Source organism: Crocodylus siamensis, chromosome 3 (genome assembly GCF_052110815.1).
Source record: "Crocodylus siamensis isolate JL-2025a chromosome 3, ASM5211081v1, whole genome shotgun sequence".
Taxonomy (NCBI): Eukaryota; Metazoa; Chordata; order Crocodylia; family Crocodylidae; genus Crocodylus; species Crocodylus siamensis.
In genome coordinates this window covers 70,568,559-70,690,454 of record NC_143397.1, presented here as the reverse complement: position 1 = coordinate 70,690,454, position 121,896 = coordinate 70,568,559, and the positions used below count along the sequence as shown (strand labels likewise).

Sequence of the window (121,896 nt, the reverse complement as noted above, 5' to 3'; positions counted from 1 at the left end):
ACACCCTGCTAAGCCAGTCTCAGTCAAATGGTTTTTACATGTTTTATTAATTATTTTGCTGGTTACTTTTGTGTATCCTTCCAAAATCTTTAAGGTTTTTCTAGTTTCTATTTAAGAAAGTGAATCTCTGATCTTGCCTGCTTCTAAATATTAAAAAAAATACTTATTTTCCCCTTCAAGTCTGCAGGTGGGTCTGTGGGCTTTGGCAGGATTGTTGTGCACACATACCTTGCACACCTAAAAGTAATAGTTTATATAGCGTCAAACCTACAGAAATTACAGGTGGATGGCTGGAGGACAAAGGCACAAGATGGGAAAGGATGAACACAGTGGAGGCAGCTAAGGGCCTTTGGTTTTATAGTGTTAAATCACACTCATACACACCTAAAATTAGGTCTGTCAAAACCCATGGAATGGGAACTGGAATCCTGAATGAGGCACCTAAGCTTGTTATACAATGTATTCGGAACCTCAGATAGGATCCAAAACAGCCAGAGTGTTAAAACTAGCCAATAGGGAACTGCAGAGGAAAGGGGTGAGCCTTCAATCTCTCTCCTCAGGTTTCTTATTCAGAGCTGTCCATCCACAGCTCAGGATTCACAGTTCTGAACCCTCTCCTGAAGGTAGATGCTGATGCCTTTCTAACAAAGAACTGAGCAGGGCAGAGGTGGTGGCACCCTTCTTTTATAGAGCAACATAGTATTTAGCAGGACATGGGAGACCCAGGAGCATCTGCATGAGGCCATCCAAAACCAGATCTCCCACCTCCCAGGAAAGTTCCTCAACCCCTGAGCTACTGGCTAGTTAGGGTATGTGGGACATTCTCGGTGTTTCCTGTGCATCAAAGAATTCAAGATTCCTTGAACCAGAAAGAGCATGAAAGATAGCACGACTCTTTGCTTAGTTGTTATGGGAGACAGTTTCATTTCAGTCCCTATCCAAGACTTTTAAAATTATATCCTATACTATGTTAAGGTAAAATACAGAAGCTGTTCTGGGAGCAGGGGCCAGAAACCAAGGTTTCCCACCTCCCGACCTCCCCTATGCCCTCAGGTGAGTGCCCTAACCACTTGGAAACAGTCATGATTATTTGTCTGCATTCCTTTCCTTCCTCTCTCCTGGTACTGTGACACAGGAGAGTTGAAAAGTTAGCACTGTAAGTATGTAAGGGGTGTACATCAGGATCTGGGAGAACTTCTGTTCACCAAAGCGCCCCAAGGGATGACAAGGTCCAATGGTCACAATCTCCTCCAAGACTGTTTCAGGCTGGGCATAAGGAAAAACTTATTTACTATCTGAGCCCCCAAGGCCTGGAATAGACTGCCTCCAGAGGTCGTGCAAGCACCTACTCTGGACCCTTTTAAGAAACATTTGGACATCCATCTTGCTGGAATCCTATGACCCCAGCTGGGGCAGGGGGCTGGACTTGATGATTTCCGAGGTCCCTTCCAGCCCTAATGTCTATGAAATCTATGAAAAGTGTGCCCATCCCAACCTACAGCACGGTAGTAAGGATGGTCTCTTGGGAAGTGAGACATGGGAGTTTGAGTCCTTTCATTCTGGCTCCCCCACACCCTGTGAGAGTGACCTAAGCACTAGCCTTCTATAGGACAAAGGGACACTGTCACCTCCTGCAGCTGAATTTTAAAAGAAAGTGGCAGCTGCACCTATGGGGGGTGTGTGTTTTTGTGTGTGTGTGTGTGTGTGTGTGTGTGTGTGTGTGAGTTAGGCATGTTTGGAGACTGTCTGAAGCACTGAGCCGTCAGGGGATTTAGATGGAGGACTACCTAATTTCTAGATCCCGATGATTAGGTTTGGTGTGATATAAGCCCCAGGCTGCACACTTCTCCCAAGACAGGTACAGTCTGAGCATGTACAAAGGTGCATCTCTAAGTGCCTAAAGGAACTTTTGGAGTGAGCCTAGGAAGTTTAGGTGCCTCTAGAAACTCAACTGAAGGCAAACAATCATTCCTTTTCTTTCAGGTGCCTTTGGGTGTGTTTGTATGAATGGCTGTTCAAAGGTAACGCAGGAAAGTGGGAAAACGTGGGACAATGAATGGCTTACAGGATTTGTAGTGATATGACACCCATCACAGGTTTAATTCCAGCCAAGATATTGCAAGTGCCTCCATTTGAAAGTAGTTTGGTGCCCATCATGAAATGCATTGGTGATCTCCATTCAGTTTTAGTAGATAATGATAGGGTGGTAATTTTGTTTTCAAATTCTTACTCTGTTAGTGTTCTCAGCAGAGAGGCTGGAATGGACCACATGCTTTGGAGATCCATTCCCTGTTCAAAGTTCCCTTAGCTACAAGGTCTCCATGATTGCCCCCAAATGTTTCTCAGTGTACACAGCACGTGCTAGTGCTGCTGTATTGCGACTTTTGTGTTTTTTTAGGTAAGCACGGAACCTCAAACTCTGCATCATTATTACTAAATTCACTTGAGAGAAAGCTTCTTTTGTTTTTGCTAGGAAAACTATGTACAGCTTCAAGCTACCTCTTCCATTCATCATTTTATTTTGAAAGCTGCTAGTATTAATAACAATTACTATTTACAGCAGTATACAGAAGTCTATGTCAGGCAGGGCCCCATTCTGTTAGAGCGTGTAAGACAAGATAGAACAAGCAAAGATACAACTGGTGAATGAACAAGCAGTGCAGGAGAGGGTCTGACAAGATGTGGTAGCAACAATATAAGTACAGTTCTGCAATGACAACAGACTGCTGTACCAACAGCTTGCAGTTGAAAAGAGAATTGCTACAGCTCTATATTTAAATTATTCAGAAATCCAAAACACCAGCTCATAATCACAGAAGTGGGCCTTTTAGCTAACAGTTCTTTGCACTTCTATAACACTTTTCCTATAAAATGCTTCAAATATTTAATTAAATACTTTATTCACGATGTAATTTATTTTAATTAATGAAGTTCATGCTACCCCTGTCAACAGTGTGCTATTATCCACATTTTACAGCTGAGTCAATTGAAGCATGGGGCTTTAAAGGTGTTTTGTTGTTGTTGTTGATGGGGTTCAGAATTGGCCTAAGAGTAGCTCCTTTGCTCAACTGGTAACAGCTAGGTTAATACTGAGTGCTTGGGGAAACCCTACTCTAACTGGCTTGCCCAAAATTGTGCACCAGGCTGGTGACATAATTGGGAATAGAAGTCAGAATTCCTACTCCTCTGCTCTAACCCCAGTAGCAGGCTTCTTAATCACCACCTTTTGTCATGAACTAGTACAAAAAAAGAGCTAAAGAGAAGGCAAAGCCCTTTTTTGTTCTTGTGTAGCTGACAGCATTACTAATAGGAGCCACACCATAGCAGTTGTGGTCTATTCACTTTTGTACAAATCTCCAAGGTGATGGCAACAGGGGTTAGATTTTTTTGAACAAACTGCTTTATACAGCTTCACTTTAATCTCCTTATGGCAATTTCCCCCTAATCCCTAGCAATGAGATTGAAGCAAGATATAAAATGGATTAAAATAATGCCATAGAACTGGCAGCTTGCAAGATAGCCTTTGAAAAACACAATAAAATACCTCAAACATTAATCATTAATATATTTTAAAAACATTTTACATAAGAAAGCATGTTTAATCTCGGTATACATATCTAGTTTTGTGCTACCAACATTATTTCATACTTTCCAGTGATTACACAGATGATGGTTTAAAGTTGAATGATATTTTCTTTAGGGTATTATGGGGAAAAAAATTCTGTAGTAAATGGGACCTTGCTAGTAAGCTTGTATCTAAGTCACCAGCAAATGGTATGGTTGGAGCAAATTTTAAAATATAAACCTCACCAAGGCTCTTCTTGTGAGTTTGTGATGAGAAGTCACAAAACACCACCAGTGTTTATATGGTATTATTCACAGTAAAATTGTACTAAGTATAATCAGTGAACAAAGCTTACATTTGTGTTAAGTATTGCAAAATCAACAGGTAAAATGGAACTCAGTATTTGTGTTTGCCAACATTATTTTAACTATTCTTTAGAATAAGAAATTTAACAGCTAGTATTAATTTGCTTTTAGGGTGTTCAAAGTTAGCAGAAACTAGTGTGCACTGTATCGAGGAGTGAGAAGCAAAAATTATACCTCCAAAAATTGTTAGTGAGTGTTTGTTGAGATGATTTCTTGTTAAAAACAAGCCCTTCCTGATTTCAGATTAACACAAGTAGCTCTCAGAGGCCAGGTACGGACATTATACTTTTACTGGTATAAATGATCAGAAGCTGGTCTATACCTGTAACAGAACAGAAGTTCAGCACACATAGATTGGTTTAAAAATGGCAGAGCCCAGTGTAAGATCTGTTCCCCCACAAGGACAAATGTGTGTTCTGTTTGCTATCCATCTAAACTTTGCTGCTTACGGAAAACTGTGTAACTTAGACCGATTCTGCCTCGGCTTTTGGAATGTCTGTACTTAGCCAGAGTCTCCAGTTGCCATTTGACTTCCTTTCTTCTAATTCTGTCTGAGACCTGTGCCAGCCTAACTCCTGTTCTCTGCACTTCGTTGTCAAAGTCTCTAGAACAGGGGTCAGCAATGTTTTTGGGCAGAGTGTTGAAAACACCCACAACCTCAACTTGTAGGATGTTGGTGTGTCGGGGTAGATGGCGGGGGAGCTGTTGTGGCAGTGCAGCCCCAGCCTCTTCCCTGAGGCATGTGTGCCAAGCAAAATGCCTTCATGTGACATGCTCTAGCACACATATGAGGGCTTGCCTACCTCTGTATCTGAGACCTTTTTGTAGCCAAATTTCAGGGCATGTACTCCATCCTTATCCTCCTTAGTCTCTTGGCTGCTGTTATACCATTATTTTTCTTGATATCTTGATTCCCCCTAGCTTTTGTGAATCCATCCTTTTTCAGCTTCATAACAAATGGATTTTCATGGCTGCTACCAACATACTAACAACTTCACATATGACTTTGTCACTATGACCTGCCTCCTTTCATCCAGTTTTCCATTGCTGTTTGACTAAAATCTCCACTTAATGATGCCAGTGCTTTACTCTGTGTATCCTCTTTGAGTTTCATTAGTATCACAGCACAGAAAATTTAGTCCATTGCATGTTATCATAAAATACCAAAGCAGTTAGTAGATTCTCAAAAGAAAATAGTCTTCCTTCTTACACAATATATGTGACACACCTAGCCATAAAGATACATTACAAATGTTTAGAGTGTAGAGGGTCAGTCTGTTACGTTTACATAGATGTAAATCCATAGTAACTGCATCTAGCTTATATTTTCACCTTTGATAACGAGTATTCAAGAAGATTATTCTTTGATAAGAGTATTCAAGTATTTACAGTAAGAAAAGCCTGGTGTATCCTACCATTTAGTGAATAGTATAAATACAAATCACATGATTCCTTAAAAACTGTTTCAAATAGAACAAGAGGAAAGACTTGCTTTCAGAAATCCTGAAAACTTTTTTGAAGATGTGTTTCCTGATATAATATAAGGTTTTGGACAGGGAAAGAAGCTATAAAACAATGGTCTGACATGTTAGTTGCTCATATAAATATCACTTTTTAATTAGATCACTGGTGACTATGTTTTATTTTGTTTTTTCCTATTTGATTCGGTTTTGCAGTTGATGACAGACTAAATTTTATAGCAGTAATGAATCTGAGTATTTGTTAAAGAAAAGTCCCACCTAGTGGATTATGGCACTTTACTGGACTGGTTATTTTGTCCTCCTTCTCCCCTTTGCTCTCCTACATTTCTAAAAGAGTTGGCGGGGAATAGCTGAGTGATTCTCACTTTAGAACCTAATCTGGCTGAAGACTATCAGCTAAACCAGTGGCGTTCAACCTTTTTGCCCCACAAGTTGGATGGGCTATGCTCAGTCCATCCATGGGCTGGACCTAGCCAGTGGGCCTGTTCTGGTGAGCTAGGAGGGCTCAGTGGAGCCTGAACCAGCCACACAAAGAGGGGCAGGGGGCAGCCTGACCCTGACCCAACTAAGTAGAGAGGTGTGGCCCAGCCCTGATCCAGCCATATAGGGGAGGGGGCATGGTGCCATACCAACCCAGCTGTGCAGGGAGAAGATCCCACTGTGCAGAGCTTGGGAATTTGGCAGTGGGGGAGGGATGATAATATTAATTGCCACTGCTCCCCTGCCACCAAATTTTCTGACCCATGGGGAGCTCTGTGGACCAGATGCAATGGCTCTGTGGGCTAGATTTGGCCTGTGGTTGGGAGTTGAGCACTTCTAAGGTAAACCATGAGACTTTTGTAACAAATTATTATCAGTCTACACAGCTGAAATTTTAAATGACTAGTATTGACTATTTGCAGCAAAAGGTTAATCCATCAATCAAACCCTCAGAAACATCATTACATTTGAAAACAAATGAGAGGAAGCTGCAATCTGCCAGCATTCTTGTACCAGAAAGTTTTCCCAATAAATTATTTTGTTATGAATTTCTCAGTGGCTCTCATGAAAGGCAATGGAAATAAAGAAGTTCACCAATCACAGGTGTAATTTTGTTTTGTTTTTTGTGTATACTGGTGCCTGCTATTTGACCATGCTGGTGGTGGCAACCTCCTGGATCATAGTATATGCATGAGGGGCATTGTAGCAGGGCACTAAGGTGCCTGCTACTGATAACAGTAATTTGGGTTCAGCTGCTACTTACCAGGGCAGCACAGGTGTAGGTTGCTGAGACAACCAGTCGGGTCAGCTGACCAGAAGGGGGCAGGGCTTGGCCTATATAAACAGCGAGGCTGAGGCCAGAGTCAGTTCCCTTCTGGCAGCTGAGGAAGTGGGAGCTCTGCCGGAATAAGCAGAGCAGGGCGCTGGATGGCCTGAGCAGTTGTGGTGTGATGATACTGGGTGGAGGAAACCCTAGTAGGGATATGAACGAAGGTTAGCCAGGCGGCTTGGAATTTGTGTTGGAACATAGGGGTGTGAGTTTTCTGCTTTGGTTGTTGTATTACACTGGAGGACTGGGTGAGGCTGTAGGGGTTGGAAGAGGCCTCATGGGAGCTCCCCAGTAGTGGGGGAGGGTTCCTGGTGCCGGAGAGGGTGCTGCATTTTGGGGTGTCCCAGCCCAGTGTGGGCAGCATTGGGAGGAGCTCAGTGGGCGTGAGACCCAGGAAAGGGGTCTGGGGGGCCAGGTAAGGCTGAGGCCACCTGAGCCCTATTGAGCAAAGCCCCAGTGGGGCGTAAGACCCAGGAAGGGGGTCTGGGGGCCAGGTAAGGCCGAGGCCGCCTGAGCCCCGATTGTGGGAGTCACGAGCAAGGCCACAGTGCGGGTGTGAGCATGAGCAAGGCTCCAGGGAGGGCTATTTGGATAAAGGCAAGCCCAGGGAGAGCGATTTGGATAAAGGGCAAGGCCCCGGTGCGGGCTGTGAGGGCCGCAGGGAGACAGGCCCCGGTGCGGTAAGAGCTGCGAGGGAAGCAAGGGGGCGCCTGTGAGGGCGCAGGCAGGCAACGGAGGTGAGCCCAGGGAGCCGTGAGGGCATGGGTGACTGTAGGCCCACGTGTAACCCTGAGGCTGGAGTGCACCAGGACAACTAGGCAAAGCATTAGCCAAGATATATCAGGGCACCGTGCCAAAGAGGTAAGAAGGCAGCCTCCCTTTAACAATCAACATCAAAGATGTGGCAGGCGAGATACAGAGGGTGCATTTAGACCCGATTTGCTACGGTGGGTAGGGGCGCTAGGGGAGTTCACAGCACCGCTAGGTCGCGAGCTGCCACAGGTACCCAGACCTTGGATGCATATGTCTGGGCAGGGATTTTTGGAGGAGTGGAGGATTCCCAGACCTTCTATCCTCCTTTTAGGCCACTGAGACAAATTCCAAAGAACAGACTGAGTCCAGATGTTTGGTGCTTCCATGGCTGTAGTTATATAAGTGTCTGGGAATTGAACCCAGGTCTCTTGTGTATTTGATTGTGTTATATTTATTCTAAACAACCTCCGTCCTGTTAAACAATATTGAATGATCTCAAACACTTCCTTTCTCATGTCCTTGTGACAAGGTATTTAGCAGACTGTGTAGATTCATTGGAATCTTACAGACAATGGTACTTCTGCTATGGCCTTAGACTTGCAATCTCTGGGATGTCAACTGTGTACTTTAGTGCCCATACCACCCCAGCCCTGTCTCAAATAATCAATAGTGAAATAATCATAGTGAAGTAAAATATTGATTCACCATGCCCGAGGTGAACTGAGGGATCTCTTGTCCTATTTGTGGTGCAATGTTCAGCTCTGGGAAGTTAATTATCATGGATAATACAAATATGGCAAATACGTCACAACTCAAATGCTGACTGTCTAGTGAGCAAATTGCTTGCATAAAACTCAGGTTTGGTCTTTAGAAGAAATAACATTTATTTTGTTTACTTGAGGGAGTGGGAATCTCAGAGATGGCTGATCAGGTGCTCTTTATAGCTGCAGAATTGTTATTGAGTTCTTGCTCTCCATTAGCTTCATGTGCCTCCCAGGGTTTAACCTTTCAGGATCTGCAGGAGGCTTATTTGAGCACTTGGCACCTTTCTATATCATTGACTCGAGTGCAAAAACCTCAAAATGTCAAATGTTCTGGACAGTAAACAGCATACATGATGATCAGGATATGTTGCTCATGCAATACCTGTGACAAAGATGCAGTCTCTTAATTATGACACACAAGAATGGCATAAGTTCTTTCTCCATTGCACTTTTTTTGCAATCAAGAAAGATTACAGTCAGAGAAGGCAGGCAAGCAAGCATTGATATTTGGATTTAGGGAAACAAATCATTTTTTGCATGTATATAGTAAAGTTTATGCTTGGTCACAGCCTCATGGTAATGATAACTGCACAGCCCACAGGTCTCTTTATGCTTTGGAATAAATTTGTTACAGTGATGAGACTTGCATAGTGTACAACAATAACTTCAGAGGACTGAGCATAGTATGATTTGATTGTAGATCAGAGATGGTTCAGAAAATGTTCCCAAACTTGCAGTTGTCAAGTGGGTCCAAAAGTATTAGCATTGTGTTTATTGCTTACATGCCAGTGCAGTGCTATGGTGAATATGAACAGCTCTCTGTAGTTGAGAGCTTTCTAAGGGTAATAATGAATGCTCCTGGAGAATCAAGTCAGCTTGCTCGTTATCATGCCCCTACTAAGATCAAGGGCCTGTTCCTATTTAACAATCTCCATCCTCTATTTATTTAGCTCTTCACTACCTCTAGCTGTGTTTACAAACTCAGACAGTAACTCTGAACATATTTTATATTCTCTTCCTCAGTTTCCTTCAACTTTAAAATAGAGCATGTTGGCCTATCACAAGTGTTGTCATACACTGAACTCACTGGCTACAGTTATGGGCCCAAATCAGCAGTTTGTAGTTTTGTAGCTTCAGATGGACTTGCACAATCCTGATGCTGCAGTTTTCCTGTGATAACCGCTTAAGAATTTCAAAGTTCAGGGTTTAGGTGAATCAGCAGGTTAGTGCCCAAGGATTTGAATTCTGCAGATCTAGGGAAAAATGGCATAGATTTATCATGGTACATCATCATGCTCCTCTGTGTTATGGCAGCTTTGTATCACAAAAGAATCACTTCCTTAAGTATTACCTGAGCTGTCTGAAGTCAATCCCATGAACAGTCTGAAGGTTTTGCTAAATAGTCTGATATTTGCCAAAGACAGTCTGTGTCTGAAGAGTAGAAAACTGTTCTTCTGGTTACTTATTTTAAATAGCTTGCCAGCTCTATATCTGTTGTCCAGAAAAGAAATTATAATCGACTAAAATATTCTCACCCTTAGCTTTCATAAGAAAGAACAAAACCTATCTGTCCATGAAACTCTCTTCCTGGTTCATTTTGTAATTTAGCTTTATATGAAGCAGTACTTCTAAGTATATAACTACTTTATTTATCATCTGCTTAAAGACCTTGAATTTGTGGCTTGTACACTGTTTAAGCTTTAATAGCAAATTAATTTTCTGGTTGGATTATACTGAAGGCCCCCCCCAACCCCGATATTTAATATTTTTCTCCCTGAAAGCGCACCAAGAAGCTTGCTTTCACTGCTGTTTGTTACAAAAACCTGAGGTGGAAAGCATTCATGTATCAAAGCAAGTGCTTGTACATTTTTAATTAAAGTCTCTCAGAAATCAGTTTTCAGCCTGATCTAGCCAGAATGATACCACCCGACTTCTGAAGCAGCCTGGCAATTTCCAAGGATCCATAATCCTTTCATCGTTTAACAAGGAAATACATAAAGTGCAATTTCACTCTATTCCTGAAGAAAATAGTTCTTCAGATATTTCTTTGCTGAAAATGTCCTCTCACCTAATACTTGTGCAAGAGATGTTACTTTAACAAACTGAGCACACAGGCTCCTGTTTGGAAAGACTTCAGGATGCAATGCTCTCGTTATGTGCTCAATATCAAACATGTAGCCTTTATGTGCAGGTAGGCAGAAGGATGTCAGAAAACTGCACGCAATAGGTAACTCCATTTTCAAGAGAAGACTATTGATTTGACAATGCTTGCCATAACACTCACTGAATGGACTTAATTCCTCTTAGTAGAAGGCATTTTTCCCTGCTCACTGTCAATCAAACTTCAGTAGAATGCATGACAGGTTGATGTTGTGAGGAAATTGGCCTTTCATTTCATGCCAAACTATGGGAAATAAATCCAAAGAAATGTATTGGTGCTGTTGTGTAATTTCCATGGCCTACTGAAAGTCAGAGAAATCTGCTAGTTGAACCTTTGTATTTACTTCTTCTGTTCTAGAGAAACTCACGTAGTGTATTAAATTCTCAGTGCCTTGCATTTCATTTGACATGCCAGACTATGTTTGGCCAGCCGGTCAACTGACTGATCAAATATTGTCAACTAACAAGTCAACTGACTGCATATTATTTAACTGGTCAAAGATTTTAGACATTTTACAAAAGAACTACTTTTTTTTTGTAGTTTTCTTGACAGAACTATGCATTTTTATTATTTTTTGACATTTCTTGATGAAAAATTTGTGCTGTTTTTGGATCTCTTAGCAATTTTTTACAATTTTTGGCCGAACAAGTACCCAACCCTATACCAGACTGTCCAGCATTGGGGAGGCTATATAGGCTGATAAAGAAATTGTTAATGAGCACAACCAACTGAGAAGTCAAACACTTTAGACAGAATCAGTTAGAGCACATTGTTGGAAAGTGGGTTATATAGACTGAAACTCTTCTGGGTGAGGAGGGGCCTAGAGCCTGCGTCTCCTGACCTCTGGGCAAAGAAGCTGACCATTAACCTATTGAAATAGAAAGTGAGAGGTTGGTCTGTTGCTGTTGTACTTCTTACGGGTATGCAGATATCAGGGCCAGTCTATTTTGCCACAGGTGGAAACAGAATCTAAACTGTGCAGTAAATATCAACATTTGCACTCGCCACTTCTGCACATACAGATGAAACTGAATTGAATCTGGTGTGTCCAGCTTAGAATACAGCATTTCAGAAGATACTGATATTGTAGTTCAGTATTATTTCTTCACTTATTTTTTATGCATCCCAATTTTTAATTTCATTTCTGATCAGCAAGGTATACTGAAATGTTTTCATGGAGTAGTGCACAACAACACCTCTGCTTTTGGAAAGATTATATAGCAGCTATTTTCACTATGCCGTTGATATACTCAAGTAGTATATTTTCATCAGAGTAGCCTGGCATTTTTGAAGCCATAAAAATTTCCTGTCACTACTATTTATTTGTATTAGTGCTGTGCCCAGGTGTACCTCAGGGCCCGGCTGTGCTGGACATAATGTACAATAAATGATGTTCTGTCATATCATATTATTACTTTATTTTTAATGGTCATACTCTAATTTATAAATCCCAGGACTGTCCCTTTTTGTGAAGTTAGCTAGAACAGAGGCTGGTAACCTACAACCCATGGGCTGGATCTGACCCTTGGAGCCATGCCTTCAGTGGCATTTGGCAGTGAGGGCCTCTTTCTGTGCTGTGCCATAGTCAGTTGGCTGGGGCTGTTGCAAAGGGGGAGCTCTGCTCAGCCTGTGCTGGACAGAGTTGGGCGGTTTGCAGAGGGGGGGGTTTCATCATGCTGTGCTGTATCTGAGGAGGTGGCTGGATCCTAATGCTTGCCTGCCTCTGCCCCAAGCTGGCTCATTCTGGCCACCTGCTGGAAAATGTTGCTGACCCCTGAGCCAGAACATTCATAATATTTCAGATTTCTGATACACATGCATGCACATACAATACACACAGACATACATAAACACACACATGTATGTAAGGGGGCTGTTAGGAAGGCTAAGGCAGAGATGGAACTAGGACTAGCAACCCAGATCAAAGATAACAAGAAGTCCTTTTTTAAATACATAGGGGGTAAAAAGAAGGTACCAGGTAACATGGGGCCTCTGCAGGACACACTAGGAAATCTGGTGGTGGCACCAGATGACAAAGCTAACCTCTTTAACAATTTCTTTGCCTCCATTTTTCTGAGCAGGGACTGGGTCATTCCCCCCCACCGGGATCCCTGATGGACCCAGGGGAGGTGCAGACAGGCCTAGGGTTAGTGAGGACCTAGTCAGGGAACTAGATGTGTTCAAATCAGCAGGTCCTGATTATCTCCACCCCAGGGTGCTGAGGGAATTAGCAGAGGTCATTGCGGGACCCCTGGCACAGCTTTACGAGCACTCGTGGTGCTCTGGAGAGGTGTCAGAGGACTGGAAAAGGGCCAATGTGGTCCCTATTTTCAAGAAAGAGAGGAAGGAGGAGCCAGGAAACTATAAGCCCATTAGTCTTACCTCGGTCCTGGGGATGCTCTTTGAGAAAATTATCCAGGAGCACATCTGCAAGAGACCAGCAGGGGAGATTATGCTTAGGGGCAACCAACATGGGTTCATTCAAGGCAGGTCCTGTCAGACCAACCTGGTGGCCTTCTACGACCAGGTCACAAAATCCTTGGACGTAGGTGTTGCGGTGGACGTAGTCTTGCTGGACTTTAGGAAGGCCTTTGACACTGTCTCTCACCCCATTCTCATTAAAAAATTAGGCGACTGTGGTGTCAGTGCCTACACAGTCAGATGGGTTGCAAATTGGCTGGAGGGCTGCACCCAGAGAGTGGTGGTGGATGGGTAATTTTTGACCTGGAGGGATGTGGGCAGTGGAGTTCCGCAAGGCTCGGTCCTTGGGCCCGCACTGTCCAACATCTTCATCACCAACTTGGATGACAGGTGAAAAGCACCTTGTTCAAATTTGTGGATGACACTAAGATGGAGAAGTCGGCACGTTAGAGGAGAGGGAGAGGCTGCAACTAGATCTGGACAGGTTACAGGGGTGGGCGGAGGAGAACAGGATAGATTTCAATACTGACAAAGTGCAAAGTGCAAAGTACTGCACCTGGGGAGGAAGAACCAGCACCATACCTACGGGCTGGGGAACTCCCCTCTTATCAGAACAGAGGCAGAAAAGGATCTTGGAGTCACTATTGATTCCAAGATAAACATGGGCTGCCAATGTGAGGACACCATCAGAAAGGCTAACTACACCTCAGCCTGTGCTGGACAGAGGTTGCAACCACAACCACAGATACATCACAAGCAGGGCCAAGGAGGTGATCCTCCCCCTCTATGTGACAATGGTCAGGCTGCAGTTGGAGTACTGCGTCCAGTTCTGGGCGTCGCACTTCAGGAGGGATATGGACAGCATAGAGAGGGTTCAGAGGAGGGCTACTTGCAAGATCAGGGGGCAGCAAGGCAGGCCCTATGAGGAGAGACTATGGGACCTGAACCTGTTATGGGACCTCCCACAAGAGAAGGCTGAGAGAGGATTTGATGGCCGTCTATAAACTGGCAAAGGGGCACTACTGAGAGTAACAAGGAATAATGGCCATAAGTTGACTGACACTAGGTTCAGGCTATACATCAGGACTTCAAAGTCAGGGCAGCTAGGATCTGGAACCAGCTTCCAAGGGAAGTGGTGCTTGCTCCTACCCTGGAGATCTTCAAAAGGGGGGTAGACAACCACCTAGCCGGGGTCATTTGACCCCATCATTCTTTCCTGCCTATGGCAGGGGGGCAGACTTGGTGATCTGCTCAGGTCCCTTCCGACTCTACGAACTATGAAACACACATGCACGCACACATTTTTACAAATGTAAAGCATGATTTTTCTTATGTATCATTTCCATGATAAATGACTCACTTTAATGATCTTTAATAGGAAATGATACATAGAGTCCATGTCTACACGAGACACTACTGCACAATGGTTACAGCCCATTTATTTAGTACTTGTTTATACAAGTACTTTAATATAAACAATACTAAATAAATTCACAGTAACCTGAGATGCTGCTCAGTAGTGCTGATGAATGGCTTCTTGTGATGCTGCTGTGCAGTAGTCTAGTACTACTGCGCAGTCGTGTCACATCACAGTTTTTGCCATGTGATACTACTGCTCAGTAGTATCAGGTTACTGTGCAGTCAGTATCTCATGTAGATGCGCCTAGTGAAATGCAATTGAATGTATTAGACTAAGGATTTGATTTTTAAAATACCTTTCCTACATGAAGTAAAATAAAGATATAAAGAAATGAGTTAGATGTTGGTAAGGGTAGTTCATGCACAGAGAAGTATGTATAACAGTCATGATGTCTCCCTCCTCCCAGCCAGCTTCCATGCAAGCTTGTTCTGGAATTCAGCTGGATTTTCAAAGTGGTGATATGGGCCCAAGTTTAAAAGAAAAAGTTTATTATTCAGGGGTGAGGGGAACGCATTTTTTGTCTACAGTTATATCTGAAGGACTTTAACTGTATATGACCAACTCGCCACAAACTTGGGTGTGCAGTTGCAGGTTCAAAATTGCAACCCCAATATTAGAACCTCAGTTGAAGCCTAGAAAAAATTAAGTCCTCAAACTTATTTGAACTTACCCTTTGTAAAGGATAATGAAATCTTTAACCTTGACTGGGACAGTTATGACAGAAACAGAAAATACATTGATTAAATATATCAGTCACAAGGTGACACTTGTGTAGTCTCACCATTAATATGAATATGGTAGGTGTTTAGACTAAGACCCAGTGGGGTGCTTGAATTGATGACTTCATGTGCCCAGGTAAAAGTGATAGTAGCTGAACCTTAAGGTCATGTTATGACTGCTAGCAGTAGATTTCAGTGTGAATTACTGCTCCATTATTTTAATAAATATAAATTCTTTCCTGTGAGCTTCTCGCACACTGCTTGCTTTATTCTCTGACAGCCACTGTCAAAATAGTGCTTGTACAGCATGTCCTTGGTTCAGTGCAAGACCCACAAAGCTGTGCATTTCAGGGACAGAGCCCAAGAGTGTCATAGCAAAACCAACATCAGGGAATTGAAGAAATACAAAAATGGATTTGGAGTCCAAACCTGGGAAACCTAGTTTAAGGCTTAAAAATATGTGGGAGTCAGACGTGCCTTGACTGATAAAGGAACATTTCAAGCAGACTAACATGAAATTCAATCCTTTTTAAAGCACAGTTGACAGAAAACCTGAGGCTGGCATTAATCTTTCTTATCCAGAAAAGGCCCAGATTCTCTTCACAGTGCACTCGGCAGTCTCTTCATTGACTTGCACAGGATTGAGTTAGCAAGTACTGGGAAATAAAAGGCCACAGAACAATGCGAAAAATAAAAGTAATCCCTCTAACAGAGTTGGCATCTCTTCAGGAGATATTTATGCCATCTCTCAAGTGGCTACAGTAATATTTTCCCAATGATTTCTTATACTATTGTCAAAATTACACTATAATAGAGTGTGAGAAATTTGATGGCTTATTTGGGGAACTATGGTTTTATGAGGCTCGGGTTATGTAAAAGAGAGGCAATTGAAGCAGAGAAACTAAATGAAGCAAATCTCTGTTAAGAATTCTCTCTCAGAGGGATTACTGAACCTCATGTGGGCCAAGAAGAAAAAATAAATAAAAAATAATGATCTCAAGTGCAAGAATGGAGCAGTTAAAAAGCTTCACAATAACTAAAACTGTCTGGAAATGTGGAAGGCAACTGGAGAAAATGCAAACAATACTTCACTTTGTATCTATGAGCAGTGGGTGCAAACAAAAAGGAAGACATTCGGCTTTATTTTTGAACATGTCTAGTTCTAAAACACTGGTTAGGTCTACCAATTTTCACTTATCTCAGACAGAAGTTATCTGTGATATTATGCAGAGAAATTTGAGGTAAACTGCACTCCAGATAAAAATGCAGCACATAAACAATGCATTTCTAATCAGGGGGTACAAAATAGAAGATGGAACTATAGTATTTGTGACTGAGCTGAGTATGAAGAGCTAATCTTGCAATTTTGGAGAGAGAACTGAACCTCTGATAAGATACAAAGTAATTACTAGAATATGGAAGAAAATGCTGAAGAAATAAATTAGCCCTTCACAATGCACATAGAATTTATCAAGCAACAGAATTTCCCCATCCAGAATAAATCTTGTGGATTGTAGACACTACTTTGATAGTGTAGACATGATTGAAAATCCAAAAGGTTACAGGAAAAGAGAACTGAGATATAAAGACAAGTTACACCTATAGTCAGAGTCCAGCAAAAATGGAAAAAGAATTGCACTTCCTGTGACAAGCAACTCACACCAAAACAATGGCCAGCAGTTGAGACAGATGGCGTATGGGGAAAGATGCAAGAAATACAATAGACTGCATCACTTTGCAGAATGATCTGTATTTCATAGACAAAGCAGAAAACAACTGCACCACTAACTCAGAGGGATTCTTTATAAGAGTTATAGAGGATGTTCTAGCAGAAGATGAATAGACTGTCAGCCTAAAAGAAAACAGGATATTTACTAGTTCTAGGTTGAACAGTGGTTAAGTTAATGTGGTACTTGAAGCAGTGATATTCTGTGAACTATATAAATGTGTAAATTTAAAAATGGAAAAAATACAATGTACAGTAGTACCAGGGAAAAGAGTACCCACGGTTGGGTTAAAAGTGTGTCAAACCCTTGGTCTTGGTGATTTATTGTATGGGCAAGGGAGAAAGAGTTTGTAAACATTTTCTAGTGTATACAGAAACTCTAAAACTCTAAACAGAGCATAGACTAGAGTTGGAAGAGTCCAGCTACCCCACAACCCATGCCCCCATGAAATTTTCCCTTGGCTTAAGACAGCAATTAAAAGAAGAGCTAGGTAGGTAGTCATAAAGGAAGTAAAGAACAGTGTGGGTACACTTGCTGTACATTTAAAGAAGAAAAGGAACTCTTTGCTTATGTATTCACCCCAAAGACTTCAGCAAATATGTAAAAAGGGGGCATTTTCTACTACATACAATGGGAGAAATATTGGGTATATGGCTGATGTTAAATGTTTTCTCCTTGTGGACTTGTTAGCAGGTACCTTAAGACAAATAGGAAACACATTTGGGCATACACCACACCTTCTTTAGGAGATGCTGGGCATGTCTACATAAGATGCTTTACTGTGCAGAGCTAATTACTGCACAGTAAGTGTCTGCATCTACACATGTGAATGCCTACTGTGCAGTAATTGGCTCTAAACATGAGTAAATTTGCTACCTGCAAAAGTAAGCAGCAAATTTACTCAAGATAGTACACAGGGGCCTACTGAGAGACCAGGCAAGACTTAGGAGACAGGCTGAGAGTCCATGGGCCTATTGAGGGGCCAGGTAAGCCCTGAGAGAGGGCCCAAGTGTTTGGGAGACCTAGTGAAGGGTCTGAGTGAACTCACTGAGTGGGGCAGAGTGTGGGGGGCCTACTGAGGGGTCCAGATGAGCCCAGAGAAGGAAGGGGCTGCATTAGGGAACACCTATGGAAGGCTCTGGCTGGCCCTAGAGACAGAGAGTAATATATGGAGGGTCCCGAGAGGGCAGACCCACAGAGATGAGAAGCCTGACAGCTGTAGGACTGATCCTGGGAATCTCAATTGGCCTGTGTGGGGTCAGGGCCCAGGAGGGTCTGAAGGGTGAAATAAACTACAGCAGAGAGTTGGATGAGCCTAGAGTTGAGTGAGCCTGGAGTTCCCTGAGGAAGGGCCAGGGCCTAAGAGAGGACAATGGACTTTGTGTGGCCACAGCTGAGAGAAAGGGGTCAAGGGGCATGCAGATTGGGATGACGATGGCTAGTGCTAGGCCATTTGAGGAGGAGGGATCAAGGAAAGGGGTCTGAGAGTGAGCTGAGGGCCAGAGATGGAGGACTCAAGTAAAAAATAAGCCAGGGCCAAGGGGGCAGTGGTTAGAAGCCCAGGAGGGGTATAGGACATTTAGGGGGAGCCCAGAGAGGGAGAAGTCAATCCTAAAACTGCACCTTACTGGGGCTGTTTAGTGTGGTGGGCTGCCTGTGGGAGGGCAGCTTCCATGAAAAGCCATGCATGGGCCACTCTGGGAAAAGGTGAGGTTTGGGCAACAGAAAGCCTCAGCTCCCACTGTCTTGTGGGTTACCCTATGGTGGGCGAAGGCTAGGAGAGTACACCCTGACAGAAAAACACTTGGCAAGGAGGACCACCTGGGTCCAGAGGCCCAGCAAGGGACCAGGGAAGACTAGGACCACAGAGGTCCAGTGGCTCAGTGAGAAGTCAGGGAATAGAGTGTAGAACCAGACAAGTCTGAGGGCCTGATAGTGAGGCTCAATGAGGGGCCTGAGGCCTATAGTGAGGCCCAGTGAGCATAGTGTGGCCAGAGGTGTCCAGTGGCCCAGCCAGGCACCAGGAATGGAATGTAGGATGGATGGGTCTGAGGCCTGGACAGCAGCCAGGAAAGTGGAGAACTAAAAGTGTCCAAAATAATGGACCAAAAGGTGGTGGCAGCCCAGAGAGGGGCTGGGAGGGAGACTGAGGGGCCTGGTAGCCCAGGCAGTGGTTGTGCAAGATTGAGGAGTGTGAGGGCCCAGAGAGGGGCCAGAGGAGAGACTAAGAGGTCTGGCAACCTGAGTGAGGCTGAGAGGTAGACTGTCAGAGGGTTCTGGCAGCTCAGAAAGAGGCTGTGCAGAGAGGCCAAGAGGTCTGAGGGCCAGGAATAGGAATGAGAGATGTGGAGGGGTCAGAAGACCCAGTGAGGGGCTAAGTCAGCAATAGGGAGAATATCTGTAAGGGTGCCATCTGCAAGGCATGGGGCATGGTGTACGGAAGGTTTGGAGCCATGCAATTGGCCCATAAGGCCAGGACCACAATCTGTATGGTCCTTATAATAAAACCAGGGGAGCCTCCCACATTCTGTATAACAACTAAGATCAAGCCATGGGCGAAAGCTGGGCAGACTGCCCATAGAGAAGGGTATGTCAAAACTTTATTAGGTACTGTGAAGAGGCTTTTTCCATCTCTTCGAAGATGATGGAAGAAAATCAGAAGAACCTACTGAAGCTAGTGGAAATAGTGCTGGTGACAGAAATGCTGCAGCCAACAGAACACCACTTTATCAGCCACTGGTCCTTCCAGATTGCTTCGTCCTGCAGTGGACGCTGTATTTCTGGCAGAGTGGCAGCACTGGAGAAGGAGGTGGCAGACTGGGAAAGCAGACCAGGTTTCCCTACTACAGCCTGAAGCTGCCAGCTGTGAGAACCCTAAGGATGGGGAGAGGACTGAATTCCAGTCCCAGGGCTCAGAGGAGCTCTGATTAAGACCATAGGTGTCCACTGCTGTTCTCTGTAAGCAATTTCTGAGGGAACTACAACGGTGTCCAGGAAGTGTGGAGCAGCTGTGAGCTGCTCAATGGAACAAGGTCATTTCTTTTCTTTCCTTTTTATCTTTAAGTTCATGTTACATAAATAAAGTGTTATGATGGACTGATATGGGACCTTATTGAGAAAAGGGGAGGATCCCTGAGTCATGTAAATAAGTTTGGATTTCTGGGAAGGTGAAGACATTTCCTGCTTTGGTTATTTCTTTTCTTTTCTCTTTTTGATTGAAGTATTGATACCTGTGGGGCTGTGTTCGGGTGAATACTGCCTTCAGCCTTTGGGGAAGAGACCCCATGCAACTGATAAAGAAAGTACCTAATACTTCCAGAGGCTTTGGGAATTCAGGTAGTTATCTGGACTGTTTTGTTCCTTGGTAGTCACTGTTTACTTTGTCTCATCTGTGGCCAAATATTCTTTGGGGTCCACCTTGTCTCCTTTGTCAAGTTGAAGGGATTCTAAGCTTAAAAGAAGAAAAGAGCTGATGACAAATTAGAACCCTGTCAAACAAGATGTAGACTTCCTAAGATCTCTGAACAACTGGGTGGCATTTGGTTGGGGTGTAAGGTGAACCTGGAGTCCCAAAGAGCAGCAGGTGATGTGGCAGGAAAGAATAGGGGAAACATTGCTGTTTGATCCTAAGAGGATAATGAGGCCACTCCTTCACGGCACAGATTTGCTGGGTGCAAGGCCGACAGTGCCCTTGGCCCTATCCTGTGCTCTGCAGACAGGTACCCTGTGGCACTCTGAGCAATATTGGAAAAATGAGGGGCTGGGTAAAAGCCAAAGAAACAAACAAAAACGTGTAAATTCCACATAATTTATATAACATACCTGAGAGACAAGTTACCATAGCAAAGTAGTTTCATAGTTTCATAGTTGGTAGGGTCGGAAGGGACCTGAGCAGATCATCAAGTCTGACCCCCTGCCATGGCAGGAAAAAGTACCGGGGTCAATGACCCCAGTAAGGTGTTCATCCAGCCTCTTCTTAAAGACCCCCAGGTTAGGAGCCCGCACCACTTCGCTTGGAAGTTGGTTCCAGATCCTAGCCGCCCTGACAGTGAAGTAGCGCCTCCTAATATCTAGCCTAAATCTACCCTCTGCCAGCTTGTGACCATTATTTCTAGTCACTCCTGGTAGTGTTCAGGGGAACAGGGACTCCCCCAGTGCCTGATGGTCCCCCCTGACTAGTTTGTAACAGGCCATGAGATCCCCCCTCAGCCTTCTCTTGTGGAGGCTGAACAGGTTCAGGTCCCGTAGCCTCTCCTTGTAGGGCCTGCCCTGCTGCCCCCTGATCATGTGAGTGGCCCTCCTCTGGACCCTCTCCATGTTGTCCACATCCCTCTTGAAGTGCGGTGCCCAGAACTGGATGCAATACTCCAGCTGCGGCCTGACCAGTGCCACATAGAGCGGGAGGATCACCTCCTTGGACCTGCTCGAGATGCATCTGTGGATGCATGACAAGGTGTGGTTGGCCTTCCTGACTGCATCCCCACACTGCCGGCCCATGTTCATCTTGGAGTCAATGATGACTCCAAGTTCCTTTTCCACTTCTGTACTGACAAGAAGGGAGTTCTCCAGCCTGTAGGTATGGTGCCGGTTTTTCCTCCCCAGGTGCATCACTTTGCACTTGTCGGTGTTGAATCCCATCCTATTCTCGTCCACCCACCTTTGTAACGTGTCTAGGTCCGATTATAGCTTATTCCTCCCTTCTAGCGTGCCCACATCCCCCCACATCTTAGTGTCATCAGCAGATTTGAACAGGGTGATTTTTACTCCCTCGTCCAAGTCACTGATGAAGATGTTGAACAGTGCGGGCCCGAGGACCGAGCTCTGCAGACCCCCCCTGCCCACATCCCTCCAGGTCACTCACATGCCTCCTGCAGTGTTGCCAGGGCCTTGTACCTGTTCTCCAGCTAGATTGGAGGAGCTGGTACTGCTTTGCTGCTAGCAGCCCTGGTTCTGGATGTGACCGTCTGCCACTCTGCCGTACATGTAGGGAACATCATAGTCAAGACTATTACCAACATGTTTGCCTTGACAAATAAGAAAGGGGTACAATGTTTCCTTGGAATGATGAACTATGTATGCAAATTTGTACTAGTTTAACTCCCTTAAACATGAGCTCTCTATTTTGCAGATATCCAGTGGAACTGGGATTTATATCTTTATGAAATAAAAATGCTGAATAAATAAACAAACTGAAAGAGTTAAAGATGTCCACTTTTGAAGTACTAGGAGAATAGGCAAAATATGAAATTGTCCATGGCTGCTTCTAAGGTAGGTAATGATGCATTTTTCTTACAACAATAAAGTCAAAGCTAGAGACCTGTGATTTATGGAACAACATATGGATTGTCAGTATGCTTGAACAGAAAAGGAAGCTTCGGCCTTAGATCCAGTGTATAAAGTTTCATGTCTTCATTTATGGGAGGCTGAAACTGACCACAAACCACTTACTGCCATTGCTCAACGGGACCTGGCAACATTCCTCTGAGAACATAGAAACTTTTTTAACTTACAAAGCTATCATTTCAGAAATTGAATACAAACCTAGAAAAATTTGGTGGTATAGAAACACTCTCTAGTGTATTTGGTGCTTGAGGACCACAGACTCAGTGCTTGTAACATTGGGCCAAACAAGGATGCTGGCATTTATGCAGCAATATTCCCATTTGATGTGGGGGATTTTCTGGAGGCCTTGTTGCTGCTACCACTACAGGCTCTTGAAATGACAATGCCAGGTCTCACATTTCACATCTGTAGAGGAGACTGGGGATGATGACTGCATTGTAGACTTGGTGTCTTGCTGGAGATTGTGATGAATAAAAACACACCAAAGCAATTTCTCAAAGGAGGCACTTGAAGATCCTATACTGGATCTTCTCATCAATTTTCACTCCTTGAGAGAGGTGACTACGAAGGTAGGGGAGGTGCTTGAGTACCTACAGGGTCTTTCCCTCAATAGTAATTTGGGGAGTGGGTAACATTCATGGCTTGGGGCAGGCTGATAGAGCATGTTAGTATTCTTGATGTTGAGAAAGAGGCTTCTCTGAAAAGATTCAGCATGGTCTAGAGGTTTTCCTCAGTGTGCACAAGGATGGCTCAGTCAGTGTATTGAAGGTCAAGGATGGTTGTTTTGAATACTTTGGTCTTTGAGTTAAAACATCCCAGACTGAAGATGTTTGGTACTCAATGCCAATTTCCAAAGAAAGGCAGTCCTTAATGAGAACTAGGATGACTGTCAAAAGAATGGAAATCTGCTTTGGGGCAATAATGAATCCTTGCTTGACCCCAGTTTTGACGACAAATTGATCTGTCTCCGATTCACTGCAAGGAATTGTTGCAGTCATCTGGTTATGGTGAAGCCTTAGGACCTTGATGTACTTTTCAGGACATTCAAATTTAGCCAGTAATTTCCACAAGGTTTTGTAACTGATGGAATCAAAGGCCTTAATACAGTCAATGAAAGCCATATACAGTCCTGATGTTATTCCTGGCACTTTTCTTTGATCTGGTAGACAACAAAGAACATATCAATTGCCCCAGAGGCAGCATTCCCTCTAAGCTGTGTGGCATGCGTGGCCACGCAGGCATGCTTGGCAGTGCAGCATGAATGTGCCTGTGCTGCCATGCACACCTCACAGCTTAGAGGGAACACTGGCCAGAGGATGGTCTGAAACCACACCGAGGAAGACTTGAGACTATGGCACCTTTCAGAGACTTGATGGTGGTATTCATCACAGGTGACTCACAGTTCAGCAGTGCCTCAAAGTGCATTAGCTTAGATATATTCATTGTCTTTGAGGGGCATTGAGTCATCCTGCAATCACAGGAAAGTAGGACCATGGGAAGCTGGGCCATAGATGGCTTTCATTGCCTGGAAAAAACTGTATGTGTCATGTTTGTCCGCATAGAGCTGAATCTCCGTGGGTTTATCTTGGTACCACTGATTTTTGATTTCCTGGATCCTCCTTTGAGCTTTGGATTTGAGGAGCTGATATGTCTCCTCCTTTTGCTGAGATGAGGTGTCTTCTTGCCAAGCAGAATGAGCTCTTCTCTTCTGGTCAGGGAGGACTTTTATCTTGGTGTGACTCTCATTGAACCAGTCTAGGTGTAGATCGGTGGTATAGGTCATATGGACAGCTGTTTTAAACCCATTCTAGAGTTCCTCAATATTACCTTCATTCATGACATGGCTGAGAAGGATTTGGTGTTGAGAGTCCTTTGCAATGCTCTTGGCTGTTTTCAGTGATTCAGAGCAATCTGGATGTTCATAATGGATCTGACAATATGGTGATCTGTCCAGTAGTCATTTGTTCCTCCCATGGCTCACACTGGAGTTCCAGATCATGTCAGATTGGTGTTGAAGTTATTGAGAAGAATAAGCCTGTCCTCCTTGTAAGTATTAGTCAGAATGTGGTCAAGGTTGGAATAGAACTATTCTTTGACATCATTCTCAGCATCAAGCATTGGGGTGCATGCATTGGTGGCTGTGGTGTACTGTGGTGAGCTATATCTTTAAGAGGCTCCAGTATTTGTTTATTGAATCAGATATCAGGCACATTAGGTTGAAGTTTATATTATTGTGTTTTCTCACATACAACATACCCCCAGATAAAACACACAGGTTTTTTTGGCAGACAGAATGTAGAAACAAAGATTTTTCCAAAATCATGGCCAACTGTGTGACACAGTGAAGTCCTTTTGGGAGCAAAGAGTGTTCAAGAAATGTCACACCAGGAAGTTCCTGGTGCCACCTGCCTCATCCAGACCTTTCTGGATACCCTGTGTTTCCAGGAGGACTTACTCTGTCACACAAGTTAGGCCCCAGACCTCTGCAAGGGCAGTGGCAGGGCTGTTAGCAAGATTTGGATCTGACCATTATTGGGCGTGTCTACATGTACATTAGATCTGGGAGCAGTTTACTTGCCAATAAACTATTCGCGAATAAATGTTCCTGGGTAGGCATCTACACAAGCAGGGAAGCAGGAGCAGATTTGCTGTTCCCGTTCCTGGGGTCCTGAAATTGGCCCCTGCCATCACCAGGGGGAGTGCTAGGCTCCCCCGGGTGCTAGCCCAGGGGCTGGCAGGGAGCACTGAGCCAGGAGACAGCTTTCTCTTGGCTGGGGCTGAGACACTGCTCTCTGCCCCCAGGTGCTGCTGGTGCTGGGACAATGTCTTGGCTCTGGCTCCCCGATTGGGGCAGGGAACTCGGATAGAGCTGCAGGGGAGGGGCAGGTTCCAGCCCCTGTCCCAATCTATTGGTGGGGCAGCTAGCAGTGAGGGAACCCTAGTTACTGCACAGTAAAGCATCTCGTGTTGATGTAGTCACTGAGACATAAAATACAGATTGTTAGTGCTGATCCACTTCTAATATTAACAGTGAAAGACTGCTCGCTTTTACTTTCTTTTAACAGATGAGCTCTCCAATGTAGCTACTGTACCTATTTACACTAGTTGTCAACTGATCAGCTTTAAACTTGTTATGCTTTCATTTGTGGTAGAAAACATGCAGTATATGTGGCATCGTTTCATTTTCCTGTGGTTTAGTTTGTTTGTTCTGTCACATGTCTGAATGATTCAGATAAAAGAAATCTGTTTGGCTACCTCGGGGGACTGAGCACAAGCAGCAGTGCTGACATTTCCCAGAGATCACAGTGTAATTATGCCATCTACTGTTCTATTTCTGGTATCACATTTGGACTGTTTTATGAAGTCTGCACTCTGAACACATTCAATAAACTGATGGAAAATTTGAAGACAAGCTGTATTTCCAGGGAAGTAATGTCTAGCTTTTTCCCAAGGAACAGTAAACATACTTTTCTTAATTAAAGTATACATTTTAGTGAATCATTGAACACTAGTTATTCTTCTCACATCTTTTGAATTAATTTACAATATATACAGTGCTTAAATGTAATATATAATTAAATTATTTCCTTTTTTGTTCCTTTTAGAATTGTATTACTGTCGATCAAGGTAATATTTGAATTTGCAAAAAAATTGGACATTAATCAGACTGGATTCTACAAGCATAAGATATAATGCGTACAGAAACCTTGGGTCTAGAAGTCATTGGAAGGAGTCAGAAAAAAGAAGGATCCAAAAAGACCTTCCCAGGAGGGCACAAAGCATGTTTACCATCACCCAAGGTTCAGCAGGTTCAGGTGCCTACTCTGCATAGGATATTCATTCCTCCATCCCCAGCACCATGCTGAGGCTTTGAATTCTATTCAAAGTAATATAATGCAGTTTAATGCAGTATGGTACCTGCACATGTTTGACACTCATCAAGGTAACATAATCCTTTTCTATTATGCAGAGGAGATCTGTATTTTCCAAAATGGCAGTCTCTCCAAGGAGGATAGATGATCTTGGTTAAAGGCACCATTTTGGACAGCAACGTTACTTTTCTTGGTTTTGCTTCTTTTGAGGCTCACACTGGTCCCATAATCTCTATAGGCATCTTTACACATGCTCCAGGGGTGGGCATTTTAAATATAGAAGCTTTGAGAACCACTCTAATTAAAGCGCCTGCAGCATCTCCTGTATTCAGTGTCTAGCGGTTCAAAATGGCATTGGGGGTACTTTAACTAAAGCTCATTCAATGACTTTTAGTTAAAGCACCCCCAGCCCACATTTTGAAGCATAGGGACTCTGAATACATGAAACGTGGAGGCTGCTGGAGTGTGCTAATTAGCAAACTCTAGCAAACTTGATTAATTGAGTCTGGTCCAATGTTGTCTAATAGCAGAATGTCAGAGCAGTGTCCCCTCATGTCTATAGGCACCTATATGCCTCAGTTGCCTTAATTCCATGGATGCCATCTGTGTTTGATGTCTGTGAGAAATAAAGATATGGTGGTTCTGGGAATAACATAAACAAGTAAAGAGGCACAGTGGATACAGGGATAAGCCATCCCAGGAGTGCTGAAGATCTATTGTTGCTCAACTTTCAAAGTTAATCCTTTCAGCCAAGTTTAGCTCTGGAGTCCAATAATAGTGCTTTAGAATCAGGAGTATCCATATTAAATTATATAATGGGTTGTCCTCTCTTTGACTATAGAGACCAGTTATATGGTCTGAGGCGCTCTTTCAATACCTGAAATCAATTGGGAAAGATATCAGGAAATGAAAGGTCAGCTTAAATAGGCACCACGTATATATTTAGTACACTGGCAGGGAAGTTGTATGATCTGGGTTCTGTCCCCAGCTCTGAATTGGACCTACTATATCATCTTGGAATGTCAATTAACTCTTCAATATACCATCTTCTGGATTCTATAGCTAAAGTATTATAATTTATGGTAGCGTAACAACTAGAACCATAGGTGATGTGTGCCTCTTAAGCCTGGGGTGGGGCATGGCGATCACTTGCAGGAGGCGATACAGGCATTGGCGGCCAGGGCAGGCTAAGCAGGGACTATATGCAGGCAGGCACAGTGGTGTTGGTGACTACTTAGTTTATGACTGATCGCTGATCGCTGACCAGGGTGGGGGTCCCCTCATTGCCGGATGTCGAGCCAGGAAGTGCTGGTGGCACTTCTGCCACCGTTGCCCCATGTTTTGGGGTGCTAAGCCTTGTTGGCCCTGATCTTCTGCTACCTATGGTGTAAACCCTTATTATGTCCCCCTCAAGTTTCCCATTTCTAAACTGAACAGGCCTAACTTCTTTAGTCTTTGCTCATATGAAAGCCTCATCATGTTGCAGGGATCCTGGTTTTGTCTGATAAAAAATTGCAGATTCTCTGATAAAACCCCGAAAATCTGCAATTAAAATGAAACAACACTGTCCCAGGGGCCATGGTAACATGGAACACTTACCCGCAGCCCGGGACAAAAGCCATGCAGAGCAGGAGGAAAAACCCGTGCAGCTCGTTAGCTGCCTCTTTTTACAGCTGCGGCCAGCTGATGACGTCGGCGTCAGACACCGGCCAGCAGAGTTAAAATGGCGGCCACCACTCTGGAAGGGCTTGTGGTGAGGTTTCAATAGAGGTTACGGCATAGGTTCCCTTAGAGGACAGGGTGAGAGCGTATGACACTACAGGGTAGTCATGCCCCTGGTATTCGGCTCTGAGGGCCAGAATGGCGGCAGAGGCCTGCAGGGACAACCCTGGGGAACAAGAAGGTGATGCACCGAAGGCAGCATGAGGCTGGGGTGTAGAGGTGGCGGAGCCCCGTGAGCAAACATAGAGCCTATCCCGGGCCACTGAGGGGCCTGCGAACTAGCCCCGCCCACTGGGGAACATCAAGTCGTGGCAGGCAAGGGCGGGGTTGGCGGTGTGGGAAGAAGAACTACCCTGGCAACAAACAGGTCTGGAAGGGAAGGAGACAACTGTAAGGAGATCAGAGCCACCCTAGAGAAGCTGGAGAAGGCCCGTGGTCGCAAACACTATATATATATATATATGTATATGTATATATATATAAAATTGCTTTAAAATGATAAATATATCAATAAAAACCTTTGTGTTCACAATTGATACATTTTATATATTATATTTTACATTATATATAAAATGTATCAATTGAATAAAAGGTTTTACTGATATATTTACCATTTTAAAGCAATTTGGAACCCCCCCCCAGTGCCTTAATCACTATAATAAAATAAATTCAAAGTACCTATACATTTTGGTATTTGATTTTTGGGTTTTTTTATCATGGGAAATTGGTGTTCATCAGGATGCAGGTCCAAGCCCCTGCCAGCCCTGCTGTGCACCTCACTCCCCACCCACAACCCCCCTGGGTCCTGCTGGTTCTCCTTACCCCCCACCCACAGCCTCTTGCCCCCGCCAGACTTGCTGGAGTGGGCCCCCAGCTGCCAGGACTACGGGGCCAGGGACCTGGGTCTGCAGTCTCCTCTCTTCCACAGCAGTGCCCAAACCCTGGCTGCCACCCAGAGGAGGCTGCTACAGCCTGAGTGGGGAGCCCAGCTGCCCCTCTCCCACCAGTGGCACAGCTGGAGCAGAGCCCATGGAGGGGTAGGTCTGGGTTGCCTGCTTTGGGCTTGGGTCAGGGAGATGGGTCCCTGCTGCTGCTCACAATCCTGGGGAGGCAGGGAGGACCCATGCCCACCAGATCTGTGCATGGGGCAGGGGTAGGGGTGGGTGTGGGCTGCCCACTGTGGGCTCGGGCTCCCCACCCCACTCCCTTGTGGACTCTGCAGCCCAGTGAGCAGGATCCGGTGTGGCATGTCTGTGCAGGGCTGAGTGGGGAAGCTCTTTGCCACTGTGAGCCCTGCACCACTCTCCCACCTGGCAGCAGTGGGGGTAGTGTGTGGGGTTGTCCCCCTCGCTGCTCTGGGGTGGGGAGGTGGAACATCACTGGGGCAGTGTGGGGCTTGTAGCAGCAAGGAGCTTCCCTGCATAGCCCTGTTCTGCCCTGCTGAACTGGGTCCCACCCGCTGGGCTGTGGAGGCCCCGGGGGAGGGCAGCAGGGTGGGGAGCCCGAGCTTGCAGTGGGCAGCCTGCACCCACCCCTACCCTACAAACAGGTCCCCCCCTGCCCCATTGGGAGTGCACACAGCAGTGGGGAGCCAGCCCCACCCCTTGCCTTCCAGACCAGCTGCCTGTGGCCCCATCCTACTTGTCACTGGGGCCCTGGCCCCAAGGCCCATGCACTGCTCAGCTGGATGCAAGCCCCAGCCCGTGTCCTGCCTAACTCCCTTCCTGCCTCTCTATGGGGGCCTCAATTCTGCACCCAACAGACATACCTGCAGGAGCTGCTCTCCAGGCAGCCTGGTGGCCATGTGCATGTACATGTACATGGCATCCCCTGTCTGACTGCCCTTCTCCCACTCCTCCCAGGCCCTTGCAGGATGTAACTCTGCCAGCCTGTAGAGAGCTCTTTGCAAAAGAGCAAAATCCATGTGTCTCTCTGTTATAATAAAAAATCTGTGATTTTCTCTGGTAAAGGGGAAAATCCATGTTTTCCCCCATTTTTCTGTGAGAAACCCTGCTAAACAAATCATCCTTGTTGCCCTTCTCTGGACCTTCTTTAGTTCTCTTATATCCTTTTTGAGTTGAGAGGAGCAGAACTGGGCACAGTATTCAAGGTGTAGCTGTACCATGGATTTATAAAGGGGCATAATGATACTTTCCATTTTGTTCACAATTCCCTTCTAAATAAGCCCTTACATTTGGTTTGCCTTTTTGATGGCTGCACCGAGCTGATGTTTTTAGTGAACTGTCCACAATAACTCCAGATCTCATTCCTATGTGATAACAGCTAATGTAGAGCCCATCATAGTGTAGGTATAATTTGGATTATTTTTGCCCATTGGGCTCACTTTACATTTATCTACATTGAATTTCATCTGCCATTTAGTTGCCCATTTGCTCAGTCATGCCAGATCCTTCTATATTTCCTCACAGTCTGCCTTACTTTTTACCACTTCGAATAATTATGTGTCATCCACAGATCTGGCCATCTCACTACTTTCCCCCTTCTCCAGGTCATTACTGAATAGGTTAAGAAGCACCAGTCCCAACAAAGATCCCTGGAGGCATTGGCAATGCATTGGTGGGGGCATCAGGAGGCACGTGCCTTCCCCCAGATTTCTGTGCCAGTGGTTGGGGGGTAGGGCTTTAATTTGGCCAGAACCAGCACCTAGCAGCACTCCTGGTGGTGACAGGAGTGCTGCAGAGTTGTGCCCCCACTCTCAGCACTTATGCATTACCGATACCTGGGGGCCATCCTGTTTATTTTTTTGCATCCTGAAAATTCACTCTTTGTTTTCTTTTTTTGAACCACTTTCTAATCCATAAGTAGATGTTCCCTATAATCCCATGACTACCTAAATTAAGAGCTTCTGATGGAAGACCTTGTCAAAGGCTGTTTGGAAGTCCAAATATACTGTCAACTGGATCACCACAGTCCACCTGTTTACTGACATCCTCAAAAAACTATAGTAGGTTTGTGAGGTATGATTTCTCTTTGACAAAGCTGTGTTGATTTTTTTTCAAGCAAGGCATGTTCATCCATGTGCAATACAATTCTTTTTTTTTATTAATGTCTCTACCAGTTTTACAGATACATAGGTTAGGTTTACTGGTCTGTAATTCCCAGCATCCCCTCTAGAGTCTTTTTAAAATATTAAAGTCACATTGGCAACCCTACAGTCCTCTGGTACTGAGGCTGTTTTTAGTGATAGGTTGCATGCACCAGTTAGGAGTTTAGCAATCTTTGATTTGAGCTCCTTCAGGACCCTAGGTTGAATGCTATCAGGTCCTAGTGATTTGCTACTACTTAGTTTATCAATTTCCTCTATGATCTATTGAAACCTCAGTTTGGGTCAGCTCCAGTGACTTGTCCCTAGAAAAGAGTGGATGTGATGAAGGAATTTCCCTAACATCTTCCAAAGTGAAGACAGAGGCAAATAATGCATTTAGTTTCTTGCCAGTGGCCCTGTCATCCTTTAGCACCCCTTTTACATTCTGATTATCCAAAGGCCCAACTGATTCCCTGGCAGGTCTTCAGCCTCTAATGTACTTGAAGAAAATTTGATTACCTTTTGTGTCTCTAGCAAGTTTTACCTCAAATTCTTTAGTTTGCTTATTACAGGTTTCCATTTAATTTGCCCAAGTTTATGCTTTTTTTTTGTTTTCCTCATAAGGAGTTGAGTTCTACTTTTTGAAAAAGGCAGACAAGGTTCTTTGGATAAATCTAATATCTTTTATTAGACCAACTAAGTAGTTGGAAAATTTTTTCGTATGAAGCTTTCAGGTTTAAAAAACCTTCATCAGGCTGAGGAAGCATCTGCAGTTGATGTGTGCTTTTCCTGGGTGGAATGACTAGTAAAGCAGCATGCATGCATGAGAGGCAGTCAGTGAAGATGGAAATTGAGGAGTCAGTGGGTGAGCGACAGCTTGGGTGCGGGGGAAGGAGAAGGGGGATGAAAGGAGCAGGTAAATAATGGAGAGGTACCTGGGGAGTTAGATGTCAGGCAGGTTATGATGTGTCATAAATCCAATGTCTAAATTTAGTCCATGATTTTGAAATTTTGTCCATGATTTAGTTCATGAGTTTTTGTATCCTCCAATATGCTGTTCTTAAGCAGACTCAATTCTGTTTGCAAGTTCTTCATCTGCTTAGGGGCCCCTTTTAATTTCTGCCCAACTAGATTTCTTCTTTTGGTGTAGTCTCTCTTTTTAAAGTTAAAAGCTACTATGCTAGATTTTCGTCTCGTCTCCCCTCCTGTGTCAAATGCCAAACCCAACTGCATTGTGGTCACTATTTCAGAGCAGCTCAGTAATACTTACCCTTTTCACAAAGCTCTGTGCACTACTTAGGATTAGGTCAAGAATAGCCTTTCCTCTTGCAGGTTCCAGAACCAACTGCTACAGGAAGCAGTCTTCTATAACTTCAAGAAATTTGGCCTCTGAATCTCAGTCTGATATTAGATTGACCCAGTCTGTTTGCGGATAGTTGAAGTCACCCATTATTACTGTGTTTTGTGCTGTCATAGCCCGTCTTATCTCTGTTAGCATTTCAGGCTTACTTCTGCCATCCTGGTCTGGGAGTTGATACTTCTTTTTCTATGTAAACCTGGGATTTCTATCCACAGAGATTCCTTGGTACTTCTCTTATCAGTTGAAAAATCTACCCTATTTGATTCAATGTAGTCTTTGATATGACCTAGTTCATCTTTCCTGTATAATTTGTATCCTGGTATTGTTACATATAGACTCAAACCCTGATTCTTTATATTCTGAGAACTTAAGTTGCAGTGAATACGGAGAGAGAGAAGACTATAATGGGCAATTTGGGCAAATTCTGGAAATAAACTGAAAGAACTCACAATAATATCCTTGCAAATAGTGGTGTACAATATATCTCCATGCTAATGCCTAAGTAAGTGGCGGTAGTGGGATAAATTGGGTGTGATTTTCAGGTTTTTTTTAACTCCGTTGTTTGTATTTGCAAAGATTGAGGAATAATGGAATTTTGACTTGAACTAAAATTTATATATTTTTTCCTTACCCTTAGGCCTATATGGATAATAGCATTATAAAAAAGAATTTGCAAAGCCCAATGCACTGGCATAAATACACATAGAAGCATACAGCAAGCTTGCCCCAGTACTGCAAAAATACACATAGAAACAGGAGGTATGCTAGCCTTACTGAAAAATCCACAAAATAAAGAGTACAGCCTAAGTTGCAAGAAACAAATAAGATGAATGAGGAAAATCCCACTGGAGCTAACCTGGATTTGTCCCATTGATAGGAATGTTGGGGAACAAAGGCATTAAATTCTCCAAGGGACAGCAGGTGTATACAATAAATGAACAAGGGAGGGAATATGAGGTAAAAATGATGGAAAATTTTGTTTGTTTCCTAACTAGTTTATTGATTCATTATAGTACTATGTATATTGAAATTATTCTAAGTTAGGGTGACATCCATTATGTCCCCATCCTCCTAAAAGCTACAGGAATCACTTTGATACCACTAATTAATTATGCCAGATCCACTTGCTATTAAACAGGCTCCACAGATGAAGTCAATGCTATCCTTATCTATGAATCCAGGCCTCTCAGGCGTACTGCTTACACTACCTGGAAGAATAAAGCTGCTTAATAAAAAGAGAACAAAGGACTTACTGGTTTTCATTTCTTTGAAGTTTTTTCTTTAATAACTGTTTTGTGTCTTTTATTTTGTTGTGAAATATTTTACAGTTTTTGTTAGTCTAGTCTAGAAAAAACAGAAAGAGAAGGAGCTGTCAGCATCCCAAGAAAGAAAATAATAGGTGTCAGTTTACAGAAAGAAGGACAGAGGAATTAAAAATACAGATAAATGGACTTTATAGAGCTTTTCCCATATAGTTTAGGTCTGTGTCAGAATGCATGCGATGTTTTCTAATTTATATGGCATGACATTTTGTGATTCTCATTTTTCTTGAGCTTTTGAAAGCCCATAGTATGACATGAAATATATAAGAAGAATCTTTGGTGATTGTTATGAGCTGGGTGTTATGTTGGTATCAGTTTTGAAATAATCAGTTTTATTGTGATAACAGTTTCAGTTACTACAGTTGTAGTAAAGAAATAATGGAGAAAATGCAAGCATCCCATAAACTGATAAAAGAGAAAAAATCACCGAGCAAATAAATTTGCGATCATAGCTGATTTATTTTTTCTCTTTCTCTTTAGCCATACACAGTTCTCCTACCTCCTGAAATTCTGAGCGTTATTGTATTTCCATTGACTGCCAGGATATCTGCTAATGAGGGCAGAGGGAATCTGGAATAAACTCAGTTGAACATATCCAATAAGCTGTTAGTAGCTTCTTTTTTTCTTTCTTTCTTTTAGACAAAGTGGACCTGGATAGATTTTCCTTTTGGCTAGGGACAGAAATTACACATAAACCAGTATAAGTGATTGGAAACTGGTTCAAATCTGTAACACAATAGTGTATGTAAACCACTTTCAAAATGGCTGAAACCAGTTTAAGATAAACTTGGATGGATGTAGTATCAAACTTAATTGATTTAGGTTAAATCAGTTTATTGAGCTTCTGTCCCAGATCTCCACCAGATTCAAGTTAATTTTCAGTCCCCCAGCATCCCAGGATGCTTTGCAACCCTCATCTTGTAGGGTAGACAGGCTAGCTTTGGCTCAAGCTATCTACTGCAGCTGAGCATGGAGGCATGCTTTAGCACCCCCTGGCTTCTTGCCTGAGCTGTTGCCTGCATGTAGCTACATTTCTGGAATAAAAAATGAATGTCTGTTCACTTGCTTATCGGTTCAATCTACACAGCTTAGATTAACTTGCAAAGATTAAATTGATTCAGCCTCTGACTTTTTGACTGTCTGTACTTAGCCCTAAGGAACTTCAGTCAACATGAAAAAATGGCCTGGAAACTCACTGCATATGGCGACATGAGCAAGCTTTTCCTGGTATTTGTAAGAAATAGTTCATACAACTCAAAGCCACAAAAGGTTCACCAGAAGAAATGCTTTGGGCATTTATACATGTGCTCTGGGAGTATGTGTGTCTGGGGGTGCTTTAATTAAAGCGGCTCCAAGAATTCCTAATTCATACACTAGAATTAGGAATTCATGGAGATGAAATCAGGAAAACTAAATTTGATTCCTTCCCTGCCTCTTCTCACTGTCAGAAGCAAGTCAACACCCTTTTTGATTGTTAGGCTCTGATTTTGACATATGTTCCCTAGCTGTGTACCAGATGAAGTAAGTGGGCATATCTACATGAGATGTTTACTGAGCAGATGACTAATTAGCTGCACAGTACATGCATCATCCTTTATACAAGCATCCCTGTTTGGCTGGAGTAAACTAGTTTACTCTGAAGTAGGATAATACTTGAAAATACAAGTACTACAGTAATGCCAACTCTTGAGAAAAAATCATGAGACTTGCAATTTCCAAGTCAAATTAACTCTGATTCATGATCTTGGGATAGAACCTTCAAATCTCAGGATTTTTTACTCTGGTGCATGTAGAGAGCTCCCAGCTGGTAAGTCAGTGGAGGAGAAGGGTTGGAAGGGAAGGAGGGGTGGGGGGGGCAGATTGAGGCCCCCACAGTGAGGGAAGAAGTGGGGCAGGGGCTGGGGTGAATAGGGCTCTGGCGCTGGGGCAGGTCATGCGACAGAACCATGGGTGTTGCTGGGGGGTGGGTATAGCTCCCCACCACTGTACACACTCCTGGAGGAGGCATGGAGGGCACATGCCCCCTGGATTTGTGTGCAGGGCAGAGGTGGGCTGCTCCCTGTGGGCTGGGGCTCTCTGCACCCTGCTGCCTTTGCTCTGGGAGCCACACAAAGCCAGTGTGCCTCCTGCCATCTGCCAGCCATGCAGCCAGTGCACGGCTCCCAGGGCAAACAGCGTGTTGGAGCAGACTGGATTAATCAAGTCTTCTGGAGCAAAGAAATTGATACACTCTGGCTGCTTTCTATATCACGTGTATCAGTGTCCCCACACTGAAAAAATGGTGGTGGGGCACTTTGAAATAAAATAGGTTCAATGAGCTTTAGTGCAAAGTGCCCTACTGCCATTTTTTTAGCGTGGGGACATGCAGGGATGCTGATGCACATGACGCATAGGCACTTTTGATTAGCGTGGCTTGCTAATTAAAGGACCCAGTGCTGTGTCCTGGAACACATGTAAAAATGTCCAATGTGCTCGCTCTTGGGTGCACATGAAGATGTGGTGCCTGGGAACAATATATTTTAGAGCAATAAGATCCAGAGTTTAGTCATGCTCCTTTATAGCATGTGTAGGTGCGCCCAGTGGGAATTTATAGTAGCAGCAGTAGAATCTATTTGCTGCAGAGTTTCTAGGAGTGCTGCCTTTCTCATAGAACCATAGAAAAGTAGGGCTGGAAGGGACCTCCAGAGGTCATTTAGTCCAACTCCATGCCTGAGGCAGGATCATCCCTATCTAAACCATCCTATACAAATCCATTGTCTAACCTGTTAGCAAAACTACAGTCAATCCTGACAAAACCACAAGACATGACACCCTAACCTGCCACCCTAACCTGCTGCCAACCTGATGCTACCAATATTCTGCTGCTACAAGGTTGTTAATGGTTGATAGAGCCAAAGAAGAGGTCCGTGCTTCCTTGCTACAGAGGAAGACAAAACCCCACACAGTCTTTACCAATCTGAGCATAGGGCAAAATTCCTTCCTGTCCCTGGCAATCAGTGTGACCCTGAGGGGAGGAGCAAGACCCTCTAGGCAGTAAACTCTGGGTTTAAGTCCCAGCAGAAGCATTTGCACACCCCAATCAAAATCCCCAGCCTTGGCTGTAGCCAACACCCAGCTGGAAGGTAGAGCAGCAGCAGCACCAGATGGGGAAGAAACTGATGACATCAGCTGAGAACTACCATTTTTCCTTCTTTCCTTTTTCTGTTCCCCCCACATTGCATGTTCTTCCCTCCATAGGGAGAGGAACATGGAGAAGCACACACAATAACCTCTCTTAGAGGAAGCAGAAGTTGTGTCCATCTCCTCCCTTGGGGAGAGACTGAAAAATAACAACAAACCGACAGAAAAGATGCATAAAAACTCTCTTCCAAAATCTCTTTAAAACTTCTAAAAAGCAGGAAAATGGGAACTATTCAGGTCACATCCCCACTGAACCTCATGTATTGTGTGGGTGCACATATATGCATACACACATTTGTTTGTCTGACTTTCACCCTACTTGCAACTTGAATGCCCTACTGAGCACCATTTCTTTCTAGTCCCCTTTCCTCTTCTTTTGTTTCATTCCATGACCATAAGATTTCACAAAATAACATCAAGAGTTGTGATGGCAGGCACTGGAATTTACAAGCCCCTTTTCAGATTCTATTCTACAGGTTTTTGCTGGAGGCTGTATACATTCTTTGTATGCATGTTTAGCAGCCAGATTTTATTGTAGCAGTCTGTAGAAGCCTAAGTGGGAATGTTTGGGTTTGTTGGGATTTAAAAGACTTTTTGCATTGTAAGAACCACTTTTGGTCTAAAAATTGAAACTGACTGCCTAGTCCTGTGACATGTAAAGACTATTATTTCATATTTGTTTTTATTGTAAAACAAAACAGTCAAAATAATACTGGCCTTTGTCTATTGTAGAGGACTAGTTCCAAATAGCTGAATACAATTAGGTACCAGATCTGTTGATATTTACTTTAAAGAAATCCAATGTTGCTGAGTTAATCCAACAAATAATGTAATGCTCATGCTTTCTTTAACAGTATGGGCTTATTTATGATATATTTGACTTATTCTGTTGACTATTTGTTAAAGAAAAGGCTTCAGAAGACCAGACTGAGCTCATTTGTTTTATTGATTATGACAGCTAACATAAATGGTGTCTTAAATAACACATTATTAATTATTGGGTTTCCTGCAGCGTTGGCATTTCATGGAGCAAGCTCCAAATATCTACCTGATGTTCCAGTATTTATAGTCCACGCCCACCCATTTTAACAAATTGGGCAATAAGTTATTTTATATATCAATTGTTCATGTTTGTTTATCAACACCAGTTTTCATGAATTTCACTGTTTTAGGTTTGAACAAAGCACTCTAGAAACTCAGCAAGCCTAAAAGTTTTTCGTCTCAACCAGTTCTTGATAGGGAGAATGTGTTTGGTAGCCATCAATAGGAGAACATGTTTGGCAGCCATCAATAGAATCATCCATTTTGTTCCGTCTTTCTGGGTTGTTTTCATCATCTCTCCAAGGACTATTGTAGCTTGGTACCAGTTCAGCATAAGATCATAATGGGAGTTTGGCTTACAGTTTAGCATAGGGACATATATGAAAATTTAGTTGTTATTATTATTCATTAAAACAGAAACTAAAAAACATACATAGTGTGTTCAACTCTGCGATACTGAAAGTTCACTTCCATGCCAAGTAGATCAAGCTATCAAAATTAATATGTAAATAAACTAAACTACCACTAGCTAATTTTTTATACAGCAGTCAGTGCAGTCGAACACAAAAAAAGTGCTTTTTTTGTTGTAACTTTTAAGAGCTACCCTGCTGAAAAAGACAAGGTTGTAGAGGTATGGGAACAGGGGGTCCTGGTTGCATCACTTCACTGAGACAGGAAGTCTGTATATTAGATGCTCTGTATCACTTAAAAGGCAATTCATTTTTCTGAAGCAGTAGCATTTTTAGTGGTCTTAAAGGACTTAGAGCTAGGAACGTTTTAATTCTTGTGATCTTGAGCAAGTCACTTAGCTTATCTTCATCAGCTTTTTCCATCTTTGTGGTGAGGATAAAATTTCCTTTTTCCTGAGGGATATCATAAGAACTAATTAAAATGCTACCCAAATGCTTAACATAGGACACATACAATTACAACTGAAAGTTTACAAACTGGCAGCAAAACCATAATCTAGCACATCATGCAGCAAGCACTACAGGCATAGTGCTAAGGTTAGTTTTTTTACCAGTATCACTGGCAAAGGTTTCTCATCTCTAGCTTCTCATTATAAGATAGAATTTACTGTCACCCAAAAATTACCATAGCTTTTTTCCTCCTGTACTAGAGCTTGTCTTTCCAAATAAAAGAAGGCAAAAGCATCAGTTTCTGGCCTAAATCACCATCCCTCACCATAAGTCAGCAGGAAAGTTTGACATAAGTGCCTTAAGAGCCTCAGCACAGATTGCTATCACTTCAGCTACAGCTGCAAATCATGATTTTTTACAAGGGTCACCTTGAGAGGTCTAATTGACATAAAGCCAACATAAACTATATACTCTATCCTGAAATATTTAAATTGTTTTAAACCCACAAAGAAAAAAAAGCAATGGAGAGCAGGAATACATTTGTTTCAGTCCTCTGTGCTCTCTCAACATTTTCAGAGTAGACCTGGAGATTCAGATGGACATATCTAGAAAGAGCACACTAGTTTCTAAGCAATCTCAGTCCCATAGGAATCATTAGTGCCCAGCAGGTTTTTATCTCCTATACATATGAATCTGAGACCTGAGCCAATCAGAGATAAGCGGGGAGGGGAAAATGTTATATAGTAGAGTTACTGGGTTGTGACTTGGCTGATAACAGCAGGAGTTCAGAAGATATGTCTATTATTCTGGGTGTTTCTAAAAGTAGTATCATCTTGGCAACAGGTAGGATTTCCTGAATGGGCAGCAAAATGGGGAGAGCAAATAAGCTATTAATAGAGGACAGGATACTACTGTCTAGCAGGATCCACTGATTAGGCTTTCTGTTTACTGTTAAGACACAAGTGTTGCTTGGATGTAGAGACATCACAGCTTTGTTACAGTTCTGAAGAATGGCCATATTTTAGACCATGCTCAAAACTGAAAAATTATTGTGAAGAATATTAGAAGGTGGAATTAGTATAAAATACTGATTTACTAATGTAAAGAAAAGTGCATATTTGGGTGAAGCTCTACATTTCAATGGCACCAAAATTTCATTCCATTAACTTGCATTCTGTATGTAGCAGAAAATATGAAAACAGACAATTGCACAGTAATTAAATTAACTGTTTAAAGTTAATTTGGAGTATTCAAAGTAACATGTAAAACATGTCTTTGTATTTAAATGTGGCTACCTGTACTGTATACTGAGCAGTTGCCTGAGGCTTGACTCTAGGTAATGATTTCTGAAAAGTCTTGATAAAGATTTCAGGCTTCTTCATCAGCCAAAAAGTAACATAAGAAAAGGTGGAAGTAGTTGCATATCATAATAGACTGCACTGTTTCCTGTGCAGAAATGCAAAGTGTAATATCAGAAATTCTGGTTTTTCTTTCTGGCTCTGAAAAAGTTATACCCTGGGCAAATAGTATAACCAAGCAGCTACATTTATCTAAAACTTTGTGCACTTCAGCGGAGGGCTTTCAGTCTGTCATGTAAAGAATGCTGCTTTTTAGCACAGGACTTGTAAAAGTGATCTTGTAGACATTCTCAGTTAATTCAGGGCTGTCCAACTGGCAGACCAGGGGCTACCTGTGGCCCCTGGGGGGGTTAACTTAGGGCCCCAGGCTTTCACCCAGCCACTGCTCCAGTGGCTGCAGCTGTGGTCTCCAGGCTCCCCTTCCTTTCTCCAGTTTCTACTTTCTCCCCCTGCCCCAGAAGGCATTGTAGTGCAGCATGGCACAGACTGAAGCCTGGGCCCGCTTTGTGGCATGGTGCTGCTGGGGAGCTGGGGAACTGAGGATGAGGCTGGGGTGCCCATATGGCCTGTGGCTTTCATTACTGCAGCTCATGCAGCATACAGCCCCTCCTGGCATGGCCCAGGGGGTGTGTGGCATCTGACTGCTTAGGAGCTGAGTTAATTAATATGAGCCTTGCTTAAATATCAAAGCAGTGAAATGCACAGGAAATAGATAAAATGTGTATAGAAATTGTGAGATTCAAACTGTTTGCTGATCCAGTCAAGTCACTTTGTTCAGTGACTCTTCCCTAGGCTAGAGAGAAGTGTGGGGTATGAGGAGGCAATGGAAGAGGCATGTATTGTTCACTCTTTCTTATGGATAGAATACCACTTAACTTAGAGTAAGAAGCCTGCTTTAGTTGAAATACAGAAAGGTCAACAATCTGGTTAAATGGTAGATTGCTGCTTGGAGCTGCTTATTTTCTGCTGCTTTCTGGTCATTTAATATGTCTCCCATCTGGTTTGATTCTCAAATCAATCTGATTGGCTGATGTGGAGGGCATCAACCAGACCTCAAAACATCACCTGATCTGTTTTATAGTAAAGTCACTCTGCTCCCTGCTCAAGAGACAGGGATGGCTTTTTCAGGGTCAGTTGCCCTGTGTTATATGTCTTCAAACCAAATAATGCTCAAATGGAGGCTGTTTGAGCAAAAACTTTAACTGTTTGCTGTCAGGAAATATGTTTCCATTCATAAAAGAATCGTTACATTGATTGTTAAAATCAACCCCATTTTTTCTCCCTTACAGAAGCAAGAATAGGACGGGTTAGCACAGCAGTGTAATAGAAGAGAGGTGAGGAGGGCAACAGCCCTGGGCACTGACATTGGATAGGCAAAAAAATAGCAAGCTGCTGCCTCTGCCCTGTCCTCTATTACTTCTCAGGGCAGAGATCTACCTGGGTATGCTTCTGGGTTAGGCAGGGTCTTTGCACTATTTTTCTGAGGCATGCAAAATGCTGTAAAGTCCTAGCTGTAGGGCATGGGACATGTTCAAGTTTTGTTTTAAAATTCCATAGCATTGTTCTCCCTTGTGGTAAGATGCAGGCAGGGATCTGGGGATGGGGGGTGGGAGGTTGAGTCTTGTGTATGCAAACTGGATGTTATATTATTCTAAACTTATTTGAGGACTGCAGAGTATTAGTAGTCAATTTGTACTCCATCGAAAACAGCCTGATGACCTGTAATGACTAGGATTTGAATCCCATAATCTGAATTTACTTAACAAGATAATTAAATATTTAAAGTCAGTTCATTTAGAGGCTAGAATGGATTATCTCTCCCCACTTGCAGATTTCTGTCCCTTTATTAGTATGCACGGCTGTACATCCTCAATTTTTGTTATAGCTTTTCTTTCAAATCTCATATCTCTGCCTTTGCCATAGCAATTAGCACTCTGAAGAGCTTTCGTTGTCCTAGGAACTGAAAGAAAAGAAATTATGAAATGCTGAATAGGACAAAACAGGTCTAGTCCTCACTGCAGTGTGGAAAAGCTCTCAGAAAAGTTAATTAAGCTCAGGAAATAGACAGCAAGATAATTAAGATTAGGCCTAATTTTACACGGCAGGCATTCTGTGCAGTTTTTGCAAGAAACTAAAGGGACATCATGTAGAGAACTCCAGGCCTTCAGTCAGATTCTCAAAAGATCATTATAGCTAATGGTAAGCAGCTAGACAATCTAGTGTGATGGGGCACATGCTTATTTTTATTTTTCTATTTTTTTAAATGTGCAATTGTGCCATAAATATAAACAAAAACTGAATCAACAATTTATTATTACTGGAAGCAAGATATGTAAATTGAGCCATTTACTGAAAAACATAAAAATTAAAAAACCACAAAACTGGATGCAGTTTTTACTTCATCTGCCGGGTTAAAATCTTGTGTACTATACTTGATTTTGTGTTCTGGAAAATTTGCTAAAAAACATCTTATGATTTTTATTAATTAAGCCAGGCACACAAAATGTTCCTTTTCCTACCATTGGAGTTTTCAGAACATGTCTATTCCACAGATATACAACGTGTGTTCCTAGCACTGCACATGGATAACAAGAAAATCTATATAAAATTGGACTGAAACTTGAATGCTTTTTTATCTGCCTTACCTTGTAATTACTAGACACTTGCAAATAGTAGATGGAAGGGAAAATTATGACTACAGAAATACAGTGTTCTCATTATTTGACATGTGGAAGGTACTTACCTGAGCCCCTTGAAATGCTTCTGTTAATTTGGTGAATACCAAATTAATCTGTCTTTTGTTGATTTATAGCTAACCTTTTAGGTCCAAACTTTGCATTCTGGCAGGATTGGGCACAGAGTCTGTAACTGTCTGACTCCTCTGTAGGTTTTGTGATCACTCATAGGAAATAACTATATTACATAGTCTCTTTGATGCTGAACAGACTGCCATTGATGTATTTAATCCATTTCTGTTTTGTTCTGTTGGTGATGTGTTTTCTTAAGTAATCGAAAATCTCTTTGAATTTTTGTTTAGGTAAAAGGTCAGTTCCCTAAGGAACGAAATGCATGTGTGGGTGACTTGGTTTTTAAATAATCAGTTTCTTTTATTCTGCGGCTGTAGCCAATTGTTAGGGCTTTATCCTGTTAGGAAGCGAGATGGGGTTTGAGAACACTGTCTATCCCAGATGTCATTCCCAGTGTGTCTGGATTTTATATTCTGATATACAGTGGCGATAAAAAATCCTGTTAAAATTCTTAGCAAACTGACATGACCAATGTATAATACTAATCAAATTAACAATACATCTCTCAAATTAGAAATTATGTGTTTTTAAAATAATTGTTTGTTGAAATTAATAGAGATGTCTCATGCAAAACTGAAGTTGAGAGAAGTAAAAACCCCTGCTAGACCCCTTCACATGACCGCTCATGTTTGCAGTGCCAGTGGATTAGATCAGATAAACCATTTAATCTCTAATAGATATTCTGGCCATCTGATGTTGGCCCTATCAAGTTGCTGTTTCCATGTCTGGCAACTTTATCATGAGTCATGTGATTTGTGATGTTTTTCTTAAAGCCCCAGATCATAGATTCTGGACTATGTGAAGATCTTAGCTTTCATCTTAAAACTAAATTTCTGTCCCTCCTGGTTGTTTAAAAACAAAATAAAACAAAACCAAATCCTCGAAAATATTACCCAATAGCAATAGTAGCCTCTAAGAGCAAGATGACAAATGGACCCATATTTTACTATTAAGTAAACCCCTTCATTATTTTAACCTAGTCACTTGATTTTTTTTCTTTAAGCCCAACTCACTAGTTTTGAATGCTGGCTAACTATATTGAAATACTGAGGACAGGGATTTCAAGTTAATGAAACTGGGGATGGGGTGGGGGAGGAGATGGGAAGAAGCTAGCGTCACAGCGATCTTAATTTTTCACAGTGATAGATATTAGATGTAGTGGAGAAGTGGTGATTGGTCAAACTACCTCAGGCTATGCGTAGATGAAACAAGGGGCATATGTGCACATCACTTTAAATCCGGTAAAATGCTTTTGTGCTCCTTTAATAGTGTTGGTGTTTGCATGCGTTGGCAGTGTATTGCACAGTAATTTCAGCCACTGTAGCAAATTCAGCAGCGTAATGCACCTTAAACGACTTGGGGCACAGCACCTAGAACTCCTCTGAGGAGTTTTAGTTTGCTACCTTACAGCCATGGAGTGAAGCACCAGGCTCTATGCAGTTCAGGGGCTTTGCAGGAAGCCCATGCAGGCAGCTTGGCAGCAGCCTGGGAAGGAAGGTCCCACCCGAGGGGGTGGGGGGGAAGTGGCGAGTTGGAATTTACCCCCTCCCCTCCCCAGAGCCTGCCTGCCTGAGCTGTGCGGGGGCCCGGTGCTTCCTTCCATGGCTGCGGTGCCCCCCCAAGACCACCCGAGCCAGGTGCCTGTGGGTGGATGCTGCCATGGAGGGAAGTACCAGCCCTTCTCCTCCCTCTGAAGCCCAGGGACTGCTCCACCCACTGGCAGCTCACTCTCCCCTCCCTGCCACCAGAGAGGCAGGTAAGTGCACAGTGTGTGTGCATGACACGGGGGTTTAAAGGGCCCTAAATTGAAGTGGTATTTTTAAAAATGCACAGCTTCAATTTAGGGCCCCCATTTTACCTACACACGACCTCATATGTCACAATGGCCTCACTTCACAGCTGATCTGAGCCTGTCTGTAGCGTATATAATTATGGCAATTGGATACCACAACCATTAATAACTTAATTACAACCTGTTTCTGTCAAATGCAACCTATGCACAAAATTTAATTTCAGCTACATAGACATTTTAAAGTATTTTGTGCTAGTCTGTTAAGCTAATTTGGGGCAAAGAAAAGACTGAGCCAGAAGCTAAATTTCTTGAAGAGCCCAGTTTTTAATTGATTTCAACCTGTAAACTAATAATAGCTTTACTTATAAATTCTTACTTAGTTCATTCTCTGCCTTCTGTTGTAATTATGTAAAGGATACAGTACATTTCTTGTACAGAACAAGGAGCTTGAAACTCTGCTTATGAGCAAAATGGAACTCTGCTTTTACTCTGAAGTTATGACCAGTGCCTCCTTAAAATGAACTTGCACTTCTAGCTAGACAGGCACTGTCTATGGCAGGTTGCCTTCCCTGTTTTCTCTTCTTTTGTAGGTGTCTGAAACTTAGATTCTTCTTTTCAGTAACTTGTACAATTTAAAAAGTTCAAAATACTGCTCAAATTCCTTTTGCTTCTCTTAAGATTATACTGTCCTTGCCTACCTGGATTAGGCAACTATGAGAAGTACAATGTGATCTTCTGGTGCAGCTACGTTGACATGATTTTTCTTTTCAAAAGCAGTGCTGCTAAATTGTGTGTTCAGTACTCAAGCATGGAGAGAGAGAGAGAGAGAGCTCAGACAGTTCAACATTTGGATTTATTTCTTTGTCTGCCTGTTCCATCCTCCTTCTCTCTAAGCACTTCTTGAAAGCACAGTTCTTTAAATTCTTAGACATAATCATACTATAACTGTCTGTTAGGAAGCTATTTATTATAATACCCCTTTTGTCACATATGCATGAAAGAGCATAATTTAAACATAAGCTATTGGCCATACTTAACATTTGGTTATCCCCAGAAGTCTATGTTGTAGTCATCATGGCTAGGGACAGACTTTTAAAAAGTCTGAGCCTGAATTGATTCAAACTTTGCAGGTTAGTCTAACCTGGCTAGGCTAAACCACTTTGTAACTGTACAGACATCCCAGACATGCAGGTACGTGCCTGAAGTGGCTCAGCCTAGAAGCCAGGGGACACTACAGCAGCCCTCCCTTTCCTTCTTAAGTGCTGAGCTGGGGGGTCGGGGGCGGCGTTGCGAGGCTCTGGCAGAACTCTCTCATTAAGGAGGGGGTTTCCCCGCTTCTAACCAGCCCAGCAAGGAATTGATAACAGTGTTTATCACCCCTAACTCAGTGTTTATCACCCCATTAAGAAAACAACACAGAGATATTACCAGCTACCTGTTGATTCTGTCTTTGTCCCATCTACCACAGCACAGACTATAGCCAGCATGTGGTCTGTTAGCTAATACACAGACACCTCTCAGCAAGGCAGAGGGGATGGGGGAACTCCTGCTTAGCAGGGAGTGGTGAAGGGGAGGGTGGGAGCAGCCTGCAGTCTTGCCAGAGCAGCAGCCAGGGAGCAGAGGAGAGGGGCCAGTCTTGCTGTGGAGCAGAGAGCCCTGCCCAGTCCAGAGAGCATGCCGGGATGCTGGAGGTGTCTGGTTTATCTTAAGCCAGCAAGGGGTCTAGGTTTGATCTAGATCAGTTAAGTCTGATGCTACATTCAACCTGGTTTACCTCAAACTGATTTTAGCCACTTTCAAATTGGTTTATGTGCACTGAACATCTGTTCTGTTACAGGTTTAAACCAGTTTCTGATCACTTAAATGGGCAGCAAATGGGCAGACGACAACCTGATGGTGTTTAACACCGAAAAATGCAAGGTTCTCCACCTTGGGAGGAAAAACCTGCAGCACCCTTATAGGCTCGGCAGTGCTACGTTGGATAGCACTACAGAAGAAAGAGACTTGGGGGTCATCATTGACCACAAGATGAACATGAGCCTGCAATGCGATGCTGCGGCCAGTAAAGCGACCAAAACGCTGGCTTGCACATAGATGCTTCTCGAGCAAATCCCAGGACGTCATTCTCCCCTTGTACTCGGCCTTGGTGAGGCTGCAGCTGGAGTACTGCATCCAGTTTTGGGCTCCACAATTCAAAAAGGATGTGGAGAAGCTTGAGAGAGTCCAGAGGAGAGCCATGCGCATGATCAGAGGTCAGGAAAACAGATCTTATGATGACAGGCTGAGAGCCATGGGACTCTTTAGCCTGGAAAAGTGTAGGCTCAGGGGTGATCTGATGGCCACCTACAAGTTTATCAGGGGTGAACACCAGGATCTGGGGGAACGTTTGTTCACCAGAGCGCCCCAAGGGATGACGAGGTCGAACGGTCACAAACTCCTGCAAGACCGTTTCAGGCTGGATATAAGGAAGAATTTCTTTACTGTCCGAGCCCCCAAGGTCTGGAACAGCCTGCCACTGGAAGTGGTTCAAGCACCTACACTGAACACCTTCAAGAGTAAATTGGATGCTTATCTTGCTGAGATCCTATGACCCCAGCTGACTTCCTGCCCTTTGGGCAGGGGGCTGGACTCGATGATCTCCCGAGGTCCTTTCCAGCCCTAATGTCTATGAAATGTATGAAACTGGTTTATGGGTAGTGTCTGTCCCTAGCCCAAGTAACTTGAGCACCAGTTTTTACTTTAAAAAAACCAAATAAACAATGCCCCCCCTCCCCAAACTTCAATGTATATGGCAACTTCCTCCCCTCCCCGCTTTTTTGTGGTGTGAGAGAATTGACTTTTCACACCTTAGTATTATAAAACTCTTGAACGTATTTTGTAGAAGGCTGATGTTGAAGTTAGTTTTTCTTGTGACAACAGAAAATTGCCTTGCCCTTGTCCTCTCTAGAGGGTGTGATGTTTTGAGAGGAACAAACTATCCATTCCAACATCTACTGGTAACTCTTTGTTCTGTGTTCCTTCCAGGTCATGCTGACCATGAGTGGGCATGCTTGATCATACTTAACAATTCTGTCTTTGCCTTGTGTCCCCAGTGGACAGATGCATTTGTGGTTTTGATGCATTATATACCTAATAGCTGCCACATTATGCAAATAGAGTTTTACCTGTACATATGACTTTTTTTCAAGAATATGATTTGTCTTGAATAAATGGTTTGTCTAGGTCTCCTGGATGTAATTGTGTGAAGACTTTTAACTTGTCAATATAGAAGGCTTTGTCCTTTGCAAGTCTCTTCCCTTTTCTCTCTTTATTTGTTCTATTGCTACTGTTGCAGTACTGCTACAACATATTGATAATATTGCAAAGAAGGGGTATTGTGAGGGCAGGCACTTTACTGGGCTGCTATTTGATGCTTTCCGTGAGAGTGTTTCTTCATTCAAAAAGATATCACCATATGTTTTTCTGTGGTTTTTGCAGCTTTATTTAATAGTCTTAGCAATTTTGCCTGCTGATTGAGATTTATCATTTGACGGATGTGATACGGTAGTGACATGATACGACTGAATCTCCTTTCTTAGGAAAACTGCACGTACTGCAAGTAAGCTGGGGTCTGTTGTATGAAATTACAGTTTGAGATGCCATGCAGCTGAAATGCTTCATTGCTTTATGTTGGTTGCTGTGGTAGTGTTTGACAGTTCATCCTGTTCCTGGAAGTCTGAGCAGAAGTCTAATATAATGTGACAGCTTGTGGTATTTGCAGTGAAAAGGTCCATTCCTAATTTGCATTTCATCATGTGAATCACAACTTCTTACTAGGCCTCTAATATCCCTAGTTATGTATGGCGAGGATATTGTGGCACTGACTTTCAAGAGACTAGCTTCTGTTACACCGGAGCCATTCTGTATTCTTGAGAGAATTTTGGTTCCCAGTGATAGGGTACTATGGCTTAATGACATGTATATATGAGCCTGTCTTGCGTGATCTGCTCATCCTGATAGTTCCAGTATATTTGGAAGGCAGACTTCTTCCCTGTCTGGCCATCCTGACAGAATGATAGATGTGAACCCTTGTAAATCTTTCTCATACAACTTGTTCTCAGTCTTTCTAGCCCTGCCTTGAAACTGGCATATAACTGGCTCAGTTGATGCTTTCTATGTCTCCCTGTGTCTTTTGTATGTCTGTCAAGTTGAAGGGCTTGTATTTTTGTTCAGTTGCTGTATTTTCTTACTGCCCTGGATAAGAAGGCAGTGATGTCCATCTCAGTTCCTTTATCATAAGATCCAGTTAATTTCAGACACCAGCCCCCAGTTTTCTTGCAGTATGTGCAGTTTTCCTGAGGGGGCATATTCAGTCTACATCAGTATTTCCCAAATGTTTCATATTGTGGTGTGCTTCTCTCTCATGCTCAAAAAGAGGAGCCAGGAAAAGTAGTGGTGGCAGCATCAATGCAGTTTGCAGATGTTCAATCCCAGTACAGCCCCCCTACTGGATAGAAACTGAATGCATGCTGCAGCTGGAGAGCAGAAGGCTGGAAGAAGTCAAGGCAGTGTGGGCATGGGAAACCCCCCTCTTGGGGGAGGCAGTGTCAGGCTGAACCAGGGCAGCAATCTCCCTGCTGGGTCATGTGGAGATGCTCTGCTTTGGGCCCTGGGACTGAGGAGGGGAGGGGGGGTAGTGCAGAGTGCCCTTCCCAGGGCACCCTGTGCTGCCCTGGGAAGCTCCAGGGTGCTGATATGGCTGGGGCCAGAAGGAGGGCACAGGGACACCTGTTGGCAATGTCATCCAGTTCTGGGTGTTGCACTTCAGGAAGGATGTGGAGAAGCTCAAGAGAATCCAAAGGAGGGCCACGTGCATGATTAGAGGTCTAGGGAGCAGGTCATATGAAGAGAGGCTGAAAGACTGTTCAGCTTGGAGAGCAGAAGACTCAGAGGTGCCTTGGTGGCAGCTTTTAAGTATATTAGGGGCATACATCAGGGCCTTGGGAGTATCGGTTCACCAAGGGACCCCAGGGGAAGACAAGAAAAAATAGGCACAAACTGACTGATGATTGCTTCAGATTGGACATAAGGAAAAACTTCTTTGCAAGTTGAATGCTGAGGGTCTGGAACAGGCTCCCCACAGAGGTGGTATAATCAGTTACCCTGGTAATCTTCAAAAAGTGTCTTGATGCCCACCTTGCTGGGGTCATTTGACCCTAGCAGTCTTTCCTGCCCAAGTGCAGGGGGGCTGGGCCCAGTGATCTTGTAAGGTCCCTTCCAGCCCCTAATATCTTTGAATCTATGAATGGTGTGGCTGGGCCAGGGGCTGTGTGGGAGGGCTCCCAGCTGCCTACAATTGCCTGGACCTGAGAAGGGATGTACTTACCTGGCCAGCATGGGAGCATGGTGTGCATGCAGAGCAGAGCACAGGAGAGCATGGAACTGAGCATCCAGACGTGTGGTGCAGCACAGCAGTGGTGATTTGCAGAGGCTTGATCCTGATGCTGCCACTGTTTCACCCAACCCCCTATTCCCTGGCTGTGGCATGTATCCAGCTTCTAGCCACTGGGGAGCTGTGCTGGAATTGGGTCTCTACAGACTGTGGCCCCTGCCTTTGCCCCAGTGCACCCTTGGGGAATCACTGGCTACATGTCAGAGGCATCACAGCTCAGGTCAGTGCCCCAGGGCAGCGCTGGCTCTTGTTGTCTTGATTGTGGTGGTGCCATCAGCTGCCGCTGAAGAGGTAACTGCTTTTGTGCCCCTACACAAAGGTAGTAATGGGGCCTGCTGCCCCAGTTGTGCAGCTTTTTTAAGCCTTGTGATCATACACCAGGAACAGGGTGTGCAGATATTCTCTAGTGCTGGGAGCTGTTCTGGGAACCCAGTTTATGCAACTCAGAGTGGGCAGAATTGGGGGTTAGGGGGTAGAGGGTCTGATGGGGCGTTTGGCAGGCTTGGGGCAGGGGATTGGTAGGTCTGCAGGAGGGGTGTCCATCGGGGGGCGGGGGGGCAGGAGTCTAAAAGTAGCCCAGTCAGGGTGGGGAGGGGTAAGAAGAGTGCAGCTCTGGGGTTGGGGCCAGTGGCTGGGCTTCCCCAGCCCTGGGGTGCATTGTGAACACATGCGGGTGTGTGCTGGATTGGGTTAAACTGTTTTCAATCTAAGTTAGTTCTTAGATCAGGCCTGACATTTATGGCCCAATTTAAACCCCCTGAACATTTGCACAGGTCGGCATTTTAGATCAATCTAATGCTAATTAGGCTGATCTAAAAGTGATGCCTGTATGTACACTCATAGAATCATAGAAGTAGGGTTGGAAGGGACCTTGTAGATCTTCAAGTCCGACCCCCTGCCTGGGCGGGAGGAAAAAAAACCCCAAAAACCAAAAACTGGACTCAAATGAGTCCAGCCAGGTAGGCATCAATGGCTACCATGCTGCATATGCAACTTATGGGCTCTGTGACTTTAGCAGTGATTCCTGTTTTTTCCTGCTTTGCTGCAGAAGTACCACAGTGCACTTTTTTTGTTGTTGCTCTGAATGAGTTTTCTGTTTTGTTTCCATCTCTGTTGTATCAATAGTTTGTCCAAGGTTAGATATCAGCAGGATCATAAATGCTCTTGTTTTAACTGAAACAGTGGCTTCTCTAATGTCTGCATTACCTGACATTTCAGCCTGAATATTTTTTTCTTGGAATTTTTCTTATAAATTGGATCCATCTCAGTGGCATTCTGCTTGTGTTGCTTTCTAATTTTAATTCAGCTTTGCTTGGTTGAAGTTTTCCTGACCTCCCTTCTGTCTGTCTAACACCTCACACATTCATTGTTGCCCTGTTGTCTATTGGGTTTCAATTTCCTGTTTGTGTATTGCTGCTTTTTCTTTGTATCTGGTGCTGGTCTGAGCTTTACAAACCATTTATTATGTTTTCTTTTGTAGTGTATTCATTACATAAACAGGACAGATTTTGTTCTTTGAGTTAGTGTCTGAATCCTTGATATAGTACATTTTTTCTTTGTTTTTCTTCTAGTACAACTATAGCATGTGGAAATACTGCATTTTTTTCACACTTTTATCCACAGAAACCACAAGTTTTCATTTGTATTTTATCACCTGGGTTTTGTATTTGTTTGCTTTTATGTGTAGATTCATGGCTTCTGTCTGCTACTTTAAAAAAAAAAATATATATATCACCCTGGTTATGATTCTGTATGTGGATATGTTTGTGTTTTGCTACCTTTGCACACATCCATAGCTCTTGACAGAGTTAGTGTGGGCTCTTTGAGTATTCTTGTTTCAGCTCCTGCATCTTTCATTCTTGTTACTAATCTTATTACAGGGATCCTGGCTTTCTCTGTTTAAAAAATCCAAAATACTCAGATTAAACCCCCCCCCAAATCCACATTTTCTGCAATTAAAATGAAATGCTCCTATATATATAGGTATCCATTAAACACAGTACTTTATTGACATCTTTACAATTTTAAAGCAGATTGGAAGCCTACCAGTGCCTCAATCTATAAGAAAATAAATTCTAAATACCTATTTATTTTGGTGTTTGATTTTGGTTTTTTTAATCATGAAAAGGCAGAGCTCCCCCTGCCTCCTTCACTCACCAGGATGTGGGTCCAGCTACAGTTGTGACCTTGCTGCTTTGTGGCACTGAGCAGCTCTGATATGCCAGTGCCTCTCACTCCCTAGCCACAGCCCCCTGAGTCCTGCTGGTGCCCCTCAGTCCTGACCCGCAGCCCCTGTCCACCTCACACTGGCTCTTTTCTGGCAGCAGCTCCCCCCAACATCAGGGTGTGGGTCAAACTGCAGTTGTCCCTCACCCCACTGCTTCATGGTGCCCATGTTATTGCCCCTCACTCTCCTTTAAAGGGGAAAATCTGGATTTTCCTGTAGGGAACGGAAAACCCAGATTCCTGCTGATCTGTCAGGGACAGACATTACACACAAACAGGTTTAAGTGATCAGAAACTGGTTTAAGCCTGTAACAGAACAGATGTTCAGTGCACATAAACCAGTTTGAAAATGGCTGAAACCGGTTTGAGATAAACCTGGTTGAATGTAGTATCAGACTTAACTGATTTGTCTCAAACCATGTTATGCAATGTCTCTGTCTCAGACCCCTTGCTGGCTTATGGTAAACTAGACACCCCCAGCATCCCAGCATGCTCTCTGGCCTGGGCAGGGCTCTCTGCCTGGCCCCTCCTTTCTACTCCCTGGCTGCAATTCCTGCAGAGACTGCAGGCTGCTCCCCTGCACCCCTCACCACTGTCTGCTAAGCAGGAATTCCCCCCCTCCCCTCTGCCTTGCTGAAAGGTATCTGAGTATTAGCTAGCAGGCCACATGCTGGCTATAGTCCATGCTGAATCAACAGGCAGAAACAATAGGTAGCTGGTAATGTCCCTGTGTTGTTTTCTTAATAGGGTGATAAACACTGAGTTAGGGGTGATAAACACTGTTATCAGTTCCCTGCTGGGCTAATCAGACTGTCCTGCTGGGGCCTGGCCATGCACCCCCTACTCCCCCCTTCCACTCCCAGCTCCAGCTCAGTGCTGTGGAAGGAAGGGAGGGCTGCTCTAGTGCCCCTTGGTTTCTAGCCTGAGCCAGTGAAGGCATGTGCCTGCATTTCTGGGATGTCCGTGCAGTTACAAACTGATTTAGCCTAGCCAGGTTAGACTAATCTGCAAAGATTGAGCCAATTCTGGCTCAGGCTTTTTGAATGTCTGTCCCTAGCCAAACAGATCTATTCTTTTATTCTGGATTCTTGACTGCGTTTGTTGAAAAGATACCTCTCTTCCATGTCATGTTTTTCGGGGAGGAATTGAAAATGCTTTTCTAGGTTTTTATGTAGGGTAGGAAGGGACCTCTAGGGTCATGTAGTCCAAGTCTCTGTACAAATGCAGAATGAGCTATTCCTAAGCTTATCCCAGGCAAATGCTCACCTAGTGTGATGTTGATAATCCCCAATGAACAAGATTCCATGACTTTCTTGGGCAGTTTATTCCTTTGTCCTTCTACCAGGAAGTTTTCCCTGAGTTTTCTTTACTTAAATCCATTTGCTACAGTTTAAACCCACTGCTTCATGTCCTGTTTTCCTTGTTTATGGCAGCCTTTCAAATATTTGGAAGCAAAGCTGCTATCATATCCTCCCTCCCTGCCACCACTAACTCTTTCTCTCCAAACTAAACATGCTTACTGATCTAAACTATACCCCTTACACAAAACTGCGTAACTTAGGTCAATTCCGCCTGGCACTTTTTGAATGTCTGTACCTAGCCCCACTTAGTTCTCTCGACCTTTTCTTGAACGGTTTACAGTCCTATCCTTATATAAATCTCTGCCTGGATCCCTCTTCATTTTCTCTACTTTCTCCTTAAAATTAGGACCCCAGACCTGCACACAATATGATCCCATACTTGAGGCCTGTCCAGTGCTACCTTTTGTTTGCGCTGCTGTATTCTGATGCTCTTGGAGTATGCAGCAACCTTTGCCCATTGTAGCTCATAATGCTTGTTTTTTTGCTTTGTTTTTCTTCTTTCGTTTACTTGTTTTATCTAGCCCTTTTCCAACATCATAATTTCCCCATTAAAATCTAAAGAATGTCCGATTGCTAAACACGAGCCCCTTTTATATCCATTTGCTTGGGGTCAGGAATGTGGCATGCAGTCAAAATTATAGTTTTCCTCTTTATTTTCTCTCTCCTCCAATATTCTTAGATTCTGATTTCATGTAGATGCAGGAATGTACTCATTTCTGAAATCATTTTCAGTGTTCAAGCTTAGAAAAGAGAGACAACCAAGGCTGTTTGACGTTCTGGCTTTATTCCCTCTTCCACGTAATCATGCTATAGTGCCTCCTCCCGGGAAGTTATTTATTGTAACAGTGTGAGTTTAATATTGCAAGCAAGCTGAAATATCAGTGATTTCTTTTTTTCCCTCACAAACATTAAAATATCACTTCTGGAATTGCTTTGTGAGACAAACGGTAGGCTTCAAATGTCACTAAGTTCCTCCAAATTAGAGATCATTCTATTTCAACCAGATTTCAGAGAAAGGAATGATACAGCTTACTGATTTTTTGTTTGTTTGTTTTTTTGTTTTGTTTTTTGTTTTTAAGGCAAAAAAATAGAAAAATAACTTTTATTAAGAAGGAAAATACCATCAAGATTTGGACAATTTTTCTGGAACATTAAAGAAATTTGAATGGGAGCCCATCTCCTGATAGTTTATTTGCATGCATTCATATTTAGATATGAATTGCTCTAAAAGCTCCCCAGTACACAGCAAAACTATACTGGGAATAATTGGATAAACTAAATCTGTGAACATTTATGGCTAGAGTTTTAAATTTGGTGCTTATTTTTCTTATTTATTAGACTTTCCCAGCAGCTTATATAGAAGGCTCTTGTTAAATTGACTGAGACTTGGATGGAGTACCTTGATCATTAAAGGATTATATTTATTTGTCTTTGTGACTGGCTGTATAGTAAACCTTATGTTGAAAATGAGGAAACATTCTGATAGTCTGAAAGCTGGAAAAGTCCAATTAGATCTTGAGCTTTGCCTTCTCCTCTGGTGGCATTGCATGATACAATGTGGCTCTTTCTTGCAGCTGATCTGTTATGCATGATCACGCCTCTAGTTAATTAAACTTATCATTTTCAATTAATTTTTTCTCATGGATTCCTCACCCTATTGTTAGTGAGGTCAGCCTTTTTATGAAAAGTGAAGAGACAATGTCAGTGCAATCTTGCAGGAAACACTGAACATCACGAGTGATTTCTAGTAAGAAACCTTCTTTCTTTTATACTATAAAATATCACCTGGGTACCTCACCATTTCTGTGCAAGAGAAAATAAGAGTAATCATAGAATCCTTTTAAAAAAAAAAAAGTGGAAAAGTATCTCAGGAAAAGGAGCACCATTGAAGGCAGGCTCAGTCCTTGTGCTGTATTACCTTTGTGCAATGATCGTGTACCTAACCCCACACATTCATTCAGCATTTTGTCGTTGCTTCTACCTTTTGAAAATAATAGACCCAGATATGTCTTGTTTCCTCTGAGAGAATGTCACGCACGCATATATGTGGATTGCACTGGAAACATGCATGTTTTCATCTTTACTTGGCAGTGTTTGTAGCTCCAGGTGGTCCCACCAGGTGGATTGTCCTGCCATAGGTGACACAAGGCTTTCAGAGTCTGCATCTGTGAGGCATCAGGGACCCTAGTGCAGGAATTTTGGAGAACTACAACAAGGTAGCCATTCACAATTCCATATACACTATGGTTTCTACTTAATTTCATTACAGATTTCCAGGTGTTTCCTGAGTGGGTAAGGGAGACCATTAAAGGTGACAAGAGTGTTTATTTATATCCAGCCCCTGGAACTAGTAAAGAAATAAAGTTCCAGGTGAGGACCTATGCGGTATGATTGTTTTATTTTGAAAGGAATCCTTAACTAGACACCCTATTGTATTTACCCTGGATTTTTTTCAAGGCTTACAGCAATTGGCAGAATTACATCTGTAGGCTTGTGTCTATAACTGTCACTGATATCCTGTTGCTGAGGACATGTGAGTTAGTGATGTCTTACAGGCATTGATTACCTCATCCAGATGCTAGATGATTAAATAGTGTACAGGGAGATCATACTGCTTCAAGCTGAATCATGCCTTCGAGTCTGTTTGCATTCTTCTCTGTGGCAAGGAACTGCTTTGAACTGGCTGTGAATTCTGTGTTTCAGTTTGCATTCTGCCAGAAGGCTGCTCTGGCTTTGTTTTAGTTGTGGCTTCTATTTTACCTGGTTTAGCTCCAGTGTATTTGTTTTCATGGAAATGGGGTTTAGACTCAAGTGTTAGCAGATAAGTCTGACTAGAATTCAAGAGCTGTTGAAGAATTGGCAGAAGCAAGGGCAGATTGCAAACCCAAGCTGGTTGGTGTACAACAGGGCTGTGTAGCTGGTGGCCTGCAGGCCACATGAAGGCTACTAGGTAGGGCCACAGCTGCCCCTCTCTCACTGTCATATGGGTGGTGAGGGAGGGCCCAGGGACCCACGGGCTGCTGGTGGGCAGTGCTGTAGTAAGGCAGTTTGGTGTCTGGGGCAAGCCTGCAGTGGCAACCTGCTCTTGCCCTGCACCTGAGGGTGCACGTAGCAGCAGGAGCTACCCCTGCTTCTCTGTTGCCCCCCGCCCCCTGGACGAGCTGCTTGCAGCTCTGTCCTGTGCCCAGCCCCCCTCCTCTCTCACTGGAGGGCCTTGATCTGCCTCCCTCATCCCCTGCCCTCCAACAACAGACTCACCAGCTGGATGGTGCTCTGCAAGTTGCTGGGCTGGCCGGATGCATGCTGTGGCTACGTGTGTGCATGTGGCGTTTATCGACCACATCAGGCAAAATGTTTTTGAAATATTTGTAACAAAATATCGACTTGTGACTTGCCTGTTGGTGCCCCTTTGCTTCGGCATCCAGGGGGCTGCCCCACTCCTCCCTCCTACCCCCCAATCCCCTCTTGCTCCAGTACGAAGAGCTATGGGCTGGGAGAGGGAGGGGAGGGAGTGCCAGCCCCAGGTGGCTGACCCTGCAGTGTGTGCAGCTCCCCCCCCATACTGAAGCTGGGCAGCCTTACCGGAGAAGGACACAGAATCTGATCTCCCTTACGCCTTGCCTTGATTATACCTAGTTAGAGCAGGAATACATCTTTCCAAGTCAAGAGTACAGAAGTGTTATAGAAGAGATGAAAATTAAGTCCATTTATCTGAAGAATAGAAATAGTTTATGTGGATACCTAATTCCCCTTGCCTTTCAACAGGAGTAAAGTGCCTAGTTCTCTTTAGATATATCTGTACTGAGCAAGGTAGCACCATCTCGAGATATTCCATGTTAGTTCCTGAATTGGAAGCAGGACAGCAGTGTTAGTGTGGTGCAGTGCATGAGTTAATTAAACCTTGCTGCTTAGCGCAGCATAATGGTGTGCACACAGAATGACAATGTTGCAGCTGTATGGCCTTTGATTCAGGAGCTAGCCACATAGAGCCAGTGAGGCATATTTCAGTGTGGAGTTGTCTTGTAGGTGCTTTTAGGTGCATCTACATAAGATCCAGCAATGCTGAAAGGAGATCTGTGAGCACCTGGAGCAGGGCAAGGTGTGGGAGTGTGGTGAGGCTATGCTGACCATGGGTGATGGGGTGGGGAGTGAAGTCCTACCTACCCAGGCTGCTGTCACTGCTGCTACTGCTCAGCATCAACAGCGTCAGCTCTCCTGTTGCCAGGCTTTTTTGCTCCATCATCTGTGTGCCCCACTTGGTCCCTCCCCCACCACCTCATGCATGGTTTCTGGCGAAATCTCCCCCCAGATGCATTGATGGGTGTAGCACTGCATTGTCCAGCTCCTGAAGTGTAGCCACGGGCAGTTCAGAGCTTCACCTGCCATGACAAAGACTCCTGACTCCCCCTCATGTTTGCTGTCTGGGCTGGGTGGGTGCCTTGCCCTGTCATATTTATGCTACTGAGCCCAGTACTAATTATTCAGCGCTGGTAATAGTGCTGATTGGAAAATGAGATTTTTGTTCTTGAAAAATGTCAAGGTTTCCAAGTTGGAGAACCAAGAGAAAGAAACTCACAAATCTTCTGGTATTTTTCCAGCTTTTATTGCAGTTCTAGTAAATGATACTGATCCTGCAGTGAATTCTCATCTTTCATACCTAAAGTTCCCAATATACTTTACAAACTTTACAATTCACTTACATGCTAAATCCATATAAGAATTGCCTTATAGAATATTGAAAAGCAACATCTTTTGGGATGAAACATTAGCAAGTAAAAATACTTTTTCAGCAGAATTGCAGAAATAATGCAAAGAAAGCAATAGTTCTTTGGCCAGTTAAAAGTTGGAGTTAGAATCCCTGTGGTTCATCCTACACACAGACACTTATATTAACACATGTTAAAATATTGATGCAAAATTGCTGAAAAATTGTAACTCCAGCATACATGACAAGTTGCCAAGCATCATTTTATCTCTGCTTCTGGTGTGAAGTCAAGTCAAGTTAATTTGTGCACCAGTGTCTTCTGAGAATAACATACAGCCTTCATTGTGCAGAAGCATGTCTCCTGGCTAAGGAGTCGTTTAGCTTAAATAAATCAATAAACTATGCTAGAGTGTACATAGATGGAAAACTCAGACAAATATGTGGGAAGATAAAGCTTTTCATCTGAGAGATCACAGTCTCAAAAATTATTCAGAATCCTTGCTTTTCTACCCTGTGTCACAATGTAGGTAATAAATGTAATTTAATCATAAAAATGATTCTTTCCATTTTTGCCAAGTAGGTGTAATTTATTGGTGTACAGCTTTATTCCATGTCAGTTATTTCTGTCTTCAGTAGTACTGGAGAAAAAAACATCAAATGCATAATTAAAGTTGTAAAAAGTTACGTGCTCATAATACTTGTCATATACTAGAATGAATGTGAGATGTATCTTTTTGTATGCAACAATTCTTTAATGGATCTTGAATCTGGTGGTTGTGTACCAATATAGCTTTTTATAATCCAACAACAAGTTCCTGTTCGTTTGTACACAAATGTTTTGTAGTGTGTCTGTATCTGTGTGTGTCTGGTTACTAGAGTGGAAACAAAGATTGTAGATAGGTTGCATTATTGTTCGCATTCTAAGTTTCTCTTTTCAGGTGTTTTTATAACTATCCAAAACTTCCAGTTTTTAGGCCAAAATTTTCCAGGTCTCTAGCTGGGAGGAATTTTTTCTATAAGTTTGAACAAAATTTAAGTTTCTACTACTAGGGAGCCAAAAAAAAGTGTGTGTGTGGAGGGGAAATTCCTCTTAAAGTCTTTTAATATTCTTCACAACCAGGAATAGGTTTGAAGTCAGGCTTATCACTGAGATACCTTGGTCCTAGATTTGTCCCTAAATAAGCTTACATCTTGCAAATCAGAGATGGAAAAATCAATAAGCCTGATCTGTTTAGATTGTCTACATGGGCAATCTATATTTACAAAGACATTGGCCAAAGTAAAGATATGACTCCACCTCATGAAAATCCAGTCATAAGATCATTTATTCAGCAGTCTGTTAACAGAAACATGTGATTTTTTTTTTTCCTAGCATTTCTTTCATCAATATACCAAGATATCTTAGGTCAGTCCCCACAGTTCTTCACAGCTCCAGAGAAGATTCCCATGCAGCACAGTTCTTTTGGAAATTGCTTTTCAGTGCTAACGCATTCATTGTATGTTGAATGACAAATTGGAGGGCAAGAAGGGAGGTCTGTGGACATGTGAGTACCAAGAAGTACTGCATTTGTGATTACATGCATATTGTTTAAACAAAAGCAGAATACATTCTAATGACAAGAACAGTAATCTGTGTGTTGATGAAGTGACGTTGATTTAGTACAGATACATAAGCAGATACTAAAATGTAATCAGATTTTATGCAAATCAAACCCCTGGTGCAGGTCTTTAATGACAACTGAAAATAACTTATTTTCTTCCAAGTAACACTTATTTCCAAGTGCGGTATGCTCTCATCAACTAGCCTTGCTTTTGCATTACACAAAAGAGAACCTGTCAACAATGGCACTGAATCATCATGTCTGCTAAGAAGCTACTTGATTCTACCATTACAGTTGGTTAAAAGGTAGTCACTATGATTTATGTGGCTTCCCTTGAAAAGATAACACATTTCTGTTTGGGGAGGGGGGCATGGAATCTGCATGGGAGAGAACAAGTGCAGGATGCACATAATAATGGAAATCTGTGCTAGCCATTAGGTGACCTGGGTAGAAATGTACAAATTGACTGGAAATACTAATTAAAATTACTATTGAGAAACTGAATAACCTTGTTACTGCTGGTTCTTTTCTCTGGCATGTGCACTGAAGCTACGGAGGGTTTGTCCCACATGCAGTGGAGACTGGAGAGTACAACCCAATACAGTCTATTTTAGTTGCGAGTGCTGCAAGGTTGTTTTGAAATTTCACTGGTGATTTTGAAGATGCTGTACTGCTTTTGGGGGAGATGGTCAAAGTAACTCCTGGTAGCAAATGGGTTTTAAGGTTGTTATAAATTATTCCTTCAATAGGAACTGATCATTGATTTCCTTTGTGGAAACTCTATTTGAAAGTGAAGGAAAATAAGCAACACTTCATTTCCAGCATGAAAGCAACAAAAAGGTGGGCGTGCAGGCACAAGGAATCATACCTGAACCAGATTTGCCAAAGAATACAAGCACAGTAATTCTGACTCTCTCCTACCAGTTCTTAGAGCAAATCAAGAGTAACTTCATTGAAATCACAGGGGAAATGCTCATATAAAACCTGTGTAACAAGAATAAGATCTAGTCTACAGGCAGATGAAGTGTATTTAAGAGAACTTAGGAAGTGGTTAGAAAATACATCCATGATGACATTTATGGCCCCACTGAACTCTATCAGGGCACTGCAATAATTAAAAAATCATTTCAGAGGAGCTTTTTATTCCTTGAGTCACAATTACTCTCTTTCAAGAGACTCCTAGACTCAGGCATTATGAAAACGTGACACTTCTATTACTAACTTGATTCCTAACTTATATCTTCAAAGGAGCTGTAAAACTTTTTTCCAAATCATGCAGATAAAAATCAGGAATGAAAAGACTTAGTGAGAATTTTAAATTAAAATAATTAGGCCACAGTGTATGCTTTCAAAAATTCAGCAGCTGTGCCCATACAAGAGAGATCTCCTCATTAACTTGTGTGTCAGGTTTTTCAAATCTAGTATTTAGTTAAACAGTCATTTCCAAATTCACATTATGAATACTGATGACATGAGTTCGCCAGAGTAAAAGAATATGCTTTTCCACCATGAGATTTTTAAGCAATCCAGGGAGTAACATAAAGCTTATTGGGCCAAATTCCGTTCTGCTACATGGACGCAGCTTCCAAGGAAGTCAATGGAAGTTGTATCACGTAACAAAACAGAATGAGCTCCTTTTAAATGTCATGAATAGAGACAAAAGACTACATAATGACTTGTATCCCTTCACAGCAGAGAAGTTGCACTGATTTCAGATGTGAGCTGTGATTTGTAGCAGTAAATAAGGAGCAGAATGGGGACCAATATCTTTTTGGATTGCTTTTCTGATTAAGAAAATACTAGACTTCACCCTCTGCTGCAGCTGAGTGCACAGTTCCACTCAGGCTGAGGCACATGTGACTGGCTTTAAGCCATCTTTGTACTTTTTTGATTTTGTGAGAGCTTGACAAGACAGGCTGAGATGCAACAAATGTGTTCCCCTAGAAATCTCTCAATTCTTCTCTCAGGCCTGAGGAAGGGTACTGTGGTACCTGAAAGCTTGTCTATGTACATACCAACCATACAGTTGGTTCAATAAAAGATGTCACCCACAAGAACTCTTGCCTTTAGCATTGATATTTTTATATAAACGGAAGTGATGATCTCTTTCCCAAACCGTTGCACCACTGTACTAGAATACATTCATTCTTAGCAAATACCTTTATTTCCTTGATTGAAACAACAACAAAAGGTAAACCTAGGAAATATGTGATACTGTGATGTACTATTACATGTACCTACATGTATGGTTTAATAGGGCATTTCAAATATGAATGAGCTGACATCATCTAATAAAATCCATTCTTGTGTCTGTGTTCTTAATCTAGATTTCACATTTTCAATACAGAAACATATGACAGAAAATAGTAAACTAAACAAAAATGGAATAGTTGTCTCTGTCAAGAAATGTAAGACTTACTTAAAGGACAATTGAGAGAGACTGCAAGGGGAATACATTTATTGCATCTGATCCTGTATTGTCAAACTCTAGAGGTCCATTAAGGTTGAGTATGGGCTTTTATTGGTCTGCTGTTGTAAAAGAAGGAAGGACTTCTTAGTCATTATGATGAATCAAGATTTCTGGGTTGTGTTTCCAGCTTTGTTACTGATGCCCTGGATTATTTTGAGAAAATCTTTGATGGTATCTGTGCTTCATTTATGAGGTGGGAATTATAGTGCTATATCTCACAGGGGTGCAGTCAGGCTCAATTCATGTTGTAAAGCCTATTCTAAATCAATGGCTTAAAGTTAATTGCAAAGTATGATTAGCTATAACAGATATTAAAAAGGCTCTTTTTCTTGCCTGAAGAACTCAAACCTCCTACCTTTTTACTGTATCCTTTCACCCTTGATACTGGTAGACATTTTCTCAAATCTTTGCAGTAGATGATATCACAAGGTATTTTGTGATGTTTAGTCTTCACATCATAGGAGCTTGGGAACTGAACCCTGAAGTTTTCTAGGTTTCCTAAGAGTCTCAATTTCTTATCTACTTAAGTCCATCAAAGCATGGTGTTGTAAGACAGCTGTTCTGAGGATTTTTCTCACATAAAGCTATTCAGGCCTAGACACTCTTTTAGCTAGGAACATTTTAAAGTTTAATAATCTATATTTTAGCCACAACAGTGATATATGTCTTGTCATTTATGACTTCCATCCCTAGCATTGGAGCACTTCATGTATATCAGTGGATTCATCTTCAAAAGGAGCCCCATTGTAGTAGTAATATCCACATTTTACAGATAGGGAATTGAATGAAAAAGACACCAAGGGCATAATTCAAGCAACATCAGGAATATAAGCAACCAGGGCATAAGTAAGGAATTGAACCCAGATCTCTAGAGCTTTAGTTGAGTGCCATAACAGCTGTAAGTTTTTAATTTTTTGTTTTAAAGCTGTAATGGCTTCTGTGAGTTTTAAATTGTCTGTGCAGTAGTAATCACTAATCCTGACTTCAAATATTTTTGGCATTCCTTCATCTTCATGAATGTGTTAATTGTGTGAGCATGTTTTTCTGAATCATTGATGTTGTGTGCCATAGGCTGGCACAAAATTGATGAGGTGTCAGAGCTCTTTCTTTTTAAGCCAGTGGAAGCTTAGTGGAGTGGCCATGCTGGGCTGAATGCACCTGATCCTTGCTGATTGTGGATGCTGTGCAGTACAAGACTTTGCTAGTATTTGGATGAGAGACTTTCTTGGAATTCCAAGTGCTGTAGGTAGCAAGTTAAAGAGCCAGGGCTGACTATCTGGTCAATACTAGTTCATAGGAACCAAATGAGAAGCAAGATGTCATTTGTTCCCATTGTCGCTACTGAGCTGCTGAATGGAAATGAAAGGGAGAAAGAAATTTAGGTACATCATGGGATACAGGCTTTGGAAACGTCCATTACAGCAAGCTAACATTACTTGACTTTTGAATAAGAACAGGCACGCACAAGCATGGGAAGATGCAGGATTTGTAGAGAGGGGGGTGGTAACAATGACTGAAGCTGCAAGGGGTGCCATCAACCCATTCTCAGCTTCCACCACCACTCACTGGGGTGGACAGACTATATTGTGGGAGCAGCAGCTGGAGACTTCAAATTTCCAAATCAGATGATAATCCTGTCCTCTCACTCTTTGCACCCCACCCCCTTCCCATCTGCACTCAGCAGCACTTCCACCCTTCTCCAATTCTTCCTCCCTATAGCTGCTCCTGCCCTGCTCCAGCCAGGCTGCATGGCGAGCTAGGCTCAGCTGGGGACAGCACAGCAGCAGGGCAAGTTCTCTGTTACTGAGCCTGATCCTGGCTTGGCTTGGCTTGGCAGAGAGGAGGAACTGGTCTGCTGGTGCTGCTGAGCCCAGCTCCCTTCACAGCCAGGCTGGAACAGGACATGAGCGACTCTGGATCTCTAGGCTCTTGGGTCAGCCAGGGCCAGTGGCAGCGGTGGCCAGAGGGAGAGGGGGGAATAGAAGGGATGTGCCACTGAGCGTGGAGGGGAGGAGGAGGGGGGCTGGACTTGTTATTCCCTTTAGGGATTTAAAAAACAAATTGCCCCAGTTGCTGCTTCCGTGGTATGGTTTGAAAGGGGTGTGTATAACTGCACCATCCCAGCCCATGGGCTTTATGTAGTTTTACTCATGAGCATGCTTTTTTGAGTGTTAGCAGACAAATGAGTCCTTAGATTCAAGATTGAGCACTCAACCAGGGATATAATAAAGTAGCTCTCATTAGTGAAAGGTAAATACAGCAGATTGAGGTGGGTTAGCTCTTGGTGTTTGTACATGCAGCTTAAAAGTGGTCTGTCTGGTGGAGTGGGGGTATGCGTGTGTCCCATTCTTCCTGGTCTCACTATATCTCTGTTATTGTTTCCATTTATTTTACTCTATTTTTCAAAGGAGGATGAAAAATAGCCCAGGTTTTGACACTTGCAACTTATTACCAATGCACAAATGCATTTGCATGTGACGTTACACTAATTTAGCTCATCATCTGACCTGTATTAGTGTGTGCTTTATGCTTTACCCTAAGTAGACACATGGATAACCAAGGTGAAAAAGGAAACAGCCTGATTATGTTTGTCTTTTTTTTATACCTCACTGGATGTGGTAGTTGAACTTTCCCCTTGTTACTTGAGACCAAGTATCCATAAATTTAAAGTACAGGCCCTTGAAATTTATCTTTTTCACATTAATTCACATTAATGTGTTGCATATGCCTCAGGCTGCTCCAGTTCACCTTTGTTTTATTAAAGGTGCTTCTAAGGTCAACTACCACTAACTGTACTGTTAAATATTGATTTAGCAATTTGAATTAATGTAATTTTCAGTCTTTCTTCCTTACTTAATGTACAGCAGCACTTCAGTGGCCCAGTCAATAAGATCAATAGCACTCATGCGATGTTCAAGTTAAAGCTGTAGCTGACTTGCTTTTGTCTTCTATTCCCTGTGGAAAGACAGAAGGTTTCTTTTGATGAATGTACGATCCAGGCTTCCTCTGTCAGGTACTGGGAGTGCTTCAGACATTACCTGGGCAAACGAACCTTTTTTAAGCAGAGTGTGACACAGCCCACTGACAGACTCCTTGAAGGATGATTCTTACCAACACTTCTTTCTTTTTTTAAAGAGAAATCAAACAAAAATAAAAACCATCTGCTCTGGTTTATTTCAAGGTCTTTTGAAGTTTGTGTCCAACAGAGGAAGCTTTTGGACACAAGTAAAAGTACTTTGCCATGCTTATGAGGCAACTATCCTAACCTTGGATAGTGCTGAGTGCTTTGGGTCTGGTTTTTAGAAGTATTTAGGTACATGGGTGATTAAATTAAGCTTCCATATAGCTTTTAGGGTGGCTACCAAGCCAACCACCTTTAAAATGTTTGGTTTCACAAAACACCTGGGTAAGGTAGTACTATAGCCAAGACAATATTAGCATACCTATTTTACAGGTATATTAAAAATAAGTAAAACTGAGGGGAAAGGAGGCTAAGAGACTTACCAGTATTCAGACAGCAAACTAATGGCAAACCTGGGAACTGAATGAATGATCCTGAATCAGTTCCTAAGTTGTTCCCCTCTAGACTTATTCACTCACGCTCACATTCACACACTTGAGGACACTGTATTTTTAAAATCAATTTCCACATTATTTCAAGAAGTTACATATACCCTACCCAAGTAGGAGTCAAGATAGAAGGGGAAAAACAGAAAGAATTTAAGAGCTAGCCATTATGATTTGAATGGTTTTAAATCCAAGGTGTATTTAGTAATATAAAACTGACAGTATAATAAGATTTGTGCATTTATTAAAGAAAAGGGCATCAGTATTTCATGTAGAAAGCTCAAGGAAAATTAAATTTCCACTTTTATTTCAATCTGAAAGGAGGGACGCAGATCTGAGTTATCTGTGTGCATTTGTTATTTCCCTCCTATCCCCATCGTTTCCACTGTTGTATTATGGAAATACTGTTGGATGGTTAGCCTGCTGTGGGATCAGAAGCTTCCGATGCTCAGATATCACAAAGATAAGATTACAGAAAACAGCAGGGATAATGCAGCTACTACATCCACATGTTTTACATGCGCGGCAAGCAAAGGGACACATTTTTCTCTTTTGTAGAGCTTAGGGAATGTAATTGGAAAACAATAGTTTAAACTTGGAAAGAAGAACTAAATTAACTGGAACAAACATAGTAAACAGAATCAAGCCTTTTGTAGTACTTCCAGCTTATACAATGAAGTACAGGATCAATAATGAAAGCCACATGCATTTCTGCTGCGTCTTTCTGTTATTGAAGATGTATGTTGATAGCATAACTGCTTCAGCTGGTTGTTTTATTCTCTTCCACAAGGGCCTTCTCACAACTGTACTTCACAATATTGTGTGTGTGTATGTGTGTGTATACAGGTGTAGGTATAAAATGAGATGCTCAATAGACAAAAGGAGGTCAGTGCATATGGGCATATATAGTTCAGGCATGCGTAATATACTTGAGGAAGTTTAAAAATCATAACATTAAAATCTAATTTACTGTTTCAACAGTTTACAAATACCTTATGTAGAGATCAAAATCTGAAAACACTTTTTTTCTCAAATAAAGGCATGTGTCTTTGTAGAATGGAAAGCCTCCTTTGCGCTTTCTGTCCATTCTCTTTCATTTTGTAACCTTTTAAAAGCCCTTTTTATTATGCGAAATATAACAGATTAAAAACACCTCAGGAGATCGTTGTTCTGATTCACTTCTTTGCTTATTTGTTTTTTTTTAAACGTTATTCTTAATGAAAACAGGAACCATCTTGTCCTCATGAATAATCTTTCTTCTCTCTTGTACGTTTTCCCCTCTTCCCCCATTGTTCCACAGGCTGACTGGAAGACATGGTGATTAAAAATTCTCATCATGCCCATCTGCCTGTGTGCCCTGTACTTTGTCATTCGGCAGTTGGGTATCAAAGCAGTATCATCAGTGTTCTTTGAAAACTAAGCAGGTTGGACATGCAATTTAGATGAAAAACAATTACGCTGTGTTAGCTTGCTTTTGGCAAGAGTATTAGGGCTCATCTCAGAGATGGGAAACAAAAGCGGCACTTCATCTTCATGAATTTTAAATGAGGGAAAGAGTGTGCGAGAGAGAGAGAGTTGTCTGGCGGGAGCTTCTCCATGTAACCTTTCTCTAACTAGTTCCCTTCTCAATAGAATATGCTCGAGCTTGTGGTACTGGCTGCAGGTGAAATAACATTTATCTCCCTTGAACACAGAAAATGCTAATGACTATCACCAGAATTTCTTTGAGGTCACCTTTTGATAGTCATTAAAAACAAGGCATTGTCTCAGGTTTGGTGGCATAACTGTTAAAAAGCAGTCTGAAGGTATTTTTTTTGTTTACTTTATATCCTTAACTGATCACTTTAGAAGTTGAAGTACAGCATTTATGAATAAGAATCCTTCATGCTGTGCTAAATGGGATCAATCTCCTCTATTTTTTTCAAATTTTTATGCAAATATGTCATATGTGCATATACATGTTGTCTTGGTTTTTGCAAGGTGTGAAGTGCATAATGAATGAAGAAATACACTGATATAGGTGCTAACTCAGGAAAACATCCTTATTCAGAAGGTGCAAGTGTGATGTTAGAATTGCGACAGTCCAGAAATTATCCAAGAGGCAAGGATTTCATAGAGTGATTTTTTTTTTTTTTTTTATTGGATGATCTATATTGTTAGGATAGAATGAGACCAGAAGAAATTCAAATGTCTTGCATTTATTTGAAAGCTTCTCTAACTCTATCCCGGTGATTCAGTTGGTTTAACTGGGCGTGTGTAGATGAAATGGGGGCCCTAAATTGAAGTGGTGGTTTTTTAAAAACACTGCTTCAGTTTAGGGCTCTTTAAACCGCTGTGTCATGCACGCACCCAAACTTACGAGCTTCTCTGGTGGGGGAGGGGAGGGCGAGCTGCTGGTGGGTGGAGTGGTCCCTGAGCTGCAAGGAGGCCTGGGGGTGGTGCTGGTGATTCCCTCCACAGCAGGGGCAGCCCCTGCCTCCTCCCCCCCCCGCCTCCCCCAGGTGGCACCTGCCTGTAGGTGGCACTTGCCTACCTGGCTCAGGTGATCATGGGGGGTACTGCAGCTGTGGAGGGAAGTACCAGGCCCCCATGCAGCTTAGGCAGGCTCGGGGAGGGAGGGGGGAGAATCAGGCTCACTGCTTTTTATTTTTTTTCTTTTTTCTTGGGCAGAGCCTGCATTCCCAGGCTGCTGCCAGGCTGCCTGCACAGGCTTTCTGCAGATCCCCTGAGCTGCACAGAGCCCAGTGCTTTGCTCCACCACTGTAGGGCAGCAAACTAAAACTCTTCTGAGGTCTTCTGAGTTTTAGTTTGCTGTGCCCCAAATCATTTAAGATGCACTGCACCGCTGAATTTGCTACAGTGGCTGGAATTACTGTGCAATACACCACGGACACGTGCAAACACCAACACCATTAAAGCTGTGTGAAAGCATTTAATCTGCTTTAAACTATTGTGCACACGTGCCCCTTGTTTTGTCTACACATGACCATAAAAGATAATACGCTAAGAAATCCTTTCCTGTCGCCTGATTCAGAAAGAATGCTTAAGCATATGTTTAACTTTTTAAATTTCATTGCACATACTAATTGTTCAGGGTGTGTTTAAGTGACTTCCTAATCTGGGGCCATAACCAGTCCCAAAGCGTTTGAAGGAAAGTTCTGAACAACAACAACAAAGTTTACAATACAGAAGTGGAAGAAAGATGTTCACAATAAAACTAAGCATTTCCTTTGAGTAAGGTCTTTGCTGCTATACACATCAAGAGGTTCTTATGACATAATGTTAACCATATGACTAAAACATAGTCTTGAGTCACAGCATGCCAGTGGTATGTTTTACATTATCAATATCTGCTGACATTTTTTTAACAAGGAAAATGTTTGTATTAAACCTAAATGCAAAACATCCCTGTGCGTTCATTTATTTTGTTTCATGATATATATTGGAGAAACAAAAACACAAAACAAAACAAAAAACCTCCCCCACTCCCCTTATTTTGATGGAAAACCTGATTATGAACAGATTTTGGTTGGTTAGTAGGTATAGTGGAACTTGAGTTGGGTAAGCTCTTCAACAAATGCTTAATGCTTTCCCAAATTATAGCTGTACAGTACAAAAATTAACTCAGCCAATTATCATATGGATGATTTAATTTTTTTTCCATACTTTAATTGCTTTGGTTAAAGTGATCAACTTAGTTCTGTTGTCTGCTTAAAATTGTATTTCTCGAGTGTGACATGACATCCTTTGAGTTTATTTCTGCTTTCATTTATGGGATTGGAAACAGTGGGTCTGGATCCCTGTCTCTTATTCTTGGTTTATAGGAATGAGGGATGGGGTTGGAGGTCATTATTTTAAATTAGCATTGTCCTCAGTTTGCCTAACTGACAGAAAAATTACATTCAGGGGGCAGGGTGGGAGGGGAAGATGTGGATGCAGGTCTAATGTTTGGACATGGGCCTAGATCATTTAGCCTTTGGTCATTATTAAGGGTGTTTTTGTCCTTTGACTATGTATACATGGTAATCTGGAGGGCAGGGCTGATGGCCCTGGATCAGGAAAGGAAACACAAATGCCACTATGTAGACACAGAGGGATGGACTGATATTACAAGGGAATATTAGACTAAGGGTTTAGTTTTAGAAATGCAAGATAATTTTTGTTTCTTTACAACCACCTTAGACTAAACTAGATTGAGAAATGTAAACTTAGACGTTTGCAATTTCAGTTTCAACTAAAAAATAGGCTAAATTCATTGCAGTGATTATTTCTTTCCCAAACTGTTGCACCAGCGTACTAGAATACATTCATTCTTCTCAAATACTTTTATGTCCTTGATTGAAACAACAACAACTAGTTGTTTTTTCCCAGTAGTTCAAAGGTTTAGGGCACTCATCCAGCATAGAGGATTTAATTACTGTGTGTGGATCAGAGGATTTGAACCCACTTCAGTCCTCTCCTAGGCATGTACCCTAACCTCCATTCTGTAGAGTATTCTGACGTACCCCTCATCTTCCCTGTTGATTCTGTTCTGTTTTGTATGAAAAAAGAAATATTAATGGGAACCTGGACTGGGATTATAGATGTTCCACCTCTTTAGCAGAGTGTCCTGATCATCTATAAGTATGTGGGGTGAGTCTTCCTCAACCTGTTGGAGCTCTTGCAATTTGTATAACATATTTAAATATCCATTTAGAGATGTGGAGATAAATATTCCGTGGCTTGATGGTTAGGACACTGATCTGTGAGGTAAAATACTTGTAGGTACCAGCCCTTTTTTGCAATGAGTATTGTTATTTTACATCTACTGCTTTGAATCTCTCCTGTTTACACTGCTTGAAATTAGTTCATGCAAGAATATATTCTAGCCTGGTGGTTATATGAGGTGAGAGATGTAGTTTAAATCCCACCAGGCAAAGAAAGGAATCAAATTTGGGTGTTTCATACCATGGATGAGTGACCTAACTACTGCATGACCCACTGCCAGCAGTATTTCTAAATCAAGTGCCGCCCCCACTTTTTTTTTGCATCCAATTATTTATTGAGTATCAACCAATTTGGAGCAAACAGTAAGCCTATTCTGAAAGAGAGCAGGATTTTAAAAGGTAATATATGTAACAGAAATCTAAGATGCATAGAAACAATGCAAGGAACATAATAGTATGCACAGTATTTTAATAATCAGACCCATGAAAACATTATACGTTTCTTTTAAGCTAAGTTAGATTTTTAAAAATAGATTAAATAAGCATATTTTCACCATTAGTGGACTCATCTCGGGTGCAAAGGACCATATATGCATTATTTAGGCTGCTATTTAAAATCCATTTCAGATTTAAGAAACCTCTTTCCACTTCAACAGACCCTAGGAAATGGGGTCTGTTATTTTTGGTAATGTACCTGTGATGCACAGTGGTATATGGACACAAAATAAGAGCTTCTCTTTACTTAAAACACGATTAAAATATAGTCCTGGTATTACAGCATATGTCACTTTAAAATATTCTTGAATTTCAAAGTAAGATCCAGAGAATTTTAATAAGCAGAAAATCAAGAAAATTATGTGTGTCAGGCCTTAGGCTTTAATTAAACAAAATGTTATAAGCTGTTCAAAGGAACAGACACTGAAGCACTGGTTATGACAAAAAAAAAATTGACAAATGGATTTACTATAGTAGCATGAAAAAAAAAATGTAACCCAACTTCATGTGCTCAGAACAAAGTGTAGTTACCATTTTATAACTCTTTATTATCTTTTGAGTGTTTTACAGAATCAACATTTTTTTTTTTGTAGTGACCCTTTTTTTTATAGCTGTACACTTAATGTGCAGTTGATGAAAGGACACTCTGAAGACCCTTGACATTTAATTTGGCTCACCTTAGGTTCACCTAGGTTTTGGAATCATTGCCTTTTTAAATATGCCTGCCCAGAATAAAAAGAGGGGAAAGGAGTCCAATTCCACCTTTCTGCATTCCCACTGAAAGCGGTGTACGCTTGATTCAGGAGTCTCCTGGCCTAAATAAGGGACCAATAAGGGACCTTCTTCACAGGACCAGATTTCACAGAGAAGCCTGTGTTGCCCACTAAAGCATTATATCTTTTTTGGTTCAGCCAGTTATGGGGCACACGTGGCCCTGTGCAACCATGAAATCCTGGAGAAAAATGAAAGCATTGATATGGAAAACCTATTACAAGGGAAACCAAAAGTTAAATACAGTGCCATTAAGTTTCATCAGAGGATTTAATATTAATTAAGGAGTTTGGGATAAAAAAATTAGCCAGAACCCAGATCCCAAACATGAACAAATGCAGGGGAATCTGGGTCCCCTTCTGCAGTTCAAGGTAGATGCTTGCCACTGTGAGACAAGTCTCTGATTCTAATGCGTTTCTTCTTTTACTTAGAATTAGATAAAGGTTGATGTAGTTGAGGTGCTGCGAAAATCGAATGCATCCTCAATCGACTGACAATTCAAATATTTGTAATTCCATCTTGGGCCTGAACTTATTGAAACTTTTTTTATTATTTTGAAATAAGAAATTATTTTGTTTTCAACAGGCAGACAGACAGCAATTGTTTATTTGCAATGTTTATTCCAGGCCACTCATATAACTATATGGGTGCGTGCATTTATATTCTACAGCTATACTTCTATAAATTGTGATAGAAAGAGCTAGATACTCTTTGACAGCTTTTATTTTTGTGTTCTGAAATACTGCAAGGATAATATGACTGCTTTTCTAAAGGGTTTTTTTTTAACTCATGAAAATTCCAGATAACACTAAAGACAAGGATTAAGCACCTCTTCTCTCTCTCTCTATCAAGATAAATAAATAAATGAAGCACATGTGTCAAAATGCAGACAGCTATCAGGGACTTCACATCTTCTGATGTTCAATCATAGACTTCTTGTTATCCTGTGGATCCTTTAGGAGTACCAGTTCAATGCTGCTATCATTGTATGTAAGAGGGTATAGACCTATATGGCTTTTTTTAGCTACATCAAGTGAGCACAAATGTCAACAGAATAATCAGAATGGCCCATGCAAAGCATTAAAAAATCCTGATTTTGGCCCCATTGCAAAAATGATACTGGATTAGAAATCATGCCATACTTTAAAATGTTAATTAAAATGTTAATTCTTGGGTTCTTTTTCTTTGCCTTCTGATATTAGAGCTGTTAGAAGCCATGCTTTCAAGATGTTCTCAGCCATCATAAAGGCTAGGAACCTCCTTCAATTTTTTTTTAAACATAAGGACGGGGGACAGACCTTACACACAAACCAGTTTAGTGATCAGAAACTGGTTTAAGCCTGTAACAGAAGAGATGTTCAGTGCACATAAACCAGTTTGAAAATGGCTGAAACCAGTTTGAGATAAACCTGGTTGAATGTAGTATCAGACTTAACTGATTTGGCTCAAACCAGTTTATGCAACATCTATCTCCAGGCCCTTGCTGGTTTAAGATAAACCAGACACCCCCAGAATCCCAGCATGCTCTCTTGGCTGGGTGAGGCTCTCTACTCCACAGCAGAGCTGGCCCTCCCCTCTGCTCCCTGGCTGCAGCTCTAGCAAGACTGCAGACACTCCCCAACCTCCGCCTCACCACTCCCTGCTAAGCAGGAATTCCCCCCTCCCCTCTGCCTTGCTGAAAGGTGTCTGTGTATTAGCTAGCAGACCATATGCTGGCTACAGCCCAAGCTGTATCAACAGGTAGCTGGTTATCACCCCATTAAAAAAGCAATAGAGGGATATTAACAACAGGTTAAGGGTGATAATCACTGTTATCAATTCCCTACTGGGCTAATCGGAGCATCCTGCCAGGGCCTGGCCCAGGCACCCCCCCCCCCCCCAGCACCCCAGGTCCCTGCTCACACCTCCCCTCCACCCCCTCACTTACTTGTGGCTGCCCATGCTGTCTGTCCTAGGGAAGCGTTAACCTGCTTGCCTGGTTGCTGCTGCTGCTGTCTAAGCATGCTCAGCCCAGAGAAGAGCAGCAGCCTGGGACATGCAGTGCAGGCAGCCACAAGTAAGCAGGGGCTGGGGGGTAGAGGCTAGGCGTAGGAGGGGTGGGAAATCAAAGGAACCCTGAGAGGCACCAGGGAAGCCTGGAAAGGCAGGGTGATGGGGATTCTTACCTTTCAGTCCTCAGAATGTGTGACTGTTTCAAACTTGAGCTAGCGCTAACATGGATCAACATTGGTGTGGCTCACAGTGTAAATTGTAACAAGGCCCTAATTGGTTACCTCAGAGTTGGGGGTTTTAAGAAAAATGTCTCAAGTTTTGTAAACCTGGAAGACTTTGGTGAGGGGGAACATGTGCAGGAAACAGGCAAGTCAGAGCTAAAGAGAGCTCAACCTATATCATTCAAAAAACAGCCAGAAAACTGCCTTAGAAGGACAGCCAAGGAATCCTCCTAATGGAGGAATCCTGAAGTGGTGCACAGCTGTCAGAATTGGCTTTGTGCCACTTGCTCCTTATCCCTCTGCATCTACAGTGATTTGAGATTATGGAGTAGGGAGAAAACAAGCATATGATGTTCTACCGGATCTAATAGTAGTGCAGATTCCAAGAATATGTCTGCACTGCACTCACTGTTGACTTGATAAATAAAGTTTAAGGTTGCTAACTTAGGTGCTAGTGAATATCTAGATGGACAAGCACAGAGCTTGCATGGCATGGGTGTCTAATTGGATGGTTAGCTTGTGCTGAGCTTTATGCTGCCATAGCTAAACTACACAGGTACCTGAACTTTGTTTAAAGAGGGCTTGGGTAAATGTAGTGTAAATATAGTCTCAGTTATTCTGGGGATCATTGGCCTCATGCAAGCATTAGGAGCTAGTAAGAAGAAAGCTGTTTTCTCTTACCTCTTCCTTTGGTTTAAATGCTGCTCAGCCAAAGCCAAGTCTATGCATATTCTTGAACTTTGTGTTGAAATCGGTATTTGAATTCAAATTTTGCAAATGATCTCTACTTCCATAATGGGTGGAGACAAAATGCAAGATACATGTGCTGTTGTACTTCAGGGTGCTGATATTTGGACCTTAAGTTCATTTCTAATACAAACCCAATGAACATGATCAAAAGTGTCTTTTTAGTATTAGTCTCTGTCCTCAATAGGTGGCTGCAGCTTTATCTCTGTAAGAAGATATGTAAAACTCTTTTCACATTATCTGCTCTCTGTTTGTCTGTTGTAAAAACCTACTTGATTAGCTTGCATCAAACAATCAGGTGTTTGAATCTTTTGGAAAAGAAGTTGGTTAACATTTTCACAATTCATCCTTAAATGGGAATTTGGATGATAAACACTGCATTTGCTGGGGGAGGTTTTCCATTCTTTAGAGATCACTTTTATATAGCACAGTAACAAAACTCTGCTGTCTTTGAGTCTTGAGGAGAATTGAAGTGCTCAGTACCATACCCCATTTCAGATGTTAAATCATGCATATGTAGGCTTAAACATGCCTGGTATGTGTTTTTAAATCCAGAACAAATTCAAGGTGGACTAAATGATTCTTTCTTTTTTCAAACTGAAGATATGGGATTCCGTGTTCGTCTTGCAGCAGCTGAAATAACTATTGTCACCTAAAGAAAGAAGGCACTTAGGCTGCTAGGCTAGGGACAGACGCTATGTATACACTGGTTTAAGTGATCAGAAACTGGTTCAAACTTGTAAAAGAACAGATCTTCAATGCACATAAACCAGTTTGAAAATGGCTGAAATCAGTTTGAGATAAACCTGGTTGAATGTAGTATCGGACTTAACTGATTAGGCTCAAACCAGTTTATGCAAGGTCTGTCCCTTCCTGGTTTAAGTTAAACCAGACTAACCCAGCATCCCGGCATGCTCTCTGGACTGAGTGGGGCTCTCTGCTCCACAGCAGACCTGGCCCCTCCCCTCTGCTCCCTGCCTGCAGCTCCGGCAGAGACTGCAGGCATCTACCTGGCTTCTGCTCTGCCCCCTCCCCTCTAAGCAGGGATTTTGCCATTCCCTCTGCCTTACACAGACGCACAGCATTAGCTGGCAAATCACATGCTGGCTATGGTCCGTGCTATGGCAGATGGGACAAAGACAGAATCAACAGGTAGCTGGTAAAGTCCCTCTGTTGTTTTCTTAATGCGGTGATAAACACTGTTATCAATTCCCTGCTGGGCTGGTCAGAAGGGGGCGGGGGGCAGGGCAGGGCAGGAACCCATCCCTAATCAGAGCATGATGCCAGGGCCTGGCCATCCCCACCTCAGCTCAGCACTGTGCAAGATAAGGGAGGGATGCTCTAGTGCCCCCTGGCTTTTAGCCTGAGTCACTGCAGGCATGTGCCTGCATGTCTGGGATGTCTGTGCAGTTACAAACTGATTTAGCCTAGCCAGGTTAGACTAACCTGCAAAGATTAAATCAATTCAGGCTCAGGCTTTTTGAATGTCTGTCCCTAGTCCTAATGGACTCCTTAGATTGCTAATTCAATCATTGAATGGGTAATATGGAAACTGGGTCTTGACAGATAAGGGAAAGGCATAACAAGATCCAGTGGCTGAGAACTGGAACTAAGCAACTTCAGACTGGAAACAAAGCATACGTTTTTATGTGAAGGCGCTTAAACACTGGAACACCTGAGCAGTGTACAACATTCTTTGTCTCTTGTATTCTTTAAATCCTGATTGAACAGCTTTTCTGAAAATGGGTTCAGTGCAGGAATCACAGGGTGACATGCTCTGGCTGGTATTAGACATCAAGTCAGACCAGGTGATCATAACGGTCCCTTCTGGAATTAAAATGCATGCATGTGTAATAAATAGGGTGACCATATTATTTTAAAGGAAATTTAGACCACTGTTTCACTTCCCTTCCCCCCACCCTCAGCCAATCACCTGGCAGTGCACCATGCTGCTCTGCCTCGCTGCCAGACTATGCCCCATGCCCCTGTGATTCCATGACTCTTGTTTTAATATTCACCAACCGTGTGTGCACGTGTGCCTGTGTGTGCACTGCTCTGGATCCAAGTTGCTGTATTGGCACGTGTGTTCACTTAGGCTTGTGCAGCTGCTTGACTATCATGTCAGCAGGAGGCTGCATCTGGGCAGCCTCCTCTTGTCTCTGTCAGATCCCATCTAACCCCCCGCCCAGCATCCTTCCCCATACCTCTCTTCTTGTGCCCCTCACTCCTTCTCCTTCTCCTCCCTCCTTTGCCACCTCTCTTGTCCCATCATTCACCCCTACCATTTCCCTGACCCCCCCCAGACCTCCCCAACTCATTGCCTCTGTGACCCTCTATTCACTCCTCTCTCACCCCTCTCTCCCTCCCTCTCTCCAGCTTGTCCTTCTCCCATTGCCCCAGAGCCCTGGGCTCTAGCCATTGGCAGCTGGGCCAAGGTGGGATGGAACCAAGTGGGGTGGCAGTCCCAGGGCACAGCCTGGAGTCCAGAGCCCCCTCCCCCTAATATGGGTCCCCAGAAATTGGGTGGGTGGGTGGGTGGGTGGGAGGGAGGGACCCTCATTACTTTTAGCTCAGGGGTCTGAACTGCCCTGCTCTCATCTGCACTCACAGCAGTGCTCTTGCCCTTCTTCCCACCACTCTTCTTCCTCAAGCACCCCTCCCCCCCCCCCCCCCCGACTGCCTCTCACTCAGGAGGAGCTGGGCTGGGCAAGTGCAGATGTGGTCATACCAATCCAGGACCTCTGTTTGAATATTCACTAACAAGCTGGGACACTGGCACAGCTTATGAAATCTGAGGCTATTTCAGTCAAATTGGGATATATGGTCACTCTCATAATGGAACAGCTTATTTTTTTAGCTCTTTTGCCTTAAAAAGGTATTAATTTGTGATTCAAGCCTTCTGGGTAGGCACTTTCTGCACATGCCTGATTTTGCTCTGTCTCTGAGTTTTTGCAGAACTGGCACAATGAGAATTTTAGTGCTAATTTGGACTTTTAGGTGGTACCACAAAATTGAACCATAATCTTCATATTTTTAAGGATTAAAAACCTTCAGCAGTTAATTTATTTTATAATTCACTTAAAGTGTAGAGAGTGATTCTGTGTAGACAAGGCTCAGATACAAACTTTCACACGGAGAATGTGCCTGAAGAAACGTCCCTGGACAAGGGTTTCGCATCTCTCACTCCACAAGACTGGGAAATGCAACCTTTTTCCATTAGACAAGGGCAGTTACTAAAGGGAATTCAGGGTACCCATAGAAGGGCTTAGTATAGCAGAATTTACAGTAGGAACTTCCCCCCCAACCAATGCAGTGGTGTTCAAGGTCTGAAATATTGCTGGCCGGAGGCCCTAACTGACTGTGGGCATTTGTATAATACTGTACTACAACTAATAGCCGAATATATAACAGTTATGCTAGGGATTCTAATACGTTTTCAAACCTTGTACCAATGATTTTCAACCAGGTGTACAAACACCTACACATGATTCACAAGGTAAACCCAGAGGTTTCAAAAGACATCCTCAGTGTAAAAAATATTCTGAGTATATTCTGCTATTTTTATGTAGTCCAGATATGAATGGAAGCTAAAAGCTGGCATTTTGCTGCCTCAAGTCCAATAAGGTTGAGAATACTGTCCTATATGCTTGGAGTCTTGGTAATGAATGTGTCTTGCTTTACAACCACAGGAAAATAATATGCCCCCTCACCCTTGCCCTAGTTCCCCAACTCTCCAAAGCTTTCTAAAATCATGTTCAGAGAATATGTTGTGGGCTTGGGTGATCTGAAGGTTTTCCTTGAGCCTGTTTGAGAGCTGGAAAACTTATTTGTGGCTTTACAAATTACAAAGCCACTCGTGTTGGTCATGCCTTTATATTGCATCATCTCACCTATTTGTCTGTCTGTTCTTTCATCATCTTATACCACACGTACTGCTGTGGTATCTGAGTTCCTCGTAAGTTTACTTTTATTAGAGTGAACACAAGATAATCTCTGTATTTTTTTTTTCTCTCTCTCATTTCTCTTCTGTGGTAGAAATGCACACATTATGTATAATGGAGATATTTCTATTCTTTTTCAAACATGTGTGCACACACGTTAAATAATGATTTGAGAAGGAACAAAAATATCCCCATTATTCCCATACATAGGAAGGCCTCTTTCAGTAGAAGGTGAGCCCTAAGTGAATAATGAATGTTATTTCCCCATGAGTGGTGACATTTCTCATGTGTAAAATCATCTCTGTCTGATGAGCAGGATCTTAATTCACTAAGCTATTACGCTGCACCAAAGCACCAGCTCAGTCATTGTACTTTCAATGAAACACTGTGGCAGCCTATGGGAGGTCATTGTGTGTAGGGTCTACAAAAGTCAATTACTCCACGGGCCCAAAGGCTTTCTACACTTGACTTGACTATTTCTCTCACTCAGTGCTCATAGAGCCATATTTGAGTGTGTAATGCAGAATTTAGTCTCCAGCCAGTCAGTAGTTTGCAGAGTGCCCTTTATGTTACACTGCTGTCAAGTCTGTGCTAGATTGATTTCTCCCTGCTCTAAGAGACCAACAATGAGACCAAGTGCCAGTCAATTTTCTTAATTAGGTTCCCTCTTAAATGCTTGCTTGCACTCTTTGGCAGAATGAGCAGAAGCTGGCTTTGGTACCCGTGGAGGTAGCTCTGCCACTTTTAAAAGGCAGACTTTTGCTTTTACTGCTTATTTGTGCATTTCTTCCTCAATGGGCTTTTTTTTTTTTTTTAACCTTGTAAAATTGCTTAAACAAACTGAGCCTCAACGGTCTGTAAACTCATGGAGGGAATTAACGGGTCCGAGAGCTTGTTGTAGTTTCAGCTAAATGTGCGTTTTATTGTCTTCCTAGCATTACCCTGCTTGTCAATGAGGAAAAAGTACATAACACCTCCTATTATATTGAACCTTCCTGTGAATTGTGGAGAATTTTCCATTAAAAACTAAATGCCAGTGTTGACAAAATGGATGGGCTTCCTACCCCTTTTTCCTCCCAGAAGGGCCTTTGCTATCACATGGAGCATTAGTGAATAAAGAGACATGTGAGTCCCTGTGGGTAACATCTTTGTGTTATATCAAAAGGATCTGTCAGAATAAGAAGCCTATGTGATCAGGCAACTAAGATTTACCTTTAATGTTGTTGTTATTGTTAGATCTACACTTTGCGATTTGGCTTCATCAATTTCTCTCCATTCCAAATGTATTTTTGGAGTATTTTAGTGACCTTGAACATGAAATGAAATGGTGATGTCACTTCTCTAGGGATCAGTGCTTAAGATGTGCTGGTTCTTAAAAGAGAATCTTTGCTCAGAGAATTCCCCGAAGGTTTCACCTTCATCAGCCTTTCAAAAATAAAAGCTTCCTTTTTCATTTTCATAGAGCACAATCTCTCAGACTTTTCCCCTGATACCTCTTCCCCCTCCTGGTTTTGAACTCACAAAGCAAACTCTGAGACTGCAAAGATAGAAGCACTAGTTCAGGGTCAGTTCTGTTGTAACTTAATCTCAAAGTGTTATGACACCACAAACAAAATTTGCTTTTTCACAGATTTACTCCTAAGGGTGCATGCAGGTAACTGAACAGAAGACATACTTGCTTGAGCAAAGTTGGTAGCTGCATGTGCAGATGTAGTTTTGAATACACAAACAGGTTGATATGTTGGGTAAATTTCCAACTTAGTTGTTTCTATTCAGTCAAGGTCATTAGCCTTGTGTTATCAAGCTTTACTAATATGTATGGCAGTCAACCCTCCCTTCGGCAGACAGAGCATGGTCCAAGCACCTTCAGCAGAAGCCATCCCTGCAGGATCAAAAAGCAGCAGGATTACTACCAAAAACTTCTGTTGTAAGTAAAAGGGAGGATGTGGGCTTAATGGAATTTCCTCCCCACACTGTTTAGCTAGTCCACAGGAAACAGGGAATTGTTGCGTTACACAGATACCAATGGGGAAGAGGAAGCAGACAGATTCTTCACTCTTACCACCTAGGAATACTTCAAAGGCTGGTCATGGCAATAAATCAGGTGCAGACGACCTTTCTTTATACCATTTTTGGTATTTAACAATAATAGAAAAGCTTTCAAGGCAATACTTTCTATAAGCCTCCTTTCTCCTACCTTGGCTAAGTACAGAGAGTCAAAAAGCCTGAGGCTGAATCAATTTAGTTTTTGCAGGTCAGTTTAAGCTGCACAGATTAAATTGAAATGGAAGTGAACAGACATTTACCTTTGATTCAGGAAATGCAGCCACATGCCTGCAGTGGGCCAGGTCAGAAGCTAGGGAGTGCTATAACATGACTGTCTGGCATGTAGCTAGCATGGGCTGTATGTTTACTTCCTCTTCCTGCTGCCACTGAGATCTCTGGGATTTGCAGTTCCAAATCACAGCAGCAGGGCTCTGCAGGGTTGCTCATTACTTCCTCTTCTTGCCTCTGGGATGTGTAATCCACAGTTGCAGCCAGCAGTAAATTTGAGAAGGGGAAGGAGTGTTTAACTCCCCTCCCTGGCTCCAGGCAGGGTTTGCCTGGGGGAGCAGACCTCCCCTGCTGCAGACTGGGTTGCATCCCCAGCTGGGCTTGCCTCCCCATCCCCTTCTCAGCCAGCCCTGCTGCACCAGCTAGGGAGCAGAGGGGTGGGGCCAGCCCTGCTCTCCAGAGCAGACAACACAGCCCAGCCTAGGGCTGCAAAGCATGCTGGGATGCTGGGGGACTATGATGCAACTTGAACCGGGAAGGGGTCTGGGACAGAAGTTTAACAAATCAGTTAAGTCTGATGCTACATTCAGCCAGGTTTATCTTAAACCAGTTTCAACCATTTTGAAACTGGTTTATGTGCACTGAGCTTCTGTTCTGTTACAGTTCTAAATCAGTTTCTGATCACTTAAACTGGTTTTTGTGTAACTTTTGTCTCTAGCCATTATGTTGCTTGGAATATCTTCTTCTTTTCATTGGCTCTTCCACGTGCCCATATTCCCCTAAAATAATTTAATTAGTCACTGGCCTCTACTGCACCCCTTTTGCCTGCTGACATTGTGCCCTTAAATATTACATTGATAACATAAACTACTAAAAGAAGAGGCAACAAGGTGCCAGTGCAACTGGAGTATCTCATGTTCTTCCATTCTTGTTATTATTCTCCTTCTAACCTTATGCCTCAGGCTTTGGTGAGACATTACAGCCTCCTGAGCATCTTTTGTGATGTCCTCATAGGACTGGGACCCTAGGTTGCATGTTTTACTTGGAAAGGACGTATTAAGTTCCATTGACTCCTAAATATATAAACAAAATCCTTTATTTACTTGATTTTAAGACTACCTTTCCTCCCATTTGACAATGGGGGAAAGACCTTCATCTTAGAATCACATACAAGGGCAGTGTGGGGAGGGGAGCAGGTGGCTGCTGTGGCTCTGGCTCCAGCCCCTACCCAGCCCCCTGCCATCTCCTCCCCCATGTAGACTCTGTCTCTTTGACTGCTCCTTTCTCTCCCTGCTTATCTGTGCTCCCCCACTGGCAGGCTCAGTGCATGCTGCAGCCTGCGCACAGCCCCAGTCTGGTCTGTAGCAGTGGCTCTTAGCCTATGCAGTTGCTACAGGGGGGCCTGGGCTGAGGCCATGTGAAATGCCCCAAGCTAAAATGGTGTAAAACAAGGGAAAGTGGGGCAAATGGAGACTGAGGAGGCAGGCGGAGGGGAGGAGGGGGAACATAGGGAAGTAGGGAAGCCCAAGGCTGTGAGGAAGGCAGGCATAATCAGGGGGAAGCTGCTTGACCTCCCTACACCACCTGCCTCCCTGCAGCAGTTGTGGGGGATGGTGGTAATTAAAGATGACCCTCCAATAATTAGGTTCTATATGTGGAAAATTAGAACAAATTTATAAATTTTCCATGTATAGAATCTCATTATATGGGGAATCACTTTGTATTCAGGGGTTTTCTTAGATTTGAATAAATATGGTACTATCTTATGAGCTATTGAGTAATTGACAAGTTCAATTACATCTTTATATTTGAATGTGTAAATGTTTAAGCTTCATCTTACACTTTTCCCTTTGAAGATTGGTCATGTGAAGGAGTCTGTATAGCTCACTTAGCAGAAATGTCAAACAGCAGCCAGGCTGAATATAACATGTATCTGTATGTAAAATACTGTAATAGTATGTAAAATACTGTAAAATACATGACTGTCTATGGTCACGTAAAAGCACCAAAGACTTTTTATTGGCTCTTTCTCCAGTTTTGCATCCACAAGTTTGGAGTACCTCATAAGAGAAGATTGCTCGTTATGTGGTGGTGTTTTAAAACTACTATTATGTATGATAGAAAAGCTGGTACTTACTTTACCACTACCAAATATTAACGCAAGAAAGGTGAATCTATATTGATAAATGATATTAATCTGTCTACTTTTATAATCTCCTGACCACTTAACAATAGCTTAAGAGTGCTTCAGTGATATCTCCTTTTGTTAAGACTACAAAAGATATTGCAGTGTATGATGAAGTTTTGTCATAATTAATACTGAACTCTAATTTTTAAATCAATGAACAAAATACATGTGTTCATGCTGAATTATATTTGTCATCTTGCTCATATATTTTCTTGCTAATTCATACCATTCCATACTTTGTACAGCGTTCCAGTGTCATGAATTACTGGGGTTTTATTATAATGGCTTAACTAGAGAAATAAAAATAAATTGCTGTAGCAAAGCCGACTAATGACATAAAGTGATAGATTTCCTATTAACAGACAATTTCTGGCGTATAATTTAGGGATCTGCAGCTTCACTGACCTCCAGCAATTGTCCTAGTTCAATAGTGATGATATTAAGTGGCTTTTATTACATCTCTCTAAAATCCCTCTTTTTTCACTACACCATTGACAAAGCCCTAGAGTACATCTTGTCCAGCTCTTATTGCTATATTTGTGTAGCTTGCTTCTTTATAATCTGCTAAATGAAAATAATGATTATTTTTGTATGTTATAAGATTGCTCTAACAGTAGCTTTCCAGTGCTTCAATGTAATTAGTTAAGAACTGCTTGTGTAGTGGGAGATTTGGGTTTGCATATAAAAATTCAGGTTTTCTAGAAAATGGTTACTGTTTGATTTCCCCCCCCCCCACAAGCCTTTAGTTGTCCATTAAATTTTCATAAATAATTATGGGTGAGTGAACAAGTGGACTTCATTAATTTTAAGAGCAATAGTGTAATGAATATATTTGATCACCAGATGGCAATGTTGCATGGGACTAACTGCTGTGTTTGTTTTTAAAGCGGTGTAAAGAGATGCATGGAAGGAGGTGGCACTGTATAGTAGTAAGAGAATAAGTGGCCATATTGATAAAGCTCTCTTTTCTCATCTTTAAATAGCTACAATGCAGGTCAGACTGGAGAATTTGCCCCCCTGTAAGTACAAAGAAAGATTGGAAGGGAGTCTATGTGAAATCTAGCTCCAGTGTAAAGATTAAAGACACCTTTCTTAAAGAAATATGTGTTCACAGTTCTTTGCCCTTTTTGTAATTCCTCTTTATAATAATTAACACCCAGAGACATTTCCAAGGTTACACTAACTGTATGCAAGAATTCTCCCTACTGCAGTTCTCCGAACAAGCAATGGTGGGAGAACACTTTCTATTTGAATGATTAACTAGGCATTGAAATTACTAAAAAAGATGGTTATAATTTTAAGATCTCAGATTATGGTATTTATTGTGACAGCATGTAACTTTAAAAGCTTCTTCCCCCTCATTTATAAGTATTATAAAGCAATTTTGCTTACAAAATGATTCCCGTGAGGTATCTCTCTCTCTCTCTCTCTCATTCATATGTGTATGTATATATGTATGTGTGTATATACATGTGTATGTATGGATTTAGGTTCATGCTCATAGTGCATCTGTCTGTCTCTCGTTTGTATCTCTCTCTGTATATCTGTATATGGATTTAGGTTCATGCTTATGGTGCATCATCTGTCTGGCTGTGTCACTCACTCACTCACTCACTCACTCACTCACGGATTTATTTTTCATTGCTGTTTTAAATTCAGCAACTTCCAACAGGCTGACTTGTATTCTGCATTTTACATAGAATAAACATATGACTCAATGAACTTTTAAGTGTTCTATTTCATTTATGCATAAGATGGAACATGTAGGTAAAATACCTTGCTTTTAAACGGTCACTGTTTGAAAATAAACTTAGAGATTTTTAGATTTTAATTACTGCAATAGCTGAGTATACATTACAGCTGCCTTTTAATGCAAAGTTTTATCTTAACACTTGGTATTTGCTTCTAAGAGGCTGAAGAACAGAAGTATAAAATATGGGGTTTTTTTTCATAATGTGGACCACATCTGAATAGTGACCTTGTCTAGTGAACTACATGTCCTCTCAGTCATGATTGAACAACCCTTCCTTTCCCTTCAGTCCGTTTGTTCATTTCGTATTGCATAACATCCCTGTGACAACAGCAGCAACTGCACAAAGCAGCCACAGAATCTTTTAAAATCCTTTTAGCTACATGTGGTGCTTTTTGGCCCTGATTCAGGAAAGTACATTGGCATGCACCTACATCCATCTAGATATTCAGGACATAATTTAAGTGTCTTCCCCTACTCTCTCTCTTTACTTCCCCAGTCTCTTTATTTGATTCCATCTTCACACACTGTACTTCCTATTCTGTATCATTTGAACAGTCTGCATGTGTTTTGACTGTGTGGATAAATGCTTCATTATAAACATAAGTCACGTAGCATTTACCTACATAGTCAGGCGTGTATGGACCATTTGGAATGCAATATTTATCGAGACCATCTTATTATGAGATGTCAAACAACTGCTGTAGTGACATTACCTTCCTTCCTAGATTCACCCTGGTTATGCTATACCAAACAGGAACGGCAGTGTGTGAATACTGCACCTCTTAAACAGATTGGGCTTGACAGAGCAAATTATAGCATTGGTCTTCAAGGGGTGGAAATGTAACTATTTCATCTTCAGGCTCTTACAAGATTATTCCATGTCTAAGAAATGGGTATCAAACCTCAATGAAATTTGCAAGATCTATTCCAGATGCCTGAATAAAAAGTACAAAAATAAAACTCACCAGAATGGAGACCATGAGTACTCACAGAAAATTATTTTACAGTGTGCAGTGACTTCCATGTTTTTTAAAATATCTTTTTAGAAGAAAGATAGGATCAGGATAATTGCAACAAAGAAAAATGCTTTTCTCCAGATGAATCTCCCCCTCCTCCCTCCCCCCACTTCCCCCAACCAAGTGCATTTAAAAAAAAATCAGTGGAAAACCACGTTACCCTCACCTTGCCTCTCAAATCCTGCCGGGACAATCTGATCCCTTTATCCAGTTCTTCAGCAAAACACTCAGTTTGAACCTCATGTAGGTCAGTCACCCTGCAGAAAAACACTTAAGAATAACCAAGGCTTGAAATGTCTTTAACAACAATGAACAAAAGAGATTCAACAAAACAGCTTTTTCAGAAGAGAAATTAGACAGCTTTGTCCGAGAGAGAGAATACCTGAGAGTCTAAACTGATTGTAGAAGCCCCAGGATGATAAAAATAACATTAAGGACATCTTTATAACTGAACAATTACATACACTAATATATCTTATTTTGCTGGTACATAACATTGATGGAAGAGGCATGACTGACACGTGCTGTGTGATATTAATGAAATTCATTTTAAATTGGGAAACTCCCTACTCAGTAGAATGATCTAATGCAAACTTCTATCATCTGTGGAGAGACTGAAGCAGGAACATAACCTCACTTGTAGGAGGGAATTGATGTATGTTGGTAGTTTTAGCTGAACGTGGAAAGTTCCATTATATAGTACTTCTTATTTGCAGATCGACAGCATTTATAGGTAGGTGTTTCCAGTGTGCCTGGCAGAATTGGCCTGTCTGGTTAAGTTGACTCATTTCTTTTTGCTGTGGGAATGTTGATAAGGGACAATAAATGTGTTAATGGGAGCCCTGCAGGATGCCATGTATTTATTTACTTTGTAGTGGTAATCTCAACTCCAAAAGTCTAACTTCAGAGTATATATGGGAGCACCCCTGTCCCCAAACCTGATGTATACCCTTTTGTTGGGACTTAAAGCCAAATTCTGGTTCCTACTACAGCTCCTGTATGCCCCTCCAGTGATGTATGTGGGTCAAAAGGAGAACATGGCAGCCTCAGAGAAAATTCCCCCAGTACAAGGGCCATATATATGGCCCTTTTCTGCCCCCACACTAGGGGGATGCTAAGGTGGCATTAGGATAGATAGTTGGAGTGCTCTGTGGTCTGGAAGCTGTAGGCAGCAGATGAATAGCAGACAAATCCTTTATGCAGCTGTACTAGGCTGCTGTAAATTTAAAGCAGCTTGCAGGACTTTTCTGTACATATTCTGGTGACTGCATTGGCTCCCAAGTAGCCAAGAATCTTGGAGGTATAAATCTGAGAGAGAGCAGAAAATTCAGTAGGAAGTGGGGAGAAGAGAGAATTGTTTTATATCTGTTACTTCTATGGAGAAAAGACACTGGATGCAAACTACAGGTATTAACACCCACATGTCTGGAGTATCCACTGATTTCAAAAACTCTCCTTGGGTCTTAAAAGAAGTTCCTTGGCTTGAGAGCAACTACCTAGGAGTCTCCAAAGCTTTATTTTGAAACAATAGTTGATTTCTGTATACTCAAGTTCAGACGCTTTTAAAGAGGCCTGACTTCCAAAAGGCAAGAGCTGAGCCCATTTGAAAACCTTGGCCGATAGCTCTGATTCAGAGCTAGAGTCCATTTTAAATGAAAGATCCCATAATGAGTGTGGCTTGCTGCTGGTGCAGTTTTATCCTTCCTCTATCTGATTAATATTCACAGGGCATCCATGTTGCCCTATTTCAGCAGCCATAGATGGAAGTTGGGAAGATCCATTATGCCATAGGAAATACTCTGGGGAAAGTCTAATTTTCTTCCTTCCCTTCTTCATTAGGAGAATGGCTGTCTGTGTTCTCCTTACAATAGCGGGAGAGCTGGCACGAGGCTTCTCATGAAATTTCTGGGAGGTTGTTATTTTTGTTAAACTTGATTTACAGATTCTTTGTGCATGGCATTAATGTGATAATAAAATTAGTCTCCTTCATAAGGAGTAGCTGAACTTAAACTTTTACTAAGTTATAGCAGGGCTGTCTCCAACTTCTGACCAGCTGGAGGTTATGTGCCCTGTGGGCTGTGAGCCCCTGGACTACATGCCATATACCCCTTCGAAGGTTTCCTGGACTTCCTGGGCCTGTGCAGGTGCTACTGCCCCATTCCCAGGGGCAAGGGCAGAAAGTGGAAGGGGAACCTGGAGATTCTGGCAGCAGCAGAAGGAGCATCGTGGGGGTGGTGGCCAAGAAGGAGCACATGGGCTGCAAGTTAACTTGTTATGGGCTTCAGGTGTAGACAGTGGAGTCCTGATGTGATTACACATGTGTAGGATAACTAGAGGTTGGAACTCTATAGAACATCTAAACTTCTAACTTTAATGGTGTCATGGCCTACTTTTAAAGGCTGAGTGTTGTTTGTTTGGTAACCAAGGGAGCAGGACAGTTAGGACCTTTATACTAATGAGCTGGTGTGATAGTTTGATTTGTATGGTCCTTTCTGTGATTGATTGACAGAAACGGTAAAGCAATGATTGGATCTCCATTTGATGGACAGGTGGTGTGATTTAGTCTCTATATAACCTGTCCAAGGTCAGTGTGGGGAGCTCCATTTTCTGGGGGGGGGGAGGCTTTTGGGGGTCTTCCTTAGGGAGTCTTCAGGGCTTCTGGGTTTTAAAGCTTAGAGCTGAGTGTCCGAGTGCAACAGAACTGACCTAGTGCTTGATTGTTTGTGGTTGTCTGGAACCCAGGGTTTCTTGGTGAGGTTGTTGAGGGATTTGAGAACAGGGTGTGTTAGGACAATATTTGAGAGCGACAACGGAGGGTCCATATCACCTGGGCACCTGCCGGCCACTTGCCTGCTTCATCACGTTGCGTCAGTTGGGTAAAGGATTACCTACCCTTGGAGGTACTTAGTACCCATCTAGAGTGAGGGAAACAGCCTAGAAATCCTCAGGGGTGAGAGACGCTGCACAATAGGCCTTCCCTGTCTGTTAGCTCTCTAGGGTGATAGTCTGCCTCCTAGGGTGACAGACTGGTATTGTGTTCCATAACTGTATATTGTTTATAGCAGGGGTTTTCAACCCTTTTGGTTGGGGTACCCCCGGTGGTCGGTCAAGAAGCAGGGAGTCCCCTGGTGGCTGGTTGATGAGTGGGGGTGTCCCCTGCACAGCAGCAAAACTGGTAATGCCATTGGATTCTCTGCACCATTGCCACATACCCCCTAGGGCCTTCCAGAGTACGCATACCCCTGGCTGAGACCCCCTGGTTTATAGTGACATAAGATGTTGTACTTATTGTTTTGCTGCTTTTTTGTGATTACTTGTCATAATATATACTAGTTAACTTTAACCTTGGTGTAAAGTTTTCCTGGGCAGTTTGCATCTCTGGTCAGGACTGGGCAGTAGGCCAATTTCCAGAGGGAATTAATCTTAGGGTGTCTGAATCTAAAAGGAGGATGTTAGGGTATAGAGGCTTAATGACCCTCTGTGTGTGTGACCTGTTGGCCACAAGCTGGACAGCCCTCAGCCAGAGAAAAAGGGTAGCCTCTATCTAATTTGACTGGCAATAATTTTCCATCATGAAGTCCTATTTTTTGCATTCCTTTACACTGGATGAGAATCATTTGGGAAGCAGGCATTATAAGGTTCATGATGTCTTTAACCATACATTTCCATTCACTTTGATATACCTGTTTGTGGAGGATGGGGGTGGTGGTATTAATGGTGTAAAATATTTTGTTTTAGGATAAAACTGAGTACAAAAAAGCATGTGCCCTAAAAAAGTTCTGCAGGCTATGCTTGATTTCTCATTTTTAAAGGACACATTTCTTGTCTTCTCTAACTGAAGCACTGCACTGCTCAGCAGAAGAAGATTCTTGTTTGTTCTGTAATTGTGTGTGGGGATCCTTGATCATGAAGATGACAGCTAGTAAGAATTTAATTTTCCATCTCTTTGCTTTATTCTAGAGCTTGTTTAGACACTTGGTTTATGCATCCTTCCAAAATATATATAATAGTACACTACATTAGAAACACTTTTTGCAGACATGTAAACTGTCTAAACTTCATGGGCTACACTTTAAGTACTGACTCCCAACAAAGAGGGAAACTGACTTTTTGCAGTCCACAAAATGTGCAGTATATTTTACAAGAATGAGTGAAGCAGTGAAACTTTAGGTCGGTGACTTTACTTCTAGTACTCCACTGCTGTTTCGTAAAGAACTTCATGTCACATTAATTTGTAGACTATCTAGCAGTCTTGAAAGTTCTCTTTCTTTTGTATGCGTTAGCTGTTTTCTAACTAATTAAAACCTTGCATTTTTCATGACTGCTTGTTTTTGTCTGCACTTTTCTAGTACAGAATTGGGTGTGTCCACATGTAGCTTTTAAGTGCAACTAAGTTTAATGTGCATTAGTTTAATGTTTATTAAGCAGGTTTAAGTAGGCATCTACACGTGCAGGCTTTAAAGTGCATTAATGCTGTGTGTGGACTGACTTGGGACTAAAGTTAGTCCCAAGTCTATCAACACACAGCATTAATGTGCTTTAACATGGCTACATTTACAGGTATCAGATTTAGGTGCGAATAGCCTAACTTCGCCGTTGTTAATGCACATTAACTTAGGCTAATATGAATTAAAGCATCACGTGTAGAGACCCCCAATGTGATTCATTCATTAGAAAAAGAATGAATTGGTAGTAACTTCAGTTTTAGTTATTGCTTCACTTTAAAATTCTCCAGTTTTCTCCCTTTGCTCCCCAAGGTAGTAAAATCAGCATGTCATGCAAACATATTCCATATTCCTTACTGCCCTTTTTATGAAAAAAATCATAGACGAGTAGTATCTTGTTTATGCCCAGTAAGTTTGTTTTCTGTTACCTTCTTGGTCTACAGCTTTTCATTGCCTTTTAGAAGGCATGTTGTGGCAATATGTCTCCACATGAGGTAGCTTTCCATGAGCACTCTTAATAGAGTCCTGCTATAGGTTACAGTCTGCCTCTGGCTCTTTTTGACTACTAAAGAAACAGACTACATACTCTTTCTCAGCAGCTACACACACCTGCACCCATTTTTAACTGTGCTATTTCTAGATAAAATGGGAAATTATTGGACTAGGTTGCAAACTGTCCCCTGTGTAGATGCAAAGGACAGTCACAATCCCTAAACAGAGAGGATTGTTGAGGCTTTTCCATGCATATGTACACACTGCTTCAAGGGAGCATTGCAGGAACTTGTGCACTGCTTGGAAAGGCAGACAGCACATGCCCTGTGTACCCAGGAGCTTGTGGAGAGACTGTCAGTAACTGGGCCCAGAGTATTTTATCCCAAGTTAATAGGCACCCAAAGGCGGAGGTGAGTGTGTGTCTATGAAAACGTCTTCAAATTGTCATATATTTTCACTGGCCTGCCATGTTTCTGGGTTGACTTGGTGTCTTGGCTTGCCACATGTTCACTTACAACAGTTGTAAATCATTGGACTGTTGTGATGTATTAAAGTTAGTACCTGTTAGGTGATAACCCTCACGTGAAAAGGAATTCTTCTGCAATGCCAAAAGGACACTCAACATGCACTAAATTGCTTGAAAGTGCATCTGCTTGCTTTTTAACTGCACTTAGGAAGAGTTCAGTTGTATGTGGGACACCACTTTTTGTCTATCAAGCTAGTTTTCATTTGTCTACCAGTGACTTTTAGATATGTATCTGAATATATCTTCTCCATCATTCTGTAGGATCTGAGAGCCTCTGGGCTTCAGTGATTATTTTGTAGACTACAATATTTATTTATTTTATGAAAGGGACAAATCCCTCCTCTCCACATATGAATGAAGTGGAGGGTAATAATGACACAGGTTTTTCAAGAGAAGCATAAATTCTTTGTGATGCTACTGAAGATAGAATTGTAGTACTGATTAATGGAGAACGTTGCTAGAGTCCAATATTAACATATGCTTCTCTTCTGAAAAAGCAATTGCATTAAAATGTACCATCATGTTCAATGCATCTAATCTTTGGGTCTGTGAAGAAGAGGAAAGAAGAGAGATACTTACTGACAGCTGCAAGGAGCCAGTGAAGGTGAGACGAGCGCCCTGGGAGCTGTGGTTTCAGAGCAGCTGCCCCATAAGGCTAGAGTGGCCCTGGGTGCAGGGAATGTGGTGAGCCAGGGAGTGGGGAACAGTGTCTTGAGCCCTGAGAGGCAGGGAGGGACAGCCCCAGTGGCATTGAGCCAGTGGACAGGTGGTGATTTAAGTTCGGAAGAGCTTAATTAGGCTGGGAGACATGGGCCAGAGAGACACCGCAGAGTGGCATTTACAGTGAAGGAGTGAGGCCGTGAAAGGGCCAGCTGGAAAAAAAGTGGCGGAGCCCCATTTGTTAGGGTACTGATTTTTTTTATTTTTTATTTTTTTTAAATTACTTTTGCTTTCTTTTTATTGGTAGCTGTGTTGCCTGCCATGCCCTCATTTCCACAGGTCAGCAGGGTGTTGCATCAGGTGAGCAGAACCCCAACCTGAACTATTTAAAGAGGAGAATCCCCCAGACAGATCAATATCCTCTGGACAGGGGATATGCTTCTATGCTTTTTGTTTGCTTAGATTACTTTGCTTTGTTGTTATTATTAGAAGCATTAACCATCAGGGAGAGAGAATATACAAAAAAAAGTGTCCCTGACCAACTGTGGGACTTCCCTGAGACTGAAGAAGTCCAGTAGTCCGTGCTGATTTTGTTCCATTGAGATGGTTGTCTAGACGCACACAAGCCTGTAAAAGAAAAGACACCAGTTAAGATGGAGATAAACAAATGGTGGCATAACATCTGAGTGATGCTAGGCTGAGGTGTAAGGTAGGTCAGAGCCCCAGAAGAAACCTACTTCAAATGATTGTTGTCTGAGACTGTAGTCATGAGAATTACCACCTTCTGATTGTTATCGTCCTAAATTATCAAGATGTGGCAGGCAAGAGCCAGGACCACTGCTACAGAAAACCAGGCAAGTGATCGCATGACTGAAGGTCAGGGTCAGGAAGGTACCCAGTGGCCATACCTGTAACTTTAACTGGACAGGGTCAAATCCTTGCTTCTTTCAACTCAGCATAGCTCCAGCAAAGTTCCACTATTTGATAATCTGTTTAAAGTAACAGCTTCCTCATTTACAGGTCAAAATATACTGTTATATTTTTTTTTTTATACCTAAGAGTCAAAACTGCAGTTTTAAAGATCTAATTATGAGACAGCTGAAGAGCCATGTTCTGCCTTCATTTATAGTTGTACAACTTCACTGTAGATTGTCTTACAGGGTCTAGTGATGATGTACAAATCCCTACTGACTAGTTCTGGCACCTATTATTGCTGGCTCTGGTAATTGGACAGACTGTGTAGGCTACCTCTTCCAGAGCCAGGACTAGAACAACTCACTCAGGAAGCTACCTTACAAAAACCAAAAAAACCCTTTTTAGCTCAGAATAGTCTCCTGAATTGTGATCCCACTATGTGACATTTCTGTGAATTACTCTTCCTTTAGGAAATCTGTCCATTTTGATCTATTTCTTACTGCAAGTTAGTCTCCTTGTTTCTCTTGCTGGAGAAAAAAAGAAACCAGAATAAAACAAAGGATTAAATAAACCACAGAAGAGAAATATTTGAGGAGAAAACATCCAGTGTTTCTATAAAGAAAATATATTTTGGTAAGCTTTCTTGAGTTTGTGCACTAGCACAGTACAAAAGTAAAGACTCTCTCTCCCCTCCCCTCCCCGCCAGGGATGGGCGGAATCACTGATGGAGGGGGAATAAATGGCAAAATCTAAACATAAAACAACTTCTCACACTTTTTTGAAAACATAGATTTTCTTTTTTTTGTGTGCGTAATCCTGTGTGCTTACATCTGACGTACTTTGCCTTGAGTACATTAGCTCAGTTCAGCACGTTGTAGAACCCTCTCTATATTTTCTTCGTGGACTGAGTCGATGGAGAGTTCTTTGTCTATCCTACATTGTGTGTTTTGCAACTTGCTGCTGAGACTGGGATGACTTTAGAACTTTTATAAGAAAAGAAAATTTTTTTTCCCCCTGTACTCAAAGTATCTAAGCTTACTGTGATACTATGTTTAGTCTGACTAGCTGCATGTAAAAGAGGACAGAAAGAGCACTAGGGAAAAACATGATGCAGTCAGGAGTTCTAGATGCCAGTCTAGATATGAGCGTTCTTTGTGTAAGTAAATTAGCTGTGAAGAGAAGAGTAAGAGAGAACTTTTATGGAGCATTTTGTTTTTATAAGAATCGCTATAGTAGGTATCAGGTAAATATACTGCATGATCCACTAAAAAATCTGAAGAGTACTAAAGGCTAAAAGGGTTTAAAGTTAAGAAGGAGAAGCTTTGCAGTGCCAATGTCCTTTAGAAATAAAACCTTTTAAATCAAGTGTTTTGATCATCTCCCTAATACAAAGAGACTAGAAGGGTAGATAAACCTGCAAAAGCTAGAGAGGAAAGTGGTCTTTTAGTTAGCGCATGAAGCAAAGGCTCAGGAATGGTAAATGTGGCTCTGCTATAGAGTTGCTATGTTACCCCTGCACTTTATTATCTCTATACTTATATTTGTACAACTCCAATTGCAATAGCACCTTATTTTCCCTATTTGTAAAATGAAACTAATTATTTTGTTACTTCTCAGGAATGTTGTAAGAATAATTTCATTAATATTTTCATGGTACTCAAGATATGGGAATGATGGGGCTCATGCTGATGCTTAGAGTAGTGCAGTTTGAATAATCATTCCAAAATTTTGATGCTTTTAATGAAATTCTCTCTTCCAGTCATTCACATGGGGCGATTGCATGTTTCCTCCATTCTGTGAGATGACTGTGTGATGTGCACTGCCCCATTAAATTTAAAACAACTCTCCCTACCTTGCCCTACTTCATGATCATCTATTAACTACCATCTGCTGTCCCCACAAAACCATTAAGAAGGTCTCAGCAGATGTGTTGTTTTCTGTGCTAGTGCCCAGTGTGATAGCTACTGCAATTTTATTGGTGTAGTAGGTTTTCTTTTTTATATGCACACCACACTAGTACTATTCTGTTGATCCCTGAAGCATGTCTTTCAATCTGGGGCTCAAATATAGCAGAAGCTTTAGCCTGCTGATGAAAGTACAGCAACTAACTTTCCAGTGGCTTAGGCATGATAGCAAAAATAAGCTCCTATTACTGTAATGAAATAGAGGGAGAAGCACCAGAAAATAGCTCAGAGAATAGAAACATGATAATTGCTGTACTCATGGCTCATCCAGTCTAAGATTAAGTCAGAAGAATGTTTAAGAAACCTAACAGTAGTCCATTATGAACTAATCTGCCCATTGGGAAATGGTTCCTCTGAGCCCCTATTAATTAGAGGTTGGCTTATGTCTTAAAAAGTAAGGGCTGTATCCCTTCCAGTTCTCTTGACTTTGTTAAAAACTCTCTGTTATTCTAACTCAGATGTTTTGTATTATCCACAGGAATGTCCAATGGCATTTTGTAAAATCCTAGTATGCTTTATTAGTTCCCATACTGTCTTGTGGCAATGAGTTCCACACATTAATTGTGCAGTGTACAAAAAATATTTCCTGTTATCCATGTTGAAATGCGCTGCTTTTCAATTTTATTGAATTTCCTTTTGGTCCTGAATAATACAAAATGATGAATAGAAGTGCTTGCGCTAGCTTCTCTGTGGCTTTCATTTTTCCAAGCCGAATAAAAGATCAAATCCAATTTAGAGGATGGGCAGTGGTTCAAGGAGGTTGTTTAGTTTTTTTTTTTTTAGCTAGTCATGTTAACCTTGGAAGAAACAGTGCTGAAAAGCTGAATCTATCAAATGAATAGGCATTCCTGACAAAGAGAATCTTAGATCAAAAACTATGCTGATGTGTTCAAGAGGGAAATGTCACACAGAGGTGATGTGAACGTACCACCCATAATACATTCTAGTTGAGAAATTCCATTCAGCTGCCAGGAAAAGCTCAAAGCAAGTCAAAGTCTTAATAAACAAACCTCAAAAAGTTAGGTGATTGAATTTTGACAAATATAAAAAAGGACAAATTGTCTGCGATAGTCTTAAATTAATTAATCTCCTAAAACCATTGAGATTTTCCTTTTTTCTTTTTTTGTAATATTTTTACTGACTTTGGAGAAGATCGTGTATTGCTGAAAGGCGGTTAGTTCTCTGTCTTTTCTGTAGAACCACTGTTCAGTTAGGGTGGACGTCTCCTCTTGTTTAGCAAAATGGAAGTGATGGGACATATCTATAGCTTCCCCTTCCTTCCCAGTACTAACCTTGAGAAATGATTTTCTGTTTTTGGGTTTTTTGCTGGTCCTGTTTTCAGGACTGCCATATTTCTAAATAAACAATGGAGTTTCTTTCCAAGATCTAGTTAGCCATAGCAATTATGTGGGGATTTTATCTTTTATGTATTTTTCTCTCTTCTGATATTATTGTTATTGTCCAGGTGTAGACACTTGCCCCAGCCCAATTGGGGCATCATTGTGCTGAACATCATGTGAAAAAAATATGGATTTATGAATAACTTTTGGCAGTGGTTTACTAAGTTTAATCAGGGCTAGCACAGCCTATAAACATTTTCCTTCTTAAGTTTAGCTAACATTTCTTCATTAAAAATAAAATACAGCTTGCTTTGTCATATGGTACACCTTCTGTTTTTGATCCTAGCTGAGCTGGGGATGAAGAGGAAAATAGCACATCTATATTGTTTCTGCAGGAGCGTTATTCTCAAGCATGGCTCCTCTCTGCCTATTTCATGTGTTCCAGACAAGATTCATAGATGTTTGGGTTGGAAGGAACCTCAGTCGGTCATAGAGTCCAACCCCCTGCCCTGGGCAGGAAAGAGTGCTGGGGTCAGACAACCCCAGCCAGGTACATGTCTAGCCTTCTCTTAAAGACCCCCAAGGTAGGGGAGAGAACCACCTCCCTTGGAAGCCTGTTCCAGATTCTGGCAGCCATTGCCATAAAGAAGTTCTTCCTGATGTTTAACCTAAATCTGCTCTCTGTCAGATTGTGGCCATTGTTCCTACTTACTCCAAGGGGTGCCCAGGTAAACTGAGCATCTCCTATTCCCCCCTACCTCTGATGAATTTGTAGGCAGCCACAAGATCACCTCTCAGCCCTCTCTTGAGGAGGCTGAAGAGATCCAGGGCCCTCAATGTCTCCTCTTAGGGCTCTGCCTGCAGGCCTCTAACCATGCAAGTGGCCCTCTTCTGAACCCTCTTGAGGTTGTTCACATCCCTCTTGAAGTGTGGCACCCAGAACTGGATGCAGTATTCCAACTGTGGCTTGAACAATGTCGCATAGAAGGGAAGTATGACCTCCCTGGACCTGTTTGTCATGCACCTACTAATACATGATAAAGTGAGGTTAGCTTTACTGATTACTTTGTCATCTTGATGACTCATGCTCATCTTGGTATCAGCTATGACTTGGAGATCCTTTTCCACTGCTGTGCCGCTGAGAAGGTCATCCCCCAGCCTGTAAGCGTGCTGGCGATTCCTTCTCTCCAGGTGCAGTACCTTGCGCTTGTTCTTGTTGAACTGCATCCTATTTTGTTCTGTCTACTTTTCCAACCTGTCCAGATCCACCCAGATTCATTACCTACCCTCTAGTATGTTAAATTTACCTCATAATTTGGTATCATCTGTGAATTTGGACAGGGTGCTCTTCACACCTTCGTCCAAGTCAATGATGAAGACACTGAATAGCATAGGTCCAAGGACCAAGTCTTGTGGGACTCCACTGCCCACATCTTTCCTGGTTAATCCTGACCCATCCACCACCACTGTCTGGGTGCCACCCTAAGCCAATTTGCCACCCACCTGGCCATGTAATCATCTACATCACAGCCACTCAGTTTATCTGTGAGAATAGGATGAGATATTGTATTGAAGACCTTCTTAAAATTTAAGTAGATGACATCTATCTCGATTCCTGCATCTAAACATTTTGTGACCTGGTCATAAAAAGAACCAAGGTTAGTCAGGCAGGGATCTACCTGCTATGAATGGCTGGTTGCCCTTCAGCATTGTTTTTTCCACTGGACTCCCACAAATGTAATCCTTAATAATTTTTTCAAAAGTTTTCCTGAGGATAGAGGTGAAACTAACCAGTCTATAGTTATCTGGAGCCTCCTTCCTCCCCTTCTTGAAAATAGGGACTACATTGGCCCTTTTGCAGTCCTCTTAAACCTGACGTGAGCACCAAGAGTGCTTTAACAGATGAGGTGATTAAACCTCTCTAACTGAGATGTTAAGCTCTATCTCCTGAATACTTGAAAGTAGTGGGGGTGGGGATACTCCCAGAACAGCTTCGCTGTCTCTTTTCCAGGCTTGGTTGAGATAAATACTTTCATTGCTATTGTAGAAGTAAGACATGTCTGTTGTCAACAGCAACAGTGCTAGCATATTGACAGTGCCTAATGAAACTGGGGTTCCATGGTGCTAGGGGGTGCACATATACAAAATTAAACCAACACCTATGTTAATCAAAGTCTGCTGTGTTGATTCAAGTATTTGCTTAAAGTATTAAGTGAAGTCAGACTTCTCTTCTTTTAGTTCAACTGAACTACTTCATTCATCTTAACTAAAAAGTTCACCAATGGATGTGAAATAATATGGTGTATACCCTTCTGGATAAGAAGGCAAAGCAGTATGAAAACATTTTGTTAACATACAGCTTAGTAGGGAATTTTGGATTTAAAAATAGGGAGCTGTTGCTTGCTTACTCATGTGAGCTGCAAGGACTACTTGAAAGCAAAACGATTTGTAGCAACATGCGATTTGTAGCAACATCGGGGCATAGCTTTCGGTCTCCCTGTAGATTCAGAGGCCTCACTGTTGCTGTCAAGAGCTCTGCAATCCATGACTCTGAGGGCTGGCCACCTTGACTGGCTCGATCCCATAAGAAGTGATAAGGACAGAGTGGATCCCATGTGTCTCTGGGGATTATGTTCCTTACTCAAAGATGTAGGGAAGACACTTCATCCATTTGGGATCCACAGTCCAGAACCCTCCCTATGGGGTTGCCAAACCCAAGATTTTTTTTTTTTAACTGACAATCTGAAAACTTTTTACTGACAGCCAAACTTTTATTTACTGACACATAGTTTTGCTGATACACACTTTACATAATGGAAATGTAACTCTTCTGCCGGACCCCAGGTAGAAGGGCTTTGTAAACAGTAAAACATTTTGATTGTCAGTAAGAAGTTTGCAGTAAAAAATATTCCTTGGGTTGGCAACCCTGTTTCACTGCAGTGATGGCTTTCCACTGTGCTTCCCCCACTCTCTGGTTAGGAGTCTTGTGCTCACTCCCACACTGTGATCACTCCAATTGCACCCTGCATCATACTGCCCCCTCCCCTCCCCACCAGTTCATACCCTCAGCTTTACCTCTGCTGGATTTGCTCTGTCTTGGTGAGGACTCCTAAACAAGCCTACCTGTGACTTAGTAGTATTATTATAGATAGCCTGAGATGCAGCCTCAGCAAAACATGGCTGCGAGAATGCTTCTTGCAGGGTGCTGTATGCCCACTTGGGCACCAGGTAGTGCTACTGTTGTGAAGCTACAGCTTCTTAGCATTTTTTTTTCTGGACTCTACTGTCAGCCATTCTTACTCTGATGTTTTTACTGACAGTCAGTAAATTTACTTACAGTTGACGTTTCTTCTTCTATATCCTTTCTTTAGGTAACTGATTCAGGATATGCAAAATTCAGATTCAATATCTTCCTCTGCCTGAGAGAATTTAGATCCACATCTCCCACCTCCCACAAGAGTGCCCTAAATCCCAAGCTGTGAGCTAAACAGGAGCTCCTGTTAAAGCTGGGCTAAAGGGCAGAATATAATGAGACACTCACTGTGGGAGGGTATATGGGGGAGTGGGTGGAGAAAGAGAGAACAAGTGAGAGTGCATGTCTCTGTAGCCTACTGGTTCAGATATTTGCTTGGGAGTGGGGAGTCCTGGGTGCCAGTACCTGCTTCCTTGTTTTAGTATTTGATATTAAACAGTCACCTTTTGGGTGATCTCCCATTCATAGGGTTTACTAAACATGCATGTCTAGGGAGCCCAGCATATGCAGAATTGTTGTTCATTGTATTTTTTTTCCTTATCACTTAAAATACCATTACTGCATTTGCTAGCAATTTCCTTGGAACTTTTTAGACTAATATTCTTTTCAGACTGTAATAGCCTTATTATGACTCTCAACCATTGCTTAAATTGTTTCTTTTCTCCATTCTTGATGTGAGTTGGTCACATGACTAATGAAAAAGACAACATGACAAATTTCAACCAAAACAAATCCCACATTTTTGACAAGCACTGAATATATTAGAATTCTTCTCCTGAAGCTTTAATAAACTAATTAAAAAAATAATTTAATAAAGGAGACCAGTGATTTAAATCATACTGGGAAACAAACAGTCCGAATAGAATTTTTAACATACTACCCTATTTAGCAGAAATTATCTGTGGATTTTCAGAAATGTGTACCTACAGCAATACATTTCTGTCTGCCATGTCTGTAAATTCATAAAATACCTTAAAGTGTCCGTGGAATCATCTTCAGCCCATTCTAGAGTGTCTTTTTTGGACTTGGTAAGGAAACAGTAATCCTGCATCCTGGAAAGTATACTGAGGTACACTTTTGGTTGTTATACTCTCTGCTGGGTATTTTTATTTTCTATTAACTATTTCCCTCTTCTTACTGTAGCTTCCTAATATTTCTTATCAGTTCAGCAGAGAGCAATATGCTCTGAATCAGTACTCTTTATATTTAACCTTGCTTGCAGAAAATTTTTTTACCCCAACTTTGTAGCAAGCTGACAATACTTAGCTTTGATGCCCAGCAAATGTGTACTGAAGACGAGTGATATTTTAAGACTTCCAGGAGCACTACCATGATGTCAGCTTTAGGGAGCTATGGAAGGCTAGCTGATGGTAGGGTAGCTACCTCTGAGAAAGCATTTAGTGCCTAGAAGAAGAGTATTATCTACTGCATCAGGCTTAGGCTCTGCGGGTGCACAGCCTCAGGAGCCTGTGGTGCTTGCACGGCTGGCAGCTGTGGAAATTCAATTTCTGTTGAATAGGGCCATTAATGAGTAACAAAAGAACTATGTGCTTCAGTTAATATTAACAGCAGAGCTCCAACTGGGTGTCTAGAGATGCAAAAGTCATGGTAAATTAAAGCACATCTAATTCAGAGCAACATTTATTGCAACCTGGTTGTACCATTGGTAGTAAATTCTGCATGATTTCCATTCAGAACAGTGGGAAGTTTAAATTTTGGCAGGCAGTGGATTTCTGGGACTCTGTCCATTTCCTGTCGAGAATACAAACCGTTTCTCTGATTATGATGTGAGACATTAATTGAAATTGCCTAGCAGGATAAGCTTCCTTGAATATGTACAAGCAAGGTATCACATTAGAGAGATGTTCAAGTACAAATATACAAAAAAACTATATAAAGTGCTCACCGATGGAGTCAACCTTGACTCGCTGAATAAAAAGCAACCATCGACCTATGCTGCTGTCTGAGTAAAGGTGCAGAGATATAAAAATTAACAAGGCTAAATATAAAATAACATGAATGATAGAAAAACAGTCATTAACCTCATAAAGAGCTCATATCATTGGTGCCAAACAGATAAAGCATCCAGTGGAGTTGCTCCTGATTTATACTTGTATAACTGACAGCAGAATCAGACCTATTTGAATTGATGCTATTCAAGTAGTGGAGCAGAATGGAATAAGCAGGTTAGTTTCTTTGTATTCACAGTTACCAGTGCGATCTTCCTTTCTTCCGATCTAGCTCCCTGAAAGGTACAGACCTTCTGCTCTCAGCATCTGTCCGTGCTCTTCTTTTAGAGCAGGGCGCTGCATGAAATGGAGTCTCCAGGCAAGCCCTAGGTAACAGCCCATAGGAGGTAATGCCTGTCTGTCTTACACGGATTTTCTTGGTCCTTTTCAGGTCCCCCTTCCTCTTTCAGATCACCAAGTTACTTCCCATGATGTGTGCCTTTTTAGGGCCCATTAAAGGTTTGGTTCCATTACTGAAGCATCCCACTTTCAGCTTATTTTTTAGCCCCAAATGCTCCCCCACTTTCCTAAATTGGTCCCAATAGGGAGCACCTGTTCTGTCATTGGGAGCTGGGATCCACTTGACATAAAGGTTTAGTCATCCTGTGACAATTTGGAACTTCCTAAAACTAACTTATTTTTTAAATAGCATTGGAGCCACTTACTTTTAAATGACTGGCTTCAGAGGCTGATGGATTTTAGAGATTTTATACAGATCATTAACCTAGAGCCTCACTCCTTGTGAGAATTGGTGTTTTTTCTTATGAAGAATATTTCCCTTAACAGTGTGTATATTTTTGATCTTTCCACCTCTATATCTGAAGGGGAGGAAAAGAATGGTTTAAGAGGAGAAATTCTTTGCAGTTTAACTAAAAACGCTCACTAAAAATAAGAAGCAGTTTCTCAGACAAGGGGAAGTAATAGAAGCAAGCTACTTGCTGGGCAATGAACTTGGTAGCCATTGTTTTAGAAGCAATGCAGAAAACAAGAGCACCCCAGTCTTATCTGAGAGCCTTTTAAATATTCGTAGATTTATCTTTATAACACTGAAGTGAGGTAGGCCAGTATTATCCTCCCCCTTTTACAGATAGAGACCACAGATCTAAAGCACAAGGACTAGATTTTCAAAGGTATGTAGGTTTCTAGAGGTGCAGACAGGCACCTAAGGGGATTTTTCAAAGGAGGCAAAGCTTTTTAGTCATATAAACTCCTATTGAAATAAATGGCACTTTTCCCACTTCACCTAGGTAGACACTTTTGTGAATTCCACTAGGGACCTGTCTCTCCCTCTTTGAAAATCTGGCTGTAAGGTCACACCAGAAGTCTAGCAGATAGTCAGGAAATGAACTGGGCTTTCATGTAGCCAACTACCCTGCCTTAGACACAAGACCACACTTACTCTTCTTTTGTCACTGTTTGAATCAAGTTTTAATGAAGGCTCAGGATTATAGTCATTATCTCAGATGGCTTGTTAATGTTCAGTTTTATAATAACTTCAGCACGTATGTAGACCCTTATCATACAAAGACATCATGCTTTACAAAAGACATACAGAAGTCTAGCCATATAAAATACAGGCCCAAACTAAGACCTAAAAGCCAGAAAAAAAACATGAGAGCATTCAAATTGGAGTGAGAGATTGGTACCATGGCAGTCTCTGAGGAGCGAAGGTTCAGCATATAACATCATATAATATTGTTGAAGAGCTGATAATTCATTAGCAGGCAATGATTTGGAAGAATGTTTTCAACAAGTTATGACTAGCTTATAGATTAAATCCACATAATTAACAATGCTTGGCTAGGACTGAAGGATGATTACAACTTTTCTTGCTGATGACAGAATCTCAGATGACAGCGCGAGAGAGAAGGGAGAATGGGAATCTGACCAATGTGGACTTGAAAAGCTCTTTGGATCAGTGACTTTGACATATCAAATTGAATAGGAGCAGTTCTTGGCAAGCTGAAACACAATGCTTTATGTATTGTTTTAATACTTAAAACATTTATTGCCTAGTTAATAATTCATGAACAAAAACAAAAAAAGTTATATTTTTAAACACAAATGTTCTTTGCTCCTCTGTGTGTAGATTTCAACTTCATTCTTATGGGAGTCACTCCCATAATATTATAGTAATGGATACTGGAGTACATTATCAGATATCTAAATGAGAAGAATAATTTATGCTGATTAATTTTTGTTAGTGTAAGGATTCTGCTAATATTGTTTTATTGCATTCATTCATTTGTTCATTTGTTTTTTATAGGAGCCTTTAAATGGTGTCTTTTGAGGAAGAAGGAATATGGGTGGGGGCAGGGTTTCTGCTTGTTTTTTAGATTTGAAATACTAGATTTTCCTTTGTTTTTTCCTTTGTTACAGCAACGTAGCAGGGCTCTAGAATCTGTGTAGCACAGTGGTGGGAAATGTATTTGCTCTGCTGAGAAGCAGCGTCTGCTGGTAGGTCTAAATTTTGGCATGTAGATATACCATAGGCTTTGTAATCATGGGAGATTTAATCTAGGTTTAATCATGAGTTTTCTTCTTTTGCGTGCGCATATCTGTAATGCAACCCTGTAGTTGCATTACTTGAAAGATTTGGAAGATACCAAATAAACTTATCCTGAGTTGTTTTTTTTTTTTTTTAACTTGGTAAGTGCAATGAAAATGCAATGGTGAATCACAACCATTAATTAACAGTCTCCCAATCCAGTCCTACACACAGTCTTGTCATGTTTCTGTGTCCTGACCCTTGAACTGAAATAGCCTCATGTCTTCTGCTCAGACAACCCATTTCCTCCTTGTCTGCAGTTTCTCCAGCTTTGCTTCTTTCAGTGTCATTTCACTAAAATGCCCCTGTATCATTATGCAGCCAATTAGCCAGAAGCTGACCCCAATATCCTGTATAACTTTTAGAGCAAAGTAAGCAAAAAAAATTCAATGAGTTCAGCTCCTCTGAAAGAAAACTTCAGCTCTTCAGTGAAAATGCTTTGGAAGCTGCCAGGAGATCATAGAATCAATCAGACCAGACAGCAGTGCAAGGAAGAGATGGCGGAAATTCAAGGAAAACACTTCTCTTGGGTGCTGTCCTAAGAAGCTCCACATTTTCTGAGCTGGACAGTGCAGTGCCTTAGACATGGAACTCCAGTACGGTATAGAGCTGGAATGGGTGTCAGCTTTTAAACTTGGTTTGCCGCTACTCTTTTTCCCCTTTCTCCTGCAACAACCAAACCTGGGGCAGGGAGGAGAGAGTGAGAATGCTGGCCATGAGTCTCAGGATGTCTTCCTTCAACTGCATAAGGATGGCATAATAGATGAAGCATTCTCAGGCAAAAGAACCAAGCAACAATATGCCATTTCAGCAAAATAAGAAGATGAACTTATGAAAAATGTTATGGAATATTTGGGTGGGTTTTAAATCTTATAACTCCAACAGGGGTGGGTAGATCTTGTACCATTACACTCACCCAGCCGCTTCTTCCAACACCTGCTCCTCCATTGTTCTTTTTCAAACACTTTATGCAAAATGGTGAAAAGCAGTGTTAAAAAATCCCTGCAACATGATAGCTTACAGTGACTGACGCGGTATTCCATTTTATTAATGAAAGTGAAACAAATAAAAGCTTTTTGGCTCTGGCCCAGGCAAAACATAACTTAAACATAGTAACTTAAAACATAATGTAATTAAAGCTCATTGAACAAGCTTTAGTTAAAGCACCCCCACTGCCACTCTGAAGCATGGGGATGCTGGTACACGAGATGTGGAGGCTGCTGTAGGCATGCTAATTAGGATGTTCCAACAGACTTGAATAATCGAGTCTGCTCCGACACGCTGTAATTACAGTGTATTGGAGCAACCTTGCTATACATCTTCAGGTATCCAAAGATCATAATAAACAGTAACATGCAGTTGCTCAGAATATGTTCTGACTTTTAATATGGCATGGTAATACTGTTATCTAAATAAAATATGCTAAATGCCCTGTGTGACAAGGAAGGCATGTATGGAATTGGCATGAGATAGCTAATGTAGGGTAAAAATCTAGTGAAGGTAGGTAGTTGATAATTTTCTGCTGAGTTAGCAGGTGTGCTCTATATTTTTAAATCAACTTATTAACTGTCATGAAAACTATAAATGTCTTTGTCCCCACTAGGTTTTTACTTTGTTACCTAATTCATGTTAAGAGCACCTTGATTTTCCTAGTGAGGATGTACCCTTAGGTTAAATATGAACAGTGAAACATCCCAAGGCTGAATTGATTCAATCTTCACAGGTTAGTTTAAGCTCTGTGGATTGAACCGATAAGCAAGTGAACAGACATTTACTTTTGATTCTGGAAATGTAGCCACATGCCTGCAGTGGCTCAGGCCAGAAGCCTGGTTGGGGGAGGACACTAGAGCATGCCTCCCTGCTTGTCTGGAGCAAAGAGCTTGGGCCAAGGCTAGCCCTCACATCCTGTGAGGAAGGGTTTGGGGGTGGTGGTGCAAAGCATCCTGGGATGCTGGTGGACTGTGAGTTGACTTGAATCTGGAGGGCATCAAGACAGAAGTTTACTAAACCACTTTAAAGTAAATCTGTTAAGTCTGATACTATATCCATCCAGATTTATCTTAAACTTGTTTTGGGTATTTTGAAAATGGTTTATGTCCACTGAACTTCTGTTGTGTTACAGAAGACAGATTGGACTTCTGTTGTGTTAGAAACGGACCCGAACTGGTTTCTGATCACTTATACTGGTTTGTGCATAACTTCTGTCTCTAGCCCTAAGGGCCTGATGGGCTTTATAGCATACCTCTGGGATATTCCTTTCTTGCCCCTGATTTACTTTCTCTTTCCTTGGTATCTTTCTACAGTGAGGAGGGAGAGAAGTGCATACAACCATCTCTTCTGGATCTTCACCAGAGACAGCAGAATGGTTATGTTTCTATGCGAGTACAAGCTATTAAGATCAGTGGCATCAGGGAAAAAAAGATCCAAAGAACAGACCTAGTTCCCAAGATTCTGCTTTCAAGTTTCATTGGAATAAAAAGTAATTTCTGCCAAAACGTTACATACAGGCACAATGTTGGGGGGGGGAGACTTTCAGGTTCCTCAAAATGAATAGCTGATCATTCCAAATAATATTTTGTAGGTTTTCCCCCAGCCTTGCAAAACTCCAGTTGAGACTGCCAAAATATTTGTGACCTAAGGCCTATTTGAGCTCAAAAGACATTTGAACTTGGGACCCCAAGCTGTAAAGAAAAAAAAAATAGTGTATTTCACACAGCATGACACAGCAATCATTTATTCAAGAAGTCTTTTTTTTTTTTTTTAAATAGCGCATGGAGTTACAAATCATTAGTTACTTTAAATACATTTTTACAACCATTATTTCTAATACAAAGTGGTTCTTTGCCTATGGGAATTTAGGTGAGATCAATAATATTACTTTTGCTTCCATTTGTACATGCTGTCTGCCCTTGGTGCTGTTGGGGAAATTGGTCTTAATTTTGAAAGGACTATTTTAATGCATATTCTGTGTAATAATCTCTGGGGAACCATTAAAAAAACACCCTAGTCTTGCAAGATTGGAGAGATATACCACACAACTTAATTTTCCATTGCAGTTCTCTTGCAAACAATATAAAAAGGTATTTATGGTTTTCAAATGGTGTCGCTACAGATTTAAAGACAAGCTGCTCATTTCTGTCCCCAGAACTTAGTCTGGTATCAATGGCACTGTTCAAAATGAGTGAGGAGGAAAAGAAATTGGTGCAAAATGAAAACAAAGGGTAGGAGAAATTACAGAGAGAAGTAGAACTAACTCTCTCCCCTTGCATATTGTAAGGTTGGAAATCCATCTTCATTACTGCAATCCACTCTTTGCCAGTTTTCCTGTCACCTATAAACCTGCTTTCTGTGATCCAGCTGAGAGAGTTTCTAAATTTACCATATGTATTCACCATTATGTGTACCTCACAGTCCCATGTCTGCTTATTGCTGCTTGCTTAAATGTACTGAGCATCTCTCTCTACAGCACACTTAGAATAATATGGTTGTCATCAGTGGGCAGAGAGGAAGCTCGGTACCTTGCCAAAGAGATCCCAAGCTGTTTCAGAAGCATGGAGATATGTCAGGTCTGTCTTTGCAATAATTATGTTGTTTTAGTTTAGTGTTCATAAATAGTAATTTCCCTGAAAGAAGGATTCCATATGGGAATACGTACATTGTAGTCAAAGATGCAGTCAACTTAAAACTAGTTAGCCCGTGTGTTGGTAACTTGTAGTTACAGAAGTATGGAACTCATTGCATTCTAACTACCTGAGCATATACCCAGCTTCTCCAGGGGGGTTTGCAGTCAATATTGAGTGTTGGATGCTTTGACTATATTATTATCAATAGCTGAGTTCATATAGCTTAAAGCTAGCTTCACAGCAATAAAAGCAGCAGTTGCATGCTGATTGCAGTGTAGGCATACCATAAGGCATGAAATCTTTTGCCACCATAATGAACTGTATTGAACAGCGTAGGCAGTTGGATGCATCATTGTATGAATAACTGAGGGCCCTGCAGGGTGACTCTTATAACAAATAAGATGACATTGTTATTCTATTATTTATGATATATGATAAAATAATCCCAATTACTGTTAAACTCATTACTGGCATTTTGCTGTCTTTAGGTAATGGTGACTTATTCAGAGCAATTTTTATTGAACAGTGTGAAGCTTTCAATATAGTTGATCATGTTTCATTGGTAAAAATGACATGTGCAAGGCTTTCCTTGTCCAGCTCTGTCATGCCTGAGTGATAATTTGTCAAATCACAGGCAAGGAAAGGTTTGTAAAGAGGTGCAATAGGAACTGGCGTTCATCTCTGCTCTGTTCATGTTTTGGTCACTAATTTTGTACTGTTTATTATTATGGTGATAATTATAACAGACCGTTTGCAAACCTTTGGGATCTTTTTCCTGAATTTGAGCTAATTGCAGATTTCTGGAACACACTTTGCTGAGGAAGCCTCAGGAAACAGAAGCTTCTCCAATCACTTCTGAGCTATTTCCTGTCAGAAATTCCTCAGACGGGACATGTCGCAAGGCAGTGCCATACGGATAAGTCCCAGGTTAGGTCAGCACACTTGCTTCTGAACTGGAAGCAATATGTAGTCGTATTAGTACAGTGCTGTAGATAGCCCAGTAGGTTCTGCTTCTCACCAAAGACATTTGAAGAATGTGGATCAGCTTACCAGCCAAATCCCACTTTTCTGGGTCCCTGTCACCCTCTCCCCACCTTGCACTTTGCTCTCTTTGGATAATGGATTATGCAGATCAATTTTTATTGACTAACATGCCAAACTGTCAAATCTGTCATCAGGGTATATTAGGTCTCACACAACTCTACATTAACATGGCTATGCTGATTCTGGTTCTGGTGCTCTCATGAAGTCCTGTGCTGTACAGACATATCCTTTGGTCCTCATGCAGCAAAACGTGAACAATTATCAACTTTAAGCCTATGCAAAGTCTAATACTTTTCTGTTTTCCTAAAAGTGTGACTTACACTGAATGCAAGGTAGTTTATTCCATTGCCTATGTGGACAAACCCTTAACTATTATTGCATGATAATCACTGATTTGTACAACTTTTCAATGGGAACATAATTTGCTGTAAAATGCTTGTTTCAGTTGTCTCCAAAACCTTTGTGTTGGCTTTGATTTGCCAAAGAACTTTTGTCAGAAAAAAAAAATCTTGGCCTAGATTCAGTGATTAGGTTCCTCCTTCATGCAGTACCCTACTGGTTGGGGCACGTGGTGAATATGGGAGACTCGCATTCAGTTTCCTTCTCTGAGCATTTGAACTTCTAGTTAACTGCATATTAGTGTTTGTGTAGACAAGTTCAAGGGAATATCATCTCAGCTGTTGTGATGTTACAGCTGTTAGGAAATTATTACCTTTTAACCAAATTAAATAAAAAGGGATTAATTTTGCAAATCCAGGACCCAGTGACTACTCTGAGGTTAGGCCGGCAGGGAGAAATATCGCCATGTGGAAGAGGAATACTGTTTCTATAAGGTATGAAATGACTGCAAAGCCACTTCACGGAGCACACTTTAGTCTCTATACACTGTTCTCTTGTATGGCCCATTCATACAGCTTCTTCTTTGTCCTCCTTACACAACAGAACAGCTCTGTTTTTACTGCCAAGGTGCCTTCTTCAGTTGCAGAGAAGTAGGCTGTACTTGTCTTTAGTGATCAGTTCTCACTTCACATGGAGCAGTAGGAAATGGGGCTATTGTAGCTGCAAGCTTTTAGCAAAATGGTTCTCTAAATTGGTCTGTCTTGTAAGTGCATTATCACATTTCCCATTGAACCTCCTTTAGCTGTGCATGTTTCCCACTCATTTCAACAAGACTCTATGCTATTCATTGTACCCCCTTTCTTTAACTTTTGGTGGAGAAGGGGTTTCATGCATCTCTCCCAGCCAAAAATGGCCATTCAGCAACCTTTAAGTCTGTTGTCTTAGCTTTAAAAAGCAGAATTTATTGGCTTGTTTTCTCCTTACTCTTTGGCATTGTCCATGTGCAGTTGGCTTCTGCAGATGTTTTTTGAGAGGAGTTGGTGACTTTTAAAACCTTGCAAATGTCGGCAATGTTACAAGTTCCTGTTACTCTGGGAGAGCTGCAGCACACAAAATACATCTTCCATCAGTGAATGCTGGCTCCTTTCCCTATCCTTTTTAATACAGTCCCCTACATTGTACAATAGTAAGAGAAAGAAGATCTGTACTTTTAATAAACAAATTAAGATATGTTACTATGGTATGTATACTTGGGTTACTACAGACAGGATAGGATGGAAAATGCAAGGGAATATATCTGCTAATAGAATAAAAGAAAATTAAACATTGCTTTCTATTTCCTTTTTCTACTTTTCACTGTGAATTTAATATAACTTTTCATTTTCAGTGTGCTGGTTTTGCAGTTGAATTTCTGATAACAAACATTGTTTTTCCCTCTCTTTCCCTTCTCGTCCTTTTCTTTTCTCTTCCTGATGCTCTCATAATCACCATACTGCTTATAGATTGCTTCCACACAACAAAGTGGTGACACAACCCCTTTCTCTTTTGCTACATTCTCCTGCTAATAGAAGTTTTTTCTTTACACAGCTTGTTTTAATATGGTTTATTTTTCTGATCTTTTGAAGGAAAGGATGTAATGGAGAGAGAGACGCTGCTGAAAAAAATATTTCTGTGTGATCGTTATTCATTTGTTAGTGCCTGTCTGGGATACAGATGACAGATGCAGGGAACTTGGACATCTGCGTAGGGAACCTGTGTAGATTTTTGCTCTCTATGAAGTGAAAAGTAGTAGGCAGGGTTCAGCCCTTTAATTAAAGTGCTCACCGCCTGGAGTTAGAACATCTTAAGAATACTTTAGAAACTCAGACTCTTGAACAACTTAAGATCCCAATGAGTCACAGCAGTTGCTTTGTCAGGATGTTGCAGGGTAATGACAGGTCATGCACACGATTAGTTCGCTAACATTGGAGCCAAATGCCTATTGCAAGTGTGGCCATTATAAAAGGCAATACCCAAAACCAATAATTTTCCTGACCTCTTGGGGACTGATATCTTGGGCATAAATTACATTGAAAAATTAAGGAAACAAGCAATATTTCAGAGAGAATGTCAAATGCTGCCTTTCCGCAAGTGCCATAAGAAAGAGTCAAGAGGGCCGTTTATGAATGTAGACAGAGTATACCTGGGTCAAGAGGCCAGAGGTTTCAATTTCAAATGTAAGGAAGCCAAGCATTTCTTCAAAGCAAATAGTCTTTGACACTCACCACACAAAAATATGGGCCATTTTGCTTATAGCTGGGTATATTTGTTTTTTTTTTCCTGTTGTAGGTTTCATAGCATAATAGGAACCGCTGCATGTGTGTTTCTTCATGAAATTCTTATGCATCAAGCTTCAGTGAGGTTTTTCCTAGTTAAATATTTTTCATGAAAAAAATGTATACATTTTTCATAGTGTAGAATGTGCAAGAAACCACTGGAAACAAATAATAAATCTTTAGGAAAGGGAAGACAAATGTCTGCTTTACATTACAGTCCCGGGGAGTTGGTCTTAATAGGACTGCTGCAGGATTACGGTCTTAATCGTATAAATTATATTAAAAAGGCTGTGAAGTTGCCAGTATGTGGATAAGCCTGCCAGGAATAGCTGTGTTAGCTTTTCCTGAGCTATTACATACAAGAACTACTTGATTTGGATTTTATCATTTGTAGAAGGGATATTTCAAATTGCTTTCCCTTGTGCTAGAAACATAGATTTTAAGAGGGTGCTTACAACTAGTCTAGGATTTGATATGACAGATATTTATATTTAATGCAGAGCAAAACACAAAATACACTTAACCTTTATTCAGTTTGCATTGTAAATGTATTCTACTTTCTTTCAACCAAAGTGAATTATATTAATAACTTGTTATTGTTAAAATGTCAAGAGTATTTTCTTTCCCTTTGAATTATCATTTTTGTGTTCAGGGTATTGGGTTTTGCTTATCACTCCTGACATGGAAAGGAAGAAATGTAATCTTAAGTGAAATGTTCAGACTTTTCCTGAATAGGTAGGTTATTTCTTTTAGATTAGCTGAAGTAATAGTTACTGAGCTGACATATGGAATGTGGAAGGAGACAGGAACCAGACATTGTACTGAAACTGAAACTCACTCTCTCATTTAAAGATACAGAGTCTCCGGGACTATAGACTGATGTGCACAACATGTCAGGTAGTACCATTTGTGACACGCCTTTTAATTTTCAGTAAGCAGATTTCAGGTGTACTTCACTGGGATAATAATAAATATATAAAACCAAGGTTGAAATATTTGTTTAGCAATGAAACCTGAGATTTGCTTACCTTTTAATATCCCCACCCCCCATTTTAAGTGACTTTAATACAATACAGTATCCTTTCGTTAACCAGACAGACCGTAAGTAGTTTCCAATTCTCTCAGCTTTGGAAACAGGCATTCTGCCTCTTGAGAGAGTTAAATTGTTAGAAGTATAATAATTAACACCATCCTGGAAACTGAGGGTTGTGGGCCAGGGTCTTTTATAGTTTGGAATGACAATTCCTGATCTTTTTCTTTCCATTTAACATTTCGCATTTCTTCATAGCCCCCCCACCCCCAACCAAATAAAAACGTAAAAAACCTGAAGCATCTTTTTAGTATGCTGTTCTCAGAAATACAGCAGGCATTCTTGCTTATGGTTTTGCTCCAGCAAACCAAATCAAATTCAAATTGATGTCTTCATCACAAAGTCTGTTTGGATTTAAGATGGATGAAATGCTCTACTTTAATTAGAGCCATTCCTTCCAGCTCCATAAATAAAAGTACTGCTTTATATTCCATCAGCAGGGAAAAAGTCTGGTTACAAGGTTGGCAGCAGCAGCAAAGCTTTCCTTATTGTTATGAAGCAAAAATGCTCAGTTGGCTCAAATCAAGTGCGTGTGTGCGCGTGCACGTGTGTGAATCCTGTCCTCATTTTCAAATTAACTACCACCTTCTCCTAGTAGCTATTAAGGATTCACTTGGTTAGTAAAAAAAAAAAATCAAGCAACAACATTCAGTGTCACAGGACGCTTTCAATACCTTGCATTTCTTTAAAAAAAAAAATATAAAAAAAGCTGTTGAGCTTCAGTATTGGAGACAACAGTAGTTCTTTTCACCAGCTAAATTTCTTCCCCTTTTGATGGAAGCAAGGATTATAGGACCTGAATCTCTGGTGGCATCGTTGGTTTTCACAAGGTAGAGTTCTTTCCCAAAAGTGTTATTCAATATTTCATATCCATGCTACTTTTCTCAGTTTTCATTTTGGGGAAGCATTTGTATCATGCATGGTCCCAGATACAGCTTTTCTGATGCTCATAAATTACAGTGAATTTCTTAAACTAAACATATGGGATGAATGCATACTGCAACACAGATATTGTTTTAAATTCTTGTCTGTTTTGAAAGCACTGCTGTTCAGTGGAAAGAACTCAGAACATTTTGGACAGTTTCATATTTACTAGGTATGGAAGCAGCATTGAGCTGTATCTTGCCAGTTCTTAAATTATATAGAAGAAGCTAGTTATTCTTCACTGCAGTGAGGCTGGAAGATGAAGCATATGGAAAGAGCAGCTAGTTCCATCATGTTGTCCTGTAATTGTAAAGCTGCCTATACTACCTTCCCTTAGTTATGAGCTAATTCAACTTGACAAATTATTTTTCTTCTTCCTTTTTCCTTAGCAGTCTTCCACATTAACAGGTCAAGAGTTTATTAAGAATATATTTATTCGAATTACTGCTGTATTTAACCTCTATTTATAAACTTAAACTTTGTAATGCAGGATTTTTTTCTTAATAACAAATGTATTCATTAATAAACGGAGCAAAGCCAGTACTTTTTCCATGTTATAAAATATAGAGTACTTACTCGACTTTTAACAAGAAGTTGAGATTGAAAGTGCTGCATTCCTAGGGCCTGTATTTTTGATGAACATGATTTCATCTATCAGCCATTTACAAGGCAAGCTCTATTTTTAGGTCTGTTAAAAAACAAACAAACCCTACAATAGAATCCTTGATAATCAGAACTATGTTTCCTCTCTGACCTACACAAAAAAGATCTTTATTAGGAATTGAAGTGTGTGTGTGTGTGTGTGGGGGGGGGCATTTCTCATGTCTTTTCTTTAACAAAATGTTCTTATTTTTGAGTTTGTCTGTTCAGTTGTGGAATCAGCTCTTGCCTAAGACTTTGCCAGCTGAATGTTTGTGGAGAATCAAGAAGATGTTTTAATTTAATAAAGTTGCCTAAGTGCAAATGATAGGGGAGACGTATGAAAGCCCAGTGGATTAAGTGTAAGGCTAGGAGCCAGGATGCCTTAAGTTCTATTCCACTCTGTCACTGAATGACCTCAGTCATTTTTTTGCTCTGGCAGAGCACTTGGCAAACATCATTTAGTTAAGTCTTGTAAAATCGTCTCCCTTCATGATAAAACAAAACAAAACACAACCCCTGCCCAATATTTCAGTTTTTAGTAACCAAAACAGTCACAGAGGTAAATGCTCTTTCATAAAGCAAGTTCAGAGACAGGATGGGATCCCAGGCACTTGCCTGTTACTCCTGTGTATAATCCAATAAGTAATTTTGCAAAACAAGCCAATTAACTTTCTGACCCTCAGGTTTCTAAGCTTGATCTGTAAAATGCGAGTAACAATACTCACCTATTTGTAGCTGTGGACAACTTAAATCCTATCCTCTTAGATGTTATTTGCCGACTGGTCACTGGTCCATTTTCAAGATTCAGAAGCTTCTATTTCTCTTAGAAGGAGATAAATTAATTCAGGAGGTTAGGTTTAAAGGAATGTGTTTTAGTCAGCATATATAACATGGGCTAAGTACAGATTTTTAAAAAGCCCTTGGCAGAAAGTGCTTCAGCTACTGCACTTTACTTGAAATGCTATATGTTAGAGCATGATTCAACCAAACAGATGTGTGCTGTTTTGGGGAGGGCTCAGTGCCTGCCTGCCTGCACTGGCCAAGGCCAGCAGGTATGGGGGGTACTCCTGAATACCTCCCAGGAGGCTGCTGGAGTAGCCCCTCCAGCTCTGCCCCCTCCAGTTGGGGGCTTTGCAGGGAACTTGCACTGTGACTTGGCTGTAGGGAGCCATAGGTGGGGAAGGAGTCCCCTTGCCTGAGCTGCAGTGCACTGTAGGGCTGGGGTGGTTGTGGGGACAGAAACCCCCATCTAGCTCTCTGCCCTCCCCCAGTCAGGCTGTGGCTGTGACAACTGATTTGCGTCAGTGACAGCCAAGGGGACAAGGCTGTCTTGGTGTAGGCAGAGCAGACGAGGCAAGGACGCTACCCTGCACGGGGCCTAGGATACAGGTAAATGCAACCTAGCTTACTGCTCAATGGATGAGGCACAGGCATTGTAAAAAAATGCTCTAACCTAAGCACTTTCCTTTGATAACACACCCATCAAGAGTTAACTTAGATCATGATCTGCCATTTTTAAAGTGCTTTAAGTCTCATGAATGTCTGTTCTGTTATGGCTTTAAAGTGCTTTCTGCACGCTTAATGCATGTTAAATATAAGATCTGTACCTAGCTGTGAGTACCATGGCAGAAGACTTGGAAAGGGCTTGCTAGCCAAAGCATGCCCAGTTTAAACAATCCTATTGCCTTTATAGGGAGTTGGTCCAGGTTCTAAGAAATAGTCGAAGGTGCATGTCATTAAACCTAGTCATCAGAAAGTCCAAGGGTCACTCATTAGCTGTGTATAAGTTAGTTATGTTTCTGAAGTAATATTGGACATATGGCAATATGTATATATATGCCAATTTATATTACCACTGCATTCCTAAGGCCATAACTTAGGCCATTCCTAGGGCCATTACTAAGTACGTGATGTGGCTTGGGCCATTCCTAAAACCATTACTAAGTATGTGATATGGTTTTCAGAAGGCGCCACTTCTTTCTGCTTCAAATTGTTCGAAATCCTCAAGTGTAACCAGTAGCAAAATGAGCAATGGGTCACTGGGACACCAACTGGCTTTGCTTCAGTTATTGTCCCTGCTGCTGCTACTGTTCAGGGTGCAACAGTTATGCCTCTGAGTGTAACTGTTTGGGAGGGTTGGGTTTTCATGTGTTTATATATTACTACAAAGAGGAGCAAAATCACAAGAAATAGCTACCAATCTGACATGAGGTTTCACCCAAGCATTCCGTCTGCTGAAGAGACCCAGGCTCAGCTGATGTCCAGTGTAAAATACAGCTGGCTATTTCTCACTGATAAGCGGGGAGATTCCTTTTACAGCAGGGAATTTTCCATTTCTGAAGTTTTAGCAAAATGTGGAGGCCGGGGGCAATAAAAGTGGTTTTCATTCACTGGCACATTTCCTATTGTTCTCAGAGTGCAATGTTGTGTAGTTCTGTCCCTCTTTCTCAACATGATGGGCTGGCTGCCTGCATCAAAGGCATGGAGATGGGGGGTGGGATCTGTTCCAGCAGCTCTATACAGCATGAGGTAAAAAGGGAAAATCCCATCCCATCTGTGGATCTATGTTCACATCCAAACACCTATTTTTTTTCCCTCTCTGTATCTTGGTGATTAACATTTTAAATGCATTTTCTTTTGCTGTGCATCCTGACATTTTTACATGTCATCTATTCTTAATAAGTTTTGATATAGTGAATTATCTTTTATACAAGTTGTTTTCCTTTGTATTTTCTAGAGTCTGCTGTTCTCTCTATTTTCCACTAAATTATTATTTTCTCTGTATTACTTTACATGTTGTAATTGCTTTGTTATCTATAAAAGAAAGGTAGTTTCAGTTTACTCCTTTCATCATTGACAGTCTTGGTGAATGAATTGTAGCTCTCCTCATTACCATAGCTTTGTTCTGTTCAGTTTTAATGATAATTGCCCTTGTCATTTTCTTGTAACATTAGCTGCAAAATCAGTGGTTAAAAACAGAATGAGTGAAAGGGAGGGAGAGCGAAAGAGAGAGAGGGTAAAGAAGGGAGGGAGAGAGATTAATTAGGTAGAATATTTTGCAAAATGGGTTGATAAAGAAATGTTTGTATTTCATATCATTAAATAACTGAAAATTGAAAATGAAAAAAAAAATGAAAGTTTTCCAATGCATTTCTTCCTCTTCCTCCTCCTCCTCCTCCTGTTTTGTCTTCAGAATGATACATCTTTACTTCCACTATATTTTCAGGCACAAATAAAGAAAGAGTGATAACTAGGTTGGTAGTAGCCATGCTGAAGAGCATCTATATGTTATGTTGGATTCCAAACTCAACATGAATCAGCAGTGTGTACTACTACTGTAAAAACCAAAGTAATTTTGAGTTGTATTAATGGCAGTATTGTGTCCAAAAAGCAGGAGGCAATAGTGCCACTTTACTCAACACTGGTTAGGTCTCAGCTAGACTATTGGGCACCACATCTTAAGAAGGTTGTAGAGAAACTGGAGAAAAATCCAGAGGTTTTTGACATTGACAATTAAAAATAACCTCTCAAAAAATTTGAAGGAACAAAGTATTTTTAATTTACAGAAAAGGCAGTTAAAGCAGAATATAAAGAAGATGGAAAAATGGTTTTCTAGATCAGTTGTGCCACTTTTGTGCACCAAACTTCTATACAGTTATGGGCTTAGATCAATCTGCATTTACTTAAACCAGTCTAAGTGTAATGTCTCTGTGACTAAGTACAGACAGTCAAAAAGCCTGAGGCTGAATTGATTTAGTCTTTGCAGGTTAGTCTAAACCACGGAGATTAAGCTGAGAAACAACTAGACACACGTTCACTTTTGATTCAGGAAATGCAGCCACATATCTGCAGTGGCTCAGGCCAGAAGCTGGCGGGTAGTAAAACATGGCTCTCTGGCATGTAGCTAGCATGGACTATGTTCACTTCCTCTTCCTGCTACCCCTGAGGTCTCTGGGATTTGCAGTCCAGACTTATAGCAGCAGGACTCTGCAGGGTTGCTTTTCCTGTTTCCAGTTGTCTCTGAGAATTGTTGTTCAGAGTTGCTGTCAGCAGTGAGTTTTTAGCAGGGCAGGGCAGCTCTGTACTTGGGGGAAGGGAAGTTTAACCCCCCTCCCTGGCCCCAGACCCTGGTCAGGGTTTGCTGGGGGTGGGATGGGGGAGGGGCAGGGACAGTCCCTACCTCCCCTCCTCTCCTCCTCCCACTTTCCTTCCCCCCTTCTCGGCTGGAGCAGACAGCTCAGCCCAAGACTGGAAAGCATGCTGGGGATCTGTGATTTAACTTGAACCAGGAAGGGGTCTGAGACAGAAGTTTCATAAACTGGTTTGACCCAAATCGGTTAAGTCTGATACTTTAACCAGGTTTATCTTAAACCAGTTATGATAAGTCTGGTATTCAACAAAGTTTATCTTAAACCAGTTTTAGCCATTTTGAAACTGGTTTATGTGCACTGAACTTCTTTTCTGTTACAGGTTTAAATTTCTGATCACTTAAACTGGGTTATGTGTAACTTCTGTCCCTAACCTAGATGTCCTATGAGGCTAAAAAAGCCTTGAAGGAATAACTATGCATAATTTCAGTATTGTATTGTATTGTGTTTTGATAGCTGCAGGTTATAAAAGAAGTCTTTTATTGTATATTTAATTCATGTGATATTCCAGTATGTGAACAATTGTTACTTGGGTAAGACTGCAAGGGCAGACTTTCATCTGGTGTAATTGTCTTAAGTTGGTATCAGTTACTCCACTTGGGGATCTGTTTCATAGTCTCTAAACTCTGTATAGTTCTGTCTATGTATTTACTTTCACACTTTCACTCTGGTTTTGTTGAGGGTAGAAAAAAGGTCTTTTCTGTTAATTTTGTATTCATTTGCATTAAGAGTTTATTATTTCTAATAATACATTATTTCACCATTATCCATTTTCTGACTTCTGTTTATTTGGTGATTGTGCTGTATTCTGACTTGCAGCTGACTTTTTCAAAACTTGAGTACTTTTAGTACCCTGGGGAAAAAAGTAGTTTTCACATTTGGTTTTCTCATTGCTTTTAGATGTTCATGTTTTCTTCTCTCAGCATTTCAGCTTCATGAATGATATTTTCAGCTTTTTAACTGAAAACTTTTTTTTCACATTTTGCCTTTATACTTCTGTATTTAGAGTTATTTTGATATTTTTCTGTTGTCATTTGCACAAAACATCCAAACAATTCTCATGAGCCCTTTAAAGATTTTTAAAGTATTAGAGTCAGGAACTCTTTAGTTTTCAAGGTTTAAATGTGAAGCAACTCAGGCAAACATCAGCTGTCAAACAACTGAACTAAAAGGACTTGGCCACAGATTGCTTATTTCTTAATGTCTTTCAAGGGTTTTTGAACTACTGCAGCTGAATATTGGAACTCCAAAACTCATACGGCACTCTTGTTCTATTAGTTATAGAGCTAATACTTGTGAACATAGAAGAGAAAGCTATTGTTGGAGAACACAATACAAAATAATACGGATCAGCTAAAAACTGTTGTCTGCCTGAATTGATCTTAATCTTATGGCTAAATAAATATTCTATGGGAAAGCAGGGCATAACTTTAACTAGATGCCCAGGACAGGAGGCTTCTATCTAATGTTGCTTCGTTATGTTATTGTGGGCTGTGGGGGTACAGCCACACACCTTTCAGACTGAGTTCCTGGCTTTCCACGCTCTCAGAAACTTGGACTGGGCTCTGCTCTTCAGCACCCACTCTCAATTCCTTTCTGTGCTCTGTGAGTCTGTTCTCAAATCCCTTTATAGCAGGCCTCTCTGGGTCTAGCAATTCTCTCTCAATTTTGACAATACTTTTTCCAGCAGATCTCTCTTTCTAGCAGCAATCTGGAATACCGCACTTCCTCTGGATCTTACTTAACTTCTAGCTTTCCTTTCCTTTAACAGATCTTAACCATATTCTTTCTGGGCTACAGGCTTCACAATACGTTCTCATCAGTGGCCCCTTCTTGCCTTGCTCTCTGAAAACTAATTCATCTAGCAAATCTTGGTGTCTCTTTCTTTTGTAAAGCTGCACAGTCTGTGCTGACCTTGCTTTCTCCAAACCAAAAAACGATATCTGTCACTGCCTCACAGATGCACAGTCCAGCAAGTTCTGTTTCAGGACCGAGAAAGCTCCCTCTGAAAGACTGGGCAACGAATTCCACCCCGCACACAACCCCTGTAGGAAAACTCTTCCTACCCCAAAAAGAAACCTCCTAAACTATGCCTCTGCAGAGAGAAAAAACAAAACATGCCTCTGATAAGCTCATTTCTCTTTCCTTGCCAAGAGTAACTTCTGGGCACTGATCTCTGTTCACACAGCTGTACCCTGATGTTTCCCAAAACAAGCTGTTACACTCTCTTATCTAGGTTCTTCACTGTTCCTGGACAGGTGGGAGAACCAAGTTTTCTCCCTCACTTTCCAATCACAAATTCTCTGCCACTGCCTGAGCAGATGTCCAGTAACGTATCCTGTCTCTTTCTGTGCCCTCTGCTGCCTCTATTATCCAGGGCACACAAGATCCCAGAGTATCTGTCTCTCATTCCTCTATCTCTGATCTCTCCAAAGCTGGCCTGTCTGGATAACAGTCTGCACCTTTAACCTTCACCTGCACCTTTAACCGTCATCTTACAAACTCCACAGAAAACACACAAAACTGCTCTTGTCCTCTCTCCACAAAAGACTGTAACTATTCCCAAGGACCTTAGAGTCAAAGGACCCCGATCATTCATGCAGCCTATCTCTCCAGCAGAGAGATGACAACAATACAAACAATCAACTCTATATCTACCAGTCACAGGGACCTTTCCCAGGGGACAGGGATGGGGATGGGGACCCCTCTTGGGGAGGACTGGAAAGAACAGGGAGGGATGAGAAGGAACAGGCACGGATGGGGGGCATGGGACAAAGAGGGAGATGAGAAGGAGCAGGGAGGGACCCCTTTGTTAATTTCAAGTCTCTGCTTTTGTATTCTCCTTCCCCCTTGATGACTCCTGATGAGTCTTCATCTGTGGTTATCTCTGGTTGGTTGTTTCTCTGTGGTCGCACACCCACATAGCCTTCCGGACCTTCTCCTAATTTGGTTTGTTCCCCCAGAATCGCGACTCGGGTCCCACTCTATTCTGGAGCCTTGTAGCTGGTGTCACTTATCTCATGTTATGGGACAGTATGGCAGGGGGTGAAATTCCAATACATTGGTTTTTTTTATAGATCCTTTGGGTTTTTTAAACCTAGTTTTCAGTTTGTTGTTTTGGGAAAAAATTCACCAAGTTTGTTTTGGTCATAAAATAGGCATTTGATATAAAGGAAGGGGTCAGAGCAGGGAAAAAAAGAGAATGGGACTCTGGATGGGTTATGTTAGGTAGGGTCATGAAAGAGAATGAGGATATTTGAGTTGCAAGAGCAAATCAGTGAATCTGTTTAATGATAAGAAGGAGTCGTCAGCATTAAGCAAGCAAGGCTGCTCTTGCAGCTGTGGTTTAGTTTGGGCTATGTGAATAATTTGATTGTTTTGGTTTAACCATCAAACTGAAAAACAAAGACAAAAGTATTTAGAATGATGGAAAATAAAACAAAATAATAATATCCCCCCCCTCCACTTTTTTCTCTGGAACAAAAGTAGTTTCATTTGGGTTAAACAAAATGTTTTGTGTGTGGACACTTTCTATTAAGGCAGAAGGAATGAAGGGCTGGGTTCTCAAAACTGGCAGCGAAGCCCACTCTCCCCAATAGCACAGTGGTTAGAGAATTGTCACTGGATGTGTGAAACTCAATTTTACATCCCTTCTCCACACCTCTAACCTTCCACAAGCCTGCCATATTTGCAAGGCTGTAGGCTTTTCACCCTTTCTGTTGGTCATGTTCCACTGTGCATTAAATAATTAAATATTTATTAAGCC

The 121,896-nt window shown here is 41.7% G+C and overlaps 1 long non-coding RNA gene across 1 annotated transcript; it reads left to right on the top strand.

Annotated features, from left to right (window-relative positions):
• Positions 1-19,917: 19,917 nt before the first annotated feature.
• LOC149868380 (uncharacterized) lies at positions 19,918-59,573 on the top strand. Its single transcript, XR_016441317.1, has 3 exons — positions 19,918-20,021; positions 21,814-21,953; positions 59,484-59,573. It is a non-coding gene; the product is annotated as an uncharacterized LOC149868380 (long non-coding RNA).
• Positions 59,574-121,896: the final 62,323 nt, after the last annotated feature.